Source organism: Pelodiscus sinensis, chromosome 29 (genome assembly GCF_049634645.1).
Source record: "Pelodiscus sinensis isolate JC-2024 chromosome 29, ASM4963464v1, whole genome shotgun sequence".
NCBI lineage: Eukaryota > Metazoa > Chordata > Testudines > Trionychidae > Pelodiscus > Pelodiscus sinensis.
This window is the reverse complement of record NC_134739.1, coordinates 2,705,646-2,846,648: the sequence shown is the minus strand read 5'-3', so window position 1 is coordinate 2,846,648 and position 141,003 is coordinate 2,705,646. Positions and strand designations below refer to the sequence as shown.

The 141,003-nt window shown below is 50.4% G+C and overlaps 2 protein-coding genes across 9 annotated transcripts; both read right to left on the bottom strand.

Moving 5' to 3' along the window:
* Positions 1-45,589: 45,589 nt before the first annotated feature.
* LOC102458062 (uncharacterized) lies at positions 45,590-94,071 on the bottom strand. 6 transcript variants are annotated; one of them, XM_075911456.1, is made up of 8 exons: positions 92,627-94,071; positions 84,754-84,822; positions 84,155-84,364; positions 83,548-83,570; positions 80,637-80,752; positions 80,358-80,390; positions 63,289-63,402; positions 45,590-51,996 (listed from the first exon to the last, which is right to left on the bottom strand). In XM_075911456.1, exons 1-8 carry the CDS (start codon positions 92,663-92,665, stop codon positions 51,074-51,076), a joined length of 1,527 nt encoding a protein of 508 aa, XP_075767571.1. In that variant the 5' UTR covers positions 92,666-94,071; the 3' UTR covers positions 45,590-51,073. The 6 variants fall into 6 exon arrangements, with proteins under 6 accessions (XP_075767571.1, XP_075767572.1, XP_075767573.1 ...); XM_075911457.1 differs by having other exon boundaries at positions 80,637-80,749; XM_075911458.1 differs by lacking the exon at positions 84,155-84,364.
* Positions 94,072-99,878: 5,807 nt separating this feature from the next.
* GOSR2 (golgi SNAP receptor complex member 2) lies at positions 99,879-127,441 on the bottom strand. Of its 3 annotated transcripts, none has more exons than XM_075911462.1 (6): positions 127,283-127,440; positions 112,355-112,419; positions 109,456-109,564; positions 107,041-107,173; positions 102,855-102,995; positions 99,879-100,336 (listed from the first exon to the last, which is right to left on the bottom strand). In XM_075911462.1, exons 1-6 carry the CDS (start codon positions 127,309-127,311, stop codon positions 100,175-100,177), a joined length of 639 nt encoding a protein of 212 aa, XP_075767577.1. In that variant the 5' UTR covers positions 127,312-127,440; the 3' UTR covers positions 99,879-100,174. The 3 variants fall into 3 exon arrangements, with proteins under 3 accessions (XP_075767577.1, XP_075767578.1, XP_075767579.1); XM_075911463.1 differs by lacking the exon at positions 127,283-127,440 and adding an exon at positions 115,550-115,568; XM_075911464.1 differs by lacking the exon at positions 102,855-102,995 and having other exon boundaries at positions 127,283-127,441.
* Positions 127,442-141,003: the final 13,562 nt, after the last annotated feature.

Sequence of the window (141,003 nt, the reverse complement as noted above, 5' to 3'; positions counted from 1 at the left end):
ATCGGGTCTTTATTGCGCAAACCAGCCCTTCCCTGCCTGCACTGGCGCCCTGGCGCGGAGCACTGAATCTGCATTACAAAGCAGTGCTCTTGCGCGAGAGGGCTTGTTCCGGCGCGGAGCACTGAGTGTGTGCATTACAAAGCAGTGCTCTTGCGCGAGAGGGCTTGTTCCGGCGCGGAGCACTGAGTGTGTGCATTACAAAGCAGTGCTCTTGCGCGAGAGGGCTTGTTCCGGCGCGGAGCACTGAGTGTGTGCGTTACAAAGCAGTGCTCTTGCGCGAGAGGGCTTGTTCCGGCGCGGAGCACTGAGTGTGTGCGTTACAAAGCAGTGCTCTTGCGCGAGAGGGCTTGTTCCGGCGCGGAGCACTGAGTGTGTGCATTACAAAGCAGCGCTCTTGCGCGAGAGGGCTTGTTCCGGCGCGGAGCACTGAGTGTGTGCATTACAAAGTAGCGCTCTTGCGCGAGAGGGCTTGTTCCGGCGCGGAGCACTGAGTGTGTGCATTACAAAGCAGTGCTCTTGCGCGAGAGGGCTTGTTCCGGCGCGGAGCACTGAGTGTGTGCATTACAAAGCAGTGCTCTTGCGCGAGAGGGCTTGTTCTGGCGCGGGCGCGGAGCACTGAGTGTGTGCATTACAAAGCAGTGCTCTTGCGCGAGAGGGCTTGTTCCGGCGCGGAGCACTGAGTGTGTGCATTACAAAGCAGTGCTCTTGTGCGAGAGGGCTTGTTCCGGCGCGGAGCACTGAGTGTGCGCATTACAAAGCAGTGCTCTTGTGCGAGAGGGCTTGTTCCGGCGCGGAGCACTGAGTGTGTGCATTACAAAGCAGTGCCCTTGTGCGAGAGGGCTTGTTCCGGCGCGGAGCACTGAGTGTACGTTACAAAGCAGTGCTCTTGTGCGAGAGGGCTTGTTCCGGCGCGGAGCACTGAGTGTGCGCATTACAAAGCAGTGCTCTTGCGCGAGAGGGCTTGTTCCGGCGCGGAGCACTGAGTGTGTGCGTTATAAAGCAGTGCTCTTGCGCGAGAGGGCTTGTTCCGGCGCGGAGCACTGAGTGTGTGCATTACAAAGCAGTGCTCTTGCGCGAGAGGGCTTGTTCCGGCGCGGAGCACTGAGTGTGTGCATTACAAAGCAGTGCTCTTGCGCGAGAGGGCTTGTTCCGGGCGTGGAGCACTGAGTGTGTGCATTACAAAGCAGTGCTCTTGCGCGAGAGGGCTTGTTCCGGGCGTGGAGCACTGAGTGTGTGCATTACAAAGCAGCGCTCTTGCGCGAGAGGGCTTGTTCCGGCGCGGAGCACTGAGTGTGTGCATTACAAAGCAGTGCTCTTGCGCGAGAGGGCTTGTTCCGGCGCGGAGCACTGAGTGTGTGCATTACAAAGCAGTGCTCTTGCGCGAGAGGGCTTGTTCCGGCGCGGAGCACTGAGTGTGTGCATTACAAAGCAGTGCTCTTGCGCGAGAGGGCTTGTTCCGGGCGCGGAGCACTGAGTGTGTGCATTACAAAGCAGTGCTCTTGCGCGAGAGGGCTTGTTCCGGCGCGGAGCACTGAGTGTGTGCATTACAAAGCAGTGCTCTTGCGCGAGAGGGCTTGTTCCGGCGCGGAGCACTGAGTGTGTGCATTACAAAGCAGTGCTCTTGCGCGACAGGGCTTGTTCCGGGCACGGAGCACTGAGTGTGTGCATTACAAAGCAGTGCTCTTGCGCGAGAGGGCTTGTTCCGGCGCGGAGCACTGAGTGTGTGCATTACAAAGCAGTGCTCTTGCGCGAGAGGGCTTGTTCCGGCGCGGAGCACTGAGTGTGTGCATTACAAAGCAGTGCTCTTGCGCGAGAGGGCTTGTTCCGGCGCGGAGCACTGAGTGTGTGCATTACAAAGCAGTGCTCTTGCGCGAGAGGGCTTGTTCCGGCGCGGAGCACTGAGTGTGTGCATTACAAAGCAGCGCTCTTGCGCGAGAGGGCTTGTTCCGGCGCGGAGCACTGAGTGTGTGCATTACAAAGCAGCGCTCTTGCGCGAGAGGGCTTGTTCCGGGCGCGGAGCACTGAGTGTGTGCATTACAAAGCAGCGCTCTTGCGCGAGAGGGCTTGTTCCGGGCGCGGAGCACTGAGTGTGTGCATTACAAAGCAGCGCTCTTGCGCGAGAGGGCTTGTTCCGGGCGCGGAGCACTGAGTGTGTGCATTACAAAGCAGTGCTCTTGCGCGAGAGGGCTTGTTCCGGCGCGGAGCACTGAGTGTGTGCATTACAAAGCAGTGCTCTTGCGCGAGAGGGCTTGTTCCGGCGCGGAGCACTGAGTGTGTGCATTACAAAGCAGTGCTCTTGCGCGAGAGGGCTTGTTCCGGCGCGGAGCACTGAGTGTGTGCATTACAAAGCAGTGCTCTTGCGCGAGAGGGCTTGTTCCGGCGCGGAGCACTGAGTGTGTGCATTACAAAGCAGTGCTCTTGCGCGACAGGGCTTGTTCCGGCGGGCGCGGAGCACTGAGTGTGTGCATTACGGAGGCATTGTCGAGGATTATCCGGCCCTCTGACTACTACCCCATGCTACTCATCCACGTGGGCACAAATGATACTGCCAGGTGTGACACTGAGCGGATCAAGTGTGACTACAGGGCTTTGGGAGTACGGGTGAAGGAGTTTGGAGCGCAGGTGGTATTCTCTTCTATCCTTCCTGTCAAAGGTAGGGGCCCGGGCAGAGAGAGGTGCATCCTGGAGGTGAATGCCTGGCTGCGACGATGGTGTCACCAGGAGGGATTCGGCTTCCTTGATCACGGGGTGCTCTTCCAGGAAGGACTGCTTGGCGGAGATGGAGTTCACCTTTCCAGGAGTGGGAAGGCCTTGTTTGGACACAGACTGGCTAACCTTGTGAGGAGGGCTTTAAACTAGGTTTGTTGGGGGCAGGTGAACAAAGCCCACAGGTAAGTGCTGCATGTGCGGGACTGGGAGATGGGTTGGAAATGGGGGGGACTACGGCCTATAATGGGAAGGAGAAAGGAGGGTCAGGGCACAACAGGGAGGCAAGATCAAATCAGTATCTTAGATGCCTATATACAAATGCGAGAAGTATGGGTAATAAGCAGGAAGAACTGGAATTGCTAACCAATAAATACAACTATGATATCATTGGTATTTCAGAAACCTGGTGGGATGGGACGCATGATTGGAATGTTGGTATGGAAGGGTACGGCTTGCTCAGGAAGGACAGACAGGGAAAAAAGGGAGGAGGGGTTGCCTTGTATATTAAAAATGTACACACTTGGACTGAAGTGGAGATGAATGTAGGAGATAGCTGTGTAGAGAGTCTCTGGGTTAAGCTAAAAGGGGTAAAAAACGAGGGGGATATCATGCTAGGAGTCTACTACAGGCCACCTAGCCAGGTGGAAGAGGTGGATGAGGCCTTTTTTAAACAATTAACAAAACTAGCCAAAGCCCAAGATTTGGTGGTGATGGGGGACTTCAACTATCCAGACATATGTTGGGAAACTAACACAGCGAGGCACAGGCTATCCAATAAGTTTCTGGACTGCTTTGGAGACAACTTTCTGTTTCAGAAGGTTGAAAAAGCTACCAGAGGAGAAGCTGTTCTGGATTTGGTTTTAACAAATAGGGAGGAACTAGTTGAGAACTTGAAAGTGGAAGACAGTATAGGGGACAGTGATCACGAAATAATAGAGTTCATGATCTTAAGGAAAGGTAGAAGGGAGACCAGCACAATTGAGGTAATGGATTTCAGGAAGGCAGATTTTGATAAGCTCAGAGAACTTGTAGGTAAGGTCCCATGGGAAGCAAGACTGAAGGGAAAAACAACTGAGGAGAGTTGGAAGTATTTCAAAGGGACGTTGTTAAGGGCCCAAAAGCAAACAATTCCGCTGTGTAGGAAAGATAGAAAATATGGCAAAAGACCAGCTTGGCTTAACAAGGAGATCTTGCACGATCTCAAAATAAAAAAGGAGTCATATAAAAAATGGAAACTAGGACAACTAACAAAGGAGGAATATAGGCAAGCAACACGGGAATGCAGGGGCAAGATTAGAAAGGCAAAGGCACAAAATGAGATCAAACTAGCTACAGGCATAAAGGGAAACAAGAAGACCTTTTATAAATACATTAAAAGCAAGAGGAAGACCAAGGACAGGGTAGGCCCACTGCTTAGTGAGGAGGGAGAAGCAGTAACAGGGAACTTGGAAATGGCGGAGATGCTCAATGACTTCTTTGTTTCGGTCTTCACCGAGAAGTCTGGAGGTGTGCCTAACGTAGTGAATACAAGCAGAGAGAGGGTAAGTTTAGAAGATAGGATACACAAAGAACAAGTTAAAAATCACTTAGGAAAATTAGATGTCAGCAAGTCACCAGCTCCTGATGAAATGCATCCCAGGATACTCAAGGAGCTGATAGAGGAGGTATCTGAGCCTTTAGCTATGATCTTTGAAAAATCATGGCAGACAGGGGAAATTCCAGAAGACTGGAAAAGGGCAAATATTGTGCCCATCTATAAAAAGGGGAATAAGAACAACCCAGGAAACTACAGACCGGTCAGTTTAACGTCTGTCCCAGGGAAGATAATGGAGCAGGTAATTAAGGAAATCATATGCAAAAACTTGGAAGGTAATAAAGTGATAGGGAATAGCCAGCATGGGTTTGTGAAGAACAAGTCATGCCAAACTAATCTGATAGCTTTCTTTGATAAGATAACAAGCCTTGTGGATAAGGGAGAAGCGGTGGATGTCATATACCTAGACTTTAGTAAGGCATTTGATACGGTCTCGCATGATATTCTTATTGATAAACTAGGCAAATATAACTTAGATAGGGCCACGATAAGGTGGGTGCATAATTGGCTGGATAACCGTAGTCAGAGAGTTGTTGTTAACGGTTCTAAATCCTGCTGGAAAGGGATAACAAGTGGAGTTCCTCAAGGGTCTGTTTTGGGACCCGTACTGTTCCATATCTTCATCAATGATGTAGATATTGGGATAGAGAGTACGCTTATTAAGTTTGCAGATGATACCAAACTGGGTGGGGTTGCAACTTCTTTGGAGGATAGAGACATAATTCAAAATGACCTTAGCAAGTTAGAGAAATGGTCAGAGGTAAACAGGATGAGGTTTAATAAGGAGAAATGCAAAGTGCTCCACTTAGGAAGGAACAATCAGTTCCATACATACAAGATGGGAAGCGACTGTCTAGGAAGGAGCATGGCGGAAAGGGATCTAGGGGTCATAGTGGACCACAAGTTGAATATGAGCCAACAGTGTGATGCTGTTGCAAAAAAAGCAAATATGATTCTAGGTTGTATCAACAGGTGTGTTGTAAGCAAAACTCGTGAAGTCATTCTGCCGCTCTACTCTGCACTAGTTAGGCCTCAGCTGGAGTACTGTGTCCAGTTCTGGGCACCACATTTCAAGAAAGATGTGGAGAAATTGGAAAGGGTACAGAGAAGAGCGACAAGAATGATTAAAGGTTTAGAGAACATGACCTATGAAGCCAGGCTTCATGAACTGGGCTTGTTTAGTTGGGAAAAAAGAAGATTAAGGGGGGACATGATAGCGGTTTTCAAATATCTAAAAGGGTGTCACAAGGAGGAAGGAGAAAATTTGTTCCTCTTGGTTTCTGAGGACAGGACAAGGAGTAATGGGCTTAAAGTGCAGCAGGGGAGGTTTAGATTGGACATTAGGAAAAAATTCCTAACTGTCAGGGTGGTCAAATATTGGAATAAATTGCCAAGGGAGGTGGTGGAATCTCCCTCTCTGGAGATATTTAAGAACAGGTTAGATAGACATCTGTCAGGGATGGTGTAGATGGAGCTTGATCCTGCCTTGAGGGCGGGGGGCTGGACTCGATGACCTCTCGAGGTCCCTTCCAGTCCTATTATTCTATGATTCTATTACAAAGCAGTGCTCTTGCGCGAGAGGGCTTGTTCCGGGCACGGAGCACTGAGTGTGTGCATTACAAAGCAGTGCTCTTGCGCGAGAGGGCTTGTTCCGGCGCGGAGCACTGAGTGTGTGCATTACAAAGCAGTGCTCTTGCGCGAGCGGGCTTGTTCCGGCGCGGAGCACTGAGTGTGTGCATTACAAAGCAGTGCTCTTGCGCGAGAGGGCTTGTTCCGGGCGCGGAGCACTGAGTGTGTGCATTACAAAGCAGTGCTCTTGCGCGAAAGGGCTTGTTCCGGCGCGGAGCACTGAGTGTGTGCATTACAAAGCAGTGCTCTTGCGCGAGAGGGCTTGTTCCGGGCGCGGAGCACTGAGTGTGTGCATTACAAAGCAGTGCTCTTGCGCGAAAGGGCTTGTTCCGGCGCGGAGCACTGAGTGTGTGCATTACAAAGCAGTGCTCTTGCGCGAGAGGGCTTGTTCCGGGCGCGGAGCACTGAGTGTGTGCATTACAAAGCAGTGCTCTTGCGCGAGAGGGTTTGTTCCGGCGCGGAGCACTGAGTGTGTGCATTACAAAGCAGTGCTCTTGCGCGAGAGGGCTTGTTCCGGCGCGGAGCACTGAGTGTGTGCATTACAAAGCAGTGCTCTTGCGCGAGAGGGCTTGTTCCGGCGCGGAGCACTGAGTGTGTGCATTACAAAGCAGTGCTCTTGCGCGAGAGGGCTTGTTCCGGCGCGGAGCACTGAGTGTGTGCATTAGAAAGCAGTGCTCTTGCGCGAGAGGGCTTGTTCCGGCGCGGAGCACTGAGTGTGTGCATTACAAAGCAGTGCTCTTGCGCGAGAGGGCTTGTTCCGGCGCGGAGCACTGAGTGTGTGCATTACAAAGCAGTGCTCTTGCGCGAGAGGGCTTGTTCCGGCGCGGAGCACTGAGTGTGTGCATTACAAAGCACTGCTCTTGCGCGAGAGGGCTTGTTCCGGCGCGGAGCACTCAGTGTGTGCATTACAAAGCACTGCTCTTGCGCGAGAGGGCTTTTTCCGGCGCGGAGCACTGAGTGTGTGCATTACAAAGCAGTGCTCTTGCGCAAGAGGGCTTGTTCCGGCGCGGAGCACTGAGTGTGTGCATTACAAAGCAGTGCTCTTGCGCGAGAGGGCTTGTTCCGGCGCGGAGCACTGAGTGTGTGCATTACAAAGCAGTGCTCTTGCGCGAGAGGGCTTGTTCCGGCGCGGAGAACTGAGTGTGTGCATTACAAAGCAGTGCTCTTGCGCGAGAGGGCTTGTTCCGGCGCGGAGCACTGAGTGTGTGCATTACAAAGCAGTGCCCTTGCGCGAGAGGGCTTGTTCCGGCGCGGAGCACTGAGTGTGTGCATTACAAAGCAGTGCCCTTGCGCGAGAGGGCTTGTTCCGGCGCGGAGCACTGAGTGTGTGCATTACAAAGCAGTGCTCTTGCGCGAGAGGGCTTGTTCGGGCGCGGAGCACTGAGTGTGTGCATTACAAAGCAGTGCTCTTGCGCGAGAGGGCTTGTTCCGGGCGCGGAGCACTGAGTGTGTGCATTACAAAGCAGTGCTCTTGCGCGAGAGGGCTTGTTCCGGGCGCGGAGCACTGAGTGTGTGCATTACAAAGCAGTGCTCTTGCGCGAGAGGGCTTGTTCCGGCGCGGAGCACTGAGTGTGTGCATTACAAAGCAGTGCTCTTGCGCGAGAGGGCTTGTTCCGGCGCGGAGCACTGAGTGTGTGCATTACAAAGCAGTGCTCTTGCGCGAGAGGGCTTGTTCCGGCGCGGAGCACTGAGTGTGTGCATTCCAAGCAGTGCTCTTGCGCGAGAGGGCTTGTTCCGGCGCGAAGCACTGAGTGTGTGCATTACAAAGCAGTGCTCTTGCGCGAGAGGGCTTGTTCCGGCGCGGAGCACTGAGTGTGTGCATTAGAAAGCAGTGCTCTTGCGCGAGAGGGCTTGTTCCGGCGGGCGCGGAGCACTGAGTGTGTGCATTACAAAGCAGTGCCCTTGCACGAGAGGGCTTGTTCCGGGCGCGGAGCACTGAGTGTGTGCATTACAAAGCAGTGGTCTTGCGCGAGAGGGCTTGTTCCGGCGCGGAGCACTGAGTGTGTGCATTAGAAAGCAGTGCTCTTGCGCGAGAGGGCTTGTTCCGGCGGGCGCGGAGCACTGAGTGTGTGCATTACAAAGCAGTGCCCTTGCACGAGAGGGCTTGTTCCGGGCGCGGAGCACTGAGTGTGTGCATTACAAAGCAGTGGTCTTGCGCGAGAGGGCTTGTTCCGGCGCGGAGCACTGAGTGTGTGCATTACAAAGCAGTGCTCTTGCGCGAGAGGGCTTGTTCCGGCGCGGAGCACTGAGTGTGTGCATTACAAAGCAGTGCTCTTGCGCGAGAGGGCTTGTTCCGGCGCGGAGCACTGAGTGTGTGCATTACAAAGCAGTGCTCTTGCGCGAGAGGGCTTGTTCCGGCGCGGAGCACTGAGTGTGTGCATTACAAAGCAGTGCTCTTGCGCGAGAGGGCTTGTTCCGGGCACGGAGCACTGAGTGTGTGCATTACAAAGCAGTGCTCTTGCGCGAGAGGGCTTGTTCCGGCGCGGAGCACTGAGTGTGTGCATTACAAAGCAGTGCTCTTGCGCGAGAGGGCTTGTTCCGGCGCGGAGCACTGAGTGTGTGCATTACAAAGCAGTGCTCTTGCGCGACAGGGCTTGTTCCGGGCACGGAGCACTGAGTGTGTGCATTACAAAGCAGTGCTCTTGCGCGAGAGGGCTTGTTCCGGCGCGGAGCACTGAGTGTGTGCATTACAAAGCAGTGCTCTTGCGCGAGAGGGCTTGTTCCGGCGCGGAGCACTGAGTGTGTGCATTACAAAGCAGTGCTCTTGCGCGAGAGGGCTTGTTCCGGCGCGGAGCACTGAGTGTGTGCATTACAAAGCAGTGCTCTTGCGCGAGAGGGCTTGTTCCGGCGCGGAGCACTGAGTGTGTGCATTACAAAGCAGTGCTCTTGCGCGAGAGGGCTTGTTCCGGCGCGGAGCACTGAGTGTGTGCATTACAAAGCAGTGCTCTTGCGCGAGAGGGCTTGTTCCGGCGCGGAGCACTGAGTGTGTGCATTACAAAGCAGTGCTCTTGCGCGAGAGGGCTTGTTCCGGCGCGGAGCACTGAGTGTGTGCATTACAAAGCACTGCTCTTGCGCGAGAGGGCTTGTTCCGGCGCGGAGCACTGAGTGTGTGCATTACAAAGCAGTGCTCTTGCGCGAGAGGGCTTGTTCCGGCGCGGAGCACTGAGTGTGTGCATTACAAAGCAGTGCTCTTGCGCGAGAGGGCTTGTTCCGGCGCGGAGCACTGAGTGTGTGCATTACAAAGCACTGCTCTTGCGCGAGAGGGCTTGTTCCGGCGCGGAGCACTCAGTGTGTGCATTACAAAGCACTGCTCTTGCGCGAGAGGGCTTTTTCCGGCGCGGAGCACTGAGTGTGTGCATTACAAAGCAGTGCTCTTGCGCAAGAGGGCTTGTTCCGGCGCGGAGCACTGAGTGTGTGCATTACAAAGCAGTGCTCTTGCGCGAGAGGGCTTGTTCCGGCGCGGAGCACTGAGTGTGTGCATTACAAAGCAGTGCTCTTGCGCGAGAGGGCTTGTTCCGGCGCGGAGAACTGAGTGTGTGCATTACAAAGCAGTGCTCTTGCGCGAGAGGGCTTGTTCCGGCGCGGAGCACTGAGTGTGTGCATTACAAAGCAGTGCCCTTGCGCGAGAGGGCTTGTTCCGGCGCGGAGCACTGAGTGTGTGCATTACAAAGCAGTGCCCTTGCGCGAGAGGGCTTGTTCCGGCGCGGAGCACTGAGTGTGTGCATTACAAAGCAGTGCTCTTGCGCGAGAGGGCTTGTTCGGGCGCGGAGCACTGAGTGTGTGCATTACAAAGCAGTGCTCTTGCGCAAGAGGGCTTGTTCCGGGCGCGGAGCACTGAGTGTGTGCATTACAAAGCAGTGCTCTTGCGCGAGAGGGCTTGTTCCGGGCACGGAGCACTGAGTGTGTGCATTACAAAGCAGTGCTCTTGCGCGAGAGGGCTTGTTCCGGCGCGGAGCACTGAGTGTGTGCATTACAAAGCAGTGCTCTTGCGCGAGAGGGCTTGTTCCGGGCGCGGAGCACTGAGTGTGTGCATTACAAAGCAGTGCCCTTGCGCGAGAGGGCTTGTTCCGGCGCGGAGCACTGAGTGTGTGCATTACAAAGCAGTGCTCTTGCGCGAGAGGGCTTGTTCCGGCGCGGAGCACTGAGTGTGTGCATTACAAAGCTGTGCTCTTGCAAGAGAGGGCTTGTTCCGGCGCGGAGCACTGAGTGTGTGCATTACAAAGCTGTGCTCTTGCGCGAGAGGGCTTGTTCCGGCGCGGAGCACTGAGTGTGTGCATTACAAAGCAGTGCTCTTGCGCGAGAGGGCTTGTTCCGGGCGCGGAGCACTGAGTGTGTGCATTACAAAGCAGTGCTCTTGCGCGAGAGGGCTTGTTCCGGGCGTGGAGCACTAAGTGTGTGCATTACAAAGCAGTGCTCTTGCGCGAGAGGGCTTGTTCCGGGCGTGGAGCACTGAGTGTGTGCATTACAAAGCAGTGCTCTTGGGCGAGAGGGCTTGTTCCGGCGCGGAGCACTGAGTGTGTGCATTACAAAGCAGTGCTCTTGCGCGAGAGGGCTTGTTCCGGCGCGGAGCACTGAGTGTGTGCATTACAAAGCTGTGCTCTTGCGCGAGAGGGCTTGTTCCGGCGCGGAGCACTGAGTGTGTGCATTACAAAGCTGTGCTCTTGCGCGAGAGGGCTTGTTCCGGCGCGGAGCACTGAGTGTCTGCATTACAAAGCAGTGCTCTTGCGCGAGAGGGCTTGTTCCGGGCGCGGAGCACTGAGTGTCTGCATTACAAAGCAGTGCTCTTGCGCAAGAGGGCTTGTTCCGGCGCGGAGCACTGAGTGTGTGCATTACAAAGCTGTGCTCTTGCGCGAGAGGGCTTGTTCCGGCGCGGAGCACTGAGTGTCTGCATTACAAAGCAGTGCTCTTGCGCGAGAGGGCTTGTTCCGGGCGCGGAGCACTGAGTGTCTGCATTACAAAGCAGTGCTCTTGCGCAAGAGGGCTTGTTCCGGGCGCGGAGCACTGAGTGTGTGCATTACAAAGCAGTGTTCTTGCGCGAGAGGACTTGTTCCGGCGCGGAGCACTGAGTGTGTGCATTACAAAGCAGTGCTCTTGCGCGAGAGGGCTTGTTCCGGGCGCGGAGCACTGAGTGTGTGCATTACAAAGCAGTGCTCTTGCGCGAGAGGGCTTGTTCCGGCGCGCAGCACTGAGTGTGTGCATTACAAAGCAGTGCTCTTGCGCGAGAGGGCTTGTTCCGGCGCGGAGCACTGAGTGTGTGCATTACAAAGCAGTGCTCTTGCGCGAGAGGGCTTGTTCCGGCGCGGAGCACTGAGTGTGTGCATTACAAAGCAGTGCTCTTGCGCGAGAGGGCTTGTTCCGGCGCGGAGCACTGAGTGTGTGCATTACAAAGCAGTGCTCTTGCGCGAGAGGGCTTGTTCCGGGCACGGAGCACTGAGTGTGTGCATTACAAAGCAGTGCTCTTGCGCGAGTGGGCTTGTTCCGGCGCGGAGCACTGAGTGTGTGCATTACAAAGCACTGCTCTTGCGCGAGAGGGCTTGTTCCGGGCACGGAGCACTGAGTGTGTGCATTACAAAGCAGTGCTCTTGCGCGAGAGGGCTTGTTCCGGCGCGGAGCACTGAGTGTGTGCATTACAAAGCAGTGCTCTTGCGCGAGAGGGCTTGTTCCGGCGCGGAGCACTGAGTGTGTGCATTACAAAGCAGTGCTCTTGCGCGAGGGGGCTTGTTCCGGCGCGGAGCACTGAGTGTGTGCATTACAAAGCAGTGCTCTTGCGCGAGAGGGCTTGTTCCGGGCGCGGAGCACTGAGTGTGTGCATTACAAAGCAGTGCCCTTGCGCGAGAGGGCTTGTTCCGGCGCGGAGCACTGAGTGTGTGCATTACAAAGCAGTGCTCTTGCGCGAGAGGACTTGTTCCGGCGCGGAGCACTGAGTGTGTGCATTACAAAGCAGTGCTCTTGCGCGAGAGGGCTTGTTCCGGCGCGGAGCACTGAGTGTGTGCATTACAAAGCAGTGCCCTTGCGCGAGAGGGCTTGTTCCGGGCGCGGAGCACTGAGTGTGTGCATTACAAAGCAGTGCCCTTGCGCTAGAGGGCTTGTTCCGGGCGCGGAGCACTGAGTGTGTGCATTACAAAGCAGTGCTCTTGCGCGAGAGGGCTTGTTCCGGCGCGGAGCACTGAGTGTGTGCATTACAAAGCAGTGCCCTTGCGCGAGAGGGCTTGTTCCGGGCACGGAGCACTGAGTGTGTGCATTACAAAGCAGTGCTCTTGCGCGAGAGGGCTTGTTCCGGCGCGGAGCACTGAGTGTGTGCATTACAAAGCAGTGCCCTTGCGCGAGAGGGCTTGTTCCGGCACGGAGCACTGAGTGTGTGCATTACAAAGCAGTGCTCTTGCGCGAGAGGGCTTGTTCCGGCGCGGAGCACTGAGTGTGTGCATTACAAAGCAGTGCTCTTGCGCGAGAGGGCTTGTTCCGGCGCGGAGCACTGAGTGTGTGCATTACAAAGCAGTGCTCTTGCGCGAGAGGGCTTGTTCCGGGCGCGGAGCACTGAGTGTGTGCATTACAAAGCAGTGCTCTTGCGCGATAGGGCTTGTTCCGGGCGCGGAGCACTGAGTGTGTGCATTACAAAGCAGTGCTCTTGCGCGAGAGGGCTTGTTCCGGCGCGGAGCACTGAGTGTGTGCATTACAAAGCAGTGCTCTTGCGCGAGAGGGCTTGTTCCGGCGCGGAGCACTGAGTGTGTGCATTACAAAGCAGTGCTCTTGCGCGAGAGGGCTTGTTCCGGCGCGGAGCACTGAGTGTGTGCATTACAAAGCAGTGCTCTTGCGCGAGAGGGCTTGTTCCGGCGCGGAGCACTGAGTGTGTGCATTCCAAGCAGTGCTCTTGCGCGAGAGGGCTTGTTCCGGCGCGAAGCACTGAGTGTGTGCATTACAAAGCAGTGCTCTTGCGCGAGAGGGCTTGTTCCGGGCGCGGAGCACTGAGTGTGTGCATTACAAAGCAGTGCTCTTGCGCGAGAGGGCTTGTTCCGGCGCGGAGCACTGAGTGTGTGCATTAGAAAGCAGTGCTCTTGCGCGAGAGGGCTTGTTCCGGCGGGCGCGGAGCACTGAGTGTGTGCATTACAAAGCAGTGCCCTTGCACGAGAGGGCTTGTTCCGGCGCGGAGCACTGAGTGTGTGCATTACAAAGCAGTGCTCTTGCGCGAGAGGGCTTGTTCCGGCGCGGAGCACTGAGTGTGTGCATTACAAAGCAGTGCTCTTGCGCGAGAGGGCTTGTTCCGGCGCGGAGCACTGAGTGTGTGCATTACAAAGCACTGCTCTTGCGCGAGAGGGCTTGTTCCGGCGCGGAGCACTGAGTGTGTGCATTACAAAGCAGTGCTCTTGCGCGAGAGGGCTTGTTCCGGCGCGGAGCACTGAGTGTGTGCATTACAAAGCAGTGCTCTTGCGCGAGAGGGCTTGTTCCGGGCACGGAGCACTGAGTGTGTGCATTACAAAGCAGTGCTCTTGCGCGAGAGGGCTTGTTCCGGGCGCGGAGCACTGAGTGTGTGCTTTACAAAGCAGTGCTCTTGCGCGAGAGGGCTTGTTCCGGCGCGGAGCACTGAGTGTGTGCATTACAAAGCAGTGCTCTTGCGCGAGAGGGCTTGTTCCGGGCGCGGAGCACTGAGTGTGTGCATTACAAAGCAGTGCTCTTGCGCGAGAGGGCTTGTTCCGGGCACGGAGCACTGAGTGTGTGCATTACAAAGCAGTGCTCTTGCGCGAGAGGGCTTGTTCCGGCGCGGAGCACTGAGTGTGTGCATTACAAAGCAGTGCTCTTGCGCGAGAGGGCTTGTTCCGGGCGCGGAGCACTGAGTGTGTGCATTACAAAGCAGTGCCCTTGCGCGAGAGGGCTTGTTCCGGCGCGGAGCACTGAGTGTGTGCATTACAAAGCAGTGCTCTTGCGCGAGAGGGCTTGTTCCGGCGCGGAGCACTGAGTGTGTGCATTACAAAGCTGTGCTCTTGCAAGAGAGGGCTTGTTCCGGCGCGGAGCACTGAGTGTGTGCATTACAAAGCTGTGCTCTTGCGCGAGAGGGCTTGTTCCGGCGCGGAGCACTGAGTGTGTGCATTACAAAGCAGTGCTCTTGCGCGAGAGGGCTTGTTCCGGGCGCGGAGCACTGAGTGTGTGCATTACAAAGCAGTGCTCTTGCGCGAGAGGGCTTGTTCCGGGCGTGGAGCACTAAGTGTGTGCATTACAAAGCAGTGCTCTTGCGCGAGAGGGCTTGTTCCGGGCGTGGAGCACTGAGTGTGTGCATTACAAAGCAGTGCTCTTGCGCGAGAGGGCTTGTTCCGGCGCGGAGCACTGAGTGTGTGCATTACAAAGCAGTGCTCTTGCGCGAGAGGGCTTGTTCCGGGCGCGGAGCACTGAGTGTGTGCATTACAAAGCAGTGCTCTTGCGCGAGAGGGCTTGTTCCGGCGCGGAGCACTGAGTGTGTGCATTACAAAGCAGTGCTCTTGCGCGAGAGGACTTGTTCCGGCGCGGAGCACTGAGTGTGTGCATTACAAAGCAGTGCTCTTGCGCGAGAGGGCTTGTTCCGGCGCGGAGCACTGAGTGTGTGCATTACAAAGCAGTGCTCTTGCGCGAGAGGGCTTGTTCCGGCGCGGAGCACTGAGTGTGTGCATTACAAAGCACTGCTCTTGCGCGAGAGGGCTTGTTCCGGCGCGGAGCACTGAGTGTGTGCATTACAAAGCAGTGCCCTTGCGCGAGAGGGCTTGTTCCGGGCGCGGAGCACTGAGTGTGTGCATTACAAAGCAGTGCTCTTGCGCGAGAGGGCTTGTTCCGGCGCGGAGCACTGAGTGTGTGCATTACAAAGCAGTGCTCTTGCGCGAGAGGGCTTGTTCCGGCGCGGAGCACTGAGTGTGTGCATTACAAAGCAGTGCTCTTGCGCGAGAGGGCTTGTTCCGGCGCGGAGCACTGAGTGTGTGCATTACAAAGCAGTGCTCTTGCGCGAGAGGGCTTGTTCCGGCGCGGAGCACTGAGTGTGTGCATTACAAAGCTGTGCTCTTGCGCGAGAGGGCTTGTTCCGGCGCGGAGCACTGAGTGTGTGCATTACAAAGCTGTGCTCTTGCGCGAGAGGGCTTGTTCCGGCGCGGAGCACTGAGTGTGTGCATTACAAAGCAGTGCTCTTGCGCGAGAGGGCTTGTTCCGGGCGTGAAGCACTGAGTGTGTGCATTACAAAGCAGTGCTCTTGCGCGAGAAGGCTTGTTCCGGGCGTGGAGCACTGAGTGTGTGCATTACAAAGCAGTGCTCTTGCGCGAGAGGGCTTCTTCCGGGCGTGGAGCACTGAGTGTGTGCATTACAAAGCAGTGCTCTTGCGCGAGAGGGCTTGTTCCGGGCGTGGAGCACTGAGTGTGTGCATTACAAAGCAGTGCTCTTGCGCGAGAGGGCTTGTTCCGGTGCGAAGCACTGAGTGTGTGCATTACAAAGCAGTGCTCTTGGGCGAGAGGGCTTGTTCCGGCGCGGAGCACTGAGTGTGTGCATTACAAAGCAGTGCTCTTGCGCGAGAGGGCTTGTTCCGGGCGTGGAGCACTGAGTGTGTGCATTACAAACCAGTGCTCTTGCGCGAGAGGGCTTGTTCCGGCGCGGAGCACTGAGTGTGTGCATTACAAAGCAGTGCTCTTGCGCGAGAGGGCTTGTTCCGGCGCGAAGCACTGAGTGTGTGCATTACAAAGCAGTGCTCTTGCGCGAGAGGGATTGTTCCGGGCGCGGAGCAGTGAGTGTGTGCATTACAAAGCAGTGCTCTTGCGCGAGAGGGCTTGTTCCGGCGCGTAGCACTGAGTGTGTGCATTACAAAGCAGTGCTCTTGCGCGAGAGGGCTTGATCCGGCGGGCGCGGAGCACTGAGTGTGTGCATTACAAAGCAGTGCCCTTGCGCGAGAGGGCTTGTTCCGGCGCAGAGCACTGAGTGTGTGCATTACAAAGCAGTGCTCTTGCGCGAGAGGGCTTGTTCCGGCGCGGAGCACTGAGTGTGTGCATTACAAAGCAGTGCTCTTGCGCGAGAGGGCTTGTTCCGGCGCGGAGCACTGAGTGTGTGCATTACAAAGCAGTGCCCTTGCGCGAGAGGGCTTGTTCCGGCGCGGAGCACTGAGTGTGTGCATTACAAAGCAGTGCTCTTGCGCGAGAGGGCTTGTTCCGGGCACGGAGCACTGAGTGTGTGCATTACAAAGCAGTGCTCTTGCGCGAGAAGGCTTGTTCCGGGCGCGGAGCACTGAGTGTGTGCATTACAAAGCAGTGCTCTTGCGCGAGAGGGCTTGTTCCGGGCGCGGAGCACTGAGTGTGTGCATTACAAAGCAGTGCCCTTGTGCGAGAGGGCTTGTTCCGGCGCGGAGCACTGAGTGTGTGCATTACAAAGCAGTGCTCTTGCGCGAGAGGGCTTGTTCCGGCGCGGAGCACTGAGTGTGTGCATTACAAAGCAGTGCTCTTGCGCGAGAGGGCTTGTTCCGGCGCGGAGCACTGAGTGTGTGCATTACAAAGCAGTGCTCTTGCGCGAGAGGGCTTGTTCCGGCGCGGAGCACTGAGTGTGTGCATTACAAAGCAGTGCTCTTGCGCGAGAGGGCTTGTTCCGGGCGCGGAGCACTGAGTGTGTGCATTACAAAGCAGTGCTCTTGCGCGAGAGGGCTTGTTCCGGCGCGGAGCACTGAGTGTGTGCATTACAAAGCAGTGCTCTTGCGCGAGAGGGCTTGTTCCGGCGCGGAGCACTGAGTGTGTGCATTACAAAGCAGTGCTCTTGCGCGAGAGGGCTTGTTCCGGCGCGGAGCACTGAGTGTGTGCATTACAAAGCAGTGCCCTTGCGCGAGAGGGCTTGTTCCGGCGGGGAGCACTGAGTGTGTGCATTACAAAGGAGTGCCCTTGCGCGAGAGGGCTTGTTCCGGCGCGGAGCACTGAGTGTGTGCATTACAAAGCAGTGCTCTTGCGCGAGAGGGCTTGTTCCGGGCACGGAGCACTGAGTGTGTGCATTACAAAGCAGTGCTCTTGCGCGAGAGGGCTTGTTCCGGGCGCGGAGCACTGAGTGTGTGCATTACAAAGCAGTGCCCTTGCGCGAGAGGGCTTGTTCCGGCGCGGAGCACTGAGTGTGTGCATTACAAAGCAGTGCTCTTGCGCGAGAGGGCTTGTTCCGGCGCGGAGCACTGAGTGTGTGCATTACAAAGCAGTGCTCTTGCGCGAGAGGGCTTGTTCCGGCGCGGAGCACTCAGTGTGTGCATTACAAAGCACTGCTCTTGCGCGAGAGGGCTTGTTCCGGCGCGGAGCACTCAGTGTGTGCATTACAAAGCAGTGCTCTTGCGCGAGAGGGCTTGTTCCGGCGCGGAGCACTGAGTGTGTGCATTACAAAGCAGTGCTCTTGCGCGAGAGGGCTTGTTCCGTGCGCGGAGCACTGAGTGTGTGCATTACAAAGCAGTGCTCTTGCGCGAGAGAGCTTGTTCCGGCGCGGAGCACTCAGTGTGTGCATTACAAAGCAGTGCTCTTGCGCGAGAGGGCTTGTTCCGGCGCGGAGCACTGAGTGTGTGCATTACAAAGCAGTGCTCTTGCGCGAGAGGGCTTGTTCCGTGCGCGGAGCACTGAGTGTGTGCATTACAAAGCAGTGCTCTTGCGCGAGAGGGCTTGTTCCGGCGCGGAGCACTCAGTGTGTGCATTACAAAGCAGTGCCCTTGCGCGAGAGGGCTTGTTCCGGGCACGGAGCACTGAGTGTGTGCATTACAAAGCAGTGCTCTTGCGCGAGAGGGCTTGTTCCGGGCGCGGAGCACTGAGTGTGTGCATTACAAAGCAGTGCTCTTGCGCGAGAGGGCTTGTTCCGGCGCGGAGCACTGAGTGTGTGCATTACAAAGCAGTGCTCTTGCGCGAGAGGGCTTGTTCCGGCGCGGAGCACTGAGTGTGTGCATTACAAAGCAGTGCCCTTGCGCGAGAGGGCTTGTTCCGGGCGCGGAGCACTGAGTGTGTGCATTACAAAGCAGTGCTCTTGCGCGAGAGGGCTTGTTCCGGCGCGGAGCACTGAGTGTGTGCATTACAAAGCAGTGCTCTTGCGCGAGAGGGCTTGTTCCGGGCGCGGAGCACTGAGTGTGTGCATTACAAAGCAGTGCTCTTGCGCGAGAGGGCTTGTTCCGGCGCGGAGCACTGAGTGTGTGCATTACAAAGCAGTGCTCTTGCGCGAGAGGGCTTGTTCCGGCGCGGAGCACTGAGTGTGTGCATTACAAAGCAGTGCTCTTGCGCGAGAGGGCTTGTTCCGGCGCGGAGCACTGAGTGTGTGCATTACAAAGCAGTGCTCTTGCGCGAGAGGGCTTGTTCCGGCGCGGAGCACTGAGTGTGTGCATTACAAAGCAGTGCTCTTGCGCGAGAGGGCTTGTTCCGGGCGTGAAGCACTGAGTGTGTGCATTACAAAGCAGTGCTCTTGCGCGAGAAGGCTTGTTCCGGGCGTGGAGCACTGAGTGTGTGCATTACAAAGCAGTGCTCTTGCGCGAGAGGGCTTGTTCCGGGCGTGGAGCACTGAGTGTGTGTATTACAAAGCAGTGCTCTTGCGCGAGAGGGCTTGTTCCGGGCGTGGAGCACTGAGTGTGTGCATTACAAAGCAGTGCTCTTGCGCGAGAGGGCTTGTTCCGGCGCGAACCACTGAGTGTGTGCATTACAAAGCAGTGCTCTTGGGCGAGAGGGCTTGTTCCGGCGCGGAGCACTGAGTGTGTGCATTACAAAGCAGTGCTCTTGCGCGAGAGGGCTTGTTCCGGGCGTGGAGCACTGAGTGTGTGCATTACAAAGCAGTGCTCTTGCGCGAGAGGGCTTGTTCTGGCGCGGAGCACTGAGTGTGTGCATTACAAAGCAGTGCTCTTGCGCGAGAGGGCTTGTTCCGGCGCGGAGCACTGAGTGTGTGCATTACAAAGCAGTGCTCTTGCGCGAGAGGGCTTGTTCCGGCGCGGAGCACTGAGTGTGTGCATTACAAAGCAGTGCTCTTGCGCGAGAGGGCTTGTTCCGGCGCGGAGCACTGAGTGTGTGCATTACAAAGCAGTGCTCTTGCGCGAGAGGGCTTGTTCCGGCGCGGAGCACTGAGTGTGTGCATTACAAAGCTGTGCTCTTGCGCGAGAGGCCTTGTTCCGGCGCGGAGCACTGAGTGTGTGCATTACAAAGCAGTGCTCTTGCGCGAGAGGGCTTGTTCCGGGCGTGAAGCACTGAGTGTGTGCATTACAAAGCAGTGCTCTTGTGCGAGAGGGCTTGTTCCGGGCGTGGAGCACTGAGTGTGTGCATTACAAAGCAGTGCTCTTGCGCGAGAGGGCTTGTTCCGGGCGTGGAGCACTGAGTGTGTGCATTACAAAGCAGTGCTCTTGCGCGAGAGGGCTTCTTCCGGGCGTGGAGCACTGAGTGTGTGCATTACAAAGCAGTGCTCTTGCGCGAGAGGGCTTGTTCCGGGCGTGGAGCACTGAGTGTGTGCATTACAAAGCAGTGCTCTTGCGCGAGAGGGCTTGTTCCGGCGCGGAGCACTGAGTGTGTGCATTACAAAGCAGTGCTCTTGCGCGAGAGGGCTTGTTCCGGGCGTGGAGCACTGAGTGTGTGCATTACAAAGCAGTGCTCTTGCGCGAGAGGGCTTGTTCCGGCGCGGAGCACTGAGTGTGTGCATTACAAAGCAGTGCTCTTGCGCGAGAGGGCTTGTTCCGGCGCGGAGCACTGAGTGTGTGCATTACAAAGCAGTGCTCTTGCGCGAGAGGGCTTGTTCCGGCGCGGAGCACTGAGTGTGTGCATTACAAAGCAGTGCTCTTGCGCGAGAGGGCTTGTTCCGGCGCGGAGCACTGAGTGTGTGCATTACAAAGCAGTGCCCTTGCGCGAGAGGGCTTGTTCCGGGCGTGGAGCACTGAGTGTGTGCATTACAAAGCAGTGCTCTTGCGCGAGAGGGCTTGTTCCGGCGCGGAGCACTGAGTGTGTGCATTACAAAGCAGTGCTCTTGCGCGAGAGGGCTTGTTCCGGCGCGGAGCACTGAGTGTGTGCATTACAAAGCTGTGCTCTTGCGCGAGAGGGCTTGTTCCGGCGCGGAGCACTGAGTGTGTGCATTACAAAGCTGTGCTCTTGCGCGAGAGGGCTTGTTCCGGCGCGGAGCACTGAGTGTGTGCATTACAAAGCAGTGCTCTTGCGCGAGAGGGCTTGTTCCGGGCGTGAAGCACTGAGTGTGTGCATTACAAAGCAGTGCTCTTGCGCGAGAAGGCTTGTTCCGGGCGTGGAGCACTGAGTGTGTGCATTACAAAGCAGTGCTCTTGCGCGAGAGGGCTTCTTGCGGGCGTGGAGCACTGAGTGTGTGCATTACAAAGCAGTGCTCTTGCGCGAGAGGGCTTGTTCCGGGCGTGGAGCACTGAGTGTGTGCATTACAAAGCAGTGCTCTTGCGCGAGAGGGCTTGTTCCGGCGCGAAGCACTGAGTGTGTGCATTACAAAGCAGTGCTCTTGGGCGAGAGGGCTTGTTCCGGCGCGGAGCACTGAGTGTGTGCATTACAAAGCAGTGCTCTTGCGCGAGAGGGCTTGTTCCGGGCGTGGCGCACTGAGTGTGTGCATTACAAAGCAGTGCTCTTGCGCGAGAGGGCTTGTTCCGGCGCGGAGCACTGAGTGTGTGCATTACAAAGCAGTGCTCTTGCGCGAGAGGGCTTGTTCCGGCGCGAAGCACTGAGTGTGTGCATTACAAAGCAGTGCTCTTGCGCGAGAGGGATTGTTCCGGGCGCGGAGCACTGAGTGTGTGCATTACAAAGCAGTGCTCTTGCGCGAGAGGGCTTGTTCCGGCGCGTAGCACTGAGTGTGTGCATTACAAAGCAGTGCTCTTGCGCGAGAGGGCTTGATCCGGCGGGCGCGGAGCACTGAGTGTGTGCATTACAAAGCAGTGCCCTTGCGCGAGAGGGCTTGTTCCGGCGCAGAGCACTGAGTGTGTGCATTACAAAGCAGTGCTCTTGCGCGAGAGGGCTTGTTCCGGCGCGGAGCACTGAGTGTGTGCATTACAAAGCAGTGCTCTTGCGCGAGAGGGCTTGTTCCGGCGCGGAGAACTGAGTGTGTGCATTACAAAGCAGTGCTCTTGCGCGAGAGGGCTTGTTCCGGCGCGGAGCACTGAGTGTGTGCATTACAAAGCAGTGCCCTTGCGCGAGAGGGCTTGTTCCGGCGCGGAGCACTGAGTGTGTGCATTACAAAGCAGTGCTCTTGCGCGAGAGGGCTTGTTCCGGGCACGGAGCACTGAGTGTGTGCATTACAAAGCAGTGCTCTTGCGCGAGAGGGCTTGTTCCGGGCGCGGAGCACTGAGTGTGTGCATTACAAAGCAGTGCTCTTGCGCGAGAGGGCTTGTTCCGGGCGCGGAGCACTGAGTGTGTGCATTACAAAGCAGTGCCCTTGTGCGAGAGGGCTTGTTCCGGCGCGGAGCACTGAGTGTGTGCATTACAAAGCAGTGCTCTTGCGCGAGAGGGCTTGTTCCGACGCGGAGCACTGAGTGTGTGCATTACAAAGCACTGCTCTTGCGCGAGAGGGCTTGTTCCGGCGCGGAGCACTCAGTGTGTGCATTACAAAGCAGTGCTCTTGCGCGAGAGGGCTTGTTCCGGGCGCGGAGCACTGAGTGTGTGCATTACAAAGCAGTGCTCTTGCGCGAGAGGGCTTGTTCCGGCGCGGAGCACTGAGTGTGTGCATTACAAAGCAGTGCTCTTGCGCGAGAGGGCTTGTTCCGGCGCGGAGCACTGAGTGTGTGCATTACAAAGCAGTGCTCTTGCGCGAGAGGGCTTGTTCCGGCGCGGAGCACTCAGTGTGTGCATTACAAAGCAGTGCTCTTGCGCGAGAGGACTTGTTCCGGGCACGGAGCACTGAGTGTGTGCATTACAAAGCAGTGCTCTTGCGCGAGAGGGCTTGTTCCGGGCACGGAGCACTGAGTGTGTGCATTACAAAGCAGTGCTCTTGCGCGAGAGGGCTTGTTCCGGGCGCGGAGCACTGAGTGTGTGCATTACAAAGCAGTGCCCTTGTGCGAGAGGGCTTGTTCCGGCGCGGAGCACTGAGTGTGTGCATTACAAAGAAGTGCTCTTGCGCGAGAGGGCTTGTTCCGGCACGGAGCACTGAGTGTGTGCATTACAAAGCACTGCTCTTGCGCGAGAGGGCTTGTTCCGGCGCGGAGCACTCAGTGTGTGCATTACAAAGCAGTGCTCTTGCGCGAGAGGGCTTGTTCCGGGCGCGGAGCACTGAGTGTGTGCATTACAAAGCAGTGCTCTTGCGCGAGAGGGCTTGTTCCGGCGCGGAGCACTGAGTGTGTGCATTACAAAGCAGTGCTCTTGCGCGAGAGGGCTTGTTCCGGCGCGGAGCACTGAGTGTGTGCATTACAAAGCAGTGCTCTTGCGCGAGAGGGCTTGTTCCGGCGCGGAGCACTCAGTGTGTGCATTACAAAGCAGTGCTCTTGCGCGAGAGGACTTGTTCCGGCGCGGAGCACTGAGTGTGTGCATTACAAAGCAGTGCTCTTGCGCGAGAGGGCTTGTTCCGGCGCGGAGCACTGAGTGTGTGCATTACAAAGCTGTGCTCTTGGGCGAGAGGGCTTGTTCCGGGCACGGAGCACTGAGTGTTTGCATTACAAAGCAGTGCTCTTGCGCGAGAGGGCTTGTTCCGGGCACGGAGCACTGAGTGTGTGCATTACAAAGCAGTGCTCTTGCGCGAGAGGGCTTGTTCCGGCGCGGAGCACTGTGTGTGCATTACAAAGCAGTGCTCTTGCGCGAGAGGGCTTGTTCCGGGCGCGGAGCACTGAGTGTGTGCATTACAAAGCAGTGCTCTTGCGCGAGAGGGCTTGTTCCGGCGCGAAGCACTGAGTGTATGCATTACAAAGCAGTGCTCTTGCGCGAGAGGGCTTGTTCCGGGCACGGAGCACTGAGTGTGTGCCTTACAAAGCAGTGCACTTGCGCGAGAGGGCTTGTTCCGGCGGGCGTGGAGCACTGAGTGTGTGCATTACAAAGCAGTGCTCTTGCGCGAGAGGGCTTTTTCCGGGCACGGAGCACTGAGTGTGTGCATTACAAAGCAGTGCTCTTGCGCGAGAGGGCTTGTTCCGGGCACGGAGCACTGAGTGTGTGCATTACAAAGCAGTGCTCTTGCGCGAGAGGGCTTGTTCCGGCGCGGAGCACTGAGTGTGTGCATTACAAAGCAGTGCTCTTGCGCGAGAGGGCTTGTTCCGGGCGCGGAGCACTGAGTGTGTGCATTACAAAGCAGTGCTCTTGCGCGAGAGGGCTTGTTCCGGCGCGGAGCACTGAGTGTGTGCATTACAAAGCAGTGCTCTTGCGCGAGAGGGCTTGTTCCGTGCGCGGAGCACTGAGTGTGTGCATTACAAAGCACTGCTCTTGCGCGAGAGGGCTTGTTCCGGCGCGGAGCACTCAGTGTGTGCATTACAAAGCAGTGCTCTTGCGCGAGAGGGCTTGTTCCGGGCGCGGAGCACTGAGTGTGTGCATTACAAAGCAGTGCTCTTGCGCGAGAGGGCTTGTTCCGGCGCGGAGCACTGAGTGTGTGCATTAGAAAGCAGTGCTCTTGCGCGAGAGGGCTTGTTCCGGCGCGGAGCACTGAGTGTGTGCATTACAAAGCAGTGCTCTTGCGCGAGAGGGCTTGTTCCGGGCGCGGAGCACTGAGTGTGTGCATTACAAAGCTGTGCTCTTGCAAGAGAGGGCTTGTTCCGGCGCGGAGCACTGAGTGTGTGCATTACAAAGCAGTGCTCTTGCGCGAGAGGGCTTGTTCCGGGCGCGGAGCACTGAGTGTGTGCATTACAAAGCAGTGCTCTTGCGCGAGAGGGCTTGTTCCGGCGCGGAGCACTGAGTGTGTGCATTACAAAGCAGTGCTCTTGCGCGAGAGGGCTTGTTCCGGCGCGGAGCACTGAGTGTGTGCATTACAAAGCAGTGCTCTTGCGCGAGAGGGCTTGTTCCGGCGCGGAGCACTGAGTGTGTGCATTACAAAGCAGTGCTCTTGCGCGAGAGGGCTTGTTCCGGGTGCGGAGCACTGAGTGTGTGCATTACAAAGCAGTGCTCTTGCGCGAGAGGGCTTGTTCCGTGCGCGGAGCACTGAGTGTGTGCATTACAAAGCACTGCTCTTGCGCGAGAGGGCTTGTTCCGGCGCGGAGCACTGAGTGTGTGCATTACAAAGCACTGCTCTTGCGCGAGAGGGCTTGTTCCGGCGCGGAGCACTCAGTGTGTGCATTACAAAGCAGTGCTCTTGCGCGAGAGGGCTTGTTCCGGGCGCGGAGCACTGAGTGTGTGCATTACAAAGCAGTGCTCTTGCGCGAGAGGGCTTGTTCCGGCGCGGAGCACTGAGTGTGTGCATTACAAAGCAGTGCTCTTGCGCGAGAGGGCTTGTTCCGGCGCGGAGCACTGAGTGTGTGCATTACAAAGCAGTGCTCTTGCGCGAGAGGGCTTGTTCCGGCGCGGAGCACTCAGTGTGTGCATTACAAAGCAGTGCTCTTGCGCGAGAGGACTTGTTCCGGGCACGGAGCACTGAGTGTGTGCATTACAAAGCAGTGCTCTTGCGCGAGAGGGCTTGTTCCGGGCACGGAGCACTGAGTGTGTGCATTACAAAGCAGTGCTCTTGCGCGAGAGGGCTTGTTCCGGGCGCGGAGCACTGAGTGTGTGCATTACAAAGCAGTGCCCTTGTGCGAGAGGGCTTGTTCCGGCGCGGAGCACTGAGTGTGTGCATTACAAAGAAGTGCTCTTGCGCGAGAGGGCTTGTTCCGGCGCGGAGCACTGAGTGTGTGCATTACAAAGCACTGCTCTTGCGCGAGAGGGCTTGTTCCGGCGCGGAGCACTCAGTGTGTGCATTACAAAGCAGTGCTCTTGCGCGAGAGGGCTTGTTCCGGGCGCGGAGCACTGAGTGTGTGCATTACAAAGCAGTGCTCTTGCGCGAGAGGGCTTGTTCCGGCGCGGAGCACTGAGTGTGTGCATTACAAAGCAGTGCTCTTGCGCGAGAGGGCTTGTTCCGGCGCGGAGCACTGAGTGTGTGCATTACAAAGCAGTGCTCTTGCGCGAGAGGGCTTGTTCCGGCGCGGAGCACTCAGTGTGTGCATTACAAAGCAGTGCTCTTGCGCGAGAGGACTTGTTCCGGCGCGGAGCACTGAGTGTGTGCATTACAAAGCAGTGCTCTTGCGCGAGAGGGCTTGTTCCGGCGCGGAGCACTGAGTGTGTGCATTACAAAGCAGTGCTCTTGGGCGAGAGGGCTTGTTCCGGGCACGGAGCACTGAGTGTGTGCATTACAAAGCAGTGCTCTTGCGCGAGAGGGCTTGTTCCGGGCACGGAGCACTGAGTGTGTGCATTACAAAGCAGTGCTCTTGCGCGAGAGGGCTTGTTCCGGCGCGGAGCACTGTGTGTGCATTACAAAGCAGTGCTCTTGCGCGAGAGGGCTTGTTCCGGGCGCGGAGCACTGAGTGTGTGCATTACAAAGCAGTGCTCTTGCGCGAGAGGGCTTGTTCCGGCGCGAAGCACTGAGTGTGTGCATTACAAAGCAGTGCTCTTGCGCGAGAGGGCTTGTTCCGGGCACGGAGCACTGAGTGTGTGCCTTACAAAGCAGTGCACTTGCGCGAGAGGGCTTGTTCCGGCGGGCGTGGAGCACTGAGTGTGTGCATTACAAAGCAGTGCTCTTGCGCGAGAGGGCTTTTTCCGGGCACGGAGCACTGAGTGTGTGCATTACAAAGCAGTGCTCTTGCGCGAGAGGGCTTGTTCCGGGCACGGAGCACTGAGTGTGTGCATTACAAAGCAGTGCTCTTGCGCGAGAGGGCTTGTTCCGGCGCGGAGCACTGAGTGTGTGCATTACAAAGCAGTGCTCTTGCGCGAGAGGGCTTGTTCCGGGCGCGGAGCACTGAGTGTGTGCATTACAAAGCAGTGCTCTTGCGCGAGAGGGCTTGTTCCGGCGCGGAGCACTGAGTGTGTGCATTACAAAGCAGTGCTCTTGCGCGAGAGGGCTTGTTCCGTGCGCGGAGCACTGAGTGTGTGCATTACAAAGCACTGCTCTTGCGCGAGAGGGCTTGTTCCGGCGCGGAGCACTCAGTGTGTGCATTACAAAGCAGTGCTCTTGCGCGAGAGGGCTTGTTCCGGGCGCGGAGCACTGAGTGTGTGCATTACAAAGCAGTGCTCTTGCGCGAGAGGGCTTGTTCCGGCGCGGAGCACTGAGTGTGTGCATTAGAAAGCAGTGCTCTTGCGCGAGAGGGCTTGTTCCGGCGCGGAGCACTGAGTGTGTGCATTACAAAGCAGTGCTCTTGCGCGAGAGGGCTTGTTCCGGGCGCGGAGCACTGAGTGTGTGCATTACAAAGCTGTGCTCTTGCAAGAGAGGGCTTGTTCCGGGCGCGGAGCACTGAGTGTGTGCATTACAAAGCAGTGCTCTTGCGCGAGAGGGCTTGTTCCGGCGCGGAGCACTGAGTGTGTGCATTACAAAGCAGTGCTCTTGCGCGAGAGGGCTTGTTCCGGCGCGGAGCACTGAGTGTGTGCATTACAAAGCAGTGCTCTTGCGCGAGAGGGCTTGTTCCGGCGCGGAGCACTCAGTGTGTGCATTACAAAGCAGTGCTCTTGCGCGAGAGGACTTGTTCCGGGCACGGAGCACTGAGTGTGTGCATTACAAAGCAGTGCTCTTGCGCGAGAGGGCTTGTTCCGGGCACGGAGCACTGAGTGTGTGCATTACAAAGCAGTGCTCTTGCGCGAGAGGGCTTGTTCCGGGCGCGGAGCACTGAGTGTGTGCATTACAAAGCAGTGCCCTTGTGCGAGAGGGCTTGTTCCGGCGCGGAGCACTGAGTGTGTGCATTACAAAGAAGTGCTCTTGCGCGAGAGGGCTTGTTCCGGCGCGGAGCACTGAGTGTGTGCATTACAAAGCACTGCTCTTGCGCGAGAGGGCTTGTTCCGGCGCGGAGCACTCAGTGTGTGCATTACAAAGCAGTGCTCTTGCGCGAGAGGGCTTGTTCCGGGCGCGGAGCACTGAGTGTGTGCATTACAAAGCAGTGCTCTTGCGCGAGAGGGCTTGTTCCGGCGCGGAGCACTGAGTGTGTGCATTACAAAGCAGTGCTCTTGCGCGAGAGGGCTTGTTCCGGCGCGGAGCACTGAGTGTGTGCATTACAAAGCAGTGCTCTTGCGCGAGAGGGCTTGTTCCGGCGCGGAGCACTCAGTGTGTGCATTACAAAGCAGTGCTCTTGCGCGAGAGGACTTGTTCCGGCGCGGAGCACTGAGTGTGTGCATTACAAAGCAGTGCTCTTGCGCGAGAGGGCTTGTTCCGGCGCGGAGCACTGAGTGTGTGCATTACAAAGCAGTGCTCTTGGGCGAGAGGGCTTGTTCCGGGCACGGAGCACTGAGTGTGTGCATTACAAAGCAGTGCTCTTGCGCGAGAGGGCTTGTTCCGGGCACGGAGCACTGAGTGTGTGCATTACAAAGCAGTGCTCTTGCGCGAGAGGGCTTGTTCCGGCGCGGAGCACTGTGTGTGCATTACAAAGCAGTGCTCTTGCGCGAGAGGGCTTGTTCCGGGCGCGGAGCACTGAGTGTGTGCATTACAAAGCAGTGCTCTTGCGCGAGAGGGCTTGTTCCGGCGCGAAGCACTGAGTGTGTGCATTACAAAGCAGTGCTCTTGCGCGAGAGGGCTTGTTCCGGGCACGGAGCACTGAGTGTGTGCCTTACAAAGCAGTGCACTTGCGCGAGAGGGCTTGTTCCGGCGGGCGTGGAGCACTGAGTGTGTGCATTACAAAGCAGTGCTCTTGCGCGAGAGGGCTTTTTCCGGGCACGGAGCACTGAGTGTGTGCATTACAAAGCAGTGCTCTTGCGCGAGAGGGCTTGTTCCGGGCACGGAGCACTGAGTGTGTGCATTACAAAGCAGTGCTCTTGCGCGAGAGGGCTTGTTCCGGCGCGGAGCACTGAGTGTGTGCATTACAAAGCAGTGCTCTTGCGCGAGAGGGCTTGTTCCGGGCGCGGAGCACTGAGTGTGTGCATTACAAAGCAGTGCTCTTGCGCGAGAGGGCTTGTTCCGGCGCGGAGCACTGAGTGTGTGCATTACAAAGCAGTGCTCTTGCGCGAGAGGGCTTGTTCCGTGCGCGGAGCACTGAGTGTGTGCATTACAAAGCACTGCTCTTGCGCGAGAGGGCTTGTTCCGGCGCGGAGCACTCAGTGTGTGCATTACAAAGCAGTGCTCTTGCGCGAGAGGGCTTGTTCCGGGCGCGGAGCACTGAGTGTGTGCATTACAAAGCAGTGCTCTTGCGCGAGAGGGCTTGTTCCGGCGCGGAGCACTGAGTGTGTGCATTAGAAAGCAGTGCTCTTGCGCGAGAGGGCTTGTTCCGGCGCGGAGCACTGAGTGTGTGCATTACAAAGCAGTGCTCTTGCGCGAGAGGGCTTGTTCCGGGCGCGGAGCACTGAGTGTGTGCATTACAAAGCTGTGCTCTTGCAAGAGAGGGCTTGTTCCGGCGCGGAGCACTGAGTGTGTGCATTACAAAGCAGTGCTCTTGCGCGAGAGGGCTTGTTCCGGGCGCGGAGCACTGAGTGTGTGCATTACAAAGCAGTGCTCTTGCGCGAGAGGGCTTGTTCCGGCGCGGAGCACTGAGTGTGTGCATTACAAAGCAGTGCTCTTGCGCGAGAGGGCTTGTTCCGGCGCGGAGCACTGAGTGTGTGCATTACAAAGCAGTGCTCTTGCGCGAGAGGGCTTGTTCCGGCGCGGAGCACTGAGTGTGTGCATTACAAAGCAGTGCTCTTGCGCGAGAGGGCTTGTTCCGGCGCGGAGCACTGAGTGTGTGCATTACAAAGCAGTGCTCTTGCGCGAGAGGGCTTGTTCCGGGTGCGGAGCACTGAGTGTGTGCATTACAAAGCAGTGCTCTTGCGCGAGAGGGCTTGTTCCGTGCGCGGAGCACTGAGTGTGTGCATTACAAAGCACTGCTCTTGCGCGAGAGGGCTTGTTCCGGCGCGGAGCACTGAGTGTGTGCATTACAAAGCAGTGCTCTTGCGCGAGAGGGCTTGTTCCGGCGCGGAGCACTGAGTGTGTGCATTACAAAGCAGTGCTCTTGCGCGAGAGGGCTTGTTCCGGGCGCGGAGCACTGAGTGTGTGCATTACAAAGCAGTGCTCTTGCGCGAGAGGGCTTGTTCCGGCGCGGAGCACTGAGTGTGTGCATTACAAAGCAGTGCTCTTGCGCGAGAGGGCTTGTTCCGGCGCGAAGCACTGAGTGTGTGCATTACAAAGCAGTGCTCTTGCGCGAGAGGGCTTGTTCCGGGCACGGAGCACTGAGTGTGTGCCTTACAAAGCAGTGCACTTGCGCGAGAGGGCTTGTTCCGGCGGGCGTGGAGCACTGAGTGTGTGCATTACAAAGCAGTGCTCTTGCGCGAGAGGGCTTTTTCCGGGCACGGAGCACTGAGTGTGTGCATTACAAAGCAGTGCTCTTGCGCGAGAGGGCTTGTTCCGGGCACGGAGCACTGAGTGTGTGCATTACAAAGCAGTGCTCTTGCGCGAGAGGGCTTGTTCCGGCGCGGAGCACTGAGTGTGTGCATTACAAAGCAGTGCTCTTGCGCGAGAGGGCTTGTTCCGGGCGCGGAGCACTGAGTGTGTGCATTACAAAGCAGTGCTCTTGCGCGAGAGGGCTTGTTCCGGCGCGGAGCACTGAGTGTGTGCATTACAAAGCAGTGCTCTTGCGCGAGAGGGCTTGTTCCGTGCGCGGAGCACTGAGTGTGTGCATTACAAAGCACTGCTCTTGCGCGAGAGGGCTTGTTCCGGCGCGGAGCACTGAGTGTGTGCATTACAAAGCAGTGCTCTTGCGCGAGAGGGCTTGTTCCGGCGCGGAGCACTGAGTGTGTGCATTACAAAGCAGTGCTCTTGCGCGAGAGGGCTTGTTCCGGCGCGGAGCACTCAGTGTGTGCATTACAAAGCAGTGCTCTTGCGCGAGAGGACTTGTTCCGGGCACGGAGCACTGAGTGTGTGCATTACAAAGCAGTGCTCTTGCGCGAGAGGGCTTGTTCCGGGCACGGAGCACTGAGTGTGTGCATTACAAAGCAGTGCTCTTGCGCGAGAGGGCTTGTTCCGGGCGCGGAGCACTGAGTGTGTGCATTACAAAGCAGTGCCCTTGTGCGAGAGGGCTTGTTCCGGCGCGGAGCACTGAGTGTGTGCATTACAAAGAAGTGCTCTTGCGCGAGAGGGCTTGTTCCGGCGCGGAGCACTGAGTGTGTGCATTACAAAGCACTGCTCTTGCGCGAGAGGGCTTGTTCCGGCGCGGAGCACTCAGTGTGTGCATTACAAAGCAGTGCTCTTGCGCGAGAGGGCTTGTTCCGGGCGCGGAGCACTGAGTGTGTGCATTACAAAGCAGTGCTCTTGCGCGAGAGGGCTTGTTCCGGCGCGGAGCACTGAGTGTGTGCATTACAAAGCAGTGCTCTTGCGCGAGAGGGCTTGTTCCGGCGCGGAGCACTGAGTGTGTGCATTACAAAGCAGTGCTCTTGCGCGAGAGGGCTTGTTCCGGCGCGGAGCACTCAGTGTGTGCATTACAAAGCAGTGCTCTTGCGCGAGAGGACTTGTTCCGGCGCGGAGCACTGAGTGTGTGCATTACAAAGCAGTGCTCTTGCGCGAGAGGGCTTGTTCCGGCGCGGAGCACTGAGTGTGTGCATTACAAAGCAGTGCTCTTGGGCGAGAGGGCTTGTTCCGGGCACGGAGCACTGAGTGTGTGCATTACAAAGCAGTGCTCTTGCGCGAGAGGGCTTGTTCCGGGCACGGAGCACTGAGTGTGTGCATTACAAAGCAGTGCTCTTGCGCGAGAGGGCTTGTTCCGGCGCGGAGCACTGTGTGTGCATTACAAAGCAGTGCTCTTGCGCGAGAGGGCTTGTTCCGGGCGCGGAGCACTGAGTGTGTGCATTACAAAGCAGTGCTCTTGCGCGAGAGGGCTTGTTCCGGCGCGAAGCACTGAGTGTGTGCATTACAAAGCAGTGCTCTTGCGCGAGAGGGCTTGTTCCGGGCACGGAGCACTGAGTGTGTGCCTTACAAAGCAGTGCACTTGCGCGAGAGGGCTTGTTCCGGCGGGCGTGGAGCACTGAGTGTGTGCATTACAAAGCAGTGCTCTTGCGCGAGAGGGCTTTTTCCGGGCACGGAGCACTGAGTGTGTGCATTACAAAGCAGTGCTCTTGCGCGAGAGGGCTTGTTCCGGGCACGGAGCACTGAGTGTGTGCATTACAAAGCAGTGCTCTTGCGCGAGAGGGCTTGTTCCGGCGCGGAGCACTGAGTGTGTGCATTACAAAGCAGTGCTCTTGCGCGAGAGGGCTTGTTCCGGGCGCGGAGCACTGAGTGTGTGCATTACAAAGCAGTGCTCTTGCGCGAGAGGGCTTGTTCCGGCGCGGAGCACTGAGTGTGTGCATTACAAAGCAGTGCTCTTGCGCGAGAGGGCTTGTTCCGTGCGCGGAGCACTGAGTGTGTGCATTACAAAGCACTGCTCTTGCGCGAGAGGGCTTGTTCCGGCGCGGAGCACTCAGTGTGTGCATTACAAAGCAGTGCTCTTGCGCGAGAGGGCTTGTTCCGGGCGCGGAGCACTGAGTGTGTGCATTACAAAGCAGTGCTCTTGCGCGAGAGGGCTTGTTCCGGCGCGGAGCACTGAGTGTGTGCATTAGAAAGCAGTGCTCTTGCGCGAGAGGGCTTGTTCCGGCGCGGAGCACTGAGTGTGTGCATTACAAAGCAGTGCTCTTGCGCGAGAGGGCTTGTTCCGGGCGCGGAGCACTGAGTGTGTGCATTACAAAGCTGTGCTCTTGCAAGAGAGGGCTTGTTCCGGCGCGGAGCACTGAGTGTGTGCATTACAAAGCAGTGCTCTTGCGCGAGAGGGCTTGTTCCGGGCGCGGAGCACTGAGTGTGTGCATTACAAAGCAGTGCTCTTGCGCGAGAGGGCTTGTTCCGGCGCGGAGCACTGAGTGTGTGCATTACAAAGCAGTGCTCTTGCGCGAGAGGGCTTGTTCCGGCGCGGAGCACTGAGTGTGTGCATTACAAAGCAGTGCTCTTGCGCGAGAGGGCTTGTTCCGGCGCGGAGCACTGAGTGTGTGCATTACAAAGCAGTGCTCTTGCGCGAGAGGGCTTGTTCCGGCGCGGAGCACTCAGTGTGTGCATTACAAAGCAGTGCTCTTGCGCGAGAGGACTTGTTCCGGCGCGGAGCACTGAGTGTGTGCATTACAAAGCAGTGCTCTTGCGCGAGAGGGCTTGTTCCGGCGCGGAGCACTGAGTGTGTGCATTACAAAGCAGTGCTCTTGGGCGAGAGGGCTTGTTCCGGGCACGGAGCACTGAGTGTGTGCATTACAAAGCAGTGCTCTTGCGCGAGAGGGCTTGTTCCGGGCACGGAGCACTGAGTGTGTGCATTACAAAGCAGTGCTCTTGCGCGAGAGGGCTTGTTCCGGCGCGGAGCACTGTGTGTGCATTACAAAGCAGTGCTCTTGCGCGAGAGGGCTTGTTCCGGCGCGGAGCACTGAGTGTGTGCATTACAAAGCAGTGCTCTTGCGCGAGAGGGCTTGTTCCGGGCGCGGAGCACTGAGTGTGTGCATTACAAAGCAGTGCTCTTGCGCGAGAGGGCTTGTTCCGGCGCGGAGCACTGAGTGTGTGCATTACAAAGCAGTGCTCGTGCGCGAGAGGGCTTGTTCCGGCGCGGAGCACTGAGTGTGTGCATTACAAAGCAGTGCTCTTGCGCGAGAGGGCTTGTTCCGGCGCGGAGCACTGAGTGTGTGCATTACAAAGCAGTGCTCTTGCGCGAGAGGGCTTGTTCCGGCGCGGAGCACTGAGTGTGTGCATTACAAAGCAGTGCTCTTGCGCGAGAGGGCTTGTTCCGGCGCGGAGCACTGAGTGTGTGCATTACAAAGCAGTGCTCTTGCGCGAGAGGGCTTGTTCCGGCGCGGAGCACTGAGTGTGTGCATTACAAAGCAGTGCTCTTGCGCGAGAGGGCTTGTTCCGGGCGCGGAGCACTGAGTGTGTGCATTACAAAGCAGTGCTCTTGCGCGAGAGGGCTTGTTCCGGCGCGGAGCACTGAGTGTGTGCATTACAAAGCAGTGCTCTTGCGCGAGAGGGCTTGTTCCAGGCGCGGAGCACTGAGTGTGTGCATTACAAAGCAGTGCTCTTGCGCGAGAGGGCTTGTTCCGGCGCGGAGCACTGAATGTGTGCATTACAAAGCAGTGCTCTTGCGCGAGAGGGCTTGTTCCGGCGCGGAGCACTGAGTGTGTGCATTACTGTCAGCCAACGGTCAGGGCAGTGTGTGTGTGTATGCTTCCGAGAAAAGGTTTAACGTCCGTGTCTTTACTGCTAGGACCGGGGTCTGACAGAATTGGCGTAGTCGGCAGGATTGTGCTATTGGTTCAAATACAGCAGCATGAAGCCTGTCACGATTGACATGGATTTTAGCTGTATAGGAAAAGAGTTTGCCCGAGAGGAATGGGGCAACCCTAAGTGGGATAAAGAGATGTTAGGGAAAGGCGCTTGCATCTGGCTGTTAAAGGGTGTGTGGCAAGCAGCCTGCTCTAGCTACTGGAACTTAGAAACAGAGCTGATAAAGGTGCAGAGAGAGAGATACAAACTCTGGGAGCAATGCCAGAACCTGGATACCCAGGTGCGAACCCTAAATAAGGACATGGAGCACCTTTAGGAACGGCTCCTCCTGAGGCTAGAGAGGGGAAGGAGAAAGTAATTAATGGAGAAAAATGAGCTTTTGGAGCTGGCTTTAAAACTTTGCTAGTTCAAACCCCCTCTCTCCCGCCTTCCACTATAACCAAGATAAAACAGTACAGCATTCCAGCCGAAGCTATGGCTCCGGTCTGTGAACTAATTAAAGATCTGAAAAAACGAGGAATCTTAATTTGTACCTACTCCCCGTATAATTTGCTCAGGAAGCATGCTTGATGGGAATGAGCCCCCCCTCTCATGAGGAAGCTCTGAGAGACAGCTGATAACGAGATACGCACTTATCAGTCTATAAGTTCGATTTACCGTAATGGGTCCCATTTCATTTGTACCTTACTGTGGGAAACACAGAGATGTCCTATGCCTTATGGCAAGAAGGAGAAACTGTACCCCGCCGCCCCATACAGTTTGGCTCGAAGTTATGGCAGAGGTCATAGTTAAATTACACGCTTTATGAAAAGTGCTTCTGGCAGCCTACACAGCACTAAGAGAAACAAAGGAGCTAACCCAAGCTCAAGCCATAACACTTCACACTCCTCTCCCAATCATTAAGCCCATATTGGAAAGAAAGGAGTTGCCACCGGGAATAGCCCAAAGGAAAATTAAGGATTCTACTGAAACTTAATTAGTTAACTGCATAAAAGAATGAGCTCTATATATTGTAACTTTATTTTGTGGGTTTCAAATGAACTAGTTTTATTTTGTTTTAGATTATGTCCTCTTGCTTAAAATTGCAAACAGACAAAGCACAAATTAGTTAGTGCTTGCGTTAGGCATTCAACTTTTAAGGTTAAATTTGCTCTCTAAGAAAACCAAGTTATTGTTTTAAGAATCCAAACTCTGAAACTTCACTGTGTCTATGTTCAAGGCTGAGTTGATAACACTTTTAGCTTGCTCTCAGATCCAAGGTTGTAAGTGGGTGCAGACTGCCTGTCTGTTCTGACGAGGTTTGAAACCAACTGTCCCTCATAAGTAAAACTGTAACATTGTACATATGGTTCTTTTCAGGAAAATAAAAGCTTTTTGCTTGCAGGAACAGTAACTGGCCAAGCCAACCAAGTGATCCTAGATAGTTTGAAGGATCTGTCCAGCTCTGTGTCCACTTCACTAGATCTAACCAGATATTTGGACCAGAGACTGATTAGATTGTTAATTAATAGAACTAAATTAAAGAATTAGAAGGCCAGTATTGAAGAATAAGATAGCTTTGACCACCCAGCCCTGATGGTGGTGAGTCCCCATCTCCCCCGTGCCTACCCATGGGAGTGGGGAAGTAAAGAATCCATGAAGACCCAAAAGCCCACAGATAGCAATGAGGAAACAGATTAGATACTGTGGTGCAAAGATTAAACAATCGGCAGACCCCTACGGGCAGTCCGATCAGTAAGAGATTTCTTCCCTACAGGGAGAACCTCTCCTAGCCACACTGTGCCACTCAAAGATTCTAAATATGCACCTGAAGACACTGTGGTAATCAAACACCCCAGTTTAAGAATGCAAATCCGCGTACTGCACTCCTACAAAGGAAAAGGAGTCTAGACCACTGCAGACGCTAGGCTAACACCAATAACCATTACTGAGGCTTGGATTGTATCCAAGACCGGCGAACTTTTTTGTTTTATTACAAGAAACTGAGGCAATGGCCCTGAACAGTGCTCCAGTGGGATGTATCCCTCCCAGCGCTGGTGTGGATCCAGGGAACCATCATGAACTTTTTGTATATATACCGCTTGCTGTTGCAGCGCTTGCAATCGCTGTTGTTATAGACTGAACTATAGAAAAGAAACCTAAGCTGAAGCAAGACATGGTACTCCAACTCGCCATGGTCTTCTTCCTCATCCCAACTGCTACTGCTGTACCAGAACACCTTACTTGACTCCTCTACTGGACTAGGAATCGAGTTTGTCCCTCTCAGCCCAAAACAACTGATGGAACAAGAGTGACATCTTCCAATGGAGACCGGTATGGTTCGATAACAGCGACCACCGCAATCCTCAAAATAACTTTGGGGGGAGGCAAAGGAAGTGGCAATGGATGGTATGAGGTAAGACATGCTGTAACTAAGAATGTAAACATCTCATAGCTAAATTGGTTAGCCCAACAGCTGAGATTTTCCCTAACTCCTTTTTTTACACTCTGTTATAACCACTGCTCTAACCACTGTAATTTTTGTAATCATTTTTTGCATAACCCTATGTATTGTGCAATGCCTAGTTAAAGCAGCTACCTTTTTTGTGCACATTCGATATACAGCACTAGGAAAGGACCCTAGCCAATTCCTAGATCCTGAACCTTCTATTCCGGCCATCGGGCACATCTAGATTCCCCCAAGGTAGGCAAGAGGTGCTGGTATCACCGCCATCTTTTATCCTGGGATGTGGTGTGTCGTATCAGGGGGTGGAATGTAGCCAGACAGGAACCCCCTTGTAACATCCATTTTTGCTTGCCTGGAGCATACAGGGCACACAGAGCAGAAGGCCCAGGCTGTGTGACCGTGAATGGCTATAAACAGAGATATGCCAATTGCTGACCAAGAGGCTGCCAAGGAGTGCCCTTGACTTAACCCATATTGATACGAACACACATCCATCCACGGGGGGAGGAATCTCTCGCCCAGTAAAAAAAAATGTCTAGTGCTCACAATTTAGTTATCTCTCTTGCAAGTGTAAATTAACTTGAAACTTGCTTGTAAGAACTGGCGCCACAAAACGGACCAGTAGAATTCAGCATCTTAGATAAGAAAGAGAATACGGGCCCCCAGGGATATAAAGATAGGTCCAGCAGCGCATTCTCTTTGAGTGTCAATCTACCATCTATCTGCTGGTCGGGTTAGGTGTTTGATCTCCCGAGGTTCCAAGGGGACGCCCACCTCGTATTCGTCTTTCCTAGGAATTGAGAGACCGGCCCTGGCCTGACACGCTAGAGTCGAGAGGCACAGAAAGAAGTAAAAATTGTACCTGGATGTAGTCCTTTGTTTAAGTATATATATATATATATAGACTTAGAGCTCTTTAAAGATTAAGCTGTCACTTAGTACCATTATTTCTATTTTCTATCTTTATTTTCTTTGTAACCATTTTTAAAATCTGTATTTGTTAGCATTTAAGAAATAGAGCAATAGCCATTGTAACCATATGCTTTTATAAGTCTTTTAATAAACCTGTAACTGTTTAAGCTTTAACCTGACTCCTTCAGTTGCTGTAACAGAACCAAGCACAATTTAAAAGAACTTCAGCCGGTCATAAAAGGACAGACATAAGGAGAGCTTGGGCATTTGGATCTGTGTCACTCCCAGGTGACAAGATCCGTTGGGGCACCTTTCCAGCCTTTCCCAGGCTGCCCGCTGCGAAGGAACCCCTGTGTTCTAGCAGTTAAAATCTAAGGTGTAATAAGCTCTTCCTATATAACGGGGCGTCTGTTGGCCTGCTGGCCACCCTCTGCGACGGGACCCCAGTCCTAGCAGTAAAGACACGAACGTTAAACCTTTTCTCAGAAGCATACACACACACACTGCCCTGACCGTCGGCTGACAATTACAAAGCAGTGCTCTTGCGCGAGAGGGCTTGTTCCGGCGCGGAGCACTGAGTGTGTGCATTACAAAGCAGTGCTCTTGCGCGAGAGGGCTTGTTCCGGCGCGGAGCACTGAGTGTGTGCATTACAAAGCACTGCTCTTGCGCGAGAGGGCTTGTTCCGGCGCGGAGCACTGAGTGTGTGCATTACAAAGCAGTGCTCTTGCGCGAGAGGGCTTGTTCCGGGCGCGGAGCACTGAGTGTGTGCATTACAAAGCAGTGCTCTTGCGCGAGAGGGCTTGTTCCGGCGCGGAGCACTGAGTGTGTGCATTACAAAGCAGTGCTCTTGCGCGAGAGGGCTTGTTCCGGCGCGGAGCACTGAGTGTGTGCATTACAAAGCAGTGCTCTTGCGCGAGAGGGCTTGTTCCGGCGCGGAGCACTGAGTGTGTGCATTACAAAGCAGTGCTCTTGCGCGAGAGGGCTTGTTCCGGCGCGGAGCACTGAGTGTGTGCATTACAAAGCAGTGCTCTTGCGCGAGAGGGCTTGTTCCGGGCGCGGAGCACTGAGTGTGTGCATTACAAAGCAGTGCTCTTGCGCGAGAGGGCTTGTTCCGGCGCGGAGCACTGAGTGTGTGCATTACAAAGCAGTGCTCTTGCGCGAGAGGGCTTGTTCCGGCGCGGAGCACTGAGTGTGTGCATTACAAAGCAGTGCCCTTGCGCGAGAGGGCTTGTTCCGGGCGCGGAGCACTGAGTGTGTGCATTACAAAGCAGTGCTCTTGCGCGAGAGGGCTTGTTCCGGGCGCGGAGCACTGAGTGTGTGCATTACAAAGCAGTGCCCTTGCGCGAGAGGGCTTGTTCCGGGCGCGGAGCACTGAGTGTGTGCATTACAAAGCAGTGCTCTTGCGCGAGAGGGCTTGTTCCGGGCGCGGAGCACTGAGTGTGTGCATTACAAAGCAGTGCCCTTGCGCGAGAGGGCTTGTTCCGGGCGCGGAGCACTGAGTGTGTGCATTACAAAGCAGTGCTCTTGCGCGAGAGGGCTTGTTCCAGCGCGGAGCACTGAGTGTGTGCATTACAAAGCAGTGCTCTTGCGCGAGAGGGCTTGTTCCGGCGCGGAGCACTGAGTGTGTGCATTACAAAGCAGTGCCCTTGCGCGAGAGGGCTTGTTCCGGGCGCGGAGCACTGAGTGTGTGCATTACAAAGCAGTGCTCTTGCGCGAGAGGGCTTGTTCCGGCGCAGAGCACTGAGTGTGTGCATGACAAAGCAGTGCTCTTGCGCGAGAGTGCTTGTTCCGGGCGCGGAGCACTGAGTGTGTGCATTACAAAGCAGTGCTCTTGCGCGAGAGGGCTTGTTCCGGCGGGCGCGGAGCACTGAGTGTGTGCATTACAAAGCAGTGCTCTTGCGCGAGAGGGCTTGTTCCGGCGGGCGCGGAGCACTGAGTGTGTGCATTACAAAGCAGTGCTCTTGCGCGAGAGGGCTTGTTCCGGGCACGGAGCACTGAGTGTGTGCATTACAAAGCAGTGCTCTTGCGCGAGAGGGCTTGTTCCGGCGGGCGCGGAGCACTGAGTGTGTGCATTACAAAGCAGTGCTCTTGCGCGAGAGGGCTTGTTCCGGGCATGGAGCACTGAGTGTGTGCATTACAAAGCAGTGCTCTTGCGCGAGAGGGCTTGTTCCGGCGCGGAGCACTGAGTGTGTGCATTACAAAGCAGTGCTCTTGCGCGAGAGGGCTTGTTCCGGCGCGGAGCACTGAGTGTGTGCATTACAAAGCAGTGCTCTTGTGCGAGAGGGCTTGTTCCGGGCGCGGAGCACTGAGTGTGTGCATTACAAAGCAGTGCTCTTGCGCGAGAGGGCTTGTTCCGGGCGCGGAGCACTGAGTGTGTGCATTACAAAGCAGTGCTCTTGCGCGAGAGGGCTTGTTCCGGGCGCGGAGCACTGAGTGTGTGCATTACAAAGCAGTGCTCTTGCACGAGAGGGCTTGTTCCGGCGGGCGCGGAGCACTGAGTGTGTGCATTACAAAGCAGTGCTCTTGCGCGAGAGGGCTTGTTCCGGCGGGCGCGGAGCACTGAGTGTGTGCATTACAAAGCAGTGCTCTTGCGCGAGAGGGCTTGTTCCGGGCGCGGAGCACTGAGTGTGTGCATTACAAAGCAGTGCTCTTGCGCGAGAGGGCTTGTTCCGGCGCGGAGCACTGAGTGTGTGCATTACAAAGCAGTGCTCTTGCGCGAGAGGGCTTGTTCCGGCGCGGAGCACTGAGTGTGTGCATTACAAAGCAGTGCTCTTGTGCGAGAGGGCTTGTTCCGGGCGCGGAGCACTGAGTGTGTGCATTACAAAGCAGTGCTCTTGCGCGAGAGGGCTTGTTCCGGGCGCGGAGCACTGAGTGTGTGCATTACAAAGCAGTGCTCTTGCGCGAGAGGGCTTGTTCCGGGCGCGGAGCACTGAGTGTGTGCATTACAAAGCAGTGCTCTTGCACGAGAGGGCTTGTTCCGGCGGGCGCGGAGCACTGAGTGTGTGCATTACAAAGCAGTGCTCTTGCGCGAGAGGGCTTGTTCCGGCGGGCGCGGAGCACTGAGTGTGTGCATTACAAAGCAGTGCTCTTGCGCGAGAGGGCTTGTTCCGGGCGCGGAGCACTGAGTGTGTGCATTACAAAGCAGTGCTCTTGCGCGAGAGGGCTTGTTCCGGCGGGCGCGGAGCACTGAGTGTGTGCATTACAAAGCAGTGCTCTTGCGCGAGAGGGCTTGTTCCGGCGGGCGCGGAGCACTGAGTGTGTGCATTACAAAGCAGTGCTCTTGCGCGAGAGGGCTTGTTCCGGGCGCGGAGCACTGAGTGTGTGCATTACAAAGCAGTGCTCTTGCGCGAGAGGGCTTGTTCCGGGCGCGAAGCACTGAGTGTGTGCATTACAAAGTCAGTGCTCTTGCGCGAGAGGGCTTGTTCCGGCGCGGAGCACTGAGTGTGTGCATTACAAAGCAGTGCTCTTGCGCGAGAGGGCTTGTTCCGGCGCGGAGCACTGAGTGTGTGCATTACAAAGCAGTGCTCTTGCGCAAGAGGGCTTGTTCCGGACGCGAAGCACTGACTGTGTACATTACAAAGTCAGTGCTCTTGCGAAATTCAAGCAGCCAGTGTAGACAACTGACAAGGTGCTTTTGCACAAAATCTTGCTAGTCTAGACGCACCCTTTGGGTATGACATAATATTTATTTAAAAATTAAGCCTGGCCACCAAGCCCCCAAAAAGCCCTCATATGGCCGCAGCATCATAACCCACCTAGACCCCAAACCTGAGCCTATCATACACTGGAACCCCCTGTCCTGAGCCTCTCGTACCCCCAAACGCCTGCACTCCCACACCCCCAGTCTTCTGCTAGGACACTCCTGCACCATCCACACACTGCAAATCTGTGTCCTGAGCCCATCATACTCCCAGCCTTCCTTCCCTGAGGCCCTCATGCATCCTCTCAGCCAAAAGCCTGCAGCTTCCTCAGCACCCCAACCCTCCACCTGACCCCAACACTCTCTGATCTTTCAGAAAAGCATTCTGCCAAACTAGACGTGTTTTTCCGAAAATGCTTTTCCGTTAAAAGTTTTCCATTAAAAGCATTTTCGGAAAATCATGCCAGTGTAGACAGAGCCATAGAGTTTTGATTACTTTGGATGGAGTGGCCGCCAGGACACCTATGTTATTCCCTGGAGGCCTCTTTTTTCGACAGAACTCCCTCTTCCGTGTCCATACATGCCTTTTTCCAAAAAAACTTTTTTGGGAAAGGCAATCTTCCTTGTAGAAAGAAGTTTTTCACCATTGGAAAAACCCCTCAGGTTTTTTTTTTACTTTTTGTCAAAAGAATGCAATAGGGCTATGTCTACACTGGCAGCTTCTTGCACAAGAACATCTTGCACAAGAAAACGTCCACACTGCCATGTGCAAGCTGTGCTTTTACGCAAGCACATCCATGGCAGTGTGGACGCTCTCTTGTACAAGAAAGCTCTGACGGCCATTTTAGCCATAGGGCTTTCTTGCGCAAGAAATCCTTGCTGAACGTCCACACTGCCCTCTTGCGCAAGAAGAGCGTAGCTCTTGTGCAAGAAGCCCTCTCTTACCATGCCGTACTGTAAATCTTCTTGCACAAGAGCGGGTGGACAGTGTGGATGCTTTCTGGAAGAACGGCCGTTTCTGCACAATAACCTGCCAGTGTAGACATAGCCTAGCAGTGTGGATGCAAGTATTGTTTTTCTGGAATAATGGCTGTTATTCCGGAAAAATGCTGGAGTGTAGATGTACCCTTGGGCTACATTTACACTGCAGGCTTCTTGTGCAAGAGTTGTTTTGCACAAGAGTTCTTGTGCAAAAGGTCTTCCACAAGCACGCGTCCACACTGCCATGTATTTTTGTGAAAGATGTGCTTTTGCGCAAGAGCGTGCATGGCAGTGTGGACGAGCTTTTGTGCAAGAAAGCTCTGATGGCCATTTTAGCCATAGGGGTTTCTTGAGCAAGAAAATCATGTTGCTTGTCTACACTGCCTTCTTGTGGAAGAGCTCTTGTGCAAGCTTATTCCTCATGGAGAGAGGAATACCTTTTCCGGAAGAAGCCCTGTTTTCCGACGCTGTACTGTAAATTTACTTGCGCAAGAACGCACGTGCAGTATAGACACCTGGCAAGTTTTTGTGCAAGAACAGCTGTTCTTGCGCAAAAAGCCTGCAGTGTAGCCGTAGCCTTACCAGATAGCTATGCTGTATGGACAATGGCCCTTAAGCAGTGCCAATAAACACCTGGGCTGTGTCTAGACTGGCAAGTTTTTCCACAAAATCATCTGCTTTTGCGAAAGAACTTGCCAACTGTCTACACTGGCCGCTTGAATTTCCGGAAAAGCACTGACGATCTCATGTAAGATTGTCAGTGCTTTTCCAGAAATACTATGCTGCTCCCGTTCGGGCAAAAGTCTTTTTCCGAAAGACTTTTGCGCAAAAGGGCCAGTGTAGACTGCTGTAGACAGACTGCTGTAGACTGCTGTAGACAGGCAAAAATGGCGATCGGGGCTTTTTTGAGGAAAACTGCGTCTAGATTGGCCATGGACGCTTTTCCGCAAAAAGTGCTTTTGCAGAAAAGCATCCTGCCAATCTAGACGTGCTTTTCCGAAAATGCTTTTAATGGAAAACTTTTCCGTTAAAAGCATTTTCGGAAAATCATGCCAGTGTAGATGTAGCCCTGAGGAACTCTGCTGCAACCCTGCAGACCAGCAGGTATGCCATGGCTGTTTGCTTTAAAAAGACATGGAAGGTGACTTGTTCATGTGACATATTCCATTTTGGGAGGTACAATCACAATGGATTTCCCTCCGCATGGGCAAGGTTATAAAAGGGGCCATAAGGGTTCCTTCATTTGTTTTCAATCCTGCTCTTCACTCCAGAAGCATCTTTGCTATGGACAAAGGGCCCAGAAGGATTTGTTGACCCATCCTAACAAAGGATGTACTTCAGAGACTTTTAAGATAGCATGCTATTACATCTCTATTAAGAGCCCGCATCAAGAACTTTGTGCTTGGTGTACGTAATATGATTTCCTTAATAATTCTACTCTCAACCTTTTCTTTCTTGCTTGCTTGCTTGCTACAGCTGTTGCATAAATTGCTGGTTTCGTCCCCTTGGAGGCTAGTCTGATTTACCCCAAAAAGAGAGTCCCACTTTCAGGCTGGGTCCAACTCAAGTTTATTGGTTGCAACCAAGGTACGGCTAAGGAACTCAATGTTCAAAGCAGAGCCGACCCTGAGCGTTGGCTAAGCATCCTTTTTATACTTTCTTTAACTTTCTTATCTAATTTGGCACGTCTTGATTTGTTACCTTAGCTTCGTGTTGCAGCGTTATTGGTTAGCATATTTCAACTCTATTCCATTCAGTAACAACCACCAGTATAGCTTACTTAAGCAATAGCAATTAGCAAATTTCCCTAACTCAAGTAATACGTGTAATCCAGTCCTTGAGAAATGGGTCTAAACGGCTAGTTCCCCTTTTTACTACAGCTTCTAAAACATGCGCAATTAGCTAAATGATATGTGCTGTTTCAAGCTTAAGTAATGGAAGGGGGAAGAAGCACACATAGTCTTTACTAAATTTTACTACACAGCTACACTACGAGCTTTGCCGGAAGAGGCAATGCAAATAAAGCGTGGATTAGCATTTTCTCGCTCTTCATTTGCATAATCTCTTCTGGTCCATTTTTGCACACGGGTTTTTGTGCAAAAACAAGCAGTGTGGATGTCTCCTTTTTGTGCAAGATCCTTATGCCATAAGGATCTTGTGCAAAAAGGTTTTTTTGCGCAAGAAGGAAACATCCATACTGCTTGTTTTTGCACAAAAACGGACCGGAAGAGATTATGCAAATGAAGTGCGAGAAAATGCTCATCAGCACTTCACGTGCATTGCCTCTCCCAGCAAAAGCTATAATGTAGACAAAGCCTCTTTCTTGTTAATAAACCAAATTAGATTTTTAGATTAGAAGATTTTCGATGCTAAAGGATTGGTACAGCATGCTCTTTTGACTAAGCTCTGAGGTATATATTGCCCTGGAAATGGCTGGTCCTTTGGAATCGGTAGAACCTGTTCAGATTTTGTGAGATTGTTTTTTATAACCTCTCGCCTGTGTAAGGAGCGGTGTTGGTTGTGGCATAGGTAAAGCTGAAGTGTCTAAGGGGATTGCTTATGTGACTTCTTGCTGGCCAGAGTGGCAGCTGACGTGCTTTTTGTTACTTATTTGGTTCCTTATAGAGGATGACTCCCAGTCTTGGGCTGTAATTAGTTCTAGTTCTAAGCAATTCACCCTGATGTGACCCTCTCAGCAGTGTCCCCAGACCAGTGCTGTAACTAGATAATTTTGTACCTTAGGCAAGAATATAAAATTGTGCCCCCTCATGTGTATATATTCATAGTAGTTATTTTGTAGAAAAAGGGAAAATACACAAACAACAATAATAAAAAAATAACACATTTATTTATTATAGTTACGAGATCTGCATAAACAATCAATTTATACATATAATTATAAAATATCACCATGCCGGGTATTATTAGGTATTTGTTTATAATTGTACTTTGTGTGCTTTTAATGAGGCAAACTAATCAATAATTGTGTTGAAATTAATATTCTTAGCTACCTTGCGTTCTATTGATAAGATGGACATATTTGATAATCTCTCCTGACCCGTGGATGCTCAAAGGTAGTTCTTAATTCATTTTAGTTTACTAAAACTTCTTTTGCAAGAAGCCACAGTCGTTGCCTTGTCCCCTTGATCTGTGTAGCACATTCAAAGCTCTTGGCACTGGCGGCTCAGCAGCATGGGCTCCAGTTTTTGGAGGGGAAACCATGACTCCAACAGGCTATGGGCCTGGACCCTGACCCACAGAACCCTGGGATCATAGCTCCCAGATCCCCAGCTCTAATCACATACCCCTAAGTCCCAGAGCCACTCCCCTGGCAGAGGTGAGACAAGACCCAAGAGTCCTGGCTCCCAGCCTGACACCCCCACCTTACCCCTTGCACCTCTGCCCCTGTGCAGGGCAATCTGAGCCCCTTCTCTGGCCCCGTGCCTGGGAACTGTGCTAGGGCACCTTAAGGTGGCGCTTGGTGCAGCTGAGCCAGTGCCCATCCTCCCATGCCGCTCAGAAGCAGCTGACGTGTTGGGTGGCCACTAGAGTTAGTGACTGTTGGATTGTGGAACGGCAGTGTACAGCCTGACATGTAAACTGTGGGCCGGATGATGCTAATTGTCGGGGGAGGGAAGCAGCGCTGTCTTAAAATAAGTAGTTTTTTATATTATTTTTCTGCACCCCCCTCAGCTATGAACCTGAGGCAAGTGCCTCACTCACCTCGCCCTTGTTACGGCCCTGCCCCAGACTACAGTTATATTACACCTTACTGTTCTAGCCTCCAATCTAGTCGACTCACAACCAACCTGCTGTTACAGTCCCCCCATACCCATGCTTTATGAAATTGACATGCATAACTCCAAGATGCTTTGGACAAAATACCTCATGTATCCTATCAATTTTAATATCACAATCTTCTGGATCTGTATATCTTATTTTGGTGTGTGTGTCATTCTTATATGTAAAGTTAGAAATTTGGGATAGGAAATGGTTTATGGTTTTAAATGTGCAAATTAAAGCCATCAAGGGTGTTTCCAGTGCTGGGACACCTCAGTGGGTAATCACCTGTAAACAGCCTCCTTTATTCTTTAAGTCTAAGCAGTGGTTGATCTTAGGAAGACATGTGATCACACTAACCAGTAGGGTCTGAATAGGTAATTTTCCATGGAAGGGGAGAATGTGAAACAAAGAACTCCCACCTAAAAGGAAGGCTATTTACAATAGTGATAGAAATGTAGCCGTGTTAGTCTGGTGTAACTGAAACAAAATACAGGACTAGGTAGCACTTTAAAGACTAACAAGATGGTTTATTAGATGATGAGCTTTCGTGGGCCAGACCCACTTCCTCAGATCAAATAGTGGAAGAAACTCTTCCACTATTTGATCTGAGGAAGTGGGTCTGGCCCACGAAAGCTCATCATCTAATAAACCATCTTGTTAGTCTTTAAAGTGCTACCTAGTCCTGTATTTTGTTTCAGCTATTTACAATAGAAAGTTTTTAGGTTCTTTGTCTGGCATATCACTCCCAAGAGAATAAACCATACACTCCAGTGAAAAAAAGATCTGTCCTGGTTTGAAGGTTTAGCTGAAATAAGAACAGGGTTAGGATACATTTGCAATACGTTTTAGGATGTTAAAACTAGCCATGCATTTTCTGTTATTTTACATTTGTAATTTGCTTTGCATGTTTTCACTTTGCAACCATTTAAATCCTACTGTTTGTACTTAATACAATTACTTAAGTGTAAGTGTAAATGATTGTTACCTGGGGGAGCAATCAAGTGTGTACATCCTCCTTTCATTGTTAAAGGGAGCTTACCTGAATGATTTATTTGGGGTTCTGATCCCATTTGGGGAGTGGGTTTACTGGAAACTATGCCCAAACTGCATTCTACTTCAACCTGAAGAGTTTCAGTGTCTGCATTGCTCTTTGGAGGAAAGGTCTTTGTCAAGAGAACAAGCACCTCTATTCTGTTTTCAAACTTTCCAATCTTTCAAATTAACAGGATGTGAAGAAGTGATGCAAATGCATAACACACTAGTGCAAAACTAAGAACAAAAGCACAGAATCTACATTTATCTATCTGTGGCTGTGTCTAGACTGGCAAGTTTTTCCGCAAAATCATCTGTTTTTGCGGAAAAACTTGCCAGCTGTCTACACTGGCCGCTTGAATTTCTGGAAAAGCACTGACGATCTCATGTAAGATTGTCAGTGCTTTTCCAGAAATACTATGCTGTTCCCGTTCGGGCAAAAGTCTTTTTCTGAAAGACTTTTGCGCAAAAGGGCCAGTGTAGACAGCAACAATACTGTTTTCCGCAAAAAAGCCCCAATCGCGAAAATGGCCACGGACGCTTTTCTGCAAAAAGTGCTTCTGTGGAAAAGCATCCTGCCAATCTCGACGCACTTTTCCGAAAATGCTTTTAACGGAAAACTTTTCTGTTAAAAGCATTTTTGGAAAATCATGCCAGTGTAGACGTAGCCTGTCTGTCTGAACTTGGAATCTGACACATCTCTTCTTGGTTACCATCACTTACACAGCTTGAAATTCCTTGTTGTCCATCAAAGAAGCCAGACTGAGATCCATGGGAAAGGAATATCTTCTGAACATTCCAACCATTTCTTTCCATGCCTCTTGAAACTTTGGCTCCAAATGGTAAAGGACACATTTTCTCAGTTTAACTTTGGCATCCTCAGGGATTTTAATCAATGCCACTAAACTAGGGAAAGATGTTCTAAACCCAGTTTTACCTGGGCCATAGGTCACAACAGAATCCATCTCTGGAGCAAACAACAAGCAGTGGTATTTACTATTACTAAGAGCTTGCCAAATACTTGGCCTTGGTTAGGGTAAATTTAAACGTGCCTGGAGTAGAATCCTTTACCAAACCACCCAAAATCTCAGTAGTGTTAGTGAGGAAAAACTTCCAGCAACATGTCTAAAGAAACTGATCTGGTGGCACAGGTCTAAATTAGGGACAACATTAGAATCCCTGCAAGCCACCAACGTGAGGTATCAATTAAAAAACAGCTATTCTGGCACATTGCAGGAGAATTTCTTCCCCATGCTGCATACCTGCCTGCCTGCCTTCTTGCATGGGGGTAGGGGGGGGGGCGTGTCCCATGGCTGTGCACCAGCTCCAACTTCTCAGGAAGCGCGAATGCTGCTCCTCCCCTCCCTAAAACAGCCAGCGAGCTTCCTGAGAGGTTGGAGCTGGCACACAATCAGGGACAGCACAGGAAGAAAGGCAGGCACCTCCCAGCACAGGAAGAAAGGCAGGCAGGCAGCATAGGGAAGAAAGTCCCCAGCTGCATGCCAGATCCGGCTTTTCACGAAGTGTGCTGGCTGTTTTGGGGAAGGGAGAAGCAGCACGCATGTTTGCTGAGACGCTGGATCTGGCATGCAGCCAGGGACTCCCCCTCCCCTGCCACAGGAAGCCAGCACTACCTCCATTTTCCCAGGAGGTAGCGTCAGCGTGGGCTCCTTCTTGGGGGGGAATGAGGAGGGGACTGGAATACCTCATGATCAACTGATCGTGCCCCCTACTCGACCGGTAGATCATGATCGATGGATTGGCGACCACAGCTTTACAATATGTCTACACTGCCACAAAGAATAAGTGGCAGCAATTCTCAGATCCTGGGGCTATCAACTTCAGCTCATGATACATTGCTCAGTGCATGATAAAGGTTCAGAAAAGGGCAATAAAAATTATTAGGGGTTTGGAACGGGTCTCATATGAAGAGAGATTAAGAAGACTTGGACTTTTCATCTTAGAAAAGAGGAGACTAAGTGGGGGGGGGGATATGATAGCAGTCTATAAAATCATGACTGGTATGGTAAAAGTGATTAAAGAAAATTATTTACTTATTCCCACAATATAAGATCAAGGGGTCATGAAATTAAATGAATAGGCAGCAGGTTTAAAACGAACAAAAGGAAGTTTTTCTTCACTCAGTGCACAGTCAGCCTGTGGAACACCTTGCCAGAGGATGTGGTGAAGGCTAGAACTTTAACAGGGTTCAAAAAAGAGCAAGATAGATTCATGGAAGTTAGGTCCATGGGTATTAGATGGGATGGGTAGGAAAGGTATCCCTAGCCTTTGTTTCTCTGGTGGGTGACAAGGGAGGGATCATGTGAGGATTACCTGTTGTAATCCCTACCTCTGGGGTATCTGACATTGGCCATTGTCGGCAGACAGGATACTGGGCTAGATGGACCGTTGGTCTGATCCAGCATGGCCGTTCTTACGTTATATTCTTAGTGCTAAAAGCCCCATCCTGAGGCATCAGAGCCTAAGGCCCAACATCAATTGTTTTCTTTGCTATTTTTAGGCCTGTATTATAAGCCCAAGCATGTAGACCTAGGAAGGCTCTAAGCCAGGGGTGTCCAAACTTTTTTCAAAGAGGGCCAGATTTGATGAAGTGAACATGCGTGAGGGCCGACCATTTTGCCTGACATTCTTTGAACCATTAAAATTAAATGCAAATTAACTATTTTATGCAAAGTTTATTGCAGACGGCATACTTTTCATTTCGTCACATGGATGACAAATCTAAACAGGTGTTAAATCACTCTGCCTTTCATATCTGAAGGCCAGATGAAAATATATGTCCTTGGAAGGAAGCTGAAATATATGTCAGGAACATTGTAAAGTACATTACATATTATTGGTAATAAAGGTCGTCTGTCAACTTTTTAAGTTCTAAAAATATGAACAGGAACATAACACCAAGTATATATGTTGTGTCCGAATATATTTATAACTGATTTAGACCAACTGACTAACTGAGATTTTACAATGTATTCATCTCAATACATATGGATTCGTTGGGGGCCATAAAAGATAGATATTGCCAAATTACCTGTGGGGACGTATTAAACCGGAACACGGGCCGCAATTGGCCCGCGGGCCGGACTTTGGACATGCCTGCTCTAAGCCTTGCAACTGCAGGGGTTTTTTTTGGAGTGCAGACATATTCAATTTGTCTAGAAGGGGGAACTCAATACCTGTGACACTCACTCTGCTGACAGTGGGAGATAGCATAAATGTGTCGTCCAGGGCTTATCTGGGCTAGGAAAAGCGATGGGCTGTGTCTAGACTGGCCAGTTTTTCCGGAAAATCAGCCGCTTTTGCAGAAAAACTTGCCAGCTGTCTACACTGGCCACATGAATTTCCGCAAAAGCACTGACTTCCTACTGTAAGAAATCAGTGCTTCTTGCGGAAATACTATTCTGCTCCCGTTCAGGCAAAAGTCCCTTTTGCGCAAAACTCAGATTTGTTTTCCGCCAAAAAGCCCCGATTGCGAAAATGGCGATCAGGGCTTTTTTGCGGAAAAGTGCATCTAGATTGGCACGGACGCTTTTCCGCAAAAAGTACTTTTGCGGAAAAGCGTCCATGCCAATCTAGATGCTCTGTTCCGAAAATGCTTTTAACGGAAAAGTTTTCCATTAAAAGCATTTCCAGAAAATCATGCCAGTCTAGACGCAGCCCTGGAGATTAGGTTAGGCCAAGGGGAAATGTACTAGCCCCTATAGGCCATATCTGTGCTGCAACAAGTGTGTTTTACATCAGGCTAGGTAACATGAGCTAATTATCTCCATGGAAAATCCTAGTGGAGATATGGCCCAGGCAGATTATACCTCAATGTAGCTGGTGGATGTTACCCTTATCTCCCCCCATGAGGCTGATGGACATTCCTGCAGGTGGAGGAACATCACTCTCTCCACTACCAGGACAAAGAAGCTGATACGGGGATAGATAATAAGACAGAAAATGGCATACCGCCTCTATATAAATCCATGGCACACCCGCATCTTGAATACTATGTTCAGATGAGGTCATCCTATCTCAAAAAAGGTAATTTTGGCATTGGAAAAGGTTCCGAAAAGGGCAACAAAAATGATTAGGGGTATGGAATGGCTACCATATGAAGAGAGATTAGTATGCCTGGGACTTCACAGTCTGGCAAAAGAGGGGGACACAACTGAAGTCTATAAAACCATGACTGGTATGGAGAAAGTAAACAAAGAAAAGTTATTTACTTCGTCCCATAACACAAGCACTAGTGGGTCACCAAATGAAATTAATAGGCCACAGGTTTAAAACAAACAAAAAGAAATATTTCTACACACAATGCACTGTTAACCTGTGGAACTCTCTGCCAGAGGATGTTGAGACCAGTGCTATTCAATATGTGGCCCACGGGTGGGAACCAAAACAAAAAAGTAGTCAATATAATGGTCTTCTGTTGATATGCATTTTAGTAGTTAAATTCCTGGACTGTCATTGCTCATTAAAAGTGCTGTCATATGAGTGGAAATTGGGTAAGTATTGCATTTTATTAATATCAGCAGAACTAACTTAAATGGGACCTGTATGTTGTATATTCTTGCCTTAATCTTTGTATTCATGCCCATCAGTGTGAAAAAAGCTATTTGCACATATATTTGCATGTATATGCAACCACACTTAAGTTGCAGCCCTCGGCATGTGCAGTATCATTGTGACCCCCTGCACTTCCAAAGTTGAGTAGCTCTGGCCTAGACTACAACAGGGTTTAAAAAAAAGAACTAGATAAATTCATGGAGGATAGGTGCATCAATGGCTATTAGCTAGGATGGGCAGGGATGGTGTCCCTGGTCTCTGTCAGGGCTGGGAATAGGCGCCAGGGGATGGATCACTTGATTATTCCCTCTGGGGTACCTGGCATCAGCCACTGTTGGAAGACAGGATACTGGGCTAGATGAACCTTTTGCCTGACCCACTATAGGCATCCTTATGTAAAGATGAGCGGCAAAAGGCAAAAGTGGGGGCAGCTGTGATACTGCAACACAACTGGTGCAAATAGCCTTAACGGTCACTATGTGGGAATTAGCAAAAGTATGAACAGCTTCTTTGGCCAGCCCTAGTCAATGTAGATTTGATTTACTCTCCTTTGTGGATCCTCTGATGTCTAATAAGGTTTGAGCGGTCATTGAAGCTTTTCCCACACTTGGAGCATTTAAAGGGCCTATCTCCTGTATGGATGGTCTCATGTCTAATAAGGTCTGAGCTTCGAGTAAAGCATTTCCCGCACTCACAACATTCATAGGGCCGCTCTCCTGTATGGATTCTCCAATGTGTAATAAGGCTGGAACTCACACTGAAGCTTTTTCCACACTCAGAGCATCTGTAGGGTCTCTCCCCGATGTGGGTTCTCTGATGAGTAATGAGGTTTGAACGGTCACTGAAGCTTTTCTCGCACTTGGAGCATTTAAATGGTCTGTCTCCTATGTGGATTGTTTCATGTCTAATAAGGTCTGAGCTCCGAGTGAAACTTTTCCCGCACTCTGAGCACCTATAGGGTCTGTCCCCCATGTGAGTTCTCTGATGCTGAGTAAGGTTTGAACTGTCTGTGAAGCTTTTCCCACAGTCATGGCATTTAAAAGGTCTATTTCCTGTGTGGATTCTCCAATGTTTGATAAGGTTTGAGCGCTGGTTAAAGCTTTTCCCACATTCTGAGCATTTATATGGTCTATTTCCTGTATGGATTCTCCAGTGTGTAATTAGGTTTGAGCGACTACTGAAAGATTTCCCACACTCAGTGCAGGTGTTTTTTCTCTCTCCTGTGGGGATTCTTTGCTGGGTTGTGGTTTCCTGGTGGCCCTTGCCACTTCCTTGACAATCCCTTGACTGATTTCCCTGCTGCCTCTCTGGCCAAAACTGGCTCTGGTGACCTCTTCTCTGCTCACAACTCCAGTGAATATTTCCTTCAAATTTCTCTGAAAGCATCCCAGGTGGTTCCACTTCCTTGTGCTCTTTCTGCAGAGGATTTGCCTCCTTGTTCTTACTCACTGTCCTTTCCTCTGCTGAGATATAGAGAATCCAAACATGAGGCAGGTGTAGGAAGAAAAGTAACCTCAGGGGATGGGGAAAGGGGAAATAATGTACAGTAATGGTTGGAGCAATGGTGAAAGTAAGCTGGTGTGCCCTGGAGCAGCACATGAACAAGAAATTAACCTGCTGGGAGCAGGGCTCTGGATGCTGCTGGCACCTTGAGCAACATCATAGCCATAATGAATGCAGGTTCCAGTCCCGGGAATCCTGCAGCTGGACAAAATAGTCCCTGCCCCCCTGACCAGCCCTGAGCTCCCCCCACAGCCTCCGCAATCCCCTGCCCTGACTGCTACACTCCCCCCACCCAACCACTGCCCTGACTTTTGCACCCCCACTCCATCTCAAATTTTAATTTCTGACAGGGCACTGTCCTATCACAACCATCCCAATCACCTGCCCTGACCTTGGGGGAGTGGATGTATGTTACAATAGGATAGTACCTGTAAGAAATTTAAGTGACTTTCACTTCTGGGCAGGACATGGCAAAAACAAAACCGGGAGCTGAACCTCTCCCATCTTTCTCAGAGAAGAGAGAGTAGGAGATCCCATGCAAACACTCAAGGGAAAAGGAGAGAGGAGGGAGTTACTTTAAGATGTCAGTGAGGACAGGTGGGAAGCTTCATGAGAATGAGACAGATGCTGGGGACAACAATGAACTCAGAGTTCACAAGCTCTTTGTGGGGAATTCCAGCTCTTCTTTTCAGACTCATTAGACAGATTAGAGGGGCAGGCTGGACCCTCTTGAGATAAACAAGAGCAGTGGGAGACAAAACATTCCTCACCTTCTGAAGTACACACCAGGGAGTACACAGGGTGGGGAGCCCCATGCACTGGGCGAACACCAGAGGATTGTCCCAGTCTCCGTGATCATAGTTCAGGAGGTCTCCAATCCCGGTGACTTCTGCCAGGACCAACCTCTGGTGCACCGAGGGGACCTCCACCACCTGAACACGAAGATGGGGATTGTGTAGCAGGGGCTCTGGGAGGAGGTCTGTCCCCATGGTGGCTTCCAAGAACCTGGTCTCTGAAAGCAGCTGCCAGGTCTGGAGGAGGTCCTGGTAGGCTGGCAGCTCAGATTCGTCTTGTGGAAGATCTCTCAAATATAGGAGCTGCTAGTCAGCTCCTGAAGTGGCAAAGGAAAGCATGCGTCGGACTACCTGCACCATATAGGAGCCTCTGCAGGACCTGGAGACAGAGAACATGAACCCGAACATGAACATGAAGAACACGGAGAACATGAACATGAACTGCAGCATCAGTTGCTGGATCTGACCCAGAAAACCCAGGGTGGCCAGAGTATACAGCTGACCTGACAGCAGAGAGCCTTGACGTACTTGCCCACCTGAAGCTGACTAGTGCGGTCAGAGTCCAGTTGATCTTGACCAAGCACTCTGCAGAAGCATACAGCACCTGGAGATACCCCACAAAGTGGGGCCCAAAGCTGAAGGCCTGCAGAGTGCCCAGGAAATACCTGTGGTCCATCCGGTTGAACACCTTCTCCTGATCCAAGGACAGGAGGGTAAACAACAGATCCTCCCTACACCAAGCTCTATGAGATTCTGGACCAGATAAAGGTTACTGAAGATGGTACGGCCCGTGATGGTGTAAGTCTGGTGTGGATGGACCATGTCTGCCAGCACGGACTGCAGTCTCAGTGAGATGGCCTTGGCAATGATTTTACAGTCCATGCTGAGGAGCAAGACTGGACACCAATTCCTCAGATTGCGGAGATCCCCCTTCTTAGACAGCAAGGTGAGCATGGCTTGCCTGCACAACAAAGGGAGGACCCCTCTCTCCAAGGACTGGGCCCAGATGCTGGCAAGGTCCGGGCTGAGGATGTCCCAGAACACACAGTAGAACTTCATGGTCAGCCTGTCCATGCCCAAGGACTTATTGATGAGTATGAGACAGAGGGCTTCCAAGCACTCAGCCAGTGAGAGAGGCAGCTCTAGCCTCCCAGTCATCTATGCTGACCATTGAGAGTTTGTTTCAAAGAACACTGTGGGCGTTGGTCAGATCCAGGGAGAAATGGGAGACGTAGAAGGCTCAAGCCCTCTTGCACATCTCTACCAGATCCATGAGGGGGGTGCCATCCTCTGTCAAAAGGCAGATGATGTGCTTTTTAGATCCCCATCTTTAACTCCAGGGCACAGAAGAAGCGGGCCCGAGTTCCTCCCGCTTCTCCCAGTGTGTCCCACAAAGGGATGGATCTCTGGGATTGGTGGCCAGACACCTCTCTAGCTCTAAAACCTTCTGTTCCAACTGCTCTGTTGCCGCATCCCACTGCTGGGTGGCTCCCCAAGTGTAGTCACACCTTCCCCACATCCCACCACTTTTGTGCTGAGGGAAAGGTGCACTGATTCCCTCACCAGGCCAGCCAGAACTCCCAGAAGGACGCTACAAAGCCCAAGTCCTCCAGCAAGCTATTGTTGAAATGCCAGTAGGCTAGCCTCAGCCCCTCCAAAGAGAGAGAGGCTGTCATGACCACCAATTGGTGGTCCGAGAACAGGGCCAGGGAAATGCTGGAGGAGTGGGCCCGAGAAAGGTGATGACAAGAAAGATAAATGCAATCCAACCTGCAGTGAAACTACCATTGACCCTCCACCCGGACAAAGGTGAATGTGGTGTCCTCGTCCGGGTAGTGATCGCACCAGATGTCCACCACGGTGTTGGTCTATTATCTCCCTAAGGACATCTGCAGCGGCCTGGCACTGCTTGGTCCCCATGCAGTCCCATTCCTCAAGGGTGCAATTGAAATCCCCATCCAGAACCAGGCACTTGTGCGGATCCAGAGAGCCAAGGAAGGCAGATGCCTGCTAGAAGAAGCAAAGCCTTTCCGGACTGGACATCAGGGCGTAGATGTTAACAAGATTTAATGTCAGTTCCTACACCCGAACCTGGAGGTGCAGCAGGAGACTGCACAAACTCAGCGGTCCCCAGAACCTTGGACTGCACATTTGGAGTGTGTCTAGACTACAGGGTTTTGTCGACAAAAGTGGACTTTTGTTGACAAAACTATACCTGCGTCTACACTACCACAGAGTTCTGTCAACATAACGTTGACAGAACTCGGCAGTTTTGTTGATGGCAGTAAACCTCATTCTACGAGGAATAACGCCTTTTGTCGACAGAGTTCTGTCAACAGAAGGCGTTATTGCACCTACACTGTCCTTTGCGTCTACACTCTCATGTCGACAAAGCAAGCCACTTTGTTGACAGAACTGGATGTCGTCTAGACACTCTTTGTCGACAGAAGCTTTGAGAGAACAGGGTTGCCACCCCCAACTTGATGGGTTGACAGATGGCTGAAACAGACCCTGTCCTCCCACTACAGCTGCCAGCTAGCCTCGGTGGCCACAGTGGTGTGGGTCTCTGGCAGGAAAATGACAGAGTACCCCCCCCAAAGGAAGGAGAGCATCTGACACCTGCAGAGACCCAGCCTACAGCCCCAGGTGTTCAGAGTGACAAGGATGAACAGCAGCATTGAGAGGGCTTGGGAAGACCCTTGCTAGCAGGAGTGCTAGCAGTTCCCATTAGGCCCTGCAGCAAACCAAGACTGTTCCCAAATGTGAGTAAGGCATCACGGAAGCTGCGGGTCTGCTGATAGGCCGCAACCTCCCACCACTCAATCCCTTCACTCTCCCCTAAAATGGCCCTTATGGTGGAGACTGAACAAGATGGAAATCTCCCCAGCACTGAAGAGCGACAGACACTTGGTACTTGGAGCCACGGATATCCTCCAAGGAACTACACTTCTGATCCCTCAACACATTGAGCATTGTGGCCTCAGACTAGAGGAACTGAGGGGGAGGGGGACGCATATCTACCTGGCCAGAGGGTTACGCTCAGGAGAGTGGGAGGTAGATGTTGCAAAGCTGCTGTCAGCATTCCCTCAGGACCTTTGTGTTAGCTTGACTGATGTCTGGATTCAAGTGTAATACGCTAGGCCTTATGTCTGCCCATTGCAGTTTGTGAAGACCCACTGAATACTAGTACAGCAACACTTAACTCCTTGAGGGGGCTTTGCCATTGATCCACCTGAGTAAAGGTCCGTGCCCTTTCTTGTCTGGGCCAGGGCATGTTTGTAAATAGGTTTCTAGCAAGAGCCCCAAATTAGTGGTCCTGCTGCTTGTACCTGTCTGTGTGCATATGCTGCTTGCCTCCTCCCCCCATCCCCTCTCCCCGCACAGCCAACCATAAGCCTGTTGGTGCCATGCACTGACTGGGTTGTGTGGCAGTTCACATACCACTAGGCGTAGGAACAGTATGGGAGCAGTACAGCCCAGTGCAAGGGCTTTCTGGTGAATTGGGTTCCCCTACAGTGCCGGGGTTCCTGCTCTATGGTATAACAAAATAGTTCAGCCTCTGAATGCACTTATCAATGAGTGCCATGTCTGCATTACAGCCAGTTAGAGGGCAGGGTTGCACTTGAATGAAAAAACACACATAAGCTCACAGTCCAGGTCAAGTAATATGGGGCTATATTTTATCTTTTGTCCATTCTGTAACAGGCCATTTGCAAGATCAGCAGAAGCTAAGGTTAGCAGATTTCCATGATTGAGACATGATCGTAGCTTATTTATGGATTCCCGGGACTGAAAAGGGGAACTTAGGTATGGGACCCTTCACCAATATAGGATGGTAGGAAAAATACCCTCAAACTCAGCAGATGCATCATTATATAAAAGTCCCAAAATAATTGATTCAGGCTGAGTTGAGTAATCAGGACACAGGATGTGATAGATGACCACAAAAGCCCATGGTAACGAATGAACGTATATGATAATAAGTTGAGAGCAATGATACATTGATCTATAGGAAAAGAACACTTCAACATTAGAAACATCCCCTACTCGATATGCATCAAACATGTTATCGTCAGAGTATAAAAGTGGGACCCCAGGTGAGAGGGGAGAAGAAGATGTAGTCCTTGGATGGACTGGAATGATGGCCCCTGGTTATGGGGAAGGTGAAGATAATGAGAAAGATGATGGGCTAACACCTAAAATTGTTCTAGAAGGAATGTTGTAAGTATATGGTATGGAAATATGGATGTACATTCCCTAGCTTATGAAATTAGGGTGTTTGTTACTGTTCTAACTGTATTAATAAATTATATTTGTAAATATACAAGAGTTTCTATAGTGAGTGTTGCAACTATGCACATCAGGGTTCCCAATCACAGAATAATTGAATACACGGTGTCCCCACGATAAGTCGCCCCGGTATACATCCATTCCACACTAAAGTTGTTGATGTTTGTAAGAACTGATGCATTATAAGTCCTCTCATTTCCTGCTATAAGTCTTGTGAAACACTCTCCCCAATTTGCTTAAATAGACGTCAGCCACAGGGGAAAAAATCCCTGCTTTAAGCTGTTTTACTATAAGTCCAAGTTTTTTGGAACGTATCTTGGACTTATAGTGAGGACGGCCTGTACTAGGCCTGATCCTGGGAAAAACAACCTGTCAACCCTATAAGTGGGTAATTAGAAATTTAAATGTAATCTAGATCAGGCAACAGATTTGGCGTCCCTGGGTGGGCCCTGACGTGCACAGGAATAAAACCTTTCCTGGAACAGGAAACTATTTATGTAATAATCCAAATTGTAATTTAAGTGATTTTTTTAGTCAGGATTTGATGCTAGTCAGAAACACTGTATATCTCACCAAGGACTTCCTTTTCCCTCCTGTGGCGGGGCAGCCCCGCCTCCCCTAAAAAGCCCGTGTCTCCGCACAGACCGGGAAGCGGGGTTTGCGATGCGCCGGGGCAGAAAGCCGCGGAGAGCCCTGGACGGGGAGCAGCGGCGCTCAGAATAAGCGGTGGCTCGGGGGAGCGCAGGATGACGTCAGGGGGGGCGTCATTCCCCCGTGTCCGGCGGGTAATTTAAAAACAAGCCCCATGCCTGAGGGGAGGGCGGCGGAGCCCTGGGGAGTTGGAGCCGAGGAGCGGAGGCAAGTCGGGCCGGAGATCTGGAGACCCTGGGTGAGTTGTAACCTGGGGTCCCCTGGCTAGTCTCGGACAGAGGCTAGGGAAGAAGTGGCCCAGGGCGGGAGCGTGGACCCCGAGAGCAGGGGAGATTAGGGGTTCCAACCTCCTCCGCTAGGTGGGGACGAGAGTTCTGACCTTAGGGTCCTGGGTCGGGGTTCGGAGCGAGGGTGGGCCCGAACCCCCTTCCCTAGCGTGTGGAGGGCAATCGACTGCGTCACGAGATTTGCAATGCGATAAAATTTAATAAATCCGGTAAGTCTAACTCCGCACAAAGGGGTGCATCGGGAAAACAGGGGACATGGACACAGGTGATCCCCTACACCTCCCCCTCAGCTTTTTCTTTGTCTGTAGCACATCACTTACTTTACTTCTATTTTTCTTAACTGATTCATTCTGCAATCGAGGGACTATGTCCTCCAGGGGGAAATGATAGGCATAGATACCAAGGTGCACCCAAGGGCTTGACCATCACACTAATTTGGAATGTCTTGTGAGTGACACATCTCCTACCCATTCATTCCCTGGGGATACTGCAATTGTAATATTGTGATTGTGAAAGGACCCCTCATGGCATTTCAAGGGCATCCTCCTTGGGTATTACAGACTAGTCACTAGAATCTCACAAGTAGGAGATTCCTTGATACACGTGTTAAGGGGGAGTTATTTTGTTAATTGGCCATTAATTAGTTGTTGATAAGTGCTTGTGTCCGGATCCAACAGCCCATCCTGTGTGATGGCAGGGGAGCTGGGTTTGTGGGCACAGAGCTGACGGCCAGTGCCTGGTAAAACCCTTGCCTGGGTTTTTCCCCTTCTGTTGTTAGTTCCCTCAGCTCTCCCGGACCACGGCCCCACGTCAGCTGGAATAGTTTCCACAAAGTCTCTGCTGCGATGACGGTAGGGACAGTGGCGGAGGAAGAAGAGCCCCAGATGAGCTGAGAGCAGGAGAAATGAAAACTGCCTCCTAGGGGCCAATGCCTGAACTAAACGTGGCAACCCCGAGGGTGGCAGCAGTAGGGAAAGGCGAAAGAAGAGATCAGGGAGAGGAGAAAGGGTGGAGGGGGAGGAGGATTAGGAAAAGGAGTAAGAGGAAGGGGTGGAAGGGTAACGGGAATAGAAGGTGGAAATTTGGTTGGGAGAGGGGCTGAGCAGGGAGCAGGGGTGGGGAGTGGAAACAGGGTCAGCAGCCTCTGTGGGAGAGGCACCACAATGCAGTGCCTCCTCTCAGGGCAAGGCATCAGTAGGGGAGGTTAGTGTCTCCCAGCGCCAGGCCCCAGTGAACAGGGAGTGAAGCACCAGAGACCCCAGTGCCAGGGGGGAACTTCTGCCCTCTATAAGTACCCAGGGGCTTAGGCTATGTCTAGACTGCAGGCTTCTTTCGAAAGATCGCGTCTAGACTGCACGCAGAACTTTCGAAAGAGCAAGCCGCTTTTTCGAAAGAAAGCACCCAGTGAGTCTGGATGCTCTCTTTCGAAGAAGCCCTAGTTCCATTCAAGAACGCCTTCGTTCGAAAGAAGCACTTTCCAAAGAAGGCGTTCTTCCTCGTGAAATGAGGTTTACCGCCGTCGAAAGAAAAGCCGCGTTCTTTCGATTTAATTTCGAAAGAACGCGGCTACAGTCTAGACGCAGGTGAAGTTTTTTCGGAAAAAGGCTACTTTTCCCGAAAAAACCCCTGAGTCTGGACACAGCCTTAGTGGCCACATCCGAAGTGCTGCTGCTGGCCAGGCAGATGGTCACACCCTGCGGCAATTCAGAGGCAGGGGGAGAGAAGGATAGTGGGTCAGAAGAAGGAAAGGACAGCTGCCATCCATCTAGAAGATGATTCCCTTCTGAGGCAGTCAGCTTCAAAACTAAGGCCTTAACCTTCTGCAAAAGGAAGGCAAGTACGCCACCCGCCACCACGTGGTCACCCTCAGTGGCAGGGTCAGTGGTTGCCTCTGCATAGGCAGAGGGCACAGTGGAAGCGGGGACAGTGAGAGTATCCTCCATGGTCTCCCCATGCAGGGACTCCAGGACCCCCTCAGCAACCACCACAGTCACCTGAGCTGCTTTGCAGCCCTGTGAAGTGTTTTGGGGCTCGGAGGGAGGGCTGGCACAGACGTCCACCCCTAGAGGAACAAGGAAGGTATCCTCCCCATCAGCAGGAGAGGTGGAGCGCTGGGCCCACTTGTGGCACTTCCGCATGGTGAGCTCCCAGACCTTGGAGGAGAAGGGCTGGATCTGAATGGAAGAAGAGCCAGGGAAAAGGGCAGCAGTGGGAGGGCGAGGGGAGACAGGGGCAGGGTGGTAGGGGAAGGGAAAACCTCCCCCCGAGGTAAGGCCTGCCCAAGTCCTGTCGCTGACCCTGCCACCCTCTCCTCCGTGGGCCTAGGCTTCCGCTTATTGCAGTGACAGTGGCACCCACACACTCATCTGGGCTCTGTGGACCTCAAGCAGGACTGACGACAGTCACAGTTGGAGGAGGGGCAACCTCATGGTCCGGACCATCAGGACCACCAGTGATGGTAGGACTGGTGCCCTCCTGGACATCCTGAGTGCCTCTCCAGGCAGGGTCAGGGGGCAGTCCCTTCAGATGTGCCCTGTCACTGATAGAGAAAGCATTGGGTCTCTCCCACAATGTAATATACCCAGTACTGGGCCCTTGATGAGGCACCAGAAATGACCCTTCTATGGCTTCTCCGCCACGCCATGCGGGCAGTAGTTGGATTTGGACCTGCCAATGGAAGATGAGGACGTGGCAGAAGGCTGGATCCTTGTAGCCCAGAGGAAAGGGATTTAGGACTCCCCAGGGTGAAGAGGAAAGGCAGTAGGACGGCACTGAGAAGGAAGCAGCCTGAAAACAGAAGGAGAGAAGAAGAGGGGGCCTGGCACAGAATGAAAAACAGCCAAGGCCTGCCTGCCACAGCAATCCCCCCCCCCCCCCGCGCCCCGGAGAAGAGATGTGGGGGACGCAGAGTAAGGATTGTGACAGGGTCGGGACAAAATGTCACACAAAAAGCAGTGGAGGGGAGACATCTAAGCCTCAGACTGAGGAGATCTCTGTTCCCAGAGTAACAGGGAGGGGCTGGTTTAGAACCAGCAGAGACAATCAGGGGCAATGGTTAACCTGGGGTTAATTAACCAAGCCTGCAGATTCAGGTCAGCCTAGGCTAATTAGGACACCTGAAGGTAATTAAGAAAACCAGTTCAGACTTGCTAAAAAAGAAGCTTTGCCTGCAGTTAGTGTGTGTGTGTTTAGCTGAGAGGATAGAGGAAAGCACCACTGAAAGTACAAGGAAAGGAGACAACTGAACACTAGGAGGATGAACTGGGGAGAAGGAAGGTGTGAGGAAATAGCCCAAGGGTCTTGGTGCTGTCTTATAGCAGGTGGTGGGAACTCACACAGGTAGCTACTATTACAGGGCCCTGGGTGAAACCCAGAATAGAGTGTGAGTCTGGGTTCCCCCCAACACCCACCTCCCCATTTCAACTCGGGGAAAAGGACTGTGGAGTTTATTTTCCATTTTACTATACAGGCAGTCCCCGGGTTACGTACAAGATAGGGACTGGAGGTTTGTTCTTAAGTTGAATCTGTATGTAAGTCGAAACTGGCATCCAGATTCAGCCGCTGTTGAAACTGACCGCCAGTTCTGACTTACATACAGATTCAACTTAAGAACCCCAGGCATCCCCAAGTCAGCTGCTGCTGAAACTGATCAGCGGCTGATTCCAGGAAGCCTGGGGCAGAGCAACTCTGCCTCGGGCTTCCTGTAGTCAGCCGCTGGTCAGTTTCAGCAGCGGCTGACTTGGGGACGCCTCGGGCAGAGCAGCTGGGGCGTTGCTGGGTTGCTCCAGTAGCACCGCTCCTCGCTCCTTGGTGCTACTGGAGCAACCCAGCAGCACCCCAGCTGCTCTGCCCCAGGCGTCCTGATTCAGCCACTGCTGAAACTGACCAGCAGCGGCTGAATCAGGACCTGGGGCAGAGCAGCTGGGGTGCTGCCGGGTTGGTCCAGTAGTGCCCAGAGCGGCGCTGCAGGACCAATCGGCAGCGCCCCAGCTGCTCTGCCCCAGGGTCCACAACAAAAGCCTGGTCTGCTGGGGGGGGGGGGCATACTAGCTGCGCCCCCCCCCCCCCAGCAGACCAGGGACACGGGGAGCAGAGCCGCAGCGGCAGCGGGGTCTGGCAAAGTCTGGCAAAGTCTGTCTGTCCGGGGGCAGCTCTGGCAAAGTCTCAGAGGCGAGGGATCCCGCCGCGGCTGCGGCTTCAGTCCCGGTGCCTGTGGTCTGCTGGGGACAGTCCCCAGCAGACCAAGGGCACCGGGAGCAGCTTACGAACGGGGCTTTCTCGCCCCGGAGCTCGCAGGCAGCAATCCGCCACCTCGACCTCCGGGGTGAGAAAGCCCCGTTCGTAAGTGCGGACCCGCGTAAGTCGGGGACTGCCTGTACTCTGGCTGATGATGAAAAGAGCTCAATAAACAGCAAACTAAAGCCCCAAGCATAGTGCCTAAAATTGTGTGCTCCTGTGAGCCTCTGAAGCAAGCAAACCCGCCAGGAAGCGCAGGACCCACCGAGTTTTTTTTAGGAGCTTTGTCACACCCCCTATAATTCCATGGCACGATCACATCTTGAATACTACACACAGGTGTGGTCACCTCATCTTAAAAAAAGATACCTTGGCAAGGGAAAAAGCTCAGAAAAAGAGCAACAAAAATTATTAGGGGTATGGAACAACTGCCATATGAAGATAGATTAATAAAACTGGGTCTTTTCAGCTAGGGGAAGAGATGACTAGGGGAGGAGGATAAGATAGAAGTCTATAAAATCATGACTAGTAAGAAAAAAATGAATAAAGAAGAGTTATATAGTCTTTCCCATAACCAAGAACTAGGGGTCACCAAATTAATTTAAATAGGCAGCAGATCTAAAATAAACAAAAGGAAGTACTTCTTCACACAATGTAGAACCTGTGGAACTCCTTGCCAGAGGATGTTGTGAAGGCCAGCACTTTAACAGGGTTAAAAAAAAAAGCTAGATAAATTCACGGAGGATAGGTCCATCAGTGGCTATTAGCCAGGATGCACAGGGATGGTGTCCATAGCTTCTGTTTGTCAGAAGCTGGGAATAGTCGTCAGGGGAGGAATCACTTGATGATTACCTGTTTTGTTCATTCCCTCTGGGGCACCTGGCATTGGCCACTGAAAGCAGACAGAATACGGGCTAGATGGATCTTCAGTCTGACTAGTATGGATGTTCTTATGTAGACACCAAGAAGTTGAGGTAGTATAACTGATTCTTACCCATGCAGGCACCTCCCAGCATCTCTCTTTTTTCTGGGCCTTGGAGACTGAGGACCCTTGGCGCTTTTCCTCGTTCCAGCTGGAAGATATTATCAGGTTTGGAAACTGGAAATCCTGCTCAGGAAAAAGAAAATGAGGGGAAGCAAGTGAATACATATGGGCTGTGTCTACACTGGCACCCTTTTCCGTAAGAGGGATGCTAACGAGACACTTCGGAATTGCAAATGCCACGGGGGATTTAAATATCCCCCGCAGCATTTGCATGAACATGGCTGCCGCTTTTTTCCGGCTCGGGGTTTTGCCGGAGAAAAGCGCCAGTCTAGACAGGATCTTGCGGAAAATAAGCCCTTTTCCGCAAGATCTCTTATTCCTACTTGAAAGGATCCCTTGAAAGTAGGAATAAGGGATCTTCCGGAAAAGGGCTTATTTTCCACAAGATCCCGTCTAGACTGGTGCTTTTCTCTGGCAAAACCCCGAGCCGGAAAAAAGCAGCAGCCATGTTCATGCAAATGTCGCGGGGGATATATATATCCCCCGCGGCATTTGCAATTCCGAAGTGTCTCATTAGCATCCCTTTTACGGAAAAGGGTGCCAGTGTAGACACAGCCATGGTGTTTGTGAGACATTATTAGACTGTGAGATGAACATACAAGTCATCGTTGCAACCCCGGTTATGTTTCCATCAAATCTTGTAGAAAGTGTGTAAAGTAAGAGGTCTATGAAAAAGCTGATTTGCTGATTCTGTTTATACTGCTCATATGTATCTATCATTTTTATTTGAAGCCATGTACTTGTACAGGCAGTCCCCGGGTTACGTACAAGATAGGGACCGTAGGTTTGTTCTTAAGTTGAATTTGTATGTAAGTCGGAACTGGTACATATTTTGGGGGCGGGACGGGGAGCTGGAGTTAGGTGGAAAAGACCCTGATTCTCATACAACCTCCTTATTCTAAGAAAAACACATACTGTTTTGATATGAAGGTTTTTTTGGTTGATATTTGAATTAAAAATTGATCATAAGTTTCAGTGTTTCATGCTATATCCAAATCTTCCTTTTGGGGTACCTGAAAGATCCCAGTTATTCATTTAATAGTCAGAATCTTTGTTTTTTATAACTAAAAAAAGCTTATTCAATGCATATTACTGTTCCAAATAGAATTTGCTACAGATGGTTCAGTGAAATGGGTATTAAGTGTAATCAATAGTCATTGGAAAGTACAGTGAAATATTGATACAATCAAAGCTGTTGTTGTATTCTGCTGAGCAGAAAATGGAAATCCCTTCCTGTGAAGTGTGTGTGTGAATTTATCCACAGGATTAATTGTAAAGAAAAATTCTGTGTTGCGAACAGGAGTTTAGCTACAGGTGGGTCCTCATTGTCCGCTCACCCACTTTGCAACCAGACCCATCCCCTCGGGGCTTACCCTGCTCTGCTCCAGCCAGGGTGTGGGGTTGGGGCTTATCCCCTCTTCCCTTCTGTCCTGCTCCTCCCCATTCTTGCCCACCCACACCACTGGGTAATTTTTCAGCTTCACCTCTGCCAGGCTGGAAGGGACTTGTTAATTTCACATGACACTAACAAGATACTTGCAGCTCTAGTGCTGAAGAGGGAAAGAGCTGTTGCTCCCAAGGTGGGGACTGTAACACAATGGGTCTCACTGCCTGCTGCTCCTGATGTTCCCTAGGAAATTAATTTTTCCGCTCTGGAGTGCCCCCTTTTGGCTGGTGTCTTGTTCTCCCCAGCAGACCCGCATCCTCTGCAGTGAGAAAAGCCGCTCCGCGTCTCCCTGGTCTGCTGGGGGGAAGCGCCCCCCACACCGCCGGAGGCGGCGACAGTGGGGGAGGCACCCTGCACTAGCCGCCCCCCGTTTGTAACTAGGGAGCCGATGTAAATCGGATTGATGTAACCCGGGGACTGCCTGTATTTCAAATGTTTACTTCTGGGAGATATTAGCAGGAGGCATGGCCAACCTATTGTGAAAGGGCTGCTAGTCAAGTGAATAGTATTACTAAACTGACAATGCACCTCAGGTGGTGCCAAACTATATGACAAACTTTACTGTGAATGTTCAGGCCAGCATGTAAGTGATGGCTGCTGCCTAAAAAGGCCTGAGCCGTGCATGAACAAATTACTTGCTCATGTAACAAACTCCATCCTGGGACATAATTTCAGACAATGAGAATAATGGGAGACCCTCCATATGGGCAAGGGTAGAAAGAGTGCCCTGGGGGCTCCTCCATTTTGTCTTTATTCCGGCTAATTGCCTATGAAGGAGCTCTGCTATGAACTGAAGCCTGAAAAGATTGATGACTCACCCTAACATAGGATGTAATCCAGAGACTTGATTTTAGACAGCAGATTATTCCATCTCTGCTACAAGCCTGCACCAATAACAGTGCAATTGGTGTATGTATTTGATTCCATTAACAATTTTACTTCAACCCTTTCTCTCTAATCCTGGGCTGTGCATAGCCCTGTCTCTAAGCAATTCTCCCTGATTTCATCTGTGCCCCCAGAAACTTCCTTTTTTACAGTGGTGTAGTCATACTTGAATCCACTGAACCAGATTGATTAGCATGGGGTTCTGATCCAAAGCTTATTTAAAATTTGGCTTTTGGGATTGAGAGCTTTGCTGGTTAAAGAGCAGTCGCAATGAGTGAGTAACAACATGAGGCAAAATGCAGGACAATGTAGCACTTTAAAGACTAACAAGATGGTTTATTAGATGATGAGCTTTCGTGGGCCAGACCCACTTCCTCAGATCAAATAATGGAAGAAAGTAGTCACAATCATATATACCCAAGGATACAATTAAAAAAATGAACAAATATGAAAAGGACAAATCACATTGCAGAAGAGGAGGGGGATGCCGGGGGGGGGGGGGGGAGGGAAGTAAATCTATAGCCAAGCCCTTCGATACAACCGCATCTGCTCTAATCCCACTGACAGAGACCAGAAGCTTCAGGATCTCTACCAAGCATTTATAAATCTCAACTACCCACCCAGAGAAATAAAAAAACAAATTGAAAGAGCCAGACGAATACCTAGAAACCATCTACTTCAAGACAGACCCAAGAAAACCAACAATAGAACACCACTTGTCATCACCTACAACCCCCAACTTAAACCTGTCCAACACATTATCAATAAACTACAGCCTATACTGGAACAGGATACCATACTCAAAGAGGCTCTGGGAGACAGACCCATAGTCTCCTATAGACAACCACCTAACCTCAAGATGATTCTTACCAACCACCACAGGACATACCACACTAATACCAACCCTGGTACCTTCCCTTGCAACAAACCCCGTTGCCAGCTTTGTCCACATATTCATTCTGCTGATACCATTATTGGACCTAACCAAGTGAGTTATAAGATCAAGAACACATATTCCTGCGCATCCAGAAATATAATCTATGCTATCATGTGCCGAAAGTGTCCGTCTGCTATGTACATTGGACAAACATCTCAGACACTTCGCCAAAGGATTAATGCCCACAAAACAGATATCAGACAAGATCACAAAGAGAAAACAGTTTCTTGCCATTTTAACCAGAAAGGACACTCTCTCAATGACTTGACCACCTGCATTCTGCTACAAAGACCTTTTACATCTGCACTTGAAAGGGAATCCTCTGAACTGTCATTCATGTTAAAATTCGACACTTGCCAACAAGGACTTAACAAACATTTGAACTATCTCACCCATTACCAAGATAGTTTCCCCAATTATCACCTCTAATACCATTAACTCACAAACATCCCACTCTCCCTACCTCTAATATCATCAATTCACAGACACTTTCCTTACTTCCCTCCCCCCCCCCCGCATCCCCCTCCTCTTCTGCAATGTGATTTGTCCTTTTCATATTTGTTCATTTTTTTAATTGTATCCTTTGGTATATATGGTTGTGACTACTTTCTTCCACTATTTGATCTGAGGAAGTGGGTCTGGCCCACGAAAGCTCATCATCTAATAAACCATCTTGTTAGTCTTTAAAGTGCTACATTGTCCTGCATTTTGCTTCAACTACCCCAGACTAACACGGCTACATTTCTATCACTAACAACATGAGGGTCTTGACAAAAAGGCCCTGGGAGATCTGTGCTTAGACAAAGTAATCACCTTTGGAGAGAAAGCCACAAATCAAGAACTGAGAGTGTAGGTGTCTCCTAAAGCCACAGATGCTGTTGTAGATAAATCTATGTATTATATATTGCTTCACATAAATCTATGTATTATATATTGCTGCATATGACTTGACATTGTGCCTCTCCATATAACCTTGAAACTTTGTATTAGAACCCTATATAGAAAACTTGTAGCAGAATAAGATTTTCCCCTACTCTTTCCCCCACTCTGTAATCAATTGCCCTGTTGAATGAATGAGGTGTGAATGAGTAAGACTTGGGAGCCAAGCACCTCCAGACAGCTACACCTGTTGAAGAGGGGGTGGAAGCCAGACCCAAGGTGTCAAGTGGGCTCTAGAAAGAAGACCAGACATATTGATGGCCTTGGGGATTAGAAGCAGGCACCTTCTTTGGAAAACACCCTCTCTGCAGCACAAAGGGACCAACGGACACAGACCCAGAGTTTGAATCTGGGATATATATTTGCATATGAGAGGGATGCTCTAAAAGTGAGGTGTCTTGCAGAGGACCCCGGGTTTCGTCTTGTCACCATCGGAGCATCGATCCGGATCGGCAGAAGCCCGGCTCCACCCCTCCCCCATCTAACTCACCTGCCAGTGCAGTTAAGGGGAGCAACTTGTTGGTAACAACAGCAAGACGGAGTGTGCTTGTGTGTGTGTGTGTGTGTGACATATATATATATCATATGCATTTGATAACTGTTAATTATTCTATGTGTGATCAATAAATGTGGCGTGTTGCCTTATCCCCCCTGAAAAAGATCCCGAGTACTTCTCTAAGTACAACATTTTGGTGGAGAATCGCGAAAGGGGGAAGGTACTACGAGCATTTATTGAGTAATATAAAAGTGTTGAAAAGTATTAAAAGGTGATCGATCAGTAAGGTGTGCACACCCCCGGTGGTAGAAGGCTGGGTAAAGAGAGGAGGAGAAGTAGCTTTCTCGCTCCTCCCCGGTCGTAGAGTGCCGGCATTAGAAGGAAGGGAGGAGAATTACAGTTCTCACTCCAGAAAAAGAAAAGAGGTTGGGTATACTAAGAGTTATTGGTATTGTTATTTTAGTCCCAATAGGAGGTTGGGTGTATTAGAAAATGTTCAAATGTAAGCAGTCTGTTAAGAAGGCTCCCAGAGAGGAGACTGAGAAATTAGCATTTGTAAAAGATCTTACTCCTTTTGAGCAAATTTTGCAAAAATTCAGACACAGCCCTTGGTCTGATCAAGTTTTAGCTGATGTCCATTCAATTTCAGATCTAGAAGACAAATTGGCTAGCTACTTCTGGATATATAAACCCTCAACTTTAATGAAAAAGGAAGCAGCCGCAGTCTGGCTTCTATGGAAAGCCTGTAATGAGGTATTCCTTCAATTGGCTGAATGTAAAAATAAAAATGAGAAACTGCACCAAGATTTACAAGCCTCTGCTGCAGAAGCAGAGAAATGGAAATGTATGACCATCAGTGCCCAAACCCAGTTAGATGCACTTAAGGATGGGTACAGAGAGTTGAAGCAACACTCTCAAATCTTAGAGGAGCATGCAAACGAGAAAGAGAAAACTGAAAAAGAAAATCAGGTATTACAGGGAATGGTCAAAAAGTTAACTTTAGAACAGGGGAAAGCCCCTGCTGACCATAACCACTGTAAATCGCTCATTAAACAACTGGAACACAAATTGGGCTTTGCAAATAGACAAATTGCAGCAGTAACCTCAGGAGAAGGGACATTTGAGACCCCAGAGGGGGCAGATTTTTGGGACCCCTCTGGAGACTGGGGAGGGGATATTCGGGTAGATACCTCCCCCCAGAGCCAAAACGCCATTGCAACAGTCACAAAGAGAACAGTCACCACCACGAGAGAGGGTGGTGGGAGTGAAACAGTAACAACAGTGCCTGTCTCTGCCTCCGATCTCCAGGCCATGGCAAAGTGGCTGGGGATTTTAAAACGGGAAACTTTTTCTAAATGGAGTGTACAGGCCCTTTTACTAGGAGAAAGGGAGGATTTAAACTCACACGAACTACACCGCCTAATGAGCACTTGTGCAGCCCCAGGTATGCGGGGACTTACAGACAGGTTTAGGATTGAGGAGGATTACCAGCTAATGGATGTTCTGACAAAACTGGCAGAACTGATGGGCAGGCGTAATTTCCTAGCCCAAGCCGTTGCAATCTCACAGGAAACTGATGAGGACCCCGAAATATTTTTAACCCGATGGGGTCTCATGCAGATGATGGCTGGTTTAGTTACCCGTGATAGTGCCACCAAACTGGACCTGGTGCCATTCAGTGTAGACTCCTTAAGACAGGGGAGTCCAAACTTTTTTCAAAGAGGGCCAGATTTGATGAAGTGAACATGCATGAGGGCCGACCATTTTGCCTGACATTCTTTGAACCATTAAAATTAAATGCAAATTAACTATTTTATGCAAAGTTTATTGCAAACGGCATACTTTTCATTTCGTCACATGGATGACAAATCTAAACAGGTGTTAAATCACTCTGCCTTTCATATCTGAAGGCCAGATGAAAATATATGTCCTTGGAAGGAAGCTGAAATATATGTCAGGAACATTGTAAAGTACATTACATATTATTGGTAATAAAGGTTGTCTGTCAACTTTTAAGTTCAAAAAATATGAACAGGAACATAACACCAAGTATACATGTTGTGTCCAAATATATTTATAACTGATTTAGACCAACTGACTAACTGAGATTTTACAATGTATTCATCTCAATACATATGGATTCGTTGGGGGCCATAAAAGATAGATATTGCCAAATTACCTGTGGGGACGTATTAAACCGGAACACGGGCCGCAATTGGCCCGCGGGCCGGACTTTGGACATGCCTGCCTTAAGAGAATGCGCTGCCTCCTTACAACTATTTTATGCAATGAGACTGGGAGTGTGGCAACCCGGCCAGCCTGCCACATTACGAGAACTGAGAGACCTGGTCCGGCAGATAGTTACATAGTCCGGTCCTGCGCCTATCATAAAAAAAGAAAGAGTGGCGTATGTTGCAGCCTTAGAGCCATTAGTTACTTATTCTAATGAAAGTGGCAATAAAGGCATCACTGGGGCACGGGGAGCACACGCTAGAGGAAGGTCTCGGGGTAGAGGATATCGTGGAGGAGGACAGAGGGATAATTTGTACCAGGACCCCCAGAACTTTAAAACAGACACCCCAGCTCTGGGCAAGGAAGGGTTAACTGAAAGAGACGCTCGCTGCCTGGCCTGGAAGGTGTTAATGCAGCACGGGGCAGATAGAGAAAGGTGGAATGGGGCCCCCACACGGGACTTACTGGCAGAAGCTTTTAAGCTTCAGATGCTTTCTAAGGAGGGGAGAGAGGGGAGAGTAGCGAGCGTACTAAGGCCGACCGCTCCTCCCCCTCCTCCTGCAGTCACGGACCCGCTCCCGTTCCCAGGAGATACAGTATAGGGAGACCCTCTGGATATTGAACCTCCTCCCTGACAGGGACGGCTCCCCTAGCGATCCAAAGCACCCACACCCCTTTAAAGTACATTCTGTCCGGGAAACTGGTTGGGGGCAGGGTCTCAAACACCCGCATGGCTCAGTGGACCCTCACATTGATAAACAGAGGGGTCACCACAGAGACCGTGTCTAGCCCTCACATGCTGACTCACGCTCTGATTGAAAAAGGCAATAAACATGACTGCCCCGAGGTTACCTTAGAGCAGAGAATAGCCCTGGTTCAGGCACCTCCCTTTGAGGAACTAGACACCATCGGGATAGAGAGACACGTGTGGGTCACAGATGGGAGCTCAATGGTAATTAAAGGTATAAGGAAAATTAAATATGCAGCCATTCACTTAGAAGAGGAAATCCTACAGGGATATTTGGATCATGGGTCAGCCCAGCATGCTGAACTCCATGGCATATATCAGGTACTACCGCAATATAAGAACAACCCCAGACCTGTGTTTATCTATGCAGATAGTGATTTCTGTGTCAAGGGAATACACTACTGGATGCATGACTGGGAAAGAAATGGGTGGAAGGCAGCAGATGGGAAAAGCGTGGCATATGTAGAGGAATGGAAATGGATTTACCAATGGGTACTACAACACCCTGGCTGCTTAAAGGTCAGACATGTAAAGGCACACAGCAGACAGGACACTCCAGAGGCTTTCTGGAACAACAAAGTAGATGGTATAGCACGGCAGTATGACATAGCTGCAGTAGTGACCAGGAGTCAGGCAGGGAAGGTAATGGGGGATCCACAGTCAATGGATGAAATTATTAATGACAATAACTGTCCAAACTCCCCAAACAGGACCCCAGGAAAGATAGAAAAGCAGGAACTGGTTAATGTTGCACATCAGTTCATGCATGAGGGAGTGGAAGGGACACTGAGGAGGTTAAGAGAGGTAGCCCAGTGGAAAGGTATGGAAGATGATGTTAAAACCTGGGTTCAAAATTGCATTAGGTGTGCTCAGGATAAAGCCCGGCCACCACATTACCAGCCCCTTATGCACCAGAGGCGAGTAGGTCCCTGGCATAGAATACAAATTGATTACATAGACCAATTGCCACGGAGTCAAGAGGGATTCCAGTATCTATTGGTAATCACAGATGCCTTCTCTGGCTGGGTGGAAGCATTTCCCACTAGAAGAAACACCACCACAGAAGCTGCAAAAAAGTTATTTACTGAGGTGGTCTGTCGTTATGGGACTCCTGAGATAATAGATTCAGACAATGGAGGGGCATTTGTAGGGGAAATGTTTACTAGCTTGTTACGAGCCTTAGGCATTAAACACAAATTTCACATCCCCTATCGCCCTCAATCATCAGGGCAAGTAGCCCTAAGGAAAGTTGTGAGCAATACTGGCAAAAATTGGCCAGATAAGCTACCTTTAATTTTGGCAGCTATTCGTAGCAGCAACCAGTTGAGAACAAAAATACAGCCTTTTCAAATCCTGTTTGGACAGTCAATGAGGCTGATGATAGACCCCACGCAGATAAGTTTAGGATCAGGAGAAACTGATGTTCTAACACAGCAGCATGATCATTTTCAATGGCTCAAACAATTACAGGAGGACAAATTGACCCTGCAATATTGAGTGAACCAGGCCATTAATAAAATAAACGATACGTTCCATAAGTGGAAAAATGGTGACTCCCAGCTCTGGGAGCCTGGAGATCTGGTCATGTATTTAAAATTGGGTAGAAGGGAGCACAATTTGGAATCCAAATGGATAGGTCCCTATTCCATTGTGGACCGGCTTAGTCCTTTGGTGTACTGAATAGATAAAGATGGAAAATTAAAATGGGATCATATCTCGCAATTAAAACTGTTTTCTTGAGTTTTAGATATCCACGTTCCTGGAAATGGTACTTGAGGCATGGAGCATTTGGATTCCAATAACTCTGGTGGCGATTCACGCACTGGAGCCAAAACAGCAACGGGACTCGCGATGGGGAATTCAGTGGTACAATTGGACTAGCTGGAACACACCACAGGAGATACCAGTAGCCAACAACACACTGCAGGGAATCTTCATACTCCTATCAGTTCAAGTCTGGGTAAATATCACCCCTGGTGATTATGGATGCATCTATTCTGTATCAGCTCCAGGAGACTCTAGGTGGGGCTCCAACCCCTCCTGCGAACCTGGTCAGCCTGGATCTCAAACTATACCCCCTTTTAAACCAGAGCCCACAGAGACTAGAACAATAACACTCTGGGTGAATGAAACAATGTTTCTTGGGAATGTCACATTCTTGATTATAAACGGCCCAGATCCAGAGACTGTGAAATTTCCCCACTTGCTCCGGAGGCAACCCTGTCTTCAGGTGCAAGTGGCCCCCATGATCTCTACTCTACATATCACGATGAGATGGGATAAGAACGACCTGGCTGGGGTGAAGCCTGAGTGTGCCCCAGACAGTTCCCCCATATTTGATGCGTGGTATCGGTCATTACTGCAAGAACATATTCCAAGGAGGAGGGCTCGGAGTATAGTAGACACTGTGCTAGGGGGGATAGGAACTGGGACCGGTGTCCTGAACTCCATAGACCTTCAAGCACTGGGAAATATAGTTAGTGCCATTAAAACCCTTCACTATTCAATAACGGAAGGGCAAGAACATCAAATCGCTCAGTTGGTTCAAACAAGCATAGATCCTGTAGATTTCCAATGGCATACCTGGCAACACATAAACCACCTTCTGGGCCGAATATGCCACCATGAGAGCCATTGCAGATAAAACTGCTCTAGCCCTGTGGTGTTCAGAACAGCAAATTCTTTCCATCATGCTAATGGAGAGGGAAATGGATTGGGTGAGAGCTAAGGATCTGATGGTCCTAGCCCCTCTATTGACATGACATCAGAGTAATCTATTCTTGCCATACATGGCTGGGTGGTACCAGCCATTACATTCATTCCTTAGTGTACAGCGACTGAGCGGGAGCATTTCTGTCCAGGTGCTGAGAGCCCAAGAGGTGCAGACAACTAGGTTGATTTGCCCTTTCTCAGCACTGCCAGTAATCCAGAGAAAGCATATTTGGATTCCCAGACTGGCTGGGACATACATGAATATTAAAGGGGATATAGTGGACCACCGAGGGTGTGAGCAGTGGTCCTCACAACAATGGGTTTGCCCCACACTCCCCATCTTGGAAGAACCATGCTCTCTCCAAAGCAGAGAATTAGCTACATGTTTTTGGGATGAGATGGATAACTCCACCACCAAGGTGTATTTTAATGGAAGGAATTGTGTTTGTGCTGTGGGATTGGAGCCTGTAAGATGGCAAAATAAGTTTCATTCAGATCCCCCTGTCCAAAAATGTATGTGTAATGTCTCCATACTCCATACCCCTAAACTGGTATATTATTTCCCAATACACACAGAAAAACAAATTGATGTAGAAACCTCAGATCTAGTGGACCTTGATCCGAATTTCTTTGGGTATTAATTGGACAGGCCTAGATGAGTGGATTTATAATAATGAACAAATTAGTAAATTAACAAAAACCACTCGGAGAAAAATCCAAACTAGAAGTTTGGCCATCCTCCATGAGGGAGCAGAAATACTTAGGGTGGCTGACCAGGCAAAACAATTAAGTATTCATCATTGGTATGATGTGTTTAAGGGTTGGTCCCCTACCTGGTCAGCATTTTTGAATATAATCCTCCATCCCATTATTAGTTTAGTAATAATCTTGGCTGTTATGCTAGTTTTAATGCTCTGCATGTGCTGTTGGATGAAACAAATGTATTTCAAATTGAAACCACAGGCTGAAATCATGACCCAATACATAGCTTTAAAGCAGATACATAAGATTTAAATGGTGACCACTCAAGAATTGTTCTTGAGAGGTCAAAAGGGGGACAATGTAGATAAATCTATGTATTATATATTGCTTCACATAAATCTATGTATTATATATTGCTGCATATGACTTGACATTGTGCCTCTCCATATAACCTTGTAACTTTGTATTAGAACCCTATATAGAAAACTTGTAGCAGAATAAGATTTTCCCCCACTCTCTTTCCCCCACTCTGTAATCAATTGCCCTGTTGAATGAACGAGGTGTGAATGAGTAAGACTTGGGAGCCAAGCACCTCCAGACAGCTACACCTGTTGAAGAGGGGGTGGAAGCCAGACCCAAGGTGTCAAGTGGGCTCTAGAAAGAAGACCAGACATATTGATGGCCTTGGGGATTAGAAGCAGGCACCTTCTTTGGAAAACACCCTCTCTGCAGCACAAAGGGACCAACGGACACAGACCCAGAGTTTGAATCTGGGATATATATTTGCATATGAGAGGGCTGCTATAAAAGTGAGGTGTCTTGCAGAGGACCCCGGGTTTCGTCTTGTCACCATCGGAGCATCGATCCGGATCAGCAGAAGCCCGGCTCCACCCCTCCCCCATCTAACTCACCTGGCCAGTGCAGTTAAGGGGAGCAACTTGTTGGTAACAACAGCAAGACGGAGTGTGCTTGTGTGTGTGTGTGTGAGTGCATGAGTGACATATATATATATCATATGCATTTGATAACTGTTAATTATTCTATGTGTGATCAATAAATGTGGCGTGTTGCCTTATCCCCCCTGAAAAAGATCCCGAGTACTTCTTTAAGTACAACACTGTGGCAATGAAGAAATTGGAACTTGAGCATGAAACATGCAAACATTGGTTTGAAGGAAAAGCAAATGGGGGCCGAATTGGAGAAAGAGAGAAGCTGCTACAAGAGGAGGATGTTAAAAGAGAGCAAAACCCTTGCAAGGCATATGGAATGAATGGCTGTTGGAGAGAACCAGGCAAGCTGCAGAAAAGACTTACCAACTTCATTTATGAGTGCTGCAACATCCTGGAAGTCTAACCCCTCAGGGCAACAGAAGTTAGGAAAAGATATGTCCCATTTACAAGGATACTGAGGCTATAGAGAAATTTTTGTTTACCTTTGAATGCCTATGCAATGTGCATTGAATCCCAGATGACCAGCAAATGACCATCCTGCTGACCAGATTGACTGGAAAACCCAGGAGGTATTTAATTAAATGGAGGAACAAGCAGCTTTAGACTATATGTGATTAAATATTCTGTACTTAGGTGAGTCAAGGTCACTCCTGAATGCTTACTGGGTTAAATTTAGAAAGTTTAAAGTGTCTAGTGGATGTACTTTTGTGGAATGTGCTCATAAGCTGATGGGGTTTTGTTAAAAAGTAGGTTGAGGGGGCAAAAGCAAATGGGCTCACATGGGTAAGTGAGCTTTGAAAAACTAATAGATTAAATAACTTTGGAGCAATTTGTAGATATCATTCCTAATCAGGTTAGAGCCAGCTGTTTGTGTGACAGAGAACCTGAGTCAGTTCTACAGGCTGCAGAAATTGTGGCTGCATGTACCCAGGACTCAAGAAGGGTGTGAACCCCAAAATAAAAGTAAAAACAATAAGGAGTCCTGTGGCACCTTAAAGACTAAGGGTATGTCTACACTACAGCATTATTTCAAAATAAGCTATTTCAAAATAGTTATTCGAAATAGCTTATTTCAAAATAACGTGTCTACACACAAAATGCATTTTGAAATAGCGTTTTGCTATTTCGAAATAGCACATCCACACTGAGTGGATGCTGAATCACATTTAAGGCCGGCCGGAACCAGGTCCAGCAGGTCATCAGGTCAGGATTTAATTTGTGTGGCTGCTGCCTGAGGCTATCTGAGGCCTGTGCTTAAAGGGACCCCCCCGGACAGCTGGTTCTTAGCTTTTCCTGCTTGCTTGCCTACCTCGATGAGGGCCAGCAAAGCATTTTATCTCTGTGTGCTCTGGTTGCCCTCACTCGGGACACCACAGCACTCTGCAACATGGAGCCAGAGCTGCCCCTGGGCACTCTGGTGCTTCTCTTGGACACGTTGCTGCGAGCCTGGCTGCACTTTCTGCAGGCTGCCATCCTCCCGGTCCATTGGGGGGATGTCAGTATCCAGGATGCCTTGAGGGAAAGCTTCTACCCTGAGGAGCACTAAGAGCCTCCTGCCCCATTGGGGGTTGTGCCTCATTCCTCCCTCAAGTCCTTCCACTTACCCCCTCCCCCCGGCCCCTTCCTGATGTAAAATAAAATACACTTTTTTTTCATAAACACAAACTGTCTTTATTTAACAAAATTGGGGAGTGGGGGGGAATGAAACTCTGGTGAGACTGAGGAAAGGAGGTGGGAGAGGGGAGGGGGAAACCTGAGAGGAGGGAAGCAAGGGGAGAGGAAGCTCAGGGTTGGGGGGTCTTGCAGGACCAACTTGATTTTCATGCGAACCTGCTCCTGGGTTCGCATGTGGTCTTTGGTGGCCAGGCTGGCAGCTATCCTGCCATAGACGGCCACATTCCTCCATCTAGTGCGGAGATCATGGACGCTGGGGGCATTTCCCCCAAACCTGAATAAGGTCCATGATCTCCGCCCTGGGTCAGGAAGGCGCCTGCCTTCTCCAGGCCCTAGCAGGCTCCTGGGAGCTGGCCGACTGCTCCTGGGGAGCGGCGGAGGGCTGGCTGCCAATGGCTTGCTGGCTCATGTTTTGGGGCCACTGCGTCAGGGTGACTGCTGGCTCTGGGCTGGCAGGCTTGGAGCTGGCACAGGCACTGTGGCCAGAGTCTACCCCTTTAAGGGCTCCGGGGAGTGAGGGGAGTGTTCTTGGTTGAGGCTGGAGTGGCCACCAGGGCACCCTAGGAAGGCTGGAGGCCCCCATTTCAAAATAAGTGTCTACAGAGCACGTATTTTGAATTTGGTGTTATTCCTCATAGAATGAGGTTTACCAAATTCGAAATAAGCACTCCACTATTTCGAATTTATTTCGAAATAGCGGTTTGGATGTGTAGATGCTAGGAAAATTATTTCAGAATAAGGGCTGTTATTTCAAAATAATTTTGCTGTGTAGACATACCCTAACAGATGTATTAGGGTATAAGCTTTGTGGGTAAGTACCACCGTTACCTACCAGCCCTATGCTCTTGGGGAGCCAGGGAGTGACACGCATGGAAAACCATCCCCTTCTCTCAGTCCTCTGCTAGAATCAAAGACAAAGCAATGAAAAGGCCAGGGAAGACCCACCTAAACTGCTTCAGACAAGGGTGATACAGTTAAAGAAACACTCCAGCCTCATCTGTATGGAAGACAGAGCAGAGAGTCATCTCCATTAGCATACAGAATGGAGACCAGCTCTTCCAAAGCAGGAACCGCACTGAACTATGGGATACTGAAAGCAGAGAAGCAGTGACTGATGGGAAATCTCTGCTCCAGATGCTAATGAACCTAGGCCTGCTCACACCCAAATTAGTCATTATCAGACCAATTCTAGTAACGATCCTATTGACATCTAAAATACTGAAACTGCCTAGTTGCATTGTGAGCTTCTTCAAGGAACATCACCCATAACCAGGTGTGATCAGTCTCTATTGTCTCGCCTCTGTTTACCCATAAACAAATCCAGTGTTCTCTTCAAACTATTGTCCTAGCCCTATAAGAACTCCTACCCCCACTCAAGAAAAACTGTTCTGATACCTGGATTTAAACTGCATCAGTTCCATTGAGACTTCTTCATCTCCTGTCTGATTGTGCTAGGGGCTCTGTCCTGCTTTTCTCCTGCCCTCTGGCCCCCCGCTCCCATCACTATCTGGGAACCACAATCAATGCAAGCTCCACGGAGTGGTGAGGTGTCTCTCTCTCTCTCTCTCTCTCTTTCTCCCCCCTCCCACCCAACTACCTCTCTCTCGGTATGTCTAGACTACAGGGTTTCGTCGACAAAAGTGGACTTTTGTCAAAACTATACCTGTGTCTATACTGCCGCTGAGTTCTGTTGACATAACATTGACAGAACTCGGCAGTTTTGTCAATGGCTGTAAACCTCATTCTACGAGGAATAATGCCTTTTGTCAACAGAGGTCTGTTGACAGAAGGCGTTATTGCATCTACACTGTCATGTCGACAAAGTGGCTCGCTTTGTCGACAGAACTGGATGTCGTCTAGACGCTCTTTGTCGACAGTATCTGTCAACAAAACTTCTGTCGACAAAAGCCTGTAGTCTAGACATACCCTCTAAGCCTAGCCTCCTGACTCTGCCCTATGTAAACTGTTATATGATTAGCTAGCCCTAACATTTGTAATCAGTTTCAATCTAGATTTAATATTATAACTGTTTTGTGTGTTTGGCTTCCTATATATATATTGAGATGAACATATAATAAATAATTGTCATAGTTAAGCTGGCTGGTCTCTCTCTTTCTTTCTCTTTCACTCACTCTTCTTCAAGGGGTGTTGTTCTGGCTTCCCCATTCGCTCTGCAACAACGCTGCTTGTACCCAAGCTGAAGATCCCGGTAGTGCCCAAAATCCTGTGGGGTTTGCTCATCATGCGGTTTACCTGCGAATGACTGTGGTGTGAAAGTGGGGATAGGGAAGTGCTGAACCTGGGGGCATATGAGGATGGCAGCTTAAAGTGTTGTTTAATCCAGCCCACTGAGTCCAAAGGCTCATGAGGGTGCAGTGTGGCATTGCTGTGAAACCCAGCCTGCTGAGTCCAGGGACATATGAGGGGTCAGCCTGTGAGTGCTGAGTACCCAGTCTTCTCAGGCATGCTCTGTGAGTGTTTGTGTGTTGCTAAGGTGGGAAGAACCCCATCCTGAGGAATCTAGTCCCTGCAGGAGAGCTCCGGTGGGAGGGGGAATTGGCAGTAGGGAGAATTCAACTGCATATGAGAGCACAAGTAAGCACAAGCAGCACACTGAGGGTATGTCTACACTACCCCGCTAGTTCGAACTAGGGGGGTAATGTATGCATACCGAACTTGCTAATGAAGCCCGGGATTTGAATTTCCCGGGCTTCATTAGCATAAAGCCGGCGCCGCCATTTTTAAAAGCCGGCTAGTGTGAACCCCGTGCCGCGCGGCTACATGCGGCACGGGCTAGATAGTTCGAACTAGGTAGTTATTCTGAACTATCTGTACGCCTCCCGGGCTTCATTAGCAAGTTCGGTATGCATACATTACCCCGCTAGTTCGAACTAGCGGGGTAGTGTAGACATACCCTGATAGACTTGTTAACCTCCCCCCAGTCCCATAAGAGTAACCCTAATAAATGAGCATACCCCAGAGTACTGGGCAAATCTGGTAACACCACTCACTCCTGAGACTCTGCTGCTTGCCTATGGCTGTTTTCAATTGCTTGTTAAAGCAGCAGACTGCACTGGATATGGACGTTTCCCTCTTTTCTCCATTTCACACCATTCAGGTTCTTGTTCCTTTTCTCCAAAGGAAATGCACCCGCCAGGTCAGGATTCACTCTAACACTCCCCGCCCAGGCATCAGGTGTCAACTAGGCAGTCACAGTTCCACCTCTCTCAGGCAGCGATTTCCTGTACCCAAAATGGTTTTGGTCTGAAACCTTCCCACAAGACACAGAAACGTACCTGAGTCGTTCTCCAGCTCCAGGCGCAGCGTCTCTGGGGAAGAAGAGGTGAAAATTCAGGCCTTCACATTCATGAGTCTATTCCGATTGGTTAGTCACGTAACTGCTTTTCATGACAAGATGATGCCACAGAGCACCAGCTGAGCTAGCCCCACAGGGTTACTCACATGGGCAAGTCCCTGAGCTGGACCAGTGAGAAAGAGCCCCAGGGTCAGTGACATCATGAGAGTCCCTAACTCCTCCCCAGCTAGAAGGATGAACCTGACAAATTCCAGTTCACCTTTGAATCCCAGCAGCACCTCCTGCAGGATGGCACTTTTCAGAGAGAAATTGCTGAGTCTCTTCTCCAGTTCTGCAAACTCCTGCTCTGGCTTCTGCAATGGCTCATCTTCCCTGCTGAGGAAAGTAGGAAGAGTGAGACGTGGCTCCAATCCCCAATGCCAAAGCCCAGCAGCCTCCAGACTCTGGGAAAGCTGCATCAGAGCTTTGTTGTCTCAGATATCACCTGCACTCAGTCCCCCTCCCCTCAGAGACTTCACTCCTCTCCTCACTCCAGCCCGCCTGCTGTGGTGACATCCAAGCGCTAGCATCTCTGCTGACACACCAAGAAGATACACACATCTCTGAGCCAGGGTTTCAAGATATTTCACAGACTCAGGCCAGGTCTACACTAGACTATTAAGTGGTTGAGAGGTGTGAAAAATCCACACCTCTGAGCCAGGTATAGAAGTCCCTGAGCATACACTGCTAGGGCCATGGAGGAAACCTTCCAACTCCCTAGCTACTGCCTGTTGGGGAGGTGAGTTACCTATGCCAATGTTGCCATAGGGCAGAGGTTGGCAACCTTTTCAAACTAAAGAGCCAAATTACGTCAAAATTCAGAACAAGTGGTCAACAAAGAGCCAGTATAAGAATCCCATTTGCATAACTGAAAATATACAACTTAATATTATTGATAATAGACATGATCATTAATAGTAGCATCAATGAAACATTGTCCTCACACACTTTATTTAATGGGACTTCTGCTGCCGCTGGGGGTGGAGTTTGTTGACAAGGGGGTGCAGGAATCAGGACTAGGGTGCATAAGGGGCTCAGGGAAGGGGATTGGGGTGTGTGAGAGGTGCAGCAAGCAGGGCAGGGCACAGTGGCTTGATGAGGGGCTGGGCCAGGATCGTCGCAGCCAGATTGTGGCCTTCTCTCCTACCGATGCTGCAGCAGGAGGGGGGCCACTGACAGCCCTTCCGGTGGCCAGATGGGGCCAGACCTCAGGGGATTGAGGCCAGGATAGGATGTTGCAGCCAGATGGGAGCTGGGCCCTGGTTGGGGCCTTGTTGGCTGGGCTGTTGCTGCACAGAGGCTAGGGACAGACCACAGCAGTCAGATGGGGGCTGTAGCCGGGTCACCGTGGCCAGATGCAGGCATCTGCTGCTGCCAGCTCCTCTCGCTAGCCAAGCTGAGAGCATATCTGTGTCATGTTATTGGATTTTAAGGGGAGCAGCCAGATCACTGCTGCACCCATGGGGGGGTGTTTGCCCCAAAGTCTTTACAAAGGGGGCCATGTGAGGTGGCAAAGGAAAGCTTGTGTTCTACTGATTCTATGTATGCTATTCATGTACTTGTGTGATACCTGTATGTGGAGTTATGAATATGGACTCTGTGCTTATACTAGGAATGTTCTTTGTCTGAGATAGAGCAATGGGCTCTGGACTGCCTGTTGTAAAGAGCAATTGTTCAGTCAATGACTATGCTAATTGGCGAGGCTCCAGGAACAATGGCTCTCAAGGTGCCCAATTCACACCTGAGGGATACTCTGGAGACCTGCAAATCAGCCAATATCATGGCTGCTGACATGGGACACAGGGATAGGTCACTTGGCCACGTGACCCGCTCCAGCTTAGAAAGCATCAGAGATGGATATAAAGTGCCATGAGGCGGACTCCATCTTGTCTTCCATTCTGCTACTGACCCCAGATGCAGCCTTGTGAGGGACAGAGACCCATGAAGGATTGCTGACCCCTCCTGACATAGGATGTACACCAGAGATGTTTAAGCTAGCAGTTTAAAACATCTCTGCTAAGAGCCTGCATCAAGAACTTGGTGATTGGTGCATGTCATGTAATTTCCTTAACAACACTTACTCTCAACCTGTTCTTTCTTTTATTAATAAACCTTTAGATTTTAGATTCTAAAGGACTGGCCCAGCATGATCTTGTAAGATCCCAAAGCGTAAACTGACTGGGGATTTGTGACTGGTTCTTTGGGACTGGGGAGACCCGTTCGGGGTAGGTGAGATTGGGTTCTATAACCCCTCACCTGTGTGTACGGCCTGGGGCTGACTGTGGCACAAGGAGAGCTGGGGTGTCTGAGGGGTTTTGCTCGTGAGGTTTCCTGCTGGCCAGATTGGCAGCTGAAGCACTCGGTGCGACTGGTTTGTGGCCTATTTGGGAAAAGTGCCCAGCCTGGGGCTGTAAGCAGCCCTGGTTTTGAGCAATTCGCCATGAGCAGACGCCGTCAGCAGTGCCCAGAATCGGCCCGGTCCATCACAACCCGTGTACCCCTACAGCACGCTCTCAGACGGTCCTTTAAATGAGCAGCATGCCCCAGACAGTTTTTCAACTGCACAGCCGCGATGCACCACTTTACTTTCACCTCTGGCTAAAGGTGAAATAGACCAAAAAAAGACCATCTTGACATGAGTAATTAGGCATTTTTAAATTTTTGAATTAGTTTTTCATTTTAATGTAGAAAGTTGCATGTGTGTTGGGAATGACAAAAGAGCCACATTTGATTCTGTACTGAGCCATATTTGGCTTGAGAGCCATAGGTTGCTGACCCTTGCCATAAGGAGTGTCTACATTGAACACATGCAGCAGTACTGCTGCACCATTTGAAGTCTAGACAAGCCCTTAGCAAGGCAGCACTGCCTCCACTTGCATTTGGGAAGGTTGCTTTGCAATCTACTTTAAAAAGACCAAATATGAGATTCTGCATGCTGCGACACACGATGTGGCTGGGTGTGGCTCACAGGCCCTATGTAGGCCAGTCCTCATTCGCTCTCAGACAGCCCCATGCTCGTCTCCTTCCTCAGGCAGCCGCTAAGGAAAGACATGCTCACAGGCATTCTACCCGTGAGTCCCAGCAGGGGAAGCGCGAGTCAGTGTGCTTGACAAGCAAAGGAGGTGACATACCTGCTCTCAGTGCTTCCTGCCCCCTGCAGAGGGAGAGAAAGAAGAGGCAAGTCAGTGGCTGTGCCTCAGACTAGGGAGGCCTCCGGTTCTGCAGGGGCATCATCACTGGAGCCTCAGGTCTTTGGGGAATTTCAGACACTCAGGTTCACACTCAGAGAAAACCTCCCAACTGCTTCCACTCAGCTGGGACTTCTGCTCTCAGCAACCCAGCTAGGAGCTTGCTGGAGGGAAACTCTCCCCAGGCATTTTAAAGGGAGAGACTGTTTGCTACATTGAGAGTGAAATTTCCCCTAGTGCCGAGACCCATGAAGTTCTCTCACTCTACTGAGCCCACTAACCTGGGACGACATGGAGCCTTAGACCTGGCAGAGGGAGGGTGGGCTGGAAATGTCACTCATGCAGATAGACATTTACAGCACAGGACAGATGGTCTTGGGGTTACCCACCCAGGGATCCCAGGTCCCATTCCCGGCTGTGCCACAGACTCAGTATGTAACTGTGGGCAGGGCTGTACCCTTTCCCCTAATGCCCTGACCCCACTCTGTGAAGTGCGTTGGACCGTAGGACTAAGAAACTGCATATTCTCACTGCCATAACCCAGTCTGACCTGCAGGGACTGGCTCCACGGCTGCTGGCCCTTCTCTCCAAGCAGGAAAATCTCCCTGGATCGCCTGGACACGCCCTCATCTCTTCTCTTGACAATGTCTCTGGCTAGCTCTTCCAGCTGGGCTAGCAGGAGCTGCTCCTGCTCCTCCAGAAAGTCTCGCAGCTCCTTCCACTCCGCAAGGATCTTCTGCCTCTCAGCTTCCGTCTGTTTCTGCAACCCCGGGGAGAGGGTGGCTTGTAACAGGGGAGATTCAGAACTGTGCCTCTCAACTGCACTCCACCCAACTCTTCGGCTGCTCACCCGCATTTCCTCTCCTCTCCATCTCCCTTAGGTGCTAGAAAGGAACTCTGGTCACTATAATATCTCCACAGCCCTTGTGCAGGGTCTGTCCATGCCACAGACTGACACTCTCTTGCATTGGAGCCTCTTGAAACCTAAACACATCAGGCTGCTCCCATGTTTGAGCCTGACCTCGTCCCTGGGCTCCAATGTGGATGCTTTCCTGGCTGAGACTGGCAGGGTGAGTCCTGCATTTCCATGTCACTCAGGGTACTCTAATCCCAGGCAACCCTGAGAGGCAAGGGGCTCTAGGCACCTACCAGCAGGTCTACGCTTTGCCTCTCCTCCTCAGCTTTTTGCAGACAAGCCAGATGCTCTCCTGGTACCTCCTGAAAGAAACAGGGTGGAAGGGAGTCACAAACTACTCCACAGAGCCTCACAACTTCCAGATTTCAGGGCCGAATCCTGCCCTGCCCGTGCCTGTACAGAGCTCCTGGGACTCAGACTTTCTTGCCAGATACAGTTAAGCCTCAGCAAGAAAGATCTCATGGAAGCAGTGAAAGCAGTCAGGTTTTCCAAGGAAGACACAGGACACCGTGGTGAAGTGACAGGGGTACAAGCCCTCAGCCCAAAATGTGCCCCACCCACATCCTAAACAACCAACTTCAGGCATTCCCCCACTTCCCCAGCTTCAACCCCAATGTACCAGCAAAATATTGGGGTATGTAAGGGTTAAAGAAGGAGTCTTAGCAGTTGTAACCATGGCAATGGGGCATGGCTTAATCAGACACTGCTCCTATTGATTTATAGACTTTTTGATTCCTCATTTCCTACTTGCTCTGGATAGTTGTACTTTTAATGAACGTTCTGTGTTAAGGAAGATAGCATTGTTAACCCCTTACTTGTTCCTATTAGCTCTGAAGTGTACATTCAGGATCACATATCTTTTCCCCCTTGTAAGTTGCTGATTCAAGGAGTTGTGTGATATGAGAACTGCTTACCTCAACTAAAAGGCTGTAAACAGGGATGGGTACAATTATATTCATCACGTGGTTATGATTATGCATTATATGGGTGTTCATATTACTGAAAGAGGGCTTACAGTGCGATGTAGTTGATAAATGTATTTACATACTAATTAAGATACAAAGGTAAACCTGTGGTTAATTCGTTGCTCACTAGGGGTTTGAGGTGAAACGAGTATCTGCAATAAAGAAGCCTGTGTACTCCATCCCCTCTGGGCAACTAGCGTTGTAAAATTTTGATTAACTGGCTAATTGAATAGTCAATGCAAAGTCGATAAGGGCTCTTTCGCTTTTGAAGTGTAGCAACAGCCTCAGGGCTGTTGCTACACTTTAACGGTGAAAGTGCTTTGGGGAATATGGGGTCAATGGGGCAGTCCCACACTGGCCCCAAGTGGAGTGGGAGAGCTCAAGTCCCCCTACACTCACCCAAACTGGTGGTAGGCTCTCCAATAGCCAGGGAGAGCACACCGGCTACTCAGGCAACTAGGCCACTAGACTTTTGGAGTAAACCATGGGGCCATATTTTCCCTGAGTAAGGGACATTGAACTTTTGGACTAGGCCTGTGGGCCATATTTCCCCTGAAGCAGGGACATTGAACTTTTGGGCTAGGCCTGTGGGCCATATTTCCCCTGAAGCAGGGGCACTGAACTTTTGGGCTAGGTCTGTGGGGCTGTATTGTCCCTGAATAAGGGTGTGACGGGGCATCCTCACCCCGCACTGAGACTCCTGCCGAGCAGGCGCTGCTCGGCATCGGGAGGGAGGCAGCCTGGCGGTGCACGGCATGCTCCTGTGCTGTGCTGGGGCTTGCTGACCCGGCCGACTGGCGGGCGGTGGACTGGAAGCGCGGGGGCGGGAGCTGGGGCGTTCCCCTGCCTCGTGCGTCTGCCGCAGCGGGGAGGCAGGATAGCTCCACCCCCCCCCCTCATTGGTGACGTCAGGGAGGGCGGAAGCGGCGCGGCATTTAAAAACGCCACCGCCATATCCTGGAGAGAGAGAGTAGAGCCTGATAGAGGCTCAGAGACGCCCGAGGGCGAGTCCCCGGAGAACAGCCGCGAGGCTGAGAGGGCGCGTAAGGGGCCGGCGATTTCGGTCCTCTGTCCCTGTTCTGCATGTCAGCAGCCTGTCGGGGAAGGTGAGCCGTCCGGCGCCGGGAAGCCGGGGGTGGGGAAAGGAAGCAGCCCAGGGCAGAGCCTCGTTGGGCTGGTGGGCTGACGCGTTACGGCAGGAAGCTCCGTCAGCCGGACCGGATCTAGACTGATCCGAGTCTTTAGGGCCCTGGGCTGGGGCCCGTGAGTGAGGGTGGACCCGGGCCCCCCTTTTGCCCTCCCTGCACCCATGGGAGGAAACGCCGGTCTTTAGGCGTCACGTAGAGTGTTGTAGCTGAGGCAGTGGGAACCGTCCCGACAAATCCCAGCAAAAACACACAGGCAACGCGGGAGTTGCCGAACCAGTGGGGGGGGCCATAGAGTACTGTCGGACCAGACCAGTACAGGGGCACCAAATTGTGTGGTTGGTATCACGGGGGTATTATGCCCTAGGACGGAGGCACATCCTGTGTCAGTTGCCCAATCACTTAGTTTGGTGAGATCTTTTTGAAGCTATTCGCAGTCTGCTTTGATCTTAACTATCTTGAGCAATTTGGTATCACTTGCAAATTTTGCCACTGAATTGTTGCCGGTCTTTTAACCAGTTATCAATCCATGAAAGGATCTTCCCTCTTATCCCATTACAACTTACTTGACTTAAAAGCCTTTGGTGAGGAACCTTGTCAAAGGCTTTCTGGAAATCTAATTACACTATATCCACTGGATCCCCCTTATCCCCATGTTTGTTGACCCCCTCAAAGAACTCTAGCAGATTAGCGACGAGGAGTCCTGTGGCACCTTATAGACTAACCGAAGTGTTGGAGCATAAGCTTTCATGGGCAAAGACCCACTTCCTCAGATGCATATCTAGCAGATTAGTAAGGCATGATTTCCTTTTACAGAAACTATGCTGACTTTCCCCCAACAAATTATATTCATCCATATGTCTGACAATTTTATTCTTTACTATAGAATGAAGGACATTTTCTAGAGTTCTATCAGCTCTAGTTTCCAGTGTTGAGGGTGATGGGGTCCTTACCGGTGTTCCCTGTCAGCAATGTGCTTGTGTGGCCGCTCAAGAGAGATTTGAATGCCATAAGAACATAAGAACGGCAGTACTAGGTCAGACCAAAGGTCCATCTAGCCCAGTATCCTGTCTGCCGACAGTGGCCAGAAACAGGTGCCCCAGAGAGGGTGGACCAAAGACAATGATCAAGCGATTTGTCTCCTGCCATCCCTCTCCAGCCTCTGACAAACAGAGGCCATGGACACCATTTCTATCCCCCGGCTAATAGCCTTTTATGGACCTAACCTCCATGAAATTATCTAGCTTCTCTTTAAACTCTATTACAGTCCTAGCCTTCACAGCCTCCTCTGGCAAGGAGTTCCACAGGTTGACTACACACTGTGTGAAGAAGAACTTTCTTTTAGTAGTTTTAAACCTGCTACCCATTAATTTCATTTGGTGTCCTCTAGTTCTTCTATTATGGGAACTAATACATAACTTTTCTTCATCCGCCCTCTCCACATCTCTCATGATTTTATAGACCTCTACCATATCCCCCCTCAGTCTCCTCTTTTCTAAACTGAAAAGTCCCAGTCGCTTTAACCTCTCCTCATATGGGACCCGTTCCAAACCCCTAATCATTTTAGTTGCCCTTTTCTGAACCTTTTTCAAGGCCAAAATATCTTTTTTGAGGTGAGGAGACCACATCTGTATTCAAGATGTGGGCGTACCATAGTTTTATACTGCATCTAGACTGGCAAGTTTTTCCGTTAAAAGTATTTCCACAAAAGAGCATCTAGCATCCGTGCCCAGTACAGATGCGCATTTGCACAAGAAAGCTTCAATGGCCATTTTAGCCATCGGGTTTTTTACGCAAAAAATAAAGGTGCCTGTCTACACTGGCCCTCTTGCACAAGTATTCTTGCGCAAGAGGGCTTATCCCTGAGCGGGAGCGTCAAAGTATTTGCGCAAGAAGCACAAATTCATTCTTACATTAGAACATCAGTGCTCCTGCGCAAATTCAGCAGCCATTGTAGACAGCTGGCAAGTTTTTATGCAAAAGCAGCCAGTCTTGCCAGTCTAGATGCACCCGGGCAGTATGCCACCCAACTGGTTAGCAGAGTGCCCACAGCTAGAGTTTTTGGTTCTACTGGTGGTGCGCATTCACACATGCCAACTATTTTGCCCGGTACTGATGTTAGATTTACTGGTCTGTAATTGTTACACAAAGCATCATCCATCTTCCATGTGAGGAAGACTGTCACACTGAAATTCCCATTACCACCTAGGTTCAGTGCCCAGGGAAACTGAGGCACACATGGGGTTACTACAGGAAAGTGGGGCCGAGCATGGAGTTCTGGGGCTGGAGTTCTGGGGCTGGGGGCCTGGGATGGAGTTCTGGGGGCTGGGGGGGGGGGGAGAGGTAACAGGGTGCCGGGCTGGGGAGAGAGTCCCCTGCACCTGCCTCCTCCCAAGGTCCCACCCCCCCAAAGAGAAGCCGGCATGAGCCTCTCTTGTGGCGACCCTCCCTCCCGTGGGGCAGGGGAAACCCCCCCCAAATTACTTCTCCCCCGGAGCTGACCCCCTCCCGCAGCACAAGACTAACTCAGCTCCCCCTCTGAAGCTTATACAAAAGTTTCTATCATTTTCCATCCTTTTTGCCTCCCTTTTTCCTTTAGTGAGATGGGCAGGCAGGAGTTTTGGTAAAAACGTATCAGACATACACACAGTGCCAGCTCTGCCTCAGCTGGGGCTGGATAATCAGAACCACAATTCCAAAGGAGTTGGCATCACTGAGGTGATAGATCTCCCCACGTTTTGTTGCCAATTTTCCATCTCTGAGTCCTAGCAGAGACTTGGGATTCACGTGGCTTTCTCTTCCACGTGTTCGGATGCTGTGACTGCGAGTGCCTGGAGAGGCAGGCTGCTCAAGGCAAGGCTGGCCTTGAATCTTGGTATCTATGGCTTCAGTTGAGTGGCTTGTGTGAAACTGGAAGAGCAGCTCAGAGAGAGAGACGTCTCCCTAGACTAGCTGCCAGCAACTGGTGCCCAAGGTGAACCGTGCAATGGGCACCCCCTCCCCCAACGGCAGGTATCGACTGAGGGGTTTGGTTCTGTGCTGGGGAGAGGGGGGCTGGGGATGGAGTTCTGTTGACTGGGGGCCAAGGGGCTGGGGATGGGGGAGAGGTAACAGGGTGCCGGGCTGTGGAGAGAGTCCCCTGCACCTGCCTCCTCCCAAGGTCCCACTCCCCCAAAGAGAAGCCGGCATGCGCCTCTCCCGTGGCGACCCCCCCTCCCGCGGGGCAGGGGAAACCCCCCCACATTACTTCTCCCCCAGGGCTGACCCCCTCCTGCAGCACAGGGGTACCCCCCCCACGTTCCTTCTCCTCTGGGGCCTTCCCCCCCCCGCGGCACAGGGGAACCCCCCCGCGTTCCTCTCCCCCCCAGGGCCGACCCCTCACCTCCCCTCCCGTGGCACAGGGGAAACCTCCCCATGGACTTACCCCCCTCCTGGCAGCAGGGAAGCCGTGCTCCAGGTAAGGCACCGGAAAGGGAAGGGGAAATGGAAGGAGCAGGGTTTGGAATTTGGCGCCCCATGTAACTTGGCACCCTAGGCGGCTGCCTAGTTTGCCTATAGGCACGGACCGCCCCTGCCTCTCTCCTTTACTTAAGGAGAGAATCTCATGGCAGCCTGAAGGAAAAAGTCCTCATGGCAGACAAAGCCAGGCTTGTAGGGTATCCTCAGCCTTAGGCTCCTTATTGCTTCAAGTGCCTTCAAGAAAGCAAGGCTGTGTGTTGTGTGTGAGTTTTATTTAAGTTTTTCGGAGTGTTATTTCAACAGGTAAGTTAATCACTTACATTGATAACTCTCATGTAGTTTTTTGCGGTGCAATAATGTGAAAAACAATTAGGTTAACCAGGTAAGTAAATGGGCAGTTAGGAAACATTACAGATTGCTTATAATACATTTATTAGCGATCTTGTTAGTTATGTAGCACTTTAAAGACTTTTTTTCTTTTTGTTTTACCAAGATACAACTAACACGGCTATCTCTCTATTACAATAAATTTGATATGCTCAAAATCTTGACTTTTATTCATGAAGGCAATGTGTTACTCATTTGCTATAACAGTGGTTTTAAATGCTTGAATGAAATATAGCGATGAAATTCATATTTAGGTTTTATAACATTAACTTTGCTCATGTTTTATAAACCTTATATGTAAGTATTTGACATTTTTTATGTAAAAGACATGAACCTAATGAGAACGGGATATGAACAAATTAAAGAGAAAAAAATATTGAACAGAATGCAAACCACAAAACTATATATATACACACACACACACACACACACAGGCAGTCCCCGAGTGACGCGGATCCGATTTACGTCGGATCCGCAGTTACGAACGGAGCTTTTCTCGCCCCGGAGGACTGGAGCGGCGGGACGTCCAGATGCGCTGCAGTCCCGCCGCCCCCGTCCTCTTGGGTGAGGAAATCTGCTCCACGTCTCCCTGGTCTGCTGGGGGGGGAGCCGTGGAGCAGACGCAGGCGGTCCCGCCACCCGCGTCTCCCTGGTCTGCTGGGGGGGGAGTGCAGCTAGTGCCCCCCATTCCCTCCCCAGCAGACCAGGCTTTTCTTGCGTACGCCTGGGGCAGAGCAGCTGGGGCGCTGCCGGTTGGTCCCGTAGCGCCGCTCCTCAGCGCTACTGTACCAACCCGGCAGCACCCCAGCTGCTCTGCCCCAGGCATCCTGATTCAGCCGCTGCTGGTCAGTTTCAGCAGTGGCTGAATCAGGACGCCTGGGGCAGAGCAGCTGGGGTGCTGCTGGGTTGCTCCAGTAGCACCGAGGAGCGGCGCTACTGGACCAAGCCAGCAGCACCCCAGCTGCTCTGCCCTAGGCGTCCCCAAGTCAGCCGCTGCTGAAACCGACCAGGGGCTGACTACAGGAAGCCTGAGGCAGAGTTGCTCTGCCCCGGGCTTCCTGGAATCAGCCGCTGATCAGTTTCAGCAGCAGCTGACTTGGGGACGCCTGGGTTTCTTAAGTTGAATCCGTATGTAAGTCAGAACTGGCATCCAGATTCAGCTGCTGTTGAAACTGATCAGTTTCAGCAGCGGCTGACGCCAGTTCCGACTTACATACAGATTCAACTTAAGAACAAACCTCCAGTCCCTATCTTGTACGTGCCTGTATATGTCTGTAGTTAGTAAAATAAGTAATTCATTAAACAATAAATACCCTAAGAGGTGGATTATTTACAGTGGCGTAGTGAGGAGGGTGCAGGGGAGGGCAAGTGGCCCCTGGGTGCCACACTAGTGAGGTGCCAGTATAGTTCCCCTACACTCCCCCTGTCATCCCTCTGCTCACCTGCTCCTCCACTGCCTGCCACCACCCGCTGGAGCTACCTCCTCCCCGCCTCTGTCCCAGCCCCACTCCCTCCACCTCTGCCAAAGGGTTAGTGCTGTGGGACCCAGCCCCAAGCTGGAGGGGCTCAGGTAAGATGCAGTACAAGCTGCCCCCACTCCTCCCAGGGTCGAGCTCAGCTACGCGCCAGGTTTGGGGCCCCAGCATTTGGCTGGCGGGCGGGGGCAGAGGGGGCGCCAATTCGCATAACACCCTCGGTTGCCTCTGCCCCAGCCCCCCGACATCACCCTGGGAGCCCGGCCCCACGGCCCCTCTTGGCGCGTCCCTCGCACGGAAGCGGTTCAATTCCTGCATCTGCAGCTCGCCTGGCTCTGGGCCACAGCGGACCCGCGTGTCGGACCAGCTCCCCAGCGCTGAGCGCGGCGCGCAGGGGCAGGCGCCCCCCGGCTTCGCAGGCGGCCTCGCCGCACTGCCCAGCGCATGGCCCGGCCCGAAGGGCGCTGCCGGGGCGCACGCAGCAGCCGCATTCGGAGAACTGCCGCGGGGACCTCGAGATCTCTCCTCCCCAGGCCTCGCTCTGATCCACCAGCCCGACCCGCCCGGTCCCGGGGACTCAGCCTGCGGCCTCTCTCCGCCCGCGGGGAGCTCGCAGCCCCCGGCCCGCTGCAGCCACCGCCGAGCCCTGCCCGCCCCGCGCTGCGCAGGACCCACCTCGCTGCCCCGCTGCCTGCGGCTCCTCGCCCCGGCCATAGCTCCTCTGCCGGCACAAAGGGCTGCCGGGCTGGGCTGGGGGGGCGGCTCCCCTTCGGGTTGGCTCGGCTGCGGGCGGGGCCTTCGCAGGGGGGTTGTGACTCTCGGTGGCTCCAGCCCCAGCTCCTCAACCTGGAGGGCGCCAGAAGAGCGAGGCCCAGGCAGGGGATGGGGGTGTCAGGATCCCCGGGGTCAGTCCCCCAGCGCCACTGCCAGGTCGGGTTCCAGCTGGGAAAGATCCTGAGCTTGCACGTTCCAGATGCGAACGAAGGGGCTGGAGCTGCAGCTGGGAGAACTTGGAGCAAACACGAGTCCTCCTGGACTAGGATGCAGCGGCTGCAGCTGCATCTCCCTACCTGTTGACATCAAGACCTGCTGAGGGACCAAGCCGCAGAAACTTCAGTGGAGTAGCCCTCAGCTCCAGCCAGACTTTGCTCCAGGGTTACAATGGAAATGGAGGGGAGGCAAAAGATTCTTTCCAACCAAAGCCAAGATTCCCTGACCTGCAGGGATAATTGTGAATATTCTGTCTGAGCTCCTGCATCACTCCATCTGCCCTACTTCCCAAAAATAAGTCCTAGAGAAGAGTTTTTAGAAAAATAGCCAATATTGATAGCACCAGATAATTCAACCCCACCCCTGGAAAATTGTTCCAATGGTTAATTACCAGCTTCCTTGGCAGTAATCCATGCCCTATTTCCAGTCTGGATTTGTTTGCTACATTGACCAGCTTATTATTAAATATTTGTTCCTCATTTACTTAGACTGTGATCTAAGCATCCCTTCCTCTATGCAGGGAAAGCCTTATGGTTGCCCTAACCAGAACTGTTAAACCAGTGTCCCAGTGTCTGATGACAATCTGGGGGGATGATTTTTAGAGATGATTTTATATTCAGCAAACACTAATGAAGTATTTTTAAAATAAATTTTAAACTCAGGTCCTGTAGACTAAACACAGTAAATTCAGAAATTGACAGTACATACCTGGGGTTAGCAAATGCCTGTGAAAAGGTTTCATTAGCAATTGAATGGCTCTTTCACAGGTTCAGTATTCTGCTAATACTGGAGTTGGCAAACTTTTCAAACCAAAGAGCCAAACTACATCAAACTTCAGAATACGTGGTCAACAAAAAGCTGTATGAGAATGCCCATTTGCATGAATAAAAATATACAACTTAATATTATTGATAATTGACAATGTAAATTGCAAATGAAACATTGCACTCAAGCTATATCTACACTGCGCTGTTTGCGCAAGAAATATGCAAATGAGGCAAAGCGTGGAATATTGTTGCACCTCATTTGCATACTTAATGAGCAGCTGCTTTTTGTGCAAGAGGCTTTTGCACAAAAACCCCTAGCGCAACAGCTGTTCTTCCTGAAAAAAAGCAGCTGTTCTTCCTGAAAAAAAGCTCGCCACCCGTGCAGAACTGCACGTTGCGCATGCGCAGTCAGTGCTGCGCAGCCGAGCCAGGCTAAAATTGTTGAGCCCTGCTCATTAAGTATGCAAATGAGCAGGGCTCAACAATTTTAGCCCGGCTCAGCTGCGCAGCACTGACTGCGCATGCGCAACGTGCAGTTCTGCACGGGTGGCGAGCACTGCAAATGAGGCACGGCAATATTCCATGCTTTGCCTCATTTGCATATTTCTTGCACACAAAAGCGCAGTGTAAACATAGCCACAGACTTTAATGGAACTTCTGCTACTGCATCTTTTCATGCATTTCTTTGACATTTACATCATAACTGGTCAAATCCAACATCATGCATGAATTTAGGCTGTCTTCTGTCAATCTTATGGCAGGGGGTTATAGATGCAGGGGTACAGGAAACTGGGTTTGGGTGCATGGGTTGCTAAGGGCACATGGTTGCAGCGTGGGGGATGCAGGAGTATTATGGCAGGGGGCTGGAGATGTGGAGTGAGAAAGTAGAATGAATCAGAGTAAGGCCAGGTGTGCCTGCATGTAGCAGGAGCAGGAAGAGGGACATTAGGTGATAGACATAGGTTCCATTTAAGATTGTAAGTGAGACATTAACAGGAGATTGCTGAGGCTTAATAATGAAATGAGATACATGACTGACCCCAGGTAATCTTGTTAGTTTTGCACCCTTTTGTAATCTTTTGTTTCACACTCTTTTTACCTGCATAAATAAGGTGACTCAGGCATTGTTTGGGGAACTCACTTTCCTGTCCATATTGGCGAAGCGCTTTGCTAATAAACAGAGTGATCTACTAAATTGTGAGTCCCGAGTCTAACTTAGACTCTGGGTTGAGGTGTCTGAGGGACTCAGGGCAGGGGGGTTGGCTGTATGATGGACTCAGGGCACTGGGTTGAGGTGTGGGGTGCAAGAATGTTATGGCAGAGAACTGAGGATGTGGAGGTGCAGGAGTCTGGGGATGTGGGATATGAGGGGATCAGAACAGGGGCTCAGGGTTGACGTGTGAGAGGGTTAAGGAGTGTTAAGACACTATGGCCAGATGGGGCAGGGCTTCAACGGGGGGCTTCTTGGACAGGATTAATTTTTAAATAAAGTAAAATATCACGTCCAATACAAAAGGTTTCAACATTGTCTTTATTTATGGCAGGGGTGGGGAACCTTTGTTGGGTCGGGGCCACTGAGTTTGGGTGAAGAAGGCAGTTGTGACCCGAGGCACAGGATTGGGGAGCAGGAGTTTGGATTGTGATCTAGGGCAGAGGACTAGGGTGCAGGGTCTGGGAGGGGTTATGGGCTAAAGAGGGGGACAGAGTGCTGGGGGGGAAGGAAAGGGCAGGGGTGCCAGAGGCAGGCTCTGACCAGGAGACTTACCAGTGAGACTCCAGGTCAGTAGCCCAGCATGTTTCTCAGGAGCCTGTTTTGCCCCCACAATGAATTCCAGAGTCATGTGCTCTGTGAATAAGAGTCTAAGGGGAGAGAGAATTGGTGCTTTGTGTGCGAGTCTTGAAACAGGCAGCTTCCATTGGCCAGAAACCAGCCAATGGGATTGTGCTGGGGGTGGGTACAGTACTCCCCCCTCCCAGTTTGTGGAAAAACAAACAGCCTGGCAGCCGCTTTTCTGAGCAGCATGCAGGGACAGAAAAGGCAGAGGATTCTGCTGTGTTCATAGGCCAGATTGTTTTGCCCAGGTCTGGTGTAGCACCAGCACAGGCTCCCTCGTGCAGGGGGGCACAAGGGAGGGCTGGGCTCCAGCTTCAGAAGACCCATATCTAGCTCCCTATTAAGCCATAGTGTGCCAGCCTGTGTTATTAGCTCTGGCAGGCTTTTTCACTGTTACATTAACTGGATCCTGTAAGGAGGAAGCAGAACCACGGAACAGGGATAGGAAGAGGTGGGTGAGTGGACATTAAGACCCAATGAAGCCCCACATTTTGGGGTGCCCTAAGCAACTGTGTAGTCTGCATATAGTAAAGATGGCACTGTCTTTATGTCTATCACTACAAGCTATGCGTTCTAATCCCTTATTATTGTAGCTCACATCTGAGTTCTGTCCAATTTAGCAGTATCCTTATTGAATTTTGGATACCAAAAATGGAGGGGATTCCTGCAGCCATTGCACCAGTGTCCAATACAGAGATAAAATAACTAGGACAATCAAGAGATAAGAAATTAAACGTGTGTGTTGTTAATCAATAATAGAATTCTATTTAAATATTTTTGATGTCTTCTACATTTTCAAATATATTGTTTTCAATTACAACATAGAATACAAAGTGTAGAATACTCACTTTATAAATATTTTACCTACTATATACTTTAGAGAGTTTGTCTGATCAAGAACCCCTCCTAAATAGTAAGACGGGGTGGGCAATAATTTTTGATTTGGGGCCACTCCAAGAATTTGGTAAGTGTTCAAAGGCCACTCTGTTCTATGATATAAGAGGAGGCATGGGGTCTGAGATGGAGGTTGAGTGCAGAAGGGAGCTTGGGGTAAGGGAATGAGGTGCAGGAGTGTGGACTCTGGGAGATTGTGACCTGGGGCAGAGGACTGGGGTGCAGGAGGGAGTACAGGGTCTGCAAGGGAGTATGGGTGGAGGAGAAGATTCTGACCTGGAGGAACGATGTAGGAAGGGGTTCAGAGTCTGGGAGGGGGATGTAACCTGGGACAGGAGTACAGGGATTTGGAATGTGAAGGGGGCAGAAGATTGGGGTGCAGTCTGGGAAGGGATTGTGACCTGGGGCACCGTTGAGACATCTGGTTGAGCTACAGGAATGGCTGCAATTGAAGTTCAGTAGGAACAGCTGCCTGAGGCTGCTGCTGTTCCTACTGAATAGTTTGCTAAAATACTGTCTCTGGACACCTTCACCCACCCAGCGCCCGACACCCCGTCACTCCATCTACCAACCTCTAGCATTTTGCCCATTTACCACCTATCCAACTTCAGCTCCACAAAAACATGGCAGGCCCCAGCTGCTAGTGAGAGCCCAGTCTCCATTCAGAGAGGTGGGTGTACAGTTACACTTGGCTCCCAGGCAAGCCCACAGCCTTCTCCAGTGACTGGAACATGAGCAATTCCATGCAACTGACTCAGAAGCCAGGCATCATTTCTGTTGATTAGCTGGGTAAGGAGGGAGGGAATTTCACCTGAAGTGCAAGGACGTTAATTGCCATTTCAGGTCGATCCTGATCAATGTTCCAACATGGGCAAATTGCCAGCTCCAGAGCAGCCAGCATCACTACAGCTGCCTTGGTAACATTGTTCAGGCACAATAAAGGTGATCGCTTTAGTTATTGTCCTCCTTTAGTCACTATTAACCAAGCCCCAAGAGTTTTCATTAGGGACAGTGAAAGAGGAGTGATTAAGGCAGTAGGGAAATGAACACAATTTGCACTTCCACTTCAAAAGAAAAAAAGATTAACAATGATGTAAGGGGTAAAAGGAGCCTGGAGTCTAGTTTTGTTTTTAAAATAACCTGCTGCTGAGAACTCTAGAAGCAGCACTTGTTGCCATGCAGAGAGCACACTGCAGCTGGTGCCAAGCAGGGTATTAACACAGAGAGCATGAGGGGGATTTATTGCAGGGATTCTTCCCCCACAAAAAGGGAAGAGAAAGTCTCCTTAGTAAAATAGACCTCTTATCCAAGGTCAGGGAAGAACTTCAGTTTCAAAAGATTTTATTTTCAAACTACTGCTTCAATCCAAAATAGAAGGGGACAGATTAAAACTAAAGTAAAAGTGGCATCTGTGTCCATCTCCACTCTTTGCTTCCCTCCCAAATTGCTGGAGGGCAGCTACATATGGAGTTGGACTAAAACCCAGAAAACTGAGCTCTGAATGTACCATGATACAAATGTGCAGCTTGTTTGGAAAGCTGTCCTATCTTCCTAGGAGATGAACCTTGCCATGTAAGGTACAGCACTGCAAATTACATTCCCCCAGTGTGCCCACAGAACAAATCCAAGCAGACTCAAGCTGTAGTTAGTATAGACACTTTCTTTTCAGCAACAGACCTAGTGCTGCCCCCAGTGAGACCTAAGCAGCCCTACTGATTCCACAGAACTTGAGGTCATACATTGGCATAAACCTCCCCTGACTGCAGCAGCTGCCCCTTCTTCTTTGCATCTTTTTTCTTGAAGGCTTCAAGTCCACACAAGAAAGGGCTGGACCAATTTTTTTATTTTCTCAGCTGCTCTGATGTGTTCCTTACTTGATATTGTGCTTCAACAGCATTATCATGTGCTCAGGCAGATGAAAGGAAGGACTAGAAATCTAGAGTGCTCATGAGCAGGAACAATGAGAAGCATGGAGTATTCAGACAGACAGAAAATGAAAACAGCTCAGGGACTCTGTGTTTTTTCTCCTTCCCCTGCAGTATGGACTAAAGGGATCATCTGGTCACAACTCACCTGATCAGTTCCTGTCATTACACGGGCTCTGGGCATTGCTAGTATTTCAGTTTCTTCTGTTCTCTGCCTAGGGCACACAATGACACAGCCTCCCCTGACTGAAATAATTTAGTCAATGCATGAAGATCAACAATGTGATATACAGCAGGTTACTCACACTGTCTGTATGAGTAGGTAGCAGATACTTTAGTTGCAAGTCTTTAACTCATTGCTGAAACCAGTTTACTTACCCACAATGAGACATTTAAGTTTTGATGAAAAACTAAGTCCTCATTTCTAATTTTCAATAAGCTATCTACTGCTGTAGAATGCAAAGCACAGAAACTCACCCACTGCACTGGGGGAGAGGAATGCAGTACTGTTTAGGGATTTGTTTTGTTTTTTAAACAAGATACCATTGCATCAGTTACAGAAAACTACCTGAGTCCCCAGACACACAAAAGATCTATTATGGCAGCTTTTCAGCATGATCAAAGGACTCCTGGAAATGCTCCTAGATTTCTCCAGAAATCTGGGGGCAGAAGCACCAGTGAAGGTTATTTAAAGTGGCCTCCTCCCAAGTTTTGGATATAACTATTTTGTGACAGAAGCCCATCACTTGGAAGAAGAAGAATGGTGATAATAAAATGAGACACGGCATTTAAAAGTGGGTAAAGTTCAGCTGTCATGTCTCACCCAGTTGTTTCTGCCAATTCCTTCAGATGCAAAGATGCTTTTCAGAGTTGACAGGCCGCAGGGGAATATGCAAAGGATATCCCCTCCTCCAAAGACAGGAATTTTATTTCTGGGCCAAAAATTTTAGACCAGATTTTCCCCCTTCCACCCTCTCCATCCCATTGCCTGTAAATCTGTATCTCCGATGTGGTGGGTGAGATGCATGTTATTAGCCAGACTGGGAAGGGATGGTGTCCCAGCAAAGCTGGGAATAGGTGACAGGGGAGGTTACATCTGGATGGCTACATCTGTTCTGTTTATTCCCTTTGGGGCACTTGGCACTGGCCACTATTGAAGACTTCTTCTGGTGCAGAAAGAGCCACATTGGGTTAAAAACACTGGTACTTTAGGAAAGGAACTAGTGGAGGCAGCTGTGATCAAGCAATGTCCCCACCTCTGCAGAGGGGACTGTTTCCATTCGGGAACCATGGAACACACACTGCGCTCCTCTCCATGCAGGTATGTTCTGCAGAGCAGGTGCCTTTTGGGTTCAGTGATGTCCTCACAAGGACTCTGGTGTGGCAACATCTCAAAGAAACTACCAGCACTGAGAAGGCGCATAATACTTTTCCTTACAGTTCTTACTTATCTCCACCCTCCTCCCCCTCCAGACAGACAAAAAGAGCCCAAAGGTTACCACAGCCATTCCCAGGAGTAGCACTGATCAAAAATATTCATTGCATAAGGCTCCTGTGAAGCCAAATTCTGATGCATACAGGCAACAGGCTAACAGCATTAAGGGCTGGGCTCCTATTTCCAGTTATGACATTCTCTGCCACATGTACTTCCCTCTGCACAGTCCATGTGTGATTAAATCTGAGTGCCACTTGGGATACACTGCAGTTTACAGGGCAGGAGTAGCCCAAAGGTCACAGTGAACTAGGCAGTACATTTGGGGAGAGCAGTCTGTCTTCATCCAAATGGTCATCTCCTCTGTCTCTAGTGATCAGCTCACGTCAGGTACTGCACCACAAGGAACATGACCACACAGCTCAAGAGCATTCCGCCAATCATGAAGTATTTGTCCTGGAAGGCCCGCTTCTCAATCAGTCGCATCACTGTGTTTGATAAGCCCAGCATGTTGGCAACATCTAGGATTTTCTTGTGAGTGCCCTGAGGGTGACATGGAGTAAAAAAAACCAAAACTATTAGCTTTGTGACCTGGCACTTCTCACACCACATGTCAAAGACACTTACAGCTTTAAAGACAAGCATCAGCCTATTTGATACCCACATAGAGGAGAGAGCTCCCCACCAACTAACAATTCTCGCCACTCAAGAGGGAACAGGGTGCTTGGGAATCAACCAACTGAGATAGATCATACCCCAAAAATCAAGAAAGGACATGAGATCCAAGGTCCAGAATGAAGGCTCCAGAAGAACACACCACAGTTTGGATCTCACAGACACTGTGCTCTGCTCCAAGAAGATGTTAAGGGAACCATCTCAGAGAACTTCTGGGCAGCGACACAGATATACGATCGGACAAGTACATGCAAGATTTCAGTCAGACATAACTCTGCCATTTAGCCTGTTCCTCCTAGACTGATGGATGGCCAGTGCCAGGAGGCTGACAAGATCTTGTGGGGCCATTGACAGGATGTGTAAAAATGAAAAGGTGAAAGAAATGCAGCCAGAACCTTAGCACGCGGTTCTGGAGAAGATAAAAGAGGGCCTGCAACTTAGTCCATCATGGCTGGTATATCCCCAGGACTTGCTCTTGCTGCTGAAGGAGCAGATATGGGGATGTCTGTATAATGCACCAGCCACACCTCCCATGCTCACAACTACGTGAAGTAGCCACCAATGTATTCCTGGAGAGCCCTGGAACTGGAGTGAAGGGGGAAAGTAACTTGTGTCACTGAGAATCTCTGCCAGTGTAAGATGACAGTAAGTTCTACCACCCGATATTGGGTGGGACTGAAGAACAAGGAAGTAACCGACCATGGTGATAGCAGTTTTAGATATGAACCATACTGAGACCAAAACAACTGTCTGATAGTAACCAGGGATGTAAAACTAGGTTCTTGCCCACATGGCTCTCAGGGAGGAGGCTTCACTGCCCTGCTGCAATGTAGCTACCTCCCCAGGAGCTGGCTGAGTGCCAGATACCATTAACCAATAAGCATTAGTTTATCAGTTTAATGCAAAGGTGGGAACTTTTTTGGGTTGGGGGCTGCTGACCCATGGAAAACCCCCACACATCAAACCCTCAGACACGTCCTCTGACTGAGGGCCCTCCTCTGATTGAGGGGGGCCCAGGCTAGTAGATTTTGCATGCTCCAGCCCTGCAGTGGGGTGGCCGTGGGGCTGGAGCGCCAGTATGGGGGCCACATCCAGCCCCCGGGCCTTCGGTTCCCCCACCCCTGATTTAACAGTTAGTCAGTTACACTCTAACATCCCTAGAAGACAGCTTGAATCACACAGTGTCCCAAAGAAAAGCAATGTCAAAACATTTAAAAAGCAATTAAGGAATTCTCCCCACATTTAGCTGGGACTTTTGAAAGCTGGCATAACATAACAAGTTTGTAAGTGTTAAACTCTAAGGCTACGTTTACACTACATGCTTCTTGTGCAAGAAGCCTTTTGCGAAAGAGTTTTTGCACAAAAGGTTCTTGTGCAAGACCATGTCCACACCTCAAAAGCACATCGCAAAAGCACCTGTGCTTTTTCCCATAGGGGTTTCTTGCACAAGAAACCTCTCTGGAGCATCGACACTTGCCTTCTTGCGCAATAACTGTAGCACTAAAAGCAGTTATGCCTCAGAGAAGGAGGTTTACCTATGGCAGAAAAAGCCCTCTGTTCTGCCGTTTAACTGCCCATTTAATTGTGCAAGAGCTCATTTGAGGTGTGGATGCTCCAGAGGTTTTTGCACAAAAACCTTGTAGTGTAGACGTAGCCTAAATGTTAACCCAGAAATACCATGCTGAGGCCTTTTGGATTCAAATGAGAAATTATGAAAAAATGAGCTTGTACCCTTCCTCTGCACCAACCAGGTTTCACTGATCATTCTCTCTCATATCCTATGACAAAGGGTTAACTTTGTATCTTTGAGCTGCTGTCATATTTGAACAGAGCCTGAAATAGTCTTTCAAGTAAGGGACAATGGCTTACTAATCAAGGAACATCAAGATATATGGCACCTCTCAAAGAAATTCAGACAGAGATACTGTTCAGATCTGCTGACTCAGACAGCATCTTTATCACAAATTTTTAAAAAATAAATACAATTACTTTGCAACAGCCTTAATATAAGTAGTTGAAAGATCTTTCCAGCCATTAAGTGCATTATTTCCCCATTTTACAGATGGGGATGAAAAGGGAAAGTGACTTGATCAATGTCCCGCAGCAAATCAACAGAACAGCTGTAGAATACCAAGGGCCCTGATTCCTTGTGTCTTCCCCTGCTAAAGCATCCTGTCTCAAAAAGTTATTTCAAGTAATTGTCTGTCTTCCTAAAATGAAAACAAATTTCTAGGATTTGAATTTACATGTCAGTTGTAGTGCAGGACTGTCCTTGCCCAGCATTCTGAATCTGAAGTGCTGGGTTTAAACAAACCAAGGGGTGTCTATTATGCCTGGTCACCATAAATGAAGAAAATTGGGGTCTTTTTGGTAAATATGCCCCCACCTTTAGTGTCATTCTCTGGTCCCTCAGCCCCTGCAGGATGCTGGTCCCACTGCCAATAAGATCATCCATGCCATGATGGGCATTCTGGAGGGATTCATTAAACTGCAATGTTTCGTCGATCGGTATGGTCGTGTCAGAGTCCTGTGGGGAAATGCAGTTTCTTGGTTACCTCTCCCGCTTGCTCAGTCACACTCCCCATTACTGTGTCTCCCCCTACAGAACTGTTTGATCCTGAATGGAGGAGAGAAATCTTGGGGGAAAACTGTTTTGTTTTTAAGGGAATGAACTATACAGATATAATGGCATCAACACTAGGCTCATCTGAGCCAATTTCCTAAGCTAGCAATGTTTGAGGGGGGGTTGTTTAAAGAGGTCAGAGTCGGTCTAACTGTTCTCTGAGTGAAAAAGGAGAAGATTCAGGCTAAAGCTGGATGCTTTTGAAAATTTCACTCTAAGGCCACATTGAGTATGGCACTACAATAAAGAACACTGAATGGACCACTAAGAAGCAGGAAGATTTATAGCAGTCACTTGATCATGTTCTGTAATCCACATGGGGAGGATTGCTGCTAGCAAAGGGCTCTTTAAAAAACACAGAGACATAAGATGCAATGGCTGAAATATGAAGCTGACATAGAACAAAGGCATACATTTTTAACAGCAATGGTGATAACCATTGGAACACTCTGCTCTAGGACTCCTAGAATATCTCTTAGCAAAAAACTCAAAAACCTGGGCCTGACATAGGAGTAACTTGGTGAAATTCTATGGCCTGCTGTGGGAAAGGTGATTACAATGGTTCCTTCTGACCCTTAAAAATATATATTTTAAAAAAACCAAAACCCCCCCACTATGAATCATGTTTTCTCTGGACATAAATCAGATAAAAAAAAGCCAGGCAATAAGCAGTGAGCCATGACAGAGATCATGCACTCCCATCTTGTGTACCCCCTGTGGCACAGTAAAAAATGTATATGGGAAGACTTTTGTACTGTGAATGGCAACAGTAGCATCCTATTTTATTCTAATGGGGACAGGGACGGCCCGTGGCTATAGGCGGACTCAGCCACTGCGCCCGATGATGACATCACAGGGGCGCCCAGGGCACCCGCCAATGACGTCAGTCCATTGATGGCCCTGCAGGCGGGGGTGCCGATCACACGTTTCACCAGGGGCGCCAGCTGCCGCAGCCGGCCTCAGACTGCTACTGAATGGCAAACATGTGAGAACTAATTAATAGCATAGACTCCTGAGAATACCATATAGCTTTATTGTGTAGGCTTTTGGCGTCACACTTGTCCAGAGTGGATTCCAATGATTATCACAGAGATACAGGCTGAACCTCTCCAGTCTGGCACCCTAGAGACCGGACTGGTGCTGAACCAGAGAATTTGCTGAACCACAGGATGTCAATATTTTCTAGCAGCATTACCAACATTTCCATTACTTACTGGACTCTTAGAAGACATTTAGGGGTAAATTAGAGCTAAATAACAGCACTAAACCCAGAGAGCTAGGACTGGTGGCTGTAAACAGACTTTATGGGTCCGTGAGAAATTCAGCCACACCAATGGTAAATACACATCTGGCTAACTTAAATCATGCTGGACCACGGATGTTGCCATACCAGAGTGCCGGACTAGAGAGGTTCAACCCATACATTAATACAGTGCTGAGAATGCTTAAAATGTATTTGTCATGTGACTACACCTTTCTTCTGTAATAAAAAACAAAACAAAACAAAACAAAGGGTTTAGTTTCAGTTAAGATTCTCTTCAGTCAATGGAGAAAGAAGCTGTTTACTAGCAAAGGCATCCCTTAACCAACCATTTATTAAGCACTGGGTTTCAATTAAATATTCATGGCTTTGAAGAAGGAGCCCAACTCCACATTGCTTAGTAATCAGTCTAATGGATTATTATTATCCCATGAGTGCATTACATTTCAGAACAAAACAACCTCAATTTCCAATGCAAAAAAATAAAATTAAATTAAAAAAATAATAATTCAGACTATCTTTATACATCACAAATCATCAAGAAGAGTGCATAAACCTAATTTTTTCTTGTTTAATTAGAACAACATAATGCTAATTCTATAAAATCATGCTGTTTCTACAGGATAGTGCAGCAGAAGCTTTAAGAAAAAAATGTAATTTAAATATCTGTAAATCAAACATTCAAAACAATGTTGTGGTCTTCAAGAGTCTTTTTTCCATCCCGGTGAGCTTGGTTCAGTTTGGTTACATACCTATCTCACATATTTTTTCTTAACACAACTATGTAAGATATTATGGGTAGCAGAAAAAACAGAAATTGTAGATCACAAGCCATCTCAACATTTTCAGGAACTTTAAAGTCCCAAAGGGAAACTCTCCATATTCCAGTATGCACCTGACAGCCCTGTGTACAGGTAAGGTTAACTCTTAATTAGTTTCCTCTTCTGTGGATTTTTCACAAAATCAATGACAGAAAAATACAATTGTAAAGATATAAGAATTTGCAGGGGAACTCAACAGAAATTATAGCATCCAAACCTGTAGCTTTTTAAAACTGACTAGATTTCACGTTGGAATAATTATCTAACTTTATCTATCTTTGCGGTGACCAATTAAAAAGCTAAATCCTAGAAAGGTGCATTTAGATTGGCCTTGCCCAACTGTCATGAAAATGTAACAGCTCAGCTCTACATTTTGCTTGCCCCCCTTTTATAACAGTGAATAAGGACAGGAAAAATCAACGATATTTTATTTGTCTGACAAAAAGTTACTGGTCCTGGGCTAGTAGGAGCAGAAATCTGGAAGGATGACCTAACTATTTTGCTCAGAACAGAATTCCCCTTCATGTTCACATGGTGGTTCTCATCACGCAGCAGCGGAGAACTATTTAATATTTAAAAGCAGCATTTGAGTGTCTAAAGGGCAGTTGCCATCTTGCAAGACAGTTATACTTATGGCAGAAGGAGATGGGGGACTCTATAGACAGACTTAAGCCTGCTGTTCCTACCTAATTCTTGTTTGAATCAGAAAAGCTTCTGCACTAATGCCACATAGAAAGGCTCTTCCAACTGCATAATCTCACTCCAGACAAATGAGAAATAACTGGCACTGAAGTGAGTCAAATGCACTTTCCAAACACGATGCAGTTCAAATACTGTCCTTATAGGACATTTCAAAGCCTATCTGTGTTGCTGTTGTGGAGTGCTTACTTAAACTCCTGAACTGGAAATAACCTGTACATTTTAAATAATGAGGCTAATTAATCATTGGGACAATTTACGGTGGATTCTCCATCATTGGAAATGTCTAAATCCAGATTAGATGATTTTCTAAATGATATGCTCTAGTTCAAACAGGAATTATTTTGGGAAAGTAGCATAATATGAGTTATAGAAGAGGGCAGGTTAGATCAGCGGTTTTCAAACTTTTTTCTCATGACCCAGTTGAAGAAAACTGTTAATGCCCTTGACCCAACATAATTATATCTTTTGATAAGAGCAAAATTCTGGGGTGAGTCTGGGAATGAGTAGTTTGGAGTGCAGGGAGGAGGCTTGGGTTTGGGGCAGATGACTGGGGCACGAGGTTGGGCACAGACTTACTTCCAGCAACTCACAATGAGCAGAGCAACAGTCAACAGGAGTGTGTAGCTAGTGCTCAGAGGGAGGGCAATACATGGAGCCCCATGGCCCTCTGCTTAGGAGCTGGACCTACTGCTGGCCATTTCTGGGTGCAGTGTGGTCTGTGGTGCCAGAACAGACCGAAAGCCTGTCTTCACACCCCCACTAATCACCTGGTCACCTTACAGTAAAGGGACCCAGTGCCTGCCATTCCACGACCCAGTACTGGGTCTTGATCTGTACTTTGAAAATCACTGGGTTAGATCACAGTGATCTCTTTTGGCCACCAAACTTATGAATCATTGCAATAAGCATAACAGGACTGATCCTTTCTAGAGAAAACCTCTCTCTTTTGTTGTTGCTGTCCAACAGTTTTAGCTTTGCTTTTAGGAAGTTGCCTTTCACCCAAATCCATTGTTTTCCTTTTCTAACTTCATAAACATTTGCATCACCTGACAGTAAAAGCTTTATCATCTAATCAGGTGCCCCTCCCAATCCATCTTCTCCCTAAAACTTGATATAAAGCAGCCTCATTGCTTGGCTGTCCCCAGTTAGAGCAAGGGATATTTACATTAGCAGTGAAAGTGCGTGCCAAGAGCTCCTCTCGCTGTTTCTCCTGCTGCTCCCGAATGTAACGGCGATGCTGAAAGTTCCTCAGTGCAGTCTGCAGGTGCTGGACATCATATTTCAGCTGGTCAACTCGGCTAGAAAGAACCAATGAGAGGAAGACTATGACCTGGCTTCCCAACAGGGGCGGCCTGTGCCTATAACCACAAGGTTGAGGGCTCTCCCCCACAGTGGGGAGCCAGCACTGGAGCTCCAGCAATGGTGCCCCGCATTGCTGGAGCACTAGTGCCAGTTCACCCCATTGCTGAGGGGAGAGGGCAGATCCCTGAGCATCACAGCTCAGATCAATGCAAGTCATGGGCCATAGTTTCCTCACCCCTACAATAGGTGGACAACCTGCATCAGCGACTGAATCCCCAGAGACCACAAGCAACTGCTGGGCAGACCCAAAATGCATTCAGAGAACACCCTGACAAAACTCTTGGCCAGAAATGGAAAGAACACGGTCACAACAAAACTAAGTGGTGTGTTTGTGGAGGAATGTACAAGAACAAGTCTGACACAGGCAACAAAGATGAAGCAAAACTAGCACATAACTCACCACTATGGTGTCTAAACAAGGTGTCACATTATTGGATTCTAAAGTGAGCAGACTGTTGCACTGTTGCATTCATGGGTGGTGTGGGCCCCAAATTCTGTACAAAGTGAGTCATGTGAGGTGTCAAATGAAAGCGTATGCTCTACTGATTCTATATATGATACTCATGTACGTGTATGATTTTGTATGTGAAGTTATGAATACAGTAATTACTCGTTTAACACATGCCCACTTAACACGTTTTCGCAATAGCACGATTTTTTTTTAGGGAATGTTTTTCGAATAACACTACCATTTTCAAAATAACACAAAAACAATCAAGTGGCGGACTACTTTGTGTGGTGGTATAAGCTGGTGAAAACAGTGGTAATACGCACAAACAGATCAATACATGTAGCCACAGCGCTCCTCCTCTCACTCACGTGTTTATCTTTGTGTTTTAACAAACTGTGGCGACTTGTGTTGCTAGATATCTAACGTTGACGTTGATGACCGAGCACCAACAAAAAACTGACTTTGCCACCACCACCTGAAACGCAGCCCCCACCTTTTCCATTATTTTTAATGGGAAAATTGACCCCGCATAGCACGTTTTCGCTTAGCACGAACATTTTCAGAAACGCATCTATAGTGTTAAATGAGGAATTACTGTCTGGGCTCTGTTCTTGTATTGTAAATGTTCTCTGTCTGGGAGAGAGCAATGGGCCTGGACTGCCTATTGTGAAGAAGGATTGTTCAGTTAATGCCTATGCTAACTAGCACTGCTTCATGGACAATGGCTCTCAGAGTGGCCAATAAACACCCGAGGAATGCATCTGGAAACCTGCAGACCAGCCAGTGCATAATGGCTAATGTGAAACAGAGATAGGTCACTTGATCATGTGACCAGCTCCAGCTTGGGAGACAGGAGGAATATAAAGGTGCCATGAGGCTGTCTCCATCTAGTCTTCAATCTTGCTACGGATTCCAGATGCATCCTTGCTAGGGACAGAGAGCCAGAAAGGATTGCTGACCATCCTAATACAGGATGTACACCAGAGACTTCTAAGCTAGCAGTTTGTAATATCTCTGCTAAGAGCCTGCATCAAGAACTTGGTGATTGGTACATGTCATGTATTTTCCTTAACAATCTCACTTCCAACTTTTTCTTTCTTTTATTAATACATCTTTAGATTCAAAAGGACTGGCTCTGTGTGCTCTTGTAGGTGAGATTTACAGTGTAAATTGACCGGCGACTGGTGAGATTGGATTTTATAACCTCTCACTTGTGTGTAAGGGCAGGGGCTGATTGTGGCACAGGGGGAGCTGGGGTGCCTGAGGGGTTTTGCTTGTGAGTCTTCCTGCTGGCCAGATTGGCAACTGAATCACTCTGTGAGACTGGTTTGTGGCCTATTTGGGAAAGGTCTCCAGTCGAAGGCTGTAAGTAGCCCTGGTTTTGAGCAATTCGCCCTGAGCTGATGCCTTGAGCAGTGCCCAGACCTAGCCCGGTCTGTCATACAAGGCGCTTGGGATCTAAATGCCAATATGATCAACAACTTGGTGCCTAGGTTTGAAAACTGGGCAATAAAGTAAATGACCCAAAAAAGGTAATTTAAATCTCTCGTGGAAAAACACAGGAGCATGGATACAGAACAGAGACAAAAGTACTAAATTCTATTGCTGTCTTTGATACCAACTTGGAGTATGACCTTAGGCAAGCTGTTTTACCTATGGCTCTAATTTCCACCATCAATAAAGACAGAAATAAGGAGGCTCTGTATTGGAAAGTTGAGATCCTCTGTTAAAAGATGCTATGGAAGGCAAAGCAAAGCACACACTTACAGTTTGGCATTCTGCCGTTTACTGGCAGGTTCTTTACTGGATAGGATCTCCAGGCGTTCCAGGTTGCTGAATATCCTATCTATTCTTGCTTGAATTTCATTTTCTACTACTGCAAAGGGGAAGGAAGGAAAAAAAAAAAAAAAAGGAAACAAGTTGTTGGAAGAGACTAAACTAGAGACACAGTCCAAAATTTGAAAGGCATTTAGATGTCTAATTCCTATTCAAATCAATGAGTTAGATATCTAGATACAGTAAAACTCCAATAGTCCGGCACTCCTGATAGTCCGGCATCAAAATGGCAAGAGCCTAGTGAGTGAGCTTCGGCAAAAAATGAGTCACAAGGCCATGGATAACCTGCTAGCCCTGCTGTTGCCCAAGGATCCACTGGAACACTGCCAGAATCGGGTAGGCCAGCAGGGGGGTTGGAAAGCGGCCCAGGGATAGCCGATCTTGGGGCAGCTGACATTTCGAAAGTGCAAATGAAGTGGGGATTTAAATGTCCCATGCTTTATTTGCATAATCGCATCATGGCACTATTTCGAAACTGAAACCGTGGTTTAGACACAAAAGACACAGGTATCTTTGACAACGGGGCGCTTTTTCGAAATCTTTTGAAAAAGCGCCCATTGTCAAAAAAACTGCGTCTAAGCCACTGTTTGTTTTGAAATGGCACTTGTTCGAAACAGTGCCATAATGTGATTATGCAAATAAAGCATGGGATATTTAAATCCCTGCTTCATTTGAACTTTCGAAACGTCTAATTTACATCCCTCTGCCAATAGAGGGGTGTAGTTTAGACACAGCCTGAGGCAAGCCAACAGGAGCATCTGCTCCCATTGGCCTCCCTCTTTGTGGATGCCACCATGACTCAGCTTCAGGTAAGCCGACTCCAGCTACACATTTTGCATAGTTGAAGTTGTGTACCTTAACCCAACCTTTCTGGCTTAGTATAGACCAGGCCTGAGAACGACTTAACACTATGCCTGGCAGTACTTCGTCATTATGGAAGCCTGGAGAAATTACAAAAATCAGTGGGGGTATGTCTACACTACCCTCCTAGTTCGAACTAGCGGGGTAATGTAGGCATACCGCACTTGCAAATGAAGCCCGGGATTTGAATTTCCCGGGCTTCATTTGCATAAGCGGGGAGCCGCCATTTTTAAAACCCTGCTGGTTCGAACCCCGTGCAGCGCGGCTACACGGGGCACGAACTAGGTAGTTCGAACTAGGCTTCCTAGTTCGAACTACCGTTACTCCTCATGAAATGCCCCTCATGAAATGCCTCCTCATGAAATGAGGAGTAACGGTAGTTCGAACTAGGAAGCCTAGTTCGAACTACCTAGTTCGTGCCCCGTGTAGCCGCGCTGCACGGGGTTCGAACCAGCGGGGTTTTAAAAATGGCGGCTCCCCGCTTATGCAAATGAAGCCCGGGAAATTCAAATCCCGGGCTTCATTTGCAAGTGCGGTATGCCTACATTACCCCGCTAGTTCGAACTAGCGGGGTAGTGTAGACATACCCTGGGATACTTATACTAACCTGGGAGAACTATAAGTCTTCTGAGGATGCTCAGGGCTGTGCAGAGTTTCCTGTTCTGCCTAATAAAGGCAGGGAATGAATTCATAGATTTACAGATTCCAAGGCCAAAAGGGACCACAATGATCATCCAGCCCTCCCCCTTGCAGACAATAACATTCTTCTAATAAAATGGACAAACATTTTTGAAAGAGATCTAATCTCATGTTAAAGGCTCTAAGGCCATGTCTATACTGGCAAACGTAAAGCATTAGCAGTGACTGCGCTGCTTATAGAGCGCAGTAGCAAAAAATGCCATTGGGTGTCCACACTGTCAGTCACCAGCGCATTAGTGCGGCCATACTCATGGGACTTGCAGTGCCTTTGGGAATGGTGCATTCTGGGAGCTATCAAACAGAGCACCTCCTCTTCTGCTGCTGCAAAGGTTTGTGCGGAGATATGAGTCATCCTGGGTTCTGTCCCAATGGCACCTTCTTTGCGGTGTGCTCTGCTTCCCCAGTGTGCAAAAATGAATTCTCAGCTGTTAAAGTCACTTTAACAGGACTGTGTGCTGAGCTCACTCCACCCTGCTTGTGGAGAAGTGCAGGGTGATCACACTGTGGAAGCCAGCTACTCTAGATAACTTTCACTCAGTTGCCAATCACTTTGGAGTGGGAAAGTTGACTGCTGGACTTTGGTCGATGGAAGTGTTCAGTAGTGATGTTAAAATACATTTACATACAGGGGGAAGAGAGGTGGGAGCCAGTAGCTGCTGTATCAGAGGCAGCAGCAGGGGGAGCGAGGAAGGGGGGTGGCTGCATGTAATCCAGGCTCATCGGTTAACTGTGTACATGAATACATGTTCATATTCCTAGTAGGGCTGTAATAATATAGTTGATTGACTGATAAGCAAAAGCCAATAAGTAAAAGTGCTACTTTCAAACCCGGTTTCTACTAAGTTTTAAATGGACCCACGCAAGGCTGGATAAATCTTCTAGTATATAATGTCAGATCTGATAATCATCTTCACATAAATATCTGGCATCCTCATTTCCAGATCTTTGCAGAATCAGATCTTCAAAATTATATCAAACAAAGTCTCCTCTGAGGATTTTAATAATAGGAAAGCTGCTGTAAGCAGGATAACTTAACAACAAAAATACTAGTGCTTGTCTCTCTGACCCACCCTTCAGAAGGCTCTGGCATTATTAAATTCCAACATAATTTTGAACTGGATAATTAGATGTTGTGATGTAGACCATTGCTTCAAACGCATTTCACAAAGGACAGCAAAAGGAATCTTAAAGTATCTGAGTTTAAATGTGAATAGAAAATCTAACCCATGAGAATTAATGGTCACACCAATAGCTGAGTTAATAAACTTACAGTGTACTGACTGCTTGTCTGAGGTCTCCAGATGCCCCATGTAAGACTGAACCTCATGGACTTGCCTACCAAAGGAAGACAGGGAAGAAATGGGAATTAGAGTCAATCAGTAGCTATTGAAGTAAGAGATTTTTTTTTCTGTACAAACAAGTTGCAGATTTATAATGTAACATAACATTCAAAACTAGAAACCCTTTGGAATGGGAACAGGTTTCCATTATTATACTGCAAACACTGGACAGTATTTCCCAAGAGTGTGAGGACACAGATGAGACCCTAAGTGCCCAGAGGCCAAAACTCCCTCTCAACATGTTTCTGTTCCTGTCCTATTTATTTCTTCAGGGAGTAGCCAAATTAGTCTGTACAGGATAAACTTAAACATCAAATGGTCTAGTAGCACTTTATAGACTAACAAAACATACAGATGGTGTTATGAGCTTTTGTGCACACAGCCCATGAAAGCTAATGATACCATCTATGTTTTGTTAGTCTATAAAGTGCTACCAGACCATTAGTTTTTTATATTTATGTCTATTTAAAAAAAACAACCTTTTCCTGTGGGATGACAAAGGTGATGCCATCATGTCCCTCTGCATGTCACAGCCCCCCCCCCCCCTCCACCCTCAGCTGCTGTGCCTCTTCTCTCCCTACCAGGTACTATGGCAGGCTGAAGCCATACACCATCTCCTTGCAGGGGAGAAGGAACTGTGAGCCACCTGCCCTCCCCTCCCCCCCTTGTGGGGGTTTCCTCTCTCCTCCCCCTCCCCGCTCCCACAGGAAACCAGCACAGTACTCTAATCTAGTGGGGCAAAAGGCTAGGGCTGGCACAGAGCTGGCCCTCCGCGGCGGCCAGGGGGATGGGACCTGAAACAAACAGGGGGCTTAACGAGTACAGGGCACAGCAAGTACGGGGCACAGCCCCCTAGAGCACTAAAGATCAGAGTGAAAATCCAGTTGAGTTGACACAGGTTATTTTCCACACATTCTCAGAGTCAACAGAAACTTCACTGATATTCCACTCATTTTATACATTCTATAAAGAGTCAACACAGTTACCTTGTATATGTCGAACTAGGGAAAAAAGTTAGTAGTATGCTAGAAGCCATTAGTTTTGCCAACAGCAAGATCTGTTTTGGAAAGACTCCGAATATTAGGCTCAGTGGCTGTGACGTAGTGGGGGTGCAGTTCACTCTGGTTTTGCATTCACTGGTTGCTGTGTTGTGCTGTGTGACCCTACTGCCCTCTGCTGGTCTGCAGAGACTGTGTGCGTATCGGTGTGCAGCACCCAGCGGAGGATGGGCCCTGAGGGGAGGCACGTAGGAAATGGCCCAGCCGCCTGGCACCAGGGCTAGGTAGAGGAATCTGAAAAAGCAAGGGGTGTGGCTACCTGGGGGCTAAGGAGACCAGTTGCTGGGAGTGTGGGTTAGTCTCGCCTGGCTAGGATGAGCGAGGATGTTTTAGACCAGCGGTTCTCAAACTTTTGGGGCTCCGGAGCCCTTTACATGCGTGTAAATTTTATGCGGCGCCCCAGCGGTCCACTGACAGTATGTGTTGTACCTATCAATGTTTCCAGTTTGTCAACCTCGTGGAGCCCCTGGAGAGGTCTCGCAGAGCCCTGAGGCTCTGTGGAGCAGTTTGAGAAATGCTGTTTTAGACTAAGGAAGGGGGTGAAGTCCCTTCCCCTCTAGAGGAATAGAACCATAGAGCCATAGAGCTGGAAGAGACCTCAGAAGGTCATCAAGTCCAGCTCCCTGCTTTAGACAGGACCAATCCCAACTAAATCAACCCAGCCAGGGTTTTGTCAAGCCGAGACTTAAACACCTCTAGGGATGAAGACTCCACTACTTCCCCAGGTAACCCATTCCAGTGCTTCACCACTCTCCTAGTGAAATAGTTTTTCCTAATATCCAACCTGGACCTCTCCCACCATATCCAGCTTCTCATCCACTGTAACCCCCCAGGTCCTTTTCTGCAGAACTACTACTTAGATGGTTGGTCCCCAGCCTGTAACTATGCTTGGGATTCTTCCGTCCCAACTGCAGGATTCTGCATTTGTTCTGGTTGAACCCTCATCAGATTTCTTGTGGCCTAGTCCTCCAACTTGTCAAGTCACTCTGGACCTATCTCTACCCTTAAGCATATCTACCTCTCCCCCTAGCCAGGGCCGACTAATCCAGTAGGCACAGTGCCTAGGGCCCACGATACTTTTAGGGGCCCATGAAAATGTTTTAATTTCTTTTAAAATCAGAAGAAAAAAAAACTTTTAGGGTCGAAGAAAATGTTTTAATTTTTTTCTCACATCAGAAAAATATGAAACTTTTAGGGCCCATGAAAATCTATTAAATTTTGCCTAAAACAGAAAAAATAAAACGAAGTATTTAAAGTTATATCAAAAATAATTTAATTTTTTTTTATGGAGGAAGGGGCCCACGAAGGCAAAAGTGCCTAGGGCCCACGAAAGTCATAATATGGCCCTGCCCCTAGCTTAGTGTCATCTGCAAACTTGCTGAGGGTGCAATCCATCCCCTCATCCAGATCATTTAATAAAGATATTGAACAAAACCGGTCCTAGAACCGAACCTTGGGGCACCCCGCTAGAAACCAACCACCATCCCGACATCAAGCCATTGATCAACACTGGACCTGGCCTTCTAGCCAGCTTTCTATCCATCTTACCATCCATTTATCCAGTCCACATTCCCATAACTTTCTGGCAAGAATATTGTGGGAGACCATATCAAAAACCTTGCTAAAGTCAAGGTATTTCACATCCACTGACTTTTCCATGTCCACAGAACCAGTTACCTCATCATAGAAGCTCATCAGATTATTCAGGCACGACTTGCCCTTTGTGAATCCATGCTGACTATTCCTGACTTTCCCCTCTTCCAAGTGCCTCAAAATGGATTCCTTAAGGATCCCTTCCATGATTTTTCCAGGAACCGAGGTAAGACTGACCAGCCTATAGTTCCCTGGATAGTTCTCCTTCCCTTTTTTGAAGATGGGCACTACATTTGCCTTTTTCCAGTCATCCGGGATCTCCCCCAATCTCCTCGACTTTTCAAAGATAATGGCCAAAGGCTCCTCAATGACATTTGACAACTCCCTCAGTATCCTTGGATGCATTAAGTCAGGACCCATGGATTTGTGTACATTTAGCTTTTCTAAATAGTTCCTAACACGTTCTTTACCCACCAAGGGCTGTCCATCTTTATCCCATCTTGGGTCACTTAGCGCATTAGTCTGGGAGCCGACCTTGTCTGTGAATACAGAGGCAAAGAAAGCATTGAGTGCTTCAGCTTTCCCTACATCATCTGTCACTAGGTTACCTCCTTCATCCAGTAGGGACCCTACACCTTCTCTGATCACCTTCTTGTTAACATGCCTGTAGAAACCTTTTTTGTTATCCTTCACATCCTTTGCCAGTCGCAATTCCAATTATGCTTTTGCCTTCCTGATAACCCTCCGGCATTCTCGAGCTATACATTTAAACCTCTCCCTGGTCATTTGTCTAAGTTTCCACTTTTTGTAAGCTTCCTTTTTGTGCTTAAGTACACCAAGGATTTCCCCTGTAAGCCAATCCGGTCTCCTACCATGTTTGCCTCTCTTGCTACGCATCAGGATGGTTTCTTTCTATGCCTTCAATAAGGCTTCTTTAAAATACTGCCAGCTGTCCTGGACTCCTTTCCCCTTCATGTTAGCATCCCAGGGGATTCTGCCCATCTGGTCTCTGAGGGAGTCAAATTCTGCTTTTCTGGAGTCCAAGGTGTGTATTTTACTACTCTTTTCTTCCTTTGGTCAGGATCCTGAAATCTACCATCTCTTGATCACTGCTTACCAGGTTGTCACCCACCTCCTCTTCCCCTACTAGTTCCTCCCTGTTTGTAAGCAGGAGGTCAAGCTGCGCACGGCCTCTGGTTGGATCCTTCAGCACTGGTACCAAGAAGTTATCCCCAACATTCTCCAAAAACTTCTTAGATTGCCTGTGTACTTCCATATTGGTCTCCCAAAATATGTCAGGATGATTAAAGTCCCACACGAGAACCAGGGCCTGCAGTCTGGAAACTTCTCACAGTTGTCTGAAGAAAGCCTCATCTACCTCATCATTCAGTGGTATCTGCCTGTAGTAGACACCAACCATAACATCACTGCTGCTGTTTGTACCTCTAAACTTTGCACCTCTAAACTTAACCCATAGTCTCTCAACAGGTTTTTCTCCCTCTATATACTGGAGTTCTGAGCAATCATATTGCTTCTTATGTATAGTGCAACTATTCCTCCTCTTCTCCCATGCCTGTTCTTCCTGAACAGTCTATACCCTTCCGTGACAGCGCTCCACTCGTGCGAGTCATCCCACCAAGTCTCTATTATCCCAAGTAAATCATATTTCTTGGACTGGACCAGGGCCTCCAGTTCTTGTTTGTTGCCCAGGCTTCTTGCATTAGTGTACAAACACCTCAGATAACCAGTTGATCGCCTTATCTTCTCCATTTGAATCAGGGGGTCCTCCTTTCTTGCTCGTTCCTCTTTGCATTTCTTCCCGGTATCTGACTTTCCAATCCCACAACGAACCTAGTTTAAAGCCCTCCTCACTAGGTTTGCAAGCCTGCCCGCAAAGATGCTCCTTCCTCTCTTGGTTAGGTGGATCCCATCTCTTCCTAACAATCCTTGTGCCCGGAACAGAGTCCCATGGTCGAAGAAACCAAAGCCCTCTCTGCGACTCCACCTGCTCAACCACACATTTACTTCCTCAATTCGACAATCCCTGCCCAGTCCTTTCCCTTCAACAGGCAGGATGGACGAGAAAACCACTTGCGCTCCGAATTCTTTGATCCTTCTTCCCAGCGCTGCATAACCCGCTCAAGGTCATTCTTGGCAGTATCATTAGTTCCCATGTGGAGAAGGCCGAAGGGGTAGCAATCCGAAGGTTTGATCAGTTTTGCAAACCTCTCAGTCACATCCTGAATTCGAGCTCCCGGTAAGCAGCACACCTCTCGAGATTCCAGGTCCGGACAGCAGATGGATGGCTCAGTCTGTCTTAGGAGGGAGTCCCCGACCACCACCACCCGTCATCACCTTTTGGGGATGGTGGTCGTGGAACCCCCATCCTTAGGACTACGCATCCCATGCCTTCCAGTAGATGGTGTTCCCTTGCGGTTTCTTCCTTGTGAGGTCCCTTCCAAAGCATTCACCACTGCAGAGCTGTGGAGAGCGCCTGAAAGTGATTACTTACCTCTATAGCATTGGGGGATTCCTGTACTGGCCTTTTTCCCCTTCTAGAAGATACATGCTGCCAGTTCTCTTCCTGGTCCTGTACTGCCCATCATAACACTCTTGCACCCCCCAGACTCCAAACCTGAGCCTATCATACACTGGAACCCTGTCCTGAGCCTCTCATCCCCAAACTCCTGCACCCCCATATCTGCAGTCTTCTGCCACAACACTCCTGCACCATCCACACACTGCAAATGTGTCCTGAGCCCATCATACTCCCAGCCTCCCTGCCCTGAGCCCCTCATGCACCCCAGCCCAAACTCCTGCACCCTCACAGCCACAAGCCTGCAGCTTGCTCAACACCCCAACACTCCACCTGACCCCAACACTCTCCAGCCTGGAGCTTCCTCCCTGAGCCAGCATCCTCTTCTCTACTTCCTCCTGCACCCAAATTCCCTCCCAGAGCTTGCACCTCTCACCCCTTTCCAGTGTTTTTTTTGTGAGCCACAATAGTAGTGGAGACAGCATGAAGAGTTGGGGCAAAGTTGTTGAGCAGCAAGCGAAAAAAAAAAAAAAAAAAACAGGGCCATGAAGACCCAGGGAAAAATCAACCAAAAAACACCAGCCGTGGGATGGTGTTTTCCCCCAGCGTAGCGTTGGTATGTTGTTGGGGTTTTTTTTTTCTGCTCGACAACTTTTCCCCAGGTCTTCGTGGCCCTGTTTTTTTTTTTTTTTTTTTTTTTGCACTCCACAACTTTGCTCCTGCTCTTCGCGCTGACTCCACTGCTATTGTGGCTGTTTGTCTAGAACGGGTTGGCCACCCCGTCTTAGAGGTAAGAGCAGTCCTTATTGACTAATCGTGTAGTCGATATATGATTAGCCAGAACTGCTATTTAACATCCTTAATTTATAATCAATATTATTAATGATTGTTTGAAAGTGGTGGTAGTATAATAGACTAACCAGCCCTTCCCAAAGGTAATATCTTGTATAGGATCAACTTCTGTTGGTGAGACACACAAGTTTTTGGGCCTCTCAGAAGTTGATCCAATAAAAAGATATTGCCTCATCTACCTTGTCTCTCCAATATCCTTGGACCAAGATGGCTATAACTACACTGCCTACTGTTTGTATTGTTTTTCAGCCTGATTTAGGTCCAACAAATATTTTGAGACGAATTTTGCTCTTTTCCTGCTCAGCACAGAGTCCCAGACACTCGATTCAGTGTTCTACACCGCTGTCTCAACAAACAGTGAGCACCATGCATGTAAAAAACTTGTGCTAAAGAGTTCAGGAGGTGATATGCTATCACTCTCAGACAAGTCTCCTATGGAACAGGAAAATGCTGACCACCAGCCATTGCTATGTGCCATCTACCAGCATTTCTTGTAAGTTGAGTTCTTGGGTGGCAGGTCAGGAGAGATTCAGGCATGGCCCAGCTGACTGGCAGAGTGCCCACAGTTGGGAGCATATATTTGTATTGGTAGTGCACATTTGCCTATGCCTCAATGCACATAAAATATATTCCACACATGGATGGAAAAAGTTAGTGCGCACATTTGGCCATCACATTAAGAATACTCTTAATAAAACCGTCTCCGGGGTAGCTGTGTTCGTTTGTATCTGCAAAAACAATGAGTCCTGTGGCTCTATAAAGACTAACATTTATTTGTGCATAAGAATTCATGAATGAACACCACTTTGTCAGATGCATAAAACAGCTGGTAATGGCTTTGCAATTGTCTAATAAAAGATCTCATTTTCTTTTTTAATTTATCTTTTTTTCCCACAGGGAATTGTCTTGAACTCTGGACTCTAAAATCCAAGCTGATTGGACAAAAACCACTATATTACTGAGCTAATTCCAATGCGTCTCACAGTAACTATGTTCAAAGTCTTAGCTTGCTTATGAAACCAATTAAGAGCAACACAGTTCAGCTATTTCAAGCATATCAAAGAACATTTAATGATTCCAAAGGTTGGGGCATCTTTTAGTCGCTTAGCCTCCAGAGATAGACAGATTAGACATTTATCATTAGTAAAATGGAGTTGGAAGATTACACTACCCTGTGTAGGTGCAGCTGCTACTGGAATACTGCATCCAGTTCTGATGTCCACAATTCCAGTGAAGAGGGTTCACAGTAGAGATATTAAAATGTTTATTTTTGTAAACTTGTAAATCACTGAAATATTCAGAGGTTACATGTTTACACGCCAGGGAGGGAGGCAGGTGGGAGTCAGTGCTTATGGGGAGCCGGCTTTTAAGCACCAACTCCCACTTCGCCCTGTTGCTGCCTCCCCACATGCACCGGCTGCCACCCCACCACCATTGCCTCTGATATAGAGGCAGTGGGGGAAGAGGAGTGGCATGTAACCATATGGATTAACCAATGAGCCAAGGCTAAATTCACATCCCTAATTCACAGAAGAGCCTCGAGAATGATTAAAGGATTAGAAAACATACTTTATAGTAATTGAGTTCCTTCTTTCTAGCTTAAAATCCAGAAAGCTAAGGGGTGACTTGATCATAATGTATAAGTACCTATATATTTGATAAAACAGGACTATAAAGATCAGTGTTAATAAAAAAAAGTTGAGAAAGTACCCCCTTTTGTTAAAAAAAATACCCCCAGAGCCAGGCACCCCACTCTCCCCCGCTCTAATTCAATGCCCCTCCCCCAGAGCCAGGCACAGAACCTATGGTAACCCTACCTTTGAAGTGCCCGCTCCCGCTGCCTGGCCCTGCCTCTGCCTCTGCGGCTCGTCTGCAGGGAGCAGTGGCCCGCCAGCACCGGGCTCACTGCGTGGGGCTGTGCACTCCCACCCCAGCCTGGCACCCCCCTAGCATGGTGCCTGGGGGGCAACTGCCCACCACCACCCTTAATACGCCTCTGATGCGGGAGGTCCTTTGGAGCAAAGCTTATTGTACCACTTGCTTCACCACCTTTTAGCTCCTCTCTGCAGCGCCATGGGGAAGGGGCGATGGGGATGCATTGTACTGAGCTGCTGGCAGGGGTGGGGGTAATACGCATCTCCAGGTTCAGCTTCCCTCTCCATTAGAGCCCCAGGGAGGCTGCTGGAGAGGAAATCAACTAGGAGAGGCGGCAATGGAAGTGATTTTTCCCCCCTCCCAACCCAATCCCGCGCACACGCACATGCACACACACACACACACGGAACTGCCCTGGTACATGCTGCAGGTACATGCTTTTCCTGCCAGGTGCAGGGGAGCATGCATAGAGTGGCTGTTAACATCCGGGCACGCGGCTCCGAATGTTTAGTTTGACAGCCACATGCCACCGCCCCCTCCCCGAACCCTTTTGCAGGGCAAAATCCCGACTTTTTTTTTTTTTTTTTGCCAAATTTCACTTGTGTTGAGGTACCCCTCAGACTTCTCTCGTGTACCACCATTTGAGAAACACTGAATTATAGACCACTGATGCAGCCACTCAAATATTTGCAACAAATCTTGCACAAAAGTTGGAGTGAGGTATCTAGGAAAAGGTGATGATTGTCTGAATATGCTGTTTGTATGAAAGTGACATTTTTGTATTTAAAGTTGTGTATTGGCTCTACACATGTATTTCAAAATGTTTGTTCCTTGGGTAATGTCCACAACGTATTGAAGGATAAACTTAACTGTTGTCAATATGACCCCTGCTGTTAAAGTCTGGTCTTTGTAAAGAGGTACATGCTTGAACACAGGTATACAAAAGGAGGGGACAGGTGAAACTGGTTTGAACCTGTTGTAAGGTCTGCAAAGGGACTGTGAGGGGACAAATGATGATTGGAGGGAATTTGGTGCAAAGGGGCATGACCTGTATATGCATGCAATTGTAAGTGGTCAGTAAAAGGAGGGTAATTACCATGTAAGAAAGTACAAAAGACCTTGCCTTTTGTTTGGGCATTTGCAGAAACTTTGCAGAAACTTTTTTTTTCTCCTGAGTATCCTGGAGGTTTTTGCCCTGGAATGCATTCCTGAATAAAGCTGGTTGCTTAAAAAGGGTGTCTGGAATTGATTTGGTAGGGGTTTTGGGCCCCAATCCGAACCCTCGGATTAAATTCTCCGTCAGTATCTAGCCAGCACACTGTGAAAGGACTATTCAAGTTGAGTGATCAAAAAACACTTAACTAACAGTGGACAATGGGAGATGCCCATCTATCCCTGTGAACCTTCCAACTGAAGTATGAGTAATGGCGGCTGCTATGATTAAGCACATGGACTTACCCATGTGACTCCAAACTCCATCTTGTCACCTGTAATTTTCCACAGAGAGAACAATGGGTTTCCCTTCATTTGGGAGAAGCTACAAAAGATCTTGGAGACATCTTTATTTTGCCTCTTCTCTAATCAAATCTCTGGGCAATAATTTTTGATGGGGGAGGTCCACTCCAAGATTTTAGTAAGTGGTCAAGAGCCACACTTTCCTATTGAGGGTTGTGGAGTCTGGGGCAAAGGTTGGGTGCAGAAGAGAGCTTGTGAGGGCTGGGGTGCAGGAGAGGGTTTAGGGTCTGAGGGGGAGTTTGGGTGAAGGAGGGATTGTGACCTAGGGCAGGATCTGGGTGGGGATATGGGTTCAGGAGAAGATTCTGGTCTGGGGAAGGGATACAAAAGGAGGTGCAGAGTCTGGAAGGGAGTTGTGACCTCAGGGGAGGGAGTTGCGACCTCAGGGGAGGGAGTTGCAAGAGGGCTAGGGCAATGACCTAGAGCAGGAGGGAGTAAGGATGTTAAATATCGATTGATTTATTAGGTGAGTAGTCAATGGAGTTTCCATCAACTACTTGACTAGTCCTTCCGCATTCCTTCTTTGAAACCCAGTGGGGGTTCTTGTGCATATCAAATATGGAACTCTGCGTACAGCCTGGAGCCAGCAGCAAGTCCGGGCTCCACACAGGTGCTTCCGCTTTGAAATGCACAAGAGCCCAGGGGCTCTTGTGCATTTCAAAGTGGAAGCACTGGTATGGAGCCCAGAGTCAGAGGGACTTCCTGCTGGTCCCGGGCTGCACGAGGCGTACCAGCTTTGACTGTGCGGTTCAAAGTGGAAGCGTCCGCATGGAGCCCAGGGTCACCTGACCCTGGGCTCTATGCAATGCTGTGTCTTTGAAATGCTGCACGGAGCCATGATCAGGGGACTGATCCCGGTTCCATAAAAATGCGGTACGGTGCCCACGGTCAGACTCCCCAGCTGATCCTGGGCTCCATGCAGCATTTCAAAGCGGAACTGCCACACAGAGCCCAGGATCAGCTGGGGATTCCAGGTGGAGTCCCCAGCTGACCCCCAGACTCCATGTGACGCTGCTGCTTTGAAATGTTGCGGCAGTGTTTCAAACGGGCAGCACCTCATGGAGCTCTGGATCAGCTGTGTGGTGCTGCCGCTTTGAAGTACCCCCTCTTCCCTCCCCCCTTTGCTGCCTGAAGCTGAGAGAGGCAGCAAGGGGGAGGAGGGGAAGCAACTACTCAACTCAACTATCCAACAAGTATTTGCTAGACCTTAACATCCTTAGCAGGAAGTGGTGGCCTGGGCAAGGAGTTGGGGAGAAGAAGGGGCTGGGTGCCAGAGGTAAACTCTGGCCTGGAAGGCAATTACCTAGGCAGCTCCCATCCTGCAGCACCCAAGGCATGCACCCTGTGTATTGCAGTTCTAGGCTGCTCAAAATGGCTGGCCATTCCCTCTGCTCCAGGTGCCCACGAGAGGAAACTGGCCAATTGGAACCGAGAAATTTGGGGGGTTGGGGGAGGGGAGAAAGCACATATACCCCACCCTAGAGCTTAGAGCCACAGGGAGCAGCCAACCACTTCAAGTGGTGCAGGGCTGCTCTGTGTCTGAGGGTCCTGGAAGGGCAGCTCATGGACCATATCTGGAGGCATGGTAGGTCGAATCCAGCCCATAGGCTATATTTTGCCTGCCCCTGAACTAAAAAGATTGGCACTGTTCAGTTTTAAAAAAAGACATAACTAAGAAGGGATGGGCTTTACCCACAAAAGCTCATACTATATATTTTGTTAGTCTCTAAGACGCCACTATTCCTTTTTTTAAAGAGATATGACAAAAGTTCTATAAAATCATGAGTGACGTGGACAAAGTGAACCAGGAAGCATTATTTATTCTCTCTCATAAAAGAACGAGTGGTCATCTGACATTATTAATAGATAGGGGATTTAACACAAAAATAAGCAAGTGCTTCTTCAGCCAACCTGTGGAAATTCATCATCAGGGGTTGTTGTGAAGGGCAAATGTAAAACTACTCCACACAATTAGATAAATTAATGGAAGGCAGGTCCATCAGTGGCCATTAGTTAAGATGGACAGAGATGCCAACACACATTCTGTGTTCTGTAAACCTCTAACTGCCAAAAGTTGGGACTGGATAATGTGATGGATCTTTTGATAATTATCCTATCCTGTTCATTTCCTCTGAAGTATCTAGCACCAGCTATTATCAGGATACTGGGCTGGATGGGATCACTAATCTAAGCCAACATGTCCAAACAAATAATTTAAAAAAACCTGTATTTTTAAAAAAATTAATCAATTTTTATCCACTTTCCTGCCAATTTATATTCATCAAACACTTCTCTCCTCTGAAACACTCCTGACATCCACTTGTTTTTTATAAATTGCTTTAGCAATAAAAAGCTACTCCACTCTGTTCTGTACAGGCAGTCCCCGGGTTACGTACAAGATAGGGACTGTAGGTTTGTTCTTAAGTTGAATCTGTATGTAAGTCGGAACTGGCGTCCAGATTCAGCCGCTGCTGAAACTGATCAGTTTCAACAGTGGCTGAATCTGGACGCCAGTTCTGACTTACATACAGATTCAACTTAAGAACCCCAGGCATCCCCAAGTCAGCTGCTGCTGAAACTGATCAGCGGCTGATTCCAGGAAGCCCGGGGCAGGGGCTTCCTGTAGTCAGCCACTGGTCATTTTCAGCAGCTGCTGACTAGGGGACACCTGGGGCAGAGCAGCTGGGGTGCTGCTGGGTTGGTCCAGTGGCACCCAGAGCGGCGCTACGGGACCAACCGGCAGCGCCCCAGCTGCTGTACCACAGGCGTCCGGAGCAAAGCCGCGGAGCACGGGGGCAGTGGGACAGCCCAGACGCGCCGTGGCTATCCTGCTGCCCTCGGGCTCCATGGCTTTGCTCTGCTTTGCTCCCCGTCCCCCTGGTCTGCAGACCAGGGGGACGGGGAGCAAAGCGGCGGAACACGCGGGCAGCGGGACAGCCCAGACGCGCCGTGGCTATCCTGCTGCCCTCGGGCTCCGCGGCTTTGCTCTGCTCTGCTCCCCGTCCCCCAGGTCTGCAGACCAGGGGGAGGGGGAGCAGAGTAGAGCAGAGCGGCGGAACGCGCGGCCAGCTGACAGCCCAGACGCGTCTGGGCTGTCAGCTGGCCGCGTGCTCCGCTCTGCTTTCCCCCCCCCCCCCATGGTTTGCAGACCAGGGGGAGGGGGAGCAGAGCGGAGCAGAGCAGAGCGGCAGAACGCGCGGCCAGCTGACAGCCCAGACGCATCTGGGCTGTCAGCTGGCCGCGCATTCCGCTGCTCTGCTGTGCTCCGCTCTGCTCCCCCCCCCCCCTGCAGATCAGGGGGAGGGGGAGGGGGAGGGGGAGCAGAGCGGAGCACAGCAGAGCAGCGGAATGCGCGGCCAGCTGACAGCCCAGAAGTGTCTGGGCTGTCAGCTGGCCGCGTGCTCCGCTCTGCTCCCCCTCCCCCTGGTCTGCAGACGGGGGGGGGGGGGGGAGAGCAGAGCGGAGCGCGCGGCCAGCTGACAGCCCAGACGCGTCTGGGCTGTCAGCTGGCCGCGCGTTCCGCCGCCGCTTTGCTTCCTCTCCCTGGTCTGCTCGAGACCAGGGAGAGGAAGTGCCCCGTTCGTAACTGCGGATCCGACATAAGTCGGATCCGCGTAACTCGGGGACTGCCTGTATTAACTAGTGCTTTTCAACACTAAAATCTTGATTTTTTTTTTTGGCCTCCGTCGGTCAGTTGACCATGGATGACGTATGCTAGTTCTCGTCTTGGTTCGTGTCGAATTGTCTGGGACAGAGTCGGGGACAGCGTCGTTGGTGGCTGAAAAGGCCAATCCGGGACAGGCATTCTTTGCCGCAGAAGTCGCAGCTATAGGTGGTTCCCTGGCTGTTGTTGTTGCGTAACTTCCTGCGGGCTCGCTTTTCTTCTGATGCACGCATCACGTTCGTTTCGCCTGACTTGAGCTGTGTGGTCAGGGTGCCCCTCCACTTTGGGTGGTCTGCTGCGAGGTCTTCCCAGGACTGCGTGTTTATGTCGATGGCTTTCATGTCCCTCTTCACGACATCTTTAAATCGCAGGTTCGGGCGCCCTGTGGTTCTCTTTCCAGATGCCAGTTCCCCGTAGAGGATGTCCTTTGGGATCCTCCCATCCTCCATAAATCTTGATACACACTCATATATTATAGTATCATCCAAAGGTCCATGTTGGGAAAGAAGTTGCTTTGTGCTAGATGCTGCACAAATATGTAAGTGGACACTGTCCTTGCCTTTAAAGTGCTTACAATGTGGTGCGACAAAGTATCAGAAAATACTGTAATTAGCTCAGAGTATTTCATAGACATGGATGCTTGTTGATAAGGGAAAGAGGATATACAAGATTAAAATAAATTTTCCTTATCTACCCTTGCCACCATTTCCAAAAGGAATGCAATAAACAAACAAGATAGATATGGATTTACAAAGAGAAAATGAAACTACTATAAAACTATTTAATTCCTAACATTATGATTAAATTATTATTCTAGCCAATTTATTGATATGAAAAACAATTCCATAGGTAGCAAATTAGCATTCTGCAAGGTTTCTTGCACCCTCCTCTTAAGCATGCGATGCTAGTCTCTATTGCACTACTACAGAAACTTCAGGCAATTCCTGTGTGGTCCCCTTCCTCTTATATTTTCTTATTTGTGCCAATTCCAAGACAAGCTATTGGTTGTGCGCACAAGCATGCACACACCCCATCTTTTTTTTTTTAAACTTTCCAGAGTCGTCATGCTGACACCCCTTATGCCATAAACAACAACCCTCACAAAGAATCACTACAGCATTTCAGCAGAAACGCTGCATCCTGTAAGTGTGGTGGTGGGCAACATATTTACCCTGAAAGAAGTAGGCTAACACTACACTGCCATCTCTGTATCCCTTCCTTTTTCTTTTCTCTTCAGCATCTGAGGAAGTGAATTGTATCCAGAGGTGAAAATAACCTTACCTTTCTTACAGGTACCTATCACAACATGCCCTCCACCCTTAGGAGGCAGCTCCGGGCAGGGAGGAGGGAAGGGGGGAAATGTTGCAATACAACAGTAGCTATAAGAAATTTAAGTGTGGCGTGTGGGTGGCTCAAGCCAGAGGGCTGGGGCGTGGCGGAGTCCGGGGTGCAGGAAATGGGGCTCTGGGGTCGGATTAATCGACCTCGCCGGGACTCGGCGCTCAGGGACAGGGGCCAAGCCAGGACCGTCACGGCCAATAATGCCCCCCCCTCGCCGCGGCAGGAGCGGGGCCAGGCCGCCAATTCCCGGCTGTAGCGCCCCAGGGCTCGGGCCCTCACGCGCGTGCAGCGCCCCCTGCCCCTGTAAGGCCCGTTCCCGGCACCGCGGCGGGAGCTGGAGCCCGCGGCACCTCCCTCGCCCTGCTAGCCCGGCTCCTCGCTCTGGGCCGGGCGCGGCCTCGCCCCCAACGCGACCCCCACTCACTTGTTGGTCTGGTGGTAAAGGGCCTCCATGGCGCGGCGCGGCGCGGCGCGACACGTCAGGCCACCCGCTTCCGCTTCCGCCCGCTAGGCCCGGCCACTTCCGCCCGGAAAGGCTGCCCATGCTGCTGCCTGACGGCAGGACGGGGCGAAGCGCGCTCCCGCCGTTGGCACGTGCCCCCCGCACCTGGAACCCCCCGCGCGCTTGCCGGCCAGCACGTGGCCCGCGCGGGGTGCAGCCTCGGCTTCGCCCCGGGGAGTCCCGGATGCGCCTCAGAGCGAGCAGGGCCCAGCCAGGGGTGTCTTGCCAGCCCCTGCTTGGAAATGGCGGCGGCCGCCGCGGCGGGTGGAGGGCGCAGACCCCCCCCCCCCCCCCACGGAGCAACACACGAACAGAGGCCCTATGGGGTCAGACCAACCCCGTGTCCACTGTCTGGAGTGGCCAATAGCAGCTCCCCAGAGGGGGGGGCACAACAGGGGCTCCTCCCCCATCCCTCGGGACAAACAGGCCCGGGACACCATCCCCCCCATAGTCGCTGATGGACCCACCCTCCATGAATTTACCTAGCTGGGTTTTTTGAATGCTGTTCAAGTCCTGGGCTCCTCTGGCGAGGAGTTCCACAGGCCCACTGTGCACCACGTGAAGAAAAACTTCCTCTTGTTTTAAATCTGTTGCCTATTAATTTCATTTGGGCACCCCTAGTTCTTACGTTATGGGGATTAGTAAATAACTTTTCCTTAATCACTTTTTCCACACCAGTCATTATTTTATAGCCCTCTATCATATCTCTCCCCCCCCCCCCCAAGTCTCCTCTTTTCTGAGCTGAAGAGTCCAAGTCTTTTTAATCTCTCTATATGGGACCCATTCCAAACCCCTCATCATTTTTATTGCCCTTTTCTGAACCTTTTCCAATGCAAATATAACTTTTTTGAGATGAGGCAACCACATCTGTATGCAGTATTCGAGATGTGGGCATATCATAATTTTATATATTCTTTATCCCTTTTGTAATGATTTGTAATGATTCCTAATATTGTATTTGCTTTTTTGACTGCCATTGCACACTGAGTGGATGTTTTCAGGGAACTATCCACAATGACTCCAAGATCTCTTGAGTAGTTGTAGCTGAATTAGTCCCCATCATATTGTACATATTGTTGGGATTGTTTTTTCCAATGTGTATTAGATTACATTTATCAACATTACATTTCATTTGCCATTTTGTTGCCTAATCACTTATTTTGGTGAGATCTTTTTGAAACTCTTCACAGTCTGCTTTGGTCTTAACTATCCTGAGCAGTTTGGTATCATCTGCAAATTTTGCCACCTCACTGTTTACTCTTTTCTGTAGATCATTTATAAATAAGTTGAATAGGATTGGTCCCAGGACAGACTCTTGGGGGACCCCACTAGTTACTTCTTCCCATTGGGAAAACTTACCATTTATTCCTACCCTTTGTTTCCTGTCTTTTAACCAGTTATCAATCCATGAAAGGATCTTCCCTCTTATCTCATGATAACGTACTTTGCTTAAGAGCCTTTGGTGAGGGACCTTGTCAAAGGCTTTCTGGAAATCTAAGTACACTATATCCACTGGTTCTCCCTTATTGACCCCCCTCAAAGAACACTACCAGAATAGTAAAACATGATTTCCCTTTATTAGAAACCACTTTGACTTTTTTCCAACAAATTATGTTCATCTATGTGCCTGACAATTTTATTTTTTACTATAGTTTTAACTAATTTATCTGGTACTGACGTTAGACTTACCGGTCTGTAATTGCCAGAATCACTTCTAGAGCCCTTTTTAAATATTGGCATTATATTAGCTATCTTCCAGTCATTGGGTACAGAAGCTGATTTAAAGGATAGGTTACAAACCACAGTTAATAGTTCCACAATTTCCCATTTGGGTTTTTTCAGAACTCTTGGGTGATGCCATCTGGTCTCAGTGACTTGTTACTGTTCAGTTTATCAATATGTTCCAAAACCTTCTCTAATAATACTTCAATCTGTGACAATTCCTCAGATTTGTCACCTAAAAAGAATGGCTCAGGTTTGGGAATCTCCCCAATATCCTCAGCTGTGAAGACTGAAGCAAAGAATTCATTTAGTTTCTCAGCAATTACTTTATCATCTTTGAGTGCTCCTTTAGCATCTCGATCATCGAAGGGCCCCACTGTGTGTTTAGCTGGCTTCCTGCTTCTGATGTACATTAAAAAAGATTTTGCTATTACTTTTTTGAGTTTTTGGCTAGCTGTTCTTCAAACTCCTTTTTGGCTTTTCTTCTTATATTTTTACATTTAATTTGACAAAGTTTATGGTCCTTATTTTCCTCACTAGGATTTTACTTCCACTTTTTAAAAGATGTCTTTTTATCTGTCACCGCTTCTTTTACTTGGCCAGGGTGGTACTTTTTTGGTTCTCTTATTGGTTTTTTAAAATTTGGGTTATACATTTAAATTGGGCCTCTATTATGGTGTCTCTGAAAAGTTTCCATGCAGCTTGCAGATATTTTACTTTTGTCACTGGACCTTTTCATTTTTGTGTAGTTCCTCTTTCTGAAATTAAATTTCACAGTGTTGGGCTGCTGAGGGGTTTTTCCCACCACAGGAATGTTACATTTTATTACATTATGGTCACTACTATTTCCAAGCGGTCCAGTTATATTTACCTCTTTAACCATATCCTGTGCTCCACTTAGGACTAAATCAAGAATAGTCTTTCCCCTTGTGGGTTCCAAAATCAGCTGCTCCAAGAAGCAGTCATTTAAGGTATCAAGAAATTTTATCTCTGTATCCTGTCCTGAAGTGACGTGTACCCAGTCAATATGGGGATAGTTGAAATCCCACACTATTACTGAGTTTTTTTATTTTGATAGCTTCTCTAATCTCCCTTAGCATTTCATAGTCACTATCAGGCTATGTCTACAGTGGTGCGATCTTGCGCCAGAGCTATGCAAATGAGGCTAAGCATGGAATATCGCCGAGCCTCATTTGCAGAGCTTGGCGAACCGCGGCGAGCCCTGCTCGCCAGCCGCATCATCTGGTGATCTGCGCATGCGCAGATTGCCCAAACCTGGCTCTTCTGGGTTGCAATCTACTCGCCATGGACTAGTAGATTGCATTATTTGTCGAGCCCTGCTCATTTGCATATCTAATGAACCGCCATTTTGTGGAAGAGCCTCTTCTGCAAAATGGCGGCTCATTAGATACGCAAATGAGGCTCGGCGATATTCCACGCTTAGCCTCATTTGTATAGCTCTGGCACAAGATCGCGCCAGTGTAGACATAGCCTCAACTGTCCTGATCAGATGGGCGATAATAAATCCCTACTGCTATATTCTTATTATTGGAGCATGGAATTACTCTCCCTACAGAGTCTATGGAACATTTTGTCTCATTTAAGATTTTTACTTCATTTGATTCTACATTTTCTTTCATGTATAGTGCCACTCCCCCACCAGCATGACCTGTTCTAGCCTTCTGATATATTTTGTACCCTGGTATGACTGTGTCCCACTGATTGTCCTCATTCCACCAAGTTTCTGAAATGCCTGTTATGTCAATATCCTCCTTTAAAACTAGGCACTCTAGTTCACTCATGTTATTATTTGTGTATAAGCACTTTAAAAATGTCTCAGTATTTATCTGTCTGCCATTTCCTGACTCTTTTTCATTTGATTGTGTCTCATCTGATATGACCCATATTTCCATCCTCTCCTCCTGATTAGAACACAGAGCATCTCTATTAATAGACCTCCTCTAAGAGATGTTTTTGTCCGATCCAGGTGTTCCCCCACACCTGTCGGCTTTCCCCCAGCCCTTAGTTTAAAAACTGCTCTACAACCTTTTTAATGTTAAGTGCTGGCCGTCTGGTTCCATTTTGGTATAGGTGGAGCCCATCCTTCCTGTATAGGCTCCCCCATCCCAAAAATTTCCCCAGTTCCTTCTAAATCTAAACCCCTCCTCTCTACACCATTGTCTCACCCACACATTGAAACTCTGAAGCTCTGCCTGCCTACCTGGCCCTACGTGTGGAACTGGAAGCATTTCAGAGAATGCTTCCATAGAGGTCCTGGATTTCAGTCTCTTTCCTAGCAGCCTAAATTAGTCCTCCAGAACCTCTCTCCTACCCTTCCCTATGTCATTGGTATCTACATGTACCATAACCACCGGCTTCTCCCCAGCATTACACATAAGTCTATCTAGATGTCTTGAGAGGGCCACAGTCTTCACACCAGGCAGGCAAGTCACCATACAGTTCTCCCGGTCATCACAAACCCAGCTATCTATGTTTCTAATGATCAAATCTCCCATTACTAACACCTGCCTTTTCCTAATGATTGGAGTTCCCTCCCCCGGAGATGTATCCTCAGAATGAAAGGATACCATAACATCCTCTGGAAGGAGGGTCCCAATTATGGGATCATTTCCCTCTGCTCCAGGAGACTGTTCTCCTTCCCTGAGCCTTTCATCCTCCTTGACAGTACAGAGGCTGTCTGATTGAAGGTGGGACGGTTCTACAGTGTCCCGGAAAGCCTTGTCTACGTACATCTTAGCCTTCCTTAGTTCCTTGGATTCAGCCACCCTGGCCTCCAAATCCCATACTCAATCTCTGAGGGCCAGGAGCTCCTTGCACTGAATGCACACATATGCCACCTATCCATACGACAGGTAATCATACATGAACATTGGGTGCAATAAACAGGATAGCCCCCACTCTGCTGCTGGTCTTCTGCCTGCATTCTCTCCTACAGGTAATTAGGTTATTGATAGGGTTTTTATTTTAAAAAGGTAGTTTTGGTTTTAGTGTAGTTTAAAAGTTTTAAGGAATGGCAAGTGTACCTTTCCTCCTTCCAATTCCCCTTCTAAACTCCTTCACAAAACTCCCTGTTAGCTTCCCCTGTTCATAAAGCTCCCTGGTCGCTTACTCATGGACTTTATAAAGCTCTGGCCTTCCTGATAGCCCCTCTTCCTGGCTAAGGCTTGACCGATGAACAGAGGGTTCTAGATTTCTGCCTTACACAAGACAGTGTTCATGATACTTACACAAGACAGTGTGAAAAGTGCACGGTTAAGAGTGAAATGCTACAGCTATTTGCCAGGCTTGGCTAGAGCCAGGGCAGTCGCTGATTCTGGTAGCTGCCTCACACCCAGGGAAGTGAATGTGTGGGGTGAAGGGCAGTGTTTCTTAAACTTTTTAAGACCGAGGAACACCAAACAATAACTTTTTTATGAGGAACACCAAAGGGGGTGTGACGGGGAGGAAACTCCCCGCACTGACAGCCCCGCCCACGGGGAAGTGCCGAGCGGCGCGGCGGGGCTGAGCACGGGGAAAAGCGCCCCGGCGGACGAGCCGCGGTCGGTGCTGGGAAGGAGGACGAGCGGGGGCGCGCGGCCGCAGGTACCCCGGGCGCGACAGGCGGCAGGACCCGGGGGAAGGCAGGCGGGGGACGCCAGGAGGAGTGGCATGTCCCTGGCGTGCCGGCTCAAAAGGGGGAGGAGCCAGAAGGGAGGGAGGCTGCCGGCATTTCCCTTGACCCCGCAGGTAACCCGGAGAGCGGAGCCGGAGGAGCCGGGGAAAGCAGAGGACCGGAGGAGGAGGCCTGGACCCCCGCAGCCCATACCCGGGAAAAACTTGCCAGCTGTCTACACTGGCCACTTGAATTTCTGCAAGAACACTGACTTCCTACTGTCTGAAATCAGGGCTTCTTGCGGAAATGCTATGCTGCTCCTGTTCGGGCAAAAGTCCTTTTGCACAAAGCTTTTGCGCAAAAGGGCCAGTGTAGACAGCTCAGATTTGTTTTGCACAAAAGACTAGATTGGCATGGACGCTTTTCTGCAGAAAGTGCTTTTGTGGAAAAGCGTCCATGCCAATCTAGATGCTCTTTTCCGCAAATGCTTTAAACGGAAAACGTTTCCGTTAAAAGCATTTGCGGAAAATCATGCCAGTCTAGGGGTACGTCTAGACTACATGCCTCTGGTGACAGAGGCATGTAGATTAGACTACCCGGCATAGGAAAATGAAGCGGCGATTTAAATAATCGCCGCTTCATTTAAATTTACATGGCTGCCACGCTGAGCCGATCAGCTGTTTGTCGGCTCAGCGCGGTAGTCTGGACGCTCCGCGTTCGACATCAAAGGCATTTGTCGACCTCCCAGATATGCCTGGACAATAGAGACATAGAATGGCTCTCTCATTACAATAGATAATTTCCCCTTTTGGTACTCTCACCTCATCACTGTTGGAGGTGAGCCACATCCAACCAAATACTCACCATCTGTTGAGGTGACACATCCAAAGTTGCCCCTGCACCAAGTGAGCCAACAAACATGCAGAAATACCTTCCCTGGAATGGACAGCAAGGCGATTGGCCTGTTGCTTTTACAGTCATTATGCAGGCCTTTGCCGTTACACAATACTGTCCTTCCAGATGATTGGCAAGGTTCCAGTTCTCCATGCCAGATGAAAGATGGCCAGAAGTGATTCCATTGTAGGGTCAATAGCACATTTTAGCACTATCTGCACATCCATGTTTTGAGTTTACAGAAGGCAGATTTCACTTCCTCCAATGTTGGTGCATCAGTACAAGTGTCTGGGCCCTGAACCGTGGTGGCTACTAAATCGTCCAGCTCAGAGCAAGCAGCCGCTGGAGGGTGGTTCAGGGCACGGTCATAATGTTCCACCCAGTGTCAGAGGATGTCACCATCCAATTTACAGGATGGCCTTGGCTGTTATTCAGGATTCCATCTGTAAAGACAACCTCCTTACTGATGAGGTGGTGGATCACATGAAATTTAGGCTTTATGTGACCTCTGGCTAAGCCAAATTCAACATCATCTGCCCCTTGGTTATATTACAGCTTGCAAGTGCAGAGTGGCAGCGTTTTGAATTTTCACTTCAGATGATAATGAGTATGCTAGCAGGCTGTGGCCTTTAATTATCTGGAAGGCTCCTGCAATAGCCATGGTTGGTATGCTGTACACTTATAGCCAATCGTCTGCTCTGTGGATTAGTGGAGGGTAGACGTGAACAGAAACCAAGCAACACCCACATCGTCCAGCAGTTTGGCTAGTGCTGACTCTTTTTCTGACTTTGATACAAAACCTATTAGCTAAACCTGGCACACAAAGACTGTGTCTAGACTGCAGGCTTCTTTCGAAAGAGCCTCTTCAGAAACTCGTACCTGTACCGGAGGCTTCAGGCAGGAACATTTTTCCCCCATCGCCAGTTTGCGGTTGGGGATGTGCACATGCCGGTGTGCATAGTGGCTGATGCCGCCTATCCCCTGATGCCGTGGCTGATGAAGCCCTACACCGGCCAGCTGGATGCGAGCAAGGAGCAGTTTAATGCTCGCCTTAACCGGGCTCGCAACCAGGTGGAATGTGCGTTTGGCCGTTTAAAGGGCAGATTCCGGTGCTTGCTCACACGCCTCGACATGGGGGAGACCAACATCCCCGAGGTGGTGGCCGCGTGTTGCGTCCTCCATAACCTCGTGGAGAGGAAAGGGGAGGCCTTCCTACCAGGGTGGGGGAGAGCTGCTGATGCCCAGGAGAGGCTCTTTGCCCAGCCCCGGACGGCTGCCATCCGCCAGGCTCACCGGTCTGCAGTTGGCATCCGGGAGGCCCTCCGGGAGCAATTCTCCAGTGGAGGCCACTGAGTGCACTAAGGGGCTTCTGCCTGGGGACTGGGCCCTGGCCCCCAATAGAAGCTTCCCTCCACAACCCATCTCCTGACCCAGTTTGGACACATCACTTACACCAGGGTGTGTTTCAAAATAAAATGTTCTCTTTACTTATTTATAATTTTGTACATATTATCAAACAATGTGGCAAAATAACAAAAAAATTTTTCATTTTTGTTGTTGCCAAACTATATACAATAAACAAACAGTTCCTTTAACCCTTTGTTTGTGCTTAATAAGTGGGGTGATGGGGGTGATTGAAACCTGGAGGGGGGAAGGGGACTGGAAACCTGGAGGGGGGAAGGGGACTGGAAACCTGGAGGGGGGAAGGGGATCAGGTTGAACGGGGCTTGGCAGATTTCCCTTTCCTGCCTGGGCCTCGTGTTTGGGGTGCTCCCCGGCTATGGGATCGGGTGATGCACCTGTCGGTTGGCTGGCTGCTGGGGGGCTCTTGGGACGTGGAAGCCTGGGGGAGAGGAGGGCCAGGGGGAGAGAGGGGCTGGGGAGCTGGGGGGGCTGGGGGAGAGGGAGGTCCAAGGGGGGAAAGGGCTGCTGTTGTGGAAGGGGGGTTTGGTGGGGTGGGGTCATGGGGTGCTGGAGGAGCAGGACCAGGCACAGCAGCAGGCAAGCCGCTGACCTCCCTCAGGGTGGCGTACAGCACCGTGCGCTGCAGGACCAGCTCATTCATGAGCCGATCATGCCACCGCTCCTCTGCCTCCGCCCTCTGTAGCAGGATGGCGTTCTGCTCCTGCACAGCCTCGACGTGCTGCCGGAGGATGTCGGCGTAGACACGCCTGTGTCTGCGGCTCCCATGTCTCCGAGATGGAGATGGAGATGGAGGTGGGGCTGGGGTGCTGCGGCCCTCTTCCACGGCTGGTCCGGCTGTGGAGGAAAAGAAGAAGACACAATCAGTCCTATAAACTGGACTCTGTAGCACTTACAATACTAACAGGATGGTTTATTAGGGGATGAGCTTTCCAGGGCCAGACCCACTTCCTCAGATCAGAGTAACACGGCTACATTTCTATCACAATCAGTCATGTGTGCAACAGCTGTCCAAAAGGGCATGCCCTCTCCCTTGAGACAGGGGAAGCAGACATTCTGAAGGTCACACTGTGTGTGTGTGTGTGTGTGTGTGTGTGTGTGTGACCTGGGCATCAGCCTGAGCATGACAGGTTTCCCTTGTGCATCACCCACTGTGCACCCACCCACCTACCTCCCCCTCCCCCCCCCCCGGGTGTGACACAACCTCACTGTACTCACCTGCTGCTTCCTCTCCCGCGCCAGATGACGCCTGGGAGGCCTCTGGGGTCTGGGTGACTGGCTCCAGGGTGAGGGTCGCCGTCTCCTCACTGTCCTCCTCTGGGACCATGTCCCCGTCTCCAGACTGCTCTGGGTCCTGCTCGGGAGCGTCCACCACCGGGTCTGCCAATCCAGACTGGACGAACCGCCGTGGTGTGCGTGCTTCTGCACTGCCACCCAGGATCTGGTCCAGCTCTGGGTAGTAGGGGCAGTAGTGGGGGGCTGCCCCAGAACGGGAGCTCTCCTCCCTGGCTTTGGCGTAGCCCTGCCGCAGCTCCTTCACTTTGGAGCACACCTGGTCCTGGGTGCGGGGGTAGTGGCCCTTCTGGGCCAGGGCTTCAGCCATAAATTTCGGCATTTCGCCGCCGGCTTTTGAGGGCCTGTAAGGCCTCCTCCTCTCCCCACAGCTCCAGCAGGCTCTTGATCTCTGCGCCGGACCAGGATGGTGCCCGGCGGTTGGAGCCCTTGGCTGGGTCCCCAGAAGGCTCGGTGGAAGGGCCAGGACGCTCTTGGGGCTGGGACATGCTGCAGCAAGGTCGCCGTGTGCTCTGGCTCCTTGTCTGCAACAAGTGGCTGTGAGGGTGCCTGTCCCTTTAAGGAATGGCTGCAGCCAGGAACCACAGACGTGCAACCCATGGCCCAGATTGTCCACCAGGGCTTGTTCCTGGAGGCCAATAATTTCAAAAGAAAGGGCTCCCCCCGTCCAGACTCACGTTCTTTCGACGGATCTCCCTCAAAAAAGGCGTTCTTCCTCGTGAAACGAGGTTTACCGCCGTCGAAAGAAAAGCCGCGTTCTTTCGATTTAATTTCGAAAGAACGCGGCTTGAGTCTGGACGCAGGGGAAGTTCTTTCGAAAAAAGGCTACTTTTTTCGAAAGAACCCGAGTGTGGACACGGCCAAAGTGTATTTTTCATCATCCCAGAGAGCTTACCTGCTCATCAGAGCATCAGCAACTGGTGGGTGACCACTAGGTGGTGATCTATGTCTGCTACACATTATTCACCACAAGATGCTTTTCAGGAGGCAAGGAGATTCCTGTCATGCATGATGATGTGGTCCAACTCCTTCTGAGTGATGCAATTCTGAGAGAACCATGTCATCTGGTGTATGTGTTGGCACTTGAACCATGATTCAAGAATGGAAACATTTTGGGAGGCACAATGTGAGCAAGCAGCAAGAGTTATCTTTGCTATACCTGAACTCTAATAACCTGTTCATACCACAAATAGTCTGGTAGCACTTTAAAGACTAATAAAACATGTAGATGGTATCATGAGCTTTCATGGGCACAGCCCACTTCCTCAGGTGACCAGAGTGTTGGATGTCCAGAACTAAAATAAATACCCCTAGATAGGAGGAGGGTAGGGGGAAGAAGGAAAAAACTGGGAGTGGAGGGGGAGAACAAGAAAAGGTAGTGGGTATAAAAATATCAAGGGGAAAGCCGAGCTGGAATGATATTTTTATACCCATTACCTCTTCTTGTTTCCTCCCTCCCGTTTTTTCCTTCTCCCCCGCTCTCCTTCCTTCTTCCCTATTTATTTTAGTTCTGGACATCCAACACTCTGGTCATCTGAAGAAGTGGGCTGTGCCCATGAAAGCTCATGATACCATCTGCATGTTTTGTTAGTCTTTAAAGTGCTACGAGACTATTTGTTGTTTTTTAAGTTTATCCCGTACAGACTAACTCGGCTACTCCCTGAAGCTGTTCATACAAGTTCGCAGTGAGCAAGTAATAGCATTTAGGATACCCAGAGATCATGAGATTATCATGTGGAGGGACTGTATCATAGAAATGATTTTTGTAATTAGAAAAAATTACATGGACATTCTTCTTTTTCAGTATGTTTCCAAGTTCCATGATGTCATCTAATATAAGTGGGATATCCCATAGTTCAGTGTCATCGGGGCAGATAAGAACCATCATCAGTGGATCTTTGCTCATCAACTTCAGAAGCCTGGGCAATCATGGAATGATGTCTTGAGTAGGGATGTGAATGATGAACTGGTAAGCATCAACCTTACTGGGTGATGCTTAGTGGTTACGGTTAACCGTTGGCTTGGCTGTGCTGGAGCAGCCCGCTGTGCCACGGGCGAGGAGTGCTCCAGCCCAGCCAGAGCAACCACTACCTTTGGTGGGCCTGGACTGGCCGGAACAACCCTCACCCATTGGGGGGAGGAGGCTGGTTCTACCATCCATGCCATGCATCCCGGTCTAAGCAGTTAACTGTTTTAATGTAACGTTTATTTTACATCCCTAGTCTTGTGGTTTGACTCCAGCATGTCATACTGTTGTCTGCCTGGTCCCTGTAGAATATTCTTTCAATTCTTCTGAGTATTGAATCTCCAGCAAGGGCTCTCTGTTTTCCTAGGATGGTTGCAGAACTCCTTGCAGGGAAGCTTGATTTTTAGTACAGGTTGGGATGAACTGCCATCAATGTGCATTTCCTGTACATCTTTTCATTCCCTTGGACCTGTGACAGGTATTTTCTAAAGTTTCCACATTGAGGACCTGATATTGATTGGAGACTTTTGCTGTATGGAATGCCTCCCAGGCTTCTTCTCTCTGTTGCCATCAGCTTGCCCATCCTGATCTGTCTCCAGTCATGCAATTATGATCTCCTGGGGCTCATGGTCTCAGGTCTCTTTTTTGATTTCTTGGTGGCTATGACGGGGCAGTCTCTGCGCCCCGCACTAACCAGGCGCTGTCCCCGGCTTGCTAGGGAGAAGCGGCGGCCCCGCGCTGGCTCCTACCCTGCATGGCTTGTTCTGCCGCGGGCGGGGCCAAGCGGCAGCCCCAATCAGCTGCGCTCGACTCCGCCGCCGCTTTCCCAGCCGTGCCAGAGCGCCGGGCGCTGACACTGCCCGTGGTGCTGACCTGCGCCAGCGCCTTGGCGGGCCAGCCGCTCTAGTGGAGGGGGCGTGCCTGCCCCGCTACGGAGGACGTCAGGGCGGCGGGATGCTTAAAAGAGGCGCCGCTGCCAGAGCCAAAAGGAGGAAGACGCGCAGCCGGGAGAAGGAGGACGGGTGGACAGCGGCACCTCGGACCCCATCTGCGCAGACCCTCGGGACCCAGTCGTCATGGCGGCCCGGCGGGGGAGGTAGGAAGCGACCCAGGGCAGGGTGTGGAAACCTGGGGGGTTGGTGTGTTGAGGGGATTCCGTCCCCCACCAACCAGGACTGAGGGGATTAGCGCATTCCCCCAGACCTTACGGCCCTGGGTCGGGGCTCGGAGTGAGGGCGGGCCCGAGCCCCCCTACCACCCGCGCTGCCGCGGGCGCCACTCACCGCTGACTGAACGTGGACCGACCCTGCCAGACTCAGGGGCGGGGCGCTGGGGTAATCAGGGAGCACGAAGAGGACAAGACCTCGGGTGAGGGAATCCGGAGGGGCGGACGGAGGACCCTGCGTGGCCCTCGGGGGAGGGCTGCGTCGACGCCGTGCCCCTTCACACGTAGTGGAGAATGTGGGTACTCCTGGCGGGGCACTAACGGTGGTCTTCTCCTGGGGAGGATACAGGGGAACTAGACCGGGTGGCCCTGGACCAACCATGGAGACCCCCAAGTTACTAGAGTGGATGGTGGAAACCCAGAGGCAAAACCACCAACAACAAACCCAGCTAATCCAACAACTGATGTCGCAAGCCCAGGAGCAGCAGCAGCAGTTGATTCGGGAGCTCTGTGACCGACCGCCGGCCTCAATTGGGGGAGGGAACCGACAGCAGGCGGTAACCCCCTCGCGCCGATCCGCCTGACCAAGATGACTAATTCGGACGACCCGGAGGCCTACTTAGTGACATTCGAGCGGGTGGCGGCGGCTGCCCGATGGCCGGAAGAACAATGGGCGACCATTTTGGCCCCCTACTTGACGGGCCCAGCCCAGCTCGCGTATCGCGGCCTGTCGGCGAGGGACGCGCTCCACTACCACCTGGTCAAGGAGGCTATCCTGGACCAGCTGGGCGTCACCCCGGAGACCCAGCGACAGAAGTTCCAGGACGTACGGTATGCGGAAGGAGCCCGCCCCCGGGCCGTGGTGCAACGGATCTGGGAGGCGGAGAGCCACTGGCTTCATCTGGAGGAAAAGATGGGCCTCCACGTTGCCGAGATGGTGTACTTGGAACAATTCATCCACATATTCCCGCCGGAAGGGCAGCGGTGGGTGCGACGCCACCATCCTGTGTCCCTCGAGGAGGCGGTAGCCCTCATGGAAGACTTCCTCGCCGCCGAGGGGATTGACGAGCCAGGGAGGCCATGGACGGGGACCCCGCGCTCTGCCCAGTCGAACACGGGGGCCTGAAGGGTGGAGGAGGGGCACGTGAGAGAAGGCGCCACATCCAAGGAGGGAGACGAGAAGAGACGTCTAGCCCTGGTGTGGTCTTGGCCGGCCCCGAAAGATCCCGTCAGTTGGGGCGGAGGGGCGTCCACAGGGGCCATGCGCCCCGCTGACCCCGAGCCCAAGAAGAACCTCTGCTTCGAGTGCGGGCAGGAGGGGCACTTCCGGCGAGACTGCCCATTCATGGACTGCTCCTTCGGGCAGGCCCTCACGGCGTACCAAGGGCGATCCGGGGGGAGCCCCCGACCGACGGTCCTGATTCACCTTGACGCTGTCCCGTTCAAAGCCCTCGTCGACACCAGGAGCAGCCAGACCCTTGTCCAAGAGGACCTCATGGATCCCACGAACCCGAGGGGACCCCCGGTGAGGATGCAGTGCATCCATGGCAACGTGCGGGAGTACCCCA

What these genes read in the sequence shown, in the direction of transcription:
- GOSR2 (XM_075911462.1), bottom strand. Translation starts at nt 127,311, where the DNA reads ATGGAGGCCCTTTACCACCAGACCAACAA. An exon ending in AAACGGCAGAATGCCAAACT is followed by an intron (nt 107,174 to 109,455) that starts GTAAGTGTGTGC and finishes GGTTCTTTCTAG; the next exon opens with CCGAGTTGACCAGCTGAAAT. An exon ending in CACGCACTTTCACTGCTAAT is followed by an intron (nt 102,996 to 107,040) that starts GTAAATATCCCT and finishes ATTTCCCCACAG; the next exon opens with GACTCTGACACGACCATACC.
- LOC102458062 (XM_075911456.1), bottom strand. Translation starts at nt 92,665, where the DNA reads ATGGCCGGGGCGAGGAGCCGCAGGCAGCGGGGCAGCGAG. An exon ending in GCAGGAAGCACTGAGAGCAG is followed by an intron (nt 80,753 to 83,547) that starts GTATGTCACCTC and finishes TACTTTCCTCAG; the next exon opens with CAGGGAAGATGAGCCATTGC. An exon ending in GGTGCTGCTGGGATTCAAAG is followed by an intron (nt 80,391 to 80,636) that starts GTGAACTGGAAT and finishes CTTCTTCCCCAG; the next exon opens with AGACGCTGCGCCTGGAGCTG.